The sequence below is a fragment of the Lissotriton vulgaris genome, unplaced genomic scaffold (genome assembly GCF_964263255.1).
Source record: "Lissotriton vulgaris unplaced genomic scaffold, aLisVul1.2 SCAFFOLD_1358, whole genome shotgun sequence".
Lineage (NCBI taxonomy): Eukaryota > Metazoa > Chordata > Amphibia > Caudata > Salamandridae > Lissotriton > Lissotriton vulgaris.
In genome coordinates this window covers 504,482-648,660 of record NW_028244896.1, presented here as the reverse complement: position 1 = coordinate 648,660, position 144,179 = coordinate 504,482, and positions in this window count along the sequence as shown.

The window sequence follows — 144,179 nt, the reverse complement described above, 5'->3', positions numbered from 1 at the left end:
TAATTAAACTCAGCACCTTTGAGTGTACTGGCTCAAGTTTACTAATTTTGTTTCAAATAGTACAGGAGACGACTCCGGTCGCCCCACAAATGCTGTGCTCCGCTCAATAGGTTGTGGAGATTCTACAGCCCTTTCACAATTGTATTGTAGACATGGGCACAGACGTAAATAAGCTGACGAAGACAGGTGCAGTCACTCACTATACCCGCCTGCAAGAGGATCAATTTCCCCTATTAAAAGTGCAAGCAGATTGCCGTCTGCACTGTGAAACACGGAGCAGCTACTTCAAAGCCAGTCAGTATTTCACTCACTTGAACGCATTGCTGTGGGGACAACGTAAGTTCACAGCTGCCCTGGGGGCAGTGCATTCAATGTAACTTTTCCTATTTGAACCCAGGGCACCTGTTTTAAGGTTTACCGTGGTGCAAATAGGGTAAGTGGCCTTATCCATAATATGGCTCCAGGTTGGCAGTTCTATTGGAAGGTGATTTTGCATACTTGTAGCAATTACAAGGAAGAACCATGGACTTTGTTCTCACTAGGAAAAGACACAAATGAACTCACTCATCACAGCACTCTTTCTTGACTGTGATCTGGCTTTCTGCCAAATTTGTTGTAATTCCGTTTAGCAGGTCCGTCTGTAGTCGTGTTTAATCTCCCTATGGACAATTTTGTAGGGAAAACGCATTTTTAAACCCTGCAATCCTGTAACTTGATTCCAGGGCCTTTAACAACTGGTATAGCCTTTGGCAGCGGGCTATAAGGCTAGTGTACATGCAGTTACTTTTGCCAGGAAATCAGTATGAATTCCTGGCAGTCAAAAAATGTGAATTTTTAGCACTTAATGTATATTTTAGACAGAAAATACCTTTGTGAAAACTCCCCACTGTATCTAAACCTGCTTGTTAAAATGTGTATGATTCTAATATTCAGTTGTTACCTGTGCCATTGCTCACCTCTCCGTGTGAACAAGGAACACAGTCAAAGCAGCACACAGGCTCCCCCTGTCTGGAAGCCTTTCTGTACCCGGGAGGAAAACTGTCACTGCGGATAGAGCACAGAACCTGAGGGAGGTGCAAAAAGAAAATATTAATGGAAGACAGAGTGCAGAACCTGAAGGAGGAGCAAAAATGCGGGTGGCTGAAATACCTTTTCACCGCTCGCGCTGCTCGCAGCTGACTTGTGTTTCACGTGTGGCGGTTGGCACGTGCAATGTTATTTCCAAGCTGTTCTCGGTTCTATCACGTGGACTTCTGAGGTTTGTCTGTGGCAGATGGCATGTGAATTACAATACCGTGCAGTTCTTAGAGCCTTCACGTGTAAGGTTACGCTTTTAGCAATGTCAGCGTGTTTTAATGTAAGAGTTACTTACCTTCGGTAATGAGGTATCTGGTAAAGATGTTGTCTAGCTGCAGATTCCTTAACTTAGAATATTCCCAGGTGTCAGACTGGATCGGGAATTTTTTTTTTGCAGCTCCTCTGCGAGCCGGGGGACGGCGCCACATGACCCCGCCCTGATTTTGTCCACGTACGTGACATCAGCATGGTCACATAAGTCCCTCCCGGCGCGCTGACGTCATTTTTCTTTGGAGAAACTTTTCTGCAGCACAACGCGGAGCCACCAACAAAAACTGGGAAAGTATGGGAACAGTGTTCGAAGGATCAAAAATCTGTGAAATAAAGAAGAAGTAGAATGTGAAAAACACCATCGTAAAAGACAGTATCAGAGACTGTCTACACATAAGTTAAAAGCGAGAGTGGAGCAAAGCTGTGAGAGAGAACCCCACAAAGCGAAATGTAGACCCTTCCATAAGTGTGAGCAACAAGGGAAGAGTATATCAACAGACACAAATAGACTGCTATTACCATGTAAAACTGTGCCGTTCAGCAAGGAAGGAGCACAGAAAGAACAATCCACTACAGGAGAGCATGAAAGGCTGGCACCTTCCTTATAGTAATGGAGGTCTGAAACAGAGCTCCACAGATCCCCAAAGATGACTACTATAGAGGAGACAAGGGCCCTGAATCAATAGAAAAGGCGGGAGGGAGGGAATGCAGCAGGAGAAGAAGACAAAAAATCTCCTGATGAAGGTGAATCAAAAGATATCATCTTACAGGAAAGAAGCCCCTTGAAGGGAGTCAGCCTTATATAGCAATTCTGAAAAGGGCGCACAAATGTGAGCACCTGTGGAAGAAGACCAATGGCAACTGAAAAGAGTCAAATGGAAAACACATTTGGCAAGGTCCTCGCAGAACGGGGAAGATGGGAGGGCATTAAGGAATCTGCGGCTATCTCTATCAGATACATCGTTACCAAAGGTAAGTAACTCGTACATCTGGTAGAGACATCTATCTGCAGATTCCTTAACTTAGAATAGATACCACAGCCATATCCCAAGAGGAGGTGGGTCTGCGACAGAACAACAGAAAATGCCTGAAGCACTGAGCCGGCAACAGAGTGACAGACTATGGGAAAAGCTGTGGGGAAACAGCCAGACAGCAACCCAAGCAGCTCGTAAAGAGCAAAAGATAACGGGAACAAGTCATCTCAAGAATGCCAGAATGGCACAACACCATATCTGTATAAGTATGGGATGTATAACGGCGCCAGCCATATCCCAGGACAAAAGAGGGAGAGAGAGTCCAGAATGAAGGAGGAAGAAGGACCACTCTCAGGTAAATGGTGCACTATATGGACACCAATCAAAGGTGGAGGAAAACATGAAGATATGTAGCCAGAACCTACCAGGCTAGCCCATGGAAGGGAGACCGGAGAGGCCACATCCAAGTACTGAAGGGCAAGAGGCAGGAACTGAGCAACATGTTAGAAGAACAGCCTGGAGCAAGAAACACACCAAGTGCACCCCAAGCCACCCAAGGGGGCGACAGGGCGCACAGATTCAACCTGAAGCACGGTGGTGTGGCCACAACTGAAACATGCACAAAGCAGACAGCCACCAAGACAATAGGGTGGCATAGCTAAAATGAACTCAGAACTGCCCACGTAGGCAGTTTGAATGCCAAGGTGAGAACTAACTCACAAATACAGAGATGCAGGACACCAAACCTGGGATGACCGGCATCAGAGGAGCTGCCCTGCAGGCACAGCAGAGATAGAATAGGGTTATATCCAAATGAAAAGGACACCACCAAAGGGAGTGGCTGCAGAGGCACTAAAGCGCCAATAGCAGCTGTGGAAAGGAACACGTATAAACGTTGAAAAGAACCTTAAAGTTCTAAGTTCTAAACCACATCCTTCGACTGTGTGGGAAAATTAACTCCCCCTCAGAGAGAAAGAGAGAGAAATATCGTCCAGCATCTGAACACCAAGAAAGTAGCATCGTGAAGCTGGAGTACCACCTCAGGGAGTGGGGCACAAAAGGAACCCTTATAGTTGAAGATGCAGGAAAAAGCAACAAAGTGCACTTAACCACACTAAACAGAGACACTGTCGCATAGAATAAGGGCAAGCCCGAGTACAGCACTGAGAGTCTCCTTGAAACATGGAGACACAGGACCAGATCTTGCAGTAGCAAAGAGAGTTGGAGATGTAGAAAAAAGGGTATCCACAGGTAACCCGCAGATATATATTCACTGAAAAAACCATAGGTTTCAGGCACGTTATAGTTAGGAATTAGCATTTAAAAAACCTTAGTAATTCACTATAAAACCATAGGTTTCAGGGACGTTAGAGTTAGTTGAACATTTGACTCATATAAAACCAGAGAAATTTGCCTGTTATAGTTAGTTGAGCTAACTATAACTCACGCGCCCCCAATGCACTGGTGATGACGTCACCTATCACATCACTCATGACATGGTCAGTGATGTGACGTGACGTGACATGGACACTGGACCAAACTGTAGGCCTGAGCCAGCGGGCAGCGCTGCCCTACAGACACCTGTTGAGCGCGGTGCTGGGGGAGGGGTAGGGTTCATCAGCCTGAGTGCGCAAGTGCGAATAAGCGATGTTGCCATGCGTAATGATGTGATCTCTGACCTCATTCAGTCACATCTCTGACTCATTTTAAGGACCTGCTGGACCATACTGTAGGCCTGAGCCAGCGGGCAGTGCTGCCCTACAGACACGTGGCGTTGGCTTTTAGAGCAGTGTAGTGAGCTCGATACTAAGTGTACATGCACACAGCCTTGAGCCACTGCATCACACGCGCACATTACGCTTCTACCATGCGCTCTGTTCCTTTCTATATAAACCTTTGGATAATGTATTATTATTTTACCTTGTGAATTCTCGTGCACTCTGACTCTTCTCTTTGAACCACGATTACCACTAACAGTTGGTAGATCATACTTCAAAAACAAAGGATGCACTCAACTTCTGTTTTCTATCAGCTTGAAATAAACCTTCATTTACCTCCAAACGTTTCCATCATTAAATATTTCTCCCTTTTCAGACACTGAATTGATTGGCTCAAGATGGGCGGAGCGGGAGCTGACCCCACGATGATGCCCTGGGCATTCTGAAACATTTCCATCGTGATATCAAGACACCGTCACAGACCGGAGACCTGCTCTCCTACCGTACAAACGTACCGCAGACTCGGAGTTTGCACCAACACGTCGTGGGACACACCAGTGGTGGCAAGTGAGCAGTGAAACCTCTGTGTGCAGGACTCATAATTGAGCACAGTGCGGGGGAAGGGGCTGGGGTGCAGCACCCTGGGTGCACAGGTGCATGCAAGCGACTTTCCCATAGCTAATAATGTTGGAAGGTCTATATTATCAAAGAACAGCGATAACATTATCGCCGCTTTAGCGGCAGGAAACTGCTGCTAAAGCTGAGGTAATGGGCTTGATAATATGCCCTTATGAATTCCCATAGAAGCCCAGGTTCACACCAGAACCTGGGCTTCCATGGGAATTTGCAACAGCATATTATCAAGCCCCTTATCGCCGCTTTAGCAGCAGTTTCCTGCACTAAAGCGGCGATAATGTTATCGCCTTTCGTTGATAATATGGCCCCTAATCTCGGGCCTCATATGTTTCATTTTAAGGACTTGCTGGACCACACTCTTTCTCGGGGACATCAGGGTCCTGACAAATGGGTGTCAGGAGGGTAAACACTAAGGGCTGGGTGCAGTAGGCCGATCCTCTGTCTCCTCCTCCCTCTCTCCTTTTGACTCTCCCTCCCATTCTCCCATCCACCCACTCCACCCTCCCTCCCATTCTCACTATCGTCTTTTCATTCGGACTACCTTTCTTTACCTCTTCTACATAGCACGAGGGCAAACCTTTCTAATATTACAGTGCACCTACCAAACATAATCTAACTGACTATTACACAAATGGAGCCTGGGTAATTCTAAAACTGCAAGAATTCTATGAGTGTATCACTTTATAACACCATGAGTACTGCCCGTGTGATTACAGAAACAATAAGGCACTGCCTAGGACCACAGAGGCTTCAGTGACAGCCGAGGCCCACCCTGCATATTTAAGTAAAGCCCCGGAGTGTGGCGATTCCCAGACTTCAGTTGGCCTTGAACCCCCGAACAATTAGTAAACACTTACTGACTCTAAATGCTCTAGGTCGCACCAAAACCTAATAAAATCATTGAAAGATATACCCAGGGATAAAAGCCTTATAGCTAGCCTCAGAAAAGAATATAAATTAAACATACAGATTCGTAAAAATGAAGTTAAATCAGCGGCTTGGGATAGTTTGATGTATAAAGAAGTCTTAAAGGATAGTTCAAAGTGTTGGTCTATCGTTAATAGTCCACTGCTCTCAGGTGAGGAGAAAGGTGTATTGGAAATTAATATCCCAGAAGATGAGTGGTTGACTCACTTTGAAGATATCTATGCAAGTCACGAGGTATTCGATTCTTTTGTTGCTCCCACCAGTAGCTCCCCATTGCTCACACTAGTGTTTGATGTGGAGGATGTGGAAAGAGCAATAAATGATTCTTCAGGTAATAACGCTCCAGGCCCAGACAGCGTGCCCGCTGACCTCTAAAAGGGAAATGTCAAACTAAGGGCTAAAATTTTAACTAATGTTTTTAATTCCACTGTTTCTCATGGGTTTCCCGCCTCATGGTCCCACTCTATTATTATTCCTGTATTTAAAAAAGGGCAGAGAGGGGACCCTAGGTGTTATAGGCCTATTTCTTTAATAGATTTCTCCGTTAAAATCCTGGGAAAATTTATCTTGACTAAGGTGTCAGAGTGGGTAACAGATAATGGGATACTGTCCGATCTCCAATATGGATTCAGATCCGGCAGAAGTACTGTTGACCAGTGCCTTAATCTGTATTTATTAACGAATAATACACTGTAGCTTCCAAGGGGTCTATTTATTTACGCTTTATGGACCTATCCACAGCCTTTGATCTGGTAAACAGATCGAAGCTGTGGACCCTGTTATTAGATTTAGGGATTGACCCCTGTTTGGTATTTTTTTTGGCAGATCTCCACCGGGATCTACTTGCGTCCGTCAGGATGACACAGGAGGGCATTTGCACAAGGCACTTTAAATCTGGTAGAGGGGTCAGACAAGGGTGCATTCTGGCCCCTCTACTTTTTACATTGTATATTAACGCCAAAGATAAATCCCTGGATACTGCTACTTTGGACATCCCGCGTATAGGGAACAGTACCATCCCGGTTCTCCTATACGCGGACGATGCCGTCCTAATAGCTCGCACCCCGATAGGTCTACAGAGACTACTGAACTCCTTTGGGGAGTTCATGAACTCTCTGGTTCTGGTAGTAAACATTGCCAAATCACATGTTATGTCTTTGGGGTTACGTAAGAACAAAGTCAGGACCTTTTATTGTGAGGGGGCCGAGGTTAAAAGGGTGAAGGTCTTTACTTACCTGGGGGTCATGTTTGATGACAGATGTTCCTGGGTCCCCCAACAGTTAGCAAAAAAGAATGACTTAGGAAGATCGTCATCAGCTCTACTAGGTTTTGCCCAACGATTGGGGGGTAAACCTTATGAGGAGATTCTCTTTATTTACAAGGCAAAATGTCTGGCAACAGCGTTATATGGGGCTGCAATATGGGTGATATAAGCAAATGGAAGAGGTTCAGAAGGTCGAACATATTTTTTTTCACTCTCTCTTGTCTATCCCCCAATCAACTTCAACATTTGCTACCCTTCAGGAGTTGGGGAGGGGGAATGTTTGGGACCTGATTAGCATGGCTCCTCTAATCTGTTGGCTAAAAACCAGGCTTAACCCAGAACTAACGTTCAGTTTCACTGTGTCACTTTAGAAAGAGGGAATGAAATACAGTGGCTTTCCTTTATTAAGTTAATGTTTGAGAAACTTGGCGCCCAGAAATTTTCTGAAACACCAGAGGGTATTGTTAAAGGTGATATTAGTTGGGTTAAAAAGCATTTTTTGATCTTAAGGACCCAGGAACAGGAGGGTGAGGAATTAAAAAAAACTCTGGATAGGGCCCATTTTTTACTAGTTACATCACCATCTATTGAGCCCTACCTAAAGCTAGTAACAAGGCCATATCATCGCTGGTTAATAACTAGATTCCGTTTCAATCAGATTCACCTTTTATTGGGATCTTTTCAAGGCTGGAGTAAACCAGAAGAGGCAGCACTTTGTGATTGTGACAGTAGCTCGATCCAAGATACCATGCACTTTATATTTTTTTGCTATCATTATTCTGATATCAGAAATAAGTTTATAATTCCACTCTTAAGAGGTAAGGGGTTTTTACAGGCTAAACCTGCCCTATTATATCTGCAATTACTGGATAACCCCTGGAATATTTTTAATATCGCAAACTATTTTGTAACAGCTGTACAGTCAAGAAAATTAAGATGCCCAGTTATGATCGAATCATGAATTTCTCTGTTTTTATTTTGTATTTTTAACGGATATGAAATTGTATAACACCAGAATTTTCTATGCATTTTTAATATTTTTCAATATTTTTCTATCACCCCAAATGTATTTTATGATGTGTGATTTGTATGTGTACTTTTATGATTTTAATTAATCGAAATAAAGTGGTTTTGACTTGACTTGAATTAGTAAACAGTACCTGGGAAGGTGGTGGTGCCCTAGGCTGCAAAACATCTCTGTACCCTTCTGCGCCTAATTTACATGTGACTTTAAGATCCCCAGTCCTACAGAGACCCCGCATTATAAAAATTGGATTGACCACGGAACATTATCCGCCAGGGGCCTCATGTAAATGAACGGGTGAGACCCTGCTTTTTTGTTTTTGTTGTTTTTTTCTCTCCATTTTTACCATCCGCATCCTCTCTATTAAAGCGATACAATGTTGTCCTCCTCTCGCTTCAAGTATTCAAACAAGGATTTGCTATAACAGGGTGGAAGCCATGCATCCGCCCTCTAATAGCAAACACAAATATCCTGCGAATGCACACCCTGGGACATTGTATGAGCTGCGCCTGAGAGGTCGCCCTCCCTAGGACCATGATGCATTTGTAAGTATAAACACATACTAACACTACTTACACACGTGTAGTACAGAGACCAGAATGTAGTGAAGAAGCGGAGGAAGCGCAAAATCTAAAAATATAAATCCTACCAGAATTCGGATGACATAGTTCAATGAGCCGATAACCCTGGCATGAGTAGAAACAGCTACACGAAGAAAATGGGTCTTCAGCACAACGCAAGCAATTTTGAAATATTGGTGAGCGCTGTCTTCTTTTTACCTTCTCCTGCTCGTCGCCAAATATATGTAGTGAAGAGGCAGACAGCAGTGGATCTGATAAGAAGATTTATTACAAGAAAACAAGACACCTGAAACAGCCACCAACAGGAGCAGACAGCAAGGCAACCGTCTTCTCCAGCACAGTGTACAAACTCTGCAAGGTTCCCCTCAGGACAGCCCTACATTCTAACATTACATACTTAGATTCTAGTAGAATTACATACTAACATTCTACTATGACTTACATTGGAATACTACACAGAGCACATGACTTTACAGATATGAGCTCCTGGTTTCATCCACGAGTCTTGACACCGGTAGGGGTGAGTAGTTTGCTTCCCTGTATTGTATAAAGGCAAACTAACACTACTTCCACAGGTATGCTACAACGCCCAGAGCACATCACTTTACAGCAATGACCTCACAATTTAGGCTCACAGTTTAATTCCGAGTCTTCACACCAGTAGGGGTGAGTAGTTCACTTCCCAATTCTTATATACAATAAACGCATACTAACACTACTTAAACACATCAATGTACAACAGTCAGCTTAGATTGATCCCCGACTCAGTAGTTCACTTCCCACTCCCTGTATGGTATAAACACCTACTAACACTACTTGCTCATGTATATTACAGCGCCCAGAGCCCATCCCTTTACAGCAATTGCCCCGGTTTCATCCCCAAGTCTTCACACCGGTAGGCATGAGTACTTCACTTCCCGCTTCTGGTATACTATAAACACACAGTAGCGGTCAGTAGTTCCCTTCCCACTCCCTTTATAATATAAACGACTTCTAACACTACTTGCACATGTATACGACAGCACCCGACCCCATACCTTTACAACAATCACCTCTGTTTCATCCCCAAATCTTCACACCGGTAGGCGTGAGTACTTTGCTTCCCGCTTCCGGTATAGAATAAACGCCCAATAGCGGTCAGTAGTTCGCTTCCCACTCCCTGTATGGTTTTAACGCCTAGTAACACTACTTGCACACGTATGCTGCAAAAACCAGACCACTTCACTTTACAACAATGACCTGTTGCACCATATCATATCATCACCATGTCACTCTGAGCAACACAGCACTTTCAGACCGGTAACAGTGACTACTTCACTTCGCACTCCCCCACAGAGGTTATAGTGCTCCTACCCCCCCTTCCAACTATTTTTTGAAGATCTCCAGGACCAGGTGACAGATAGTAGAGCTATAAAATAGCATACAAGTACCCCACTTGGAGTATGTCACACCCCATAAACAAGGGGGAACACCTTTTAGGGCAACCACAATCAGAGGCACAAACGACCTGTGGAACACCGCCACAGTAGGCTTACTGCCAGCCTAAAACATATAATGCATCTGAAGAATGCTAAATAAGATGATAACCACCCTAGAACATGTGAAAAGAAGACCTGCTAAATACAGACTTATGGGGGAGGCCGAAAGCCCGCAAGGAGGTGCTGAACAGCCGATTCGGCGTGGGCTTCAACAATAGGGCCCCATCAAAGGTCAAATCCAAAAGGCGCTCCAAGATATTCTCCGGGAAGATGCTATCCCGCAACCAAGCATGGCGCCGTAAGGCAACCGAATCAGCCATAGCTCGGCCTAAGGAATCGGCGATATGCAAGGGCCGAGCGGATCGTAAATTCAGGAAGGTCACGGCCATCCTGGAGAAGATGAAGGAGGTCAACACGAGCGACTTCAGAGGTGGTGGAGAGAAGAGACTCTGCAGAGTCCCACAGGGCATAGGTAGCCCGAGCCAGGACAGAGATTGTATTCACTGAACGAAGGGCGGCGCTGGTGGAGGTGAAGATGTTACGACCCCACGACTCAAGCCCTCTGGGCTCCCGGGAGGGAGAAAGCATTAACTGAGGCAGGGAAGAGAAGGAAGTTTGCAGAACAAACCCCTGCATGTCTGGCTGAACAAATGAGCAAACTGGACCATGTGGAGTAGGACGGTGGTGGTGCAAGCCACCAGATCACCGGAAGCCGGCCCGAGCCCAGGTGCCCAAAATGGCATCATAAAGAGATGCTTCTATGACCGATAGCACCCTTGCCGTGCCGCATAGTTCCATGGGGCTCCCTGTGTCGTCGCAGGTTGTTGCTGGTGCTCAGAGCCTTGCTTCCAGCACACGTCGGCCTCCCTGGCAGGCGGCCACCAGTCCGGAGCCGGGGTCGGTGCCGGTTTGGCACTGTAAACTCACCTCCTCGGCTCCAAACTCTTACTTTGGAGTTGGAGCCTGTTCTGGCTGAGGCTGAGTGAGGCACTGTAGATTTACCTCCCCGGGTCTGGCACCGCCCCCTTCTTCAGAAGCGGGGCTAGTCGTGGTGGACATGGACTCGGCGCCGGGCGAGGCCGACTCAATGCCGGATGGGGCAGAGTCGGCGCCGGACGAGGCAAGGTCGGCGCCGACCCAAGTCGCCTTGGTGCCGGCCCAACACTAAGTTGTTGACTCTCCTCCGAAAGCTTCTGGAGTGAGTTTGATGTCGCCTTCACATCCGGCGACGCTGGATCTGTCGTTCTCCTTTTCAATCATAGTCACTGTAGCGCTGTATGCTTTACTGAGTGGAGTTATGGGCCCTGCGATAGGTTAGTTCCGGTCCGCCTTTGTGAAGGTTGGATTGGTATGCAGACAATGTGAGAAATTCCCTGGTGGGGTGCCTCAAGAGGGTTCAGTTTTAATGCAACTTAGTAATAATGCCCCCAAGATGTGGAATGCTCCGGAGAAAGAATCAGCTTATGGCTTCTGTACTTTAAACCATTGTTTATGAGTCTGGCCATGCTCCGTGCTTCCAAACACCCTTTCAGAGAGCTGGACTTGTCATGGTGCAGCGGTGTGTTGTTCTTCACAACTTTCAAGGTTCTGGACCTCAAACCAGCCCTGGCTTCATACCTGCTGCTGTCTTGGCAGCTTTGATGACAGATCCTGTTGCAGTGTTTTCTAGTGTGTGGTATCAGCTCTGTGGAACAGGAATGTTGTTGTTATTCAGTGAGGTCTGCTTGACGATCTAGCTTGCAAATAGGTTTCCTAGGTGCTGTCTTTCAATCTTTCTCATTTAATTCTTAGGTCTGGCTTGAAATCACAGCTGTCACTGATTCTTTAAAATTTAAATTGAGGGACATATTTATGGGAAAGCCACGCAGTGCAGCATGTCATCTTGCAGTGCTGCGCAACTGGGAACGGGCAGGATGCGCTGTATTTAAAAGAATATGGTGCATTCCTGCCGTTATCCCTGCACTGGCGCCCTTTTGGCTGACTAGCACCAACCAAAGCACCCTTACAGTATTGTACAAGGGTGCCTGTGTTGCATGCAGAATTGTTTTTCTGCAGAAAGGGCCACCTTCCTGCACTAAAACAACCCCCTGAGGCATATTACACTTTCTATGTGTGCTGCAGAATGCAGCATGCATACAAACAGTAATAAAGAATTAGGGAAGACATATCTTTTTGACGCATTCCCAGTTTTACCATATCCGGTAATTATGCAAATGAATCAATAACCAGGGGAGTTGTGTGAGAACACCCATGCAACGCCCATGGATCGCCTTTTCCTAGGTGGAGTAACATAACAAAGGGATGCACACATATTGTGCTGTGTTGCCTTACTCCAAGTTTATGAAACCACTCAGGGCCACACAAGGTAGCATTGCGCTGCTTCATGAATTGAATTTTGGGCTTGCGTGGCGCATGACCAACCTTGCGTGTTGGAAGTGTGAAGCAAGTCCCCTCATAAATATGCCCTAGAGTGTGCTTCGGCTCCATCCGGATTAATCACTCAATTCACTCATATTCACTCATCCATGACAAAATGCTGGCCTTGACATACTAGAGGTGATTTTTGACATAAGGATGACCTATAGCATAGGGACAGCATTAACGGCATCATTCCTGTACTGCCTTATAGTGTGTGCTGATGGCAAAATGCTGGCCCTGGCAGAAAGGAGGGAATTATTGACATATAGTAGCACCCATAGTAGATTTGGAAATAAATGGGGCCTTTCAAAGCCCATGTCTTTTGAGTACATTTGTGCAATCATTTGCTTTAAATGAACAATTTGAACCCATTTTTCACTTTTTTATCACGGGAAGAACCTTAACAAACTCCCCCAGAAGAGGTTGGGATCAATTGCCATAATTTTTTGGAAGAAGTAGATCCCACAGCTTTGCTTCCACCAGAAACAGGACATTTTCCTTTAGTGTCTGTAAAATAAATAAAATCAGCAGTACAATCCAACACTTTTGATTTAAAAAAACATTTTAAATTGATTGTATTCATGTGTCTTTATTGCAAAAACATGAAAATGATATGATTTAATGAATCTGTCCCCTCTGTGCTTCGCACAAGTAATAGAGCATAGCAAATGAACACACATCAAAATATAATAAGAACACAGAGTAGTTTAAGCCTATAACATAGTTCAATTTCAATATATAGTCTATTTCAATTATTACATGTGAACTTAACTATGACTGTCTTTTTAAATCTCTTTCCTGTCCTATCCCTGTGATTTATTAATACATTTCTTATAACAGTTTGAGGTATACATTAGTCCAGTTTCTACCACAGTTCAGTGTCCTTTTCAGACAAACACATCCTTTTCATGTCATACAAAGAGAAATAACTAATGTTTCCCTGGCATAATATGCCATCACCGTAATATAGGTGCTATCTAAAACTGAGGGCCTGATTCACAAAGGGCCTCTGCACTTGTCGCAGAGCCCCCCACCCCCCTCTGTTGTAGGGGAGTCTCCTCACTCGTGACGGAGGCCCGCTGCGGTGGGGGAATCTCTGCACTTGTGGCAGAGCCCCCCTGCTGTTGCGGGGGAATCTCTGCACTTGTCGCAGAGCCCCCCCTGCTGCTGCGGGGGAATCTCTGCACTTGTCGCAGAGCCCCCCCTGCTGTTGTGGGGGAGTCTCTGCACTTGGGCAGAATCTTCACAATCAGAAATCCCATTGCAGAGATTCCGCCCCAAGCACATAGTCTGCCCTATGACTGCAGGGCCTCCACCACGAGTGTGGAGACCCTTTGTGAAGCAGGTCCAGAATTCTGTGAGTGTTGTATTGTAGCAATCATGCATTTATTATGGAATGTTAGTGATGACATTTATTGGCTGTTGTCAAGATATTTTTTTAATACAACTTTTCATTAAATTATCCAGTTATACACACCGCGTACACATGGCACACAGTCATCAGCAGTAAACAAGATACAGAATTTCAGTACAACGTTTAGATCACAACCTTTAGCGTGTTGCTTCTGGTAGGTCCACCCAGCTATTGCCTCGTGGATCTTAGGTTGTGCATCCTACCGTAAGGGCGCTGCACCACCTGGGCGGAGGGTCCATGGGCCTCATTTATGAGAAATGACGCATCGCTGCATGAAAGCAGCAATGCGTCACTTCTCAGTGCGCACTACTTGCGACATTCCTGATGCATCATATTTAATGTATGACGCATCATGTTGCAAGGAGTTACAGATACGTCAGTATTTCTGACGTATCTGTAAGCGCAAAAATGACGCAACTCCAGCAATGCGTCCTTTGACATGGGGCAAGCCCCATCTGAAAGGGCCTGCATCAGTCTTACATCTGCTGTGAGGCAGGCGCAAGATTTTGACGCAACGGCGTCCTAAAAGTGACGCAGTGAAATCTCATAGATTTCACTGCGTCACTTCTACGACCTTTCCTTGCGTCAATACGCCCCCCTTGCATACATTATACCTGGCGCAGGTATAATTTGGCACAGGGGTTTACAAAGTGACGCATCTACCTAGATGCGTCACTTTGTAAATATGGCGCAACAAGGCGCATTTTTTATGCCACTGGTGCGTTCCAAAAAGTGACGCACCGGCGGCGTAAAAGTGACGCACAGCCTCATAAATGAGGCACCATGAATTTACCAGTCAATGCACCCCACAACTCCAAGTCCTCTCCCGCCTTTTCATCTCTCCATGAGCTGGATATTCTGTTAATCAGATGTAACCCTCTCTAGGAGATCCCGTTTCCGGCCGTGTAGCTTCAGGCGGGGTGTTTGAGGTGTTACAGCCCCCTAATAATGTATTTTCTAGTGAGTAGTTGGGTACAGGTGCTTTCAGTTTGACTATCAGATTTCACATAGGAGTTTTACATGCACACAAACACACACACAAACTACATACACACACACACTCTACTCTCTGTTTTGAAGTTCCTAAAACTTGGTTACTTTAGAACATATGGGGCCCGATGTAGGTAAAATTGATTTGCCGATTTTTAATTACCGAATTTTACCGATTCGGTAATTGAAAATCGGTAAATCAATGTGGTGGACATGTAGGTATTTCCAGAAGTGGAAATACCGATTCCGTAACATTCGGTATTTACCGATTCTGTAAATACAGAATCGGTATTTCCCATTGATTCCTATGGGCTTCAAAGCCCATAGGAATCAATGGGAAATACCGATTCTGTATTTACAGAATCGGTAAATACCGAATTTTGCAAGGGTGCAGGGGGTGTCACTTTGACACCCTCTGGCACCCCACAAATAGGCATGTGCGCCATGTGGCACACAGACATGGCCTAAGGGCATGTCTGTCTGTCACATGGCTAGGTGTGCATGCACACATGGGCATGCACACCTGAAATTGGTATTTTACCACACAATAGGATTGTGTGGTAAAATACCGATTTTGTAGGGCCTTTGGGACTCAGAAGAGTCCCACCTACATCTGAGATTTACCGAATCGGTAAAAATACCGATTTGGTATTTTACAGAATCGGTAACTTTACCGAATCGGTAAAGTTACCGATTCTGTAAAATTGTGCCCCTACATGCCAAATCATGTATACCGGTCGGTAACGGCCGAAAATACCGATTTTCGGCCGTTACCGACCGACCTACATCTGGCCCATGGTCTCTTAAGTAGAACTGGGAAGTGACCTCCGCTCTGTTCGGGTAGTTTGTGGAGTTTTCGGTGCTCCAGAGTTGCAAAAACGCAAAGCAGAGTTTTTTTCTCGCTGGTGCTCACCCACATTAAGTTGGTGAGCCCGAGCTAAGAACATTCAATGCTAGCCACTTTCCAGTGAGATTTCTCAATGCGAGTGGTCGTGGATGGCTGTGACCACTCGCATTGAGAAACCATCCGTTCAAGTTGAGGAAGTTGCCGTTCGAATAGAAAATCTGCATGAGCAGCAGAAAGAAGTAGCCCTCTTGTGCTGTGCATGGTGCCTTTCGGGATGATTTTCCAGCATAGGACATACACCCAACACCAAAAATCAGCACACCACTTGCGGAACTCTGCGCATAGGGGTTTTTTGGTCACTTTGCGGAGTTCCACGTGGAACTCCCACATTTTTTCCAGGCCTTCTCTCAAGTAACCCTAACAAACCACACTGCTATCCCTTCCCACTGACACCTTAAGCCCCCTCATGATCTGCTTCTCAAATAATGTATTTTACCAGGATATAATAATAATAATATAATAATAAAGACATTGATACAGCCCGCAGCTACCTCAGCTGAGGTTCCCCCGGCGCTAAAGTGAAAAACAACAGAGCAGAACAAGCGGAGTGCTAAACCCTATGCCTGAACAAACAGGTCTTCAAAGCCTTTATTAACTCCAGTTCAGAGTTCAGCACCCGTAGATGAAGAGGTGAGTCATTCCAGCGTTTGGAGGCTCCCACCTCAAACGTTCGGCCATCAAACCGTGTTTTGGCAAAGCCAGGGATAGAGAGATAACATTTATGGTTCGACCTCCTAGATCTAACTTGCTGGTAAGTCTCTTCCTCGGATAGTTAGGGCCTCTGCCCTGGTAGGCCCGAAACGTGAACAAGAGGGCATTGAATTCAATTATCTTGGCAACTGGGAGCCAATGAAGTTGTCTGATGTGATGGAGTGTAACTTTACAGACCAGCACTATCTGTAGCCTTCGGGTCAAACCGATTGGAAGGACCAGTTATAGTCCATTGGCATAGTCGAGGTGTGACATGACAAAGGCATGCACAACTGTTTTATGGGATTCCTCAGGTAAGAAGTTGATGAATTTACTAATAGTTTTCATCTTCCCAAAGCAGGCCACAGATACTTGCTGGACATGGGCCAAAAGAGACAGGTTTTTGTCCCATCGGACCCCAAGGTTCTTAACGAGGAGACCCCGTTCAGCTGGCTACCACACGGATGCCTGCAGTGGCACAGCTTGGTTGAAAAATAGGGCCTCCGTTTTCTCGGCATTAAGGTTAAAAAAGTTATTGTTCATCCAGTAGGCAATGCTTTTGAGACAGTCTCTGAAAGAGTCAAAGACTGACGACGACATATCTCTAAAGGGAAACACCAGTTGGGTGTCGTCTGCGTAGGATATCACTTTGCCAGCACTATTGTAGGGAAATTTGAAGTTTAAACCCGCAGTCTTACTGACCGGGGTACACCCACGTCCGTCTCCAAGCCGCTTCCTCTGGGGCTCTGGGCTACATCCAGTGTATTGCAACCCACATTCTTACCAGTACCATACCTAGTGCTAGCATTCATATTTTTGACCTGACATCACTCGAGCAGGTTACTGTCATCAGGGTTACGTTCATGGGGCATCACTTCTGGAGAAGGACAAAGGTCATACAATGTAATTTCAGGTGATGTCATTGGGGTCAGAGCATTTGTGATGTCACTTCAGCTACCCCTGGAATCGAATCAATATCAATAAAGTTCCAACGTCACATGTCATTTACACAGAAACAGCAGCTCTCATGTATTATATAGAAGTCACGCTGCGGCTTACCATGTTACAAAGCCACCAGAATGTGTATGAACAAATGGATGTAGTTATCACAATATAGTAACATATTATCTTTTCTAACACTAGCAAAAGATGTGAACCTTCGGTTGTAGGTTCGACTTACTCCTTGGTGCAGTGTGTGCAGTTGACACCAGTCCACAGTGCACTCCATACCTGAGGCTGCCCATCACCCCAGATGATGGCACCAGCACTGATAAGGATTTTTCTGCCTTCCAGTGCATTTGGGTCAATCTTTCCCACTTTTACCACCCGGAATTCCTCGTCCTGGGATATCTTTACATTCAGGATGTCGTAGGTGGCGGGGGCATCTCCGTTTCCATCGAAGGATATTTCTTCCCCGTTGCGAGTCTTGAAGCGAAGGTTTTTCAGGTACTGAAGGATCTGAAAGACAGAACATTATTCATGTTCCCTTCACTTATTTATTTACTCATACCTGTGTTATTCGTTTTACTATGCATTTGAATAGTGCCTTGAAGCTTATTTTTCCAGTACATGTTGAGCTGTAGAAATATAATATACAAACAAGCAGAGGCTTATAAATGTGCTGATTGTGAAGAGTAAGAGCTGATGTCCTGTTGTCCCACAGGTGCATGTCCTGCTCCATGTTCCTCCCTCCTGCTACACAAGCACCAGGGAAACATGAGGTAATTTTATTACCCCCACATCTTGCACTCCTCATCTTAGTACCAACACCCGAGGCTGTCCCACCTCAGACAGGAACCGCTCACACAAAGTTGTGAAGACAAGTGAAAGCAAGAGCAGAAGCACATAATAATCCCTCCCAACCAACTCACTTTCTGTTTCCTGTTCCTGTCTTGAAGGGTCAGATACTCACTGTCATGAAGGAGATTGAGGTCACAGACAAGCAGAGGTCTCTGTAGGCAGTCAGCTTCTTCTCTCCCCACCCAGAACTCGGCTGGGGGCTTTATTTAAGGAGAGGATTGGAGCCGAGAACCCGGTCCTAAGTTAGTTCATTGCTGAGGCAGGCACTCACTTGATGGCTTAAGCTGGATGCTAATCTCATTTCAGAAGAGTTGCGTGATAGGCAGCACATAAACAGGAAGTTGCTACCTCTAGTGTGACTTGTGATCCACAATGGAGCCAGTGTCTAGTACCTGAAGGCAGGTGGAGGACCTGGACCTTGCGACTGTCATCGGTGTGCCTCACACTCCAATCAGACGTTACTTTAGATTCAGTTTGGTTATCAGCCACAGCATTAGGTGCTTTCATTGTGGCGCTGGACATCTGTGGTTGAAGAAGTGGAATCTTGACCAATCTCAAAAGTCACTGGTTCTTCGCCTTCCCTTTCCTGGTGACAAGCTGTTTTCATCATAGTTGGATGATTTAGTTAAAAGTCTGCTGAAGAGGTGTGGCTTGATGCGCAGCGAAAATGGCTGCCTTACTTTGAGCTCCGCTGCATTCCCGGTGCAGACGCTCAAGCTTTAATGGTTGTCGGGTGATTTTCGATTAACCTTGGGCAGCGGAACACGAATGAGGATTTTGAGAGCACTGGGAGGCGATTTCGTGCCCGGGACTCGCTTTAGAAGACAGCTACGCACGTTGTGCTCTTTCCTCAGCAGAGGCTCAAAAATGGCAGCCGACAGAGAAAACTCTGTCACGGCGAACAGCTACTGCTGACAGGTTTAAAGACTGTCAATGAGGCGTGGATTCGCGGTCAGTTTCTACTGGATACTACCTATAGGTCATTGGGATTTCTAATGTATGTCCTTTTAGCACTTTCTCCCTTCTCACAATGTCAAAAGCCGTATTCTGTCAGATACGGGTAGTGCTTTAAAATACCTGGATAGAAGACTCTCAAAACCCATCCATAAGTCCAGATGGACACCTTTATGGGTCAATCCTAAACTCACTACAGACAATGAAATTAGTACGGCTTCTCAGTGGGCCTCTAAAGGTATCAGATTAGTTAGAGTTGGCTACAGCGGCATATGTGTTATGTCTAGTATGTGCGCTGATCAGACCCAACAACAGCCACTGTGTTGAAATAACCTTGAAGGCCTCGGCGCTCACTGTTCAAACATAGCTTACCAAGCAAAGCTGAAAACATATTCTCGTGTGAACCAAAATATTCTGCGAGACTCTAAACATTTTTAATACTGTGTGCTGGTGTGCAAAAGCAGCAGAGAGGAAAATTGGTGTTTAAACTTCTAATAAGCTCATGCTAACTTAACACAGTGTAAAGGCAAAGCCTATCTATAAGACAGGACCTTTATGATACTAATCATGACCATCTCCCCTTTTCCTCCCTTGCTAAAAAACATAATCTCAGCAACATGGATTTCTATATTTTTTTCAAGTTCAAAGTTAAACTTTCTAAGGTACTCCTTACTACAGACTCCGTTGCTGTCTCACTTCTTGCCCTGTGGCTACGCTCGGGCCATATAGTCTCCAAAATGTACCAATTTCTCTTTGCTCCACAGTCTTCACAAAATAAAATTACGTATTTAAATGGTCTCACCACTTTGAGGAGGATGTCTTCAAACACATTTCCCATGATACCTGGCAGCTGATCTGGAAATTATCTCTTTGTAACAAAATTGCTCCATCACTGATTCAGTCCAAATTCTTAACAGTTATTCTCCTACATTGGACTCCTGCTCGCTCACACAAATTGAAGCTACACAATAATGATCTGTTCTGGAATTGCAATCTAGAAATGGGCACTTATCAACACATGTTTTTTTAAATGTACACTCCTAGATTCCTTTTGGGTCCCTATACAGAAACACTTGTATATAACCTTTAATGCACCTGTCATTCTCTCCTTTTCTATGATCATGCTGGGTCCATAGGCTGCAGTTGATCCTCTACCTCTTGATAATATAGATCTGGAGCTATTAGATTTGCTCTTTTCCATTGCAGTCAAAATCATACTCACAGAATGGAAATCCTTACATCTCCTGTCATGCCACACTTGGTGGGCATGGGTGTCATACCTTAGAGGAACCAATACACTTATTGAAGGTAAACAGTAGACACCTCCAATCGCTAACAATATATGGCGCTCCCTAGATAACTTCATGGATTTGTCTGCTTGGGGTTTAGTGGCTCAGTTTCCTTTTGGGTCCCTCTCTTGATTTTATCATTATAGCTGAAGCAGATGTCCAATTTTACCACCTTCCCTCCACTACACTTCCCTTCTTCCCTCCTTCTACTCTTCCCCTCCCCTTTGGTGACTTAGAAATACTTGCTCTCTATCAATATGTACCTGTCATATAATAATGTGGTTCCACTATCAGTCTAAAACGAGTATTCTCTGTCAAGTGACTCTTTTTAACTTTATACATCTATGCATCAATTTTGACATTTTTGTATCGATGTTTACCTTGATTGTATTTCTTTTCCCCCAAGTACAATAATAGATATTTGAACATAAAAAAACGAAAAAAGGCTGCTGAAGAGAAAAAATCCTACACGCTGTTAGCTCATTTACTCCAAAGAAATCCTTTATCCAGGTCTCAGGGGTTTCTGGACAAGCATCTCTTTTGAGGCCAAGCTGAGGTCGGGGAGCTGCAGCAGGAGACACAACCTGATCACAGCAGGAGTCTGAGTCTCAGTAAGGGAAGCAATGACTATCGATACACAACTGGTCCTCCAACAATTCTAAGGCACTCTGTCTTTGCTCGATCTCTGCTGCTCACTGCTCGTACTTCAACTCTCCTTCTGCCTCTTTGTAGCTTTTTTCCAATTTCCACTCTGTCTCTTTGTATCTGTCTTTCCACTTTCCACTCTGTTTCAGCCTCCTGGTGTCCTTATCTAGTCTCCACGCTCTCTTTATGCCCAGTTTTCCTCTTTACACTCTCTTTCTTTGGCTTCTTTGTGCCCATATTTCCACTCTTCACTCTCCCTCTGTGCCGGCTTTCATGTCTCCAGCGCCTGGATACCCCTTGGATGATAAGCACGCTATATACCGCTATATACCGGTTCAGAAAGACAACAAGCGATAAATAGGTTGTAGACATTGTCATCAATGGATATGGCAGAATTTCAGATGCCCCCAGAGGAACTACATTTTCTGCGACCCTGTCTGCCAAAACAGTAAATCAAGATACAAGCCATGATTGAAGGGATACAAGACCTTCTTCAGAAGGGAGCAGTAACTCTGGACTTAAAGGAAGCACATGTCCATTTGCCAATACATCAATATTGTCTGAGGTTCCTTTGTTTTGCACTCAGAGACAGTAATTATCAATTTACAGTCCTGTCCTTCAGCCTCTCATCATATCATAGGGTCTTTAGCAAGGTACGGGTGACAGTAATGGCCCATCTCTATATTACTGGTGTTCAGTCATACCCGTACTTCGATGGCGAAGCTGGTGAGTACCATTCTGGATTTCCTGGCTCTCATCCTCAACAGGGAGAAATCATGCACCTGTACCCACACCACAGGTATAGTGCATCCAGCTAGAGGGGTGTCTGATCTATGCCAGGGCAGTGAATGAATGAATATACAATGTATAAAGAACTAAAACTTAGCCCAAGGGTGTCAAGGGACTATTACCGAACTAGTGGGCAGACGAGCCGGCATGCTTATACTGAGATCTGTGAAAAAAGCCAGGTTTTCAAGGCTTTACGGGAGAGTGAATGTGACACCTGACCCAAAAGCTCTTCCGGAAGGGAGTTCCACAATTTGGCAGCAACAGTCGAAAAGGCTCCACCTTCCCATCAAGCCTTGTTAAATCTAGGTACTATTAACAGATTCTTATCTCCAGACCAAAGCTGTCTAGTTGGAACATAGCAATGATGGATTGCCTTGTTACCCTCAGGGTCTGCGCTATAAAAAGCATTATGAGTTAGGCAGAGCAATTTGAAGAGGATCATACGGTCCAAAGGAAGCCAGTGTAGCATCCTGAGAGAGTCCGAAACAGAGTGAAATTTTAGAAGACTCATCACCAGTCTGGCCGCAGCATTCTGCACCAGCTGCAAACGTCGCAACAGACCTTTATTAATGGCCAAATACTGGGCGTTACAATAGTCCAGTCTGGATGATATCAGGGCAATAACAGCCTGTTTGCGTGAGTCAAATGAAAGAAAATGGGAGATTTTTCTGAGGATTCTAATAATCCCAAAACAGGTGGACACTGTCCGATTGACCTGCTGGCTCAAGGAAAGTGAAGTGTCTACTAAGATCCCTAGGTTTTTCCCAGGGGATACCGGGCAGGGACAGGCGCCAAGTGAGTCCGGCCACCAGTGGCTGGACCAAATGTCCAGTTTTCTGCAGAAAATCAAGACCTCCGTCTTCTCCCCATTCAATTTCAAGAAATTGGCCGTCATCCAGGAGGAGACTGCATACAATTCCTGAAGTTATGGGCAGATTCTTTGATATTATGAGTTATGGACACCATGATTTGGGTGTCGTCCGCATAGGAAAACACCTCCATCCCATTGGGTTGTAGGCATGGCACACGGGTGTGTGCCATGTCGACTCTTCAGTTTGTTCTGCACCACAACACGCCGCCTGCAAAGGCAGTGTATGAGTGTATAGGTAGAGGACCTCCATGGGTGGCACAATAAGTGCAGCAGCCCTTAGAAGCCTTCCCTGGTCACAATGCCCTGGGTACCTGGGGTACCATTTACCAGGGGCTGACCAATTGGGTTTCGTACAGTTTTGGGGAAAGAACACAAGCCCTGGGAGCCTGAATGGCAGGGACGCAGGGCACATCAAGTCAAAGTGCATCAGTAGTTATGGCAAAAAGTGGGGGTTTACTGCAACAGAAACCTGGCTTCTCACACACCTCCTATGCTATGTGGTCTATTTTTCCCTAGAAGGGCAAAGTTGGTAGGAAGTGCTAAAATTATGTAGGTGAAGAGCACGTCAGGGTCAGCATCAAGGAGAAAAATGTAATTAATGTAGCGGACTCTTAAGGTCTCCTTTGCAGAGGAGGTTAAAACAGATTTAGGCAGGGAATTACCAATCCATTCAAACTGGCAGTGAGTACAGTGGGATTGATGACCCTCCAGATTAACAGTCTGACAAGGTGTATTTGGTGGGGGCCTGAGATTATGAAGGGCCAGTGAGGTGTAGACTCTAGGAGCTAGTTGAAAAAGGCGAGGGTTTCTGGCCCCTGGCCATGGCTGGACGCAGACAGGCTTGCCTTAGACTTGCCTTCGGTGCACCGGCGGTGCGCATGCTGGGTGTGTCCGCTGCGCGTCCAAATCCACGTTTGAGAAAATAGGAGAGCAAGGGAATACTGGAGTGCTCACCGCCCTAGGAAGTGATGGGGGGGGGGAGTGAAATTAGCAGCATGACCTCTGCTCTCGGCTACTGACCTACTGGCCTAAAACTTGGTGAGAAGACGGTGCAGGCATTGAGGAAGTTGCAGATTCACCACATATGCTGCTGAGCCTTTTGGAGTCCATAAGAGCCCAGGTTCAGCAGAACGGTCATCTGCATTGCGTTGCCTGTCGGTGCAGGGGAGTGACTCCTTCACTCTAAAGGAGATTCCTTCGGGTGTCTTAGATGGAGCACAGGCACAGAAGTTGCAGCAGACTTGCAGGACAATGAGACCAGGAGCAACAGGAGCCTTCCCAGTTGCAGTCTCGGTTCCCAACACAAAGTCTAGTGAGGTCAGAATGCCCAGACAGTTGAAGTTGAAATGGTATGTGATCTGAATCCTGTCCCACGATGAATATAGGGACCCATCCACAGGTAACCCCTTAAGTGCCCTAAGGAAAGGGTTGGGATGATTCATGGGTCCCTCCCACAGGATGGGTCAGGCAGTGGGGAGGATAGTCCCATATCCTTTGTCCATTTCCGCACCAGAGTGGGAGCCAACGGCTCTGTGAACTGGTTTCAACTGGAGAATGCAAGGAGGGACCTAATGTGCTCTTCAAAGCAGTCCAGTGGCCTTGGAAAGGGCCCCCACCCTGGCCCAATATACAATGTCCTGTCTAGGAGGTGTTCACACCTCCCTCTGACAGGAAACCTATTGTTTTGCCTTCCCCTGCTTTAGCATGGCTCAGCAGCAGGAGGGCAGAATAGTGTCTCTGGACGGCAGCAGCCATAGTTTGCTGTTCAGTTCAAGAAGACTGGTACCGGCAGCACTGCTGGCCTCCTGGAGGAGCTTTACAGTGATTGACTCATACCTTCGATACCATTTACGGTGTATGATTTCAACATGTTTGATACCAAACACAACAGGGTTCATTACAGCCAGTTTAGAGATGGTTTTCGTGTAATGATGCATCACCACTCTTTGTATCGTAATGGCTGATGCACTTACATCCCGGGAGAATGGACTCTGTAGATTGTAGGGGTGGCCTGCTCATGCAGGGGCATCCTCTCACCTTAAATACACCTTTGGGTACCACCGGACACTTTCACCTTCTTCGGCAGAGGCCTCCTCCTGAAATCCTCCATTGTGGTCTACGGTGGTTTCTGAAGTCACTTCGCACCTATGTACCCGACTTCCCTGGTGTAGGTATCCTGGTTGCTGGGGTATCCACGGTTGGGGTGACTCTCTAACCTTCCATCTTCTACAGGGTCCCTTTTCTTTAAAACTGCAACTGTGACTTACCTATTGATTTACATTCAGCATGCAGTCATGTTCCCTCACTGCACAAGACCTCTGTGGGGTTCCTATATACTCCCCTTGGGTGGTTCCTTGGGTCCCCAGCTATTCTACATCTTCTGAGTACAGTCTTGACTTGAGTTATGGTTCGCATTCAACTATTTTAGTATATGGTTTGGTCTCCCCATTGCAGCCACTATGCTATTAATGCTTTCTATTTACAAAGTATTGTTTGTATTGTAATTATATCTCTGGATAGGAGATGTTACACTTTGTTAGTGAGTGTTTATAATAAATACAAGCTGCTTTACACTCCTTCTGAACTAAGCCTGAATAGTGCTCTTCACAGCTACCACTTAGAGAGCTTTCTAAGGTTGTCTAGGATCACTAAAAGCACCATAAGGTTTATCTGGTTTAGAGCAGGGTGCTGCACTAACATAAGTAAGCACCATATGCTAGCTAAGCCGTCCTCTCATATTGGTGTGCAGCAGTTGGGATTCAACCCTGCATTGTTGTACCAGCTAATCTAGGTGTGGATTACTTGAAAAACCATCACTAGCATGAGGCACATGTAACACAGTATAGACTAAGTAAGTACTACTGAACTTGGGGTCTAGCACAACCCTTTATCCAACCTTGGGGAGTTTAGTTTCCACTAGAGTAGGTAGGTGCAATATTATTACATCACACTGAGAACCATGCCTTTAGTTAGGGATACCAGTGTATCCTAGTATACTAAGTACAGTGGTCTAAAGTTCAAGGAACTGTCGCCTTAGGAAGATAAAGACAGGTGGCAATGCCTATATTAAGATGCTCTTAGAGCTGCTTCATCAGGATGACAAGAATCCTTGGGGGTACAGAAGAATAGGACAACAGGGATGGGGATATTCCTGAAGAGGGGCATCAGGGTTTCCGACTAGTGACCTCAATTCAGAGTTTGGGCAGGAGAAATTGAATGAGTTCACCCTGCCAAACTCTGAACCCTCAGGGAATAGTCCAGAAAGCACAGATGAAGTTCCCTTTGTTCCCCCTGGGACAGTTCAGAGCACGCCGAGGAGATCTACGTCTTCCTCTGTCAAACCCAATTCTTCAGGCACTTCCATAGGGAAAGGGATTACCAAGTGATCAAACTTGAGAAAGTAAGACTTAGGCTAAGGCGAGATCAGTTGGGCTTTGACACGGAGGCCCTGGAAGTACAGAAGGCTAGGAAGAAATTGGGACTAAAGTCCCATGTTGGTGGCAATAATGTCCCTAGAATCAGGGAAACATCCTTTGACACTAGGAACCTGAGCAGGATAGTCCCTCCTTACCAGGAGGGGGTTGACATCCATAAATGGACCACTGCCTTAGAGGGGGCCTGTAAAGTTTGGAAGGTCCCTCAAAGGCAATGGATAGCTATTCAGTGGCTCACCTTCACTAACAATCAATCAATCAGGGAATTGTAAGCGTGCTACTCACCCAAGAGGGCCTCAAGGCGCTGTAAGGGTGGGGGGTGGGGGGGTCAGTAGATCTGTTAGCCAAAGAGCCAGCTCCTGAGGGTCTTCCTGAAGGTGTTCAGGGGGGTGGTGTGCCTGATGTTAGCCGGGAGCTCGTTTTAGGCTTTGGCCACAATGTGAGAGAAGGATATTCCCCAGGCCCTCGCTCTGTGGTTACGTGGGGTTTCAGCTAGTACGAGGTTGGAGGATTGGAGGTTTTCTTGGGTACGTGGAAATTGATTCTGCCATTGAGGTATATGGGTCTGGTGTTGTGTAGGCATTTGTAGGAGTGGGTGAGGATCTTGAAGCTGACTCTTTTCTCCACTGGAAGGCAGTTGAGGTTTCTTAGGTGATGGCTGATGTGTTCGTGCAGGGGGATGCCGAGGACGAGTCTGGTGGCAGTGTGCTGTACCGTCCGGAGTTTGTGGAGTAGGGACTTGCTTATGCCAGCGTAGAGTGCATTTTCATAGTCCAGTCTGCTTGTGATGAGTGCATGGGTGACCGTCTTGCTTTACTCGGGGGGTCCATTTGAAAGTCTTGCGGAGGATGCAGAGGGTTTTGAAGCAGCTGGAGGTGACCGCATTGACCTGTCGCTTCATGGTGAGGGATGAGTCGAGTACGATGCCGAGGTTTCTGGCGTGGTCCGAGGGGTTCTGTGTGATTAGGAGGGCGGTCAGCTGCCATGTGATGTCCTATGCTGAAGGGGTAGTTCCGAGGACGAGGACTTCTGTCTTCTCGGCGTTGAGCTTTAGGCAGCTATTAGTCGTCCAGACTGCGATGTCCTGCATTCCTTTCTGGAAGTTTAGTCTGGCGGTGGTGGGGTCTTTGGTGGGGAAGAAGATGAGCTGGGTGTCATCAGCGTAGGAAATAATGTTGAGGCCATGTTGTCGGATGATGGCGGCGAGGGGGGCTATGTAGATTTTGAAGAGGGTCAAAGGAAGAGGCAAGCTCCTCACTGTTAGAGAAGAGGATGCTGATAACTACACTGTCTTGAAAACATTTCTCATTGATGGGGTTGGCTTAACCACTGAACAATACAGGATTAAGTTCAGAGACACCCAGAAGGCACACACTCAGCACTGGATAGATTTCATTAACCGTGCTATTAAGGCTCTGGAAGACTGGCTTCATGAGAGCAAGGTAAGGGACTATGATTGATAATGAGGGAACAAATCCTTAATAACTGTCAAAACCAACTTTTACACAAGTACCAGGTGGACTCTGATTTAAACTCTACACAAGAATTGGGAAAGAAGGCAGACACTCGGGTTAGCACCAGGGGCAAGCAGAAAAACCATGGTGGTGAAGGTGACCAGAAGAAGCAAGAATCTTCTAAGCCCCATGAATGGAACACAATCATGGTAGATTGGATATACGTGCATGCCAGTTCAGTTTTTCCAGCATTCCAGGCCAGGGAGCCAGCATTTTTAAGCCATTGTGCATCACGTTGTGGTGGCGGTGAAGGAGGCAGCAAGGGAGCCGAGAAATGCCAAAAGAAAAGCCAGGGAATATCAGGCGGTTTCTTCTTTCACCCGATCAGCCAGCGCTTGACGGCTCCTGTCGGCCAGAGGGTAAAGAGGAGGAGTCTACACCCAGTCGCGGCCTGTGGGCTGGGCCAGCTGTAGGGGTCAAGCTGTGAGAGGTGGCCGCGGTTGCGACTGTGGTCACGGCTGTGAGCCCATTGGAAGTGAGGACTTTGCCATGGTCCTTGATTGCTGACTGCCACTGTGAAAGCTGTGAAAGCGAGCAGCATGACCGATTGGCTGTTTGTGAGTCCTTCTTCCCTTTCTGTATGCCATGTACATTTGCATTGTAGCTGCTAACACAACTGCAATCACAAACTCATATAACCATATAGATAAGTATCGAACTGCAAGCCCAGTTGCCCTCCCTCACTCTGAATCATCAGCTGGCCAGCACCCAAAGATCACCAAAATGTGTAGAGTGGTGGGGAGGTGAGCGGAGGCAATTAAGAAATGGGCACATCATCAAGCTAGGAGAGCCACCTTGTAATTTGCCTGCCTGCCTGGGGGTCTTGCCTGTGGCCCTGGTACTGAGCAGTCCGTTAGCTTTCCTTTTTAGCCACCAGCCCGGGAGAGAGGTGTGCAGGTGTGCAGGTGTACAGGCTTGAGTGTGCATACCCGCTCATCATGAAAACTTGACAACCTGGCTGGTCTGGTCTGACCTTCAGTTTCTACACCCTAACTACTCTATTACTAAGCCATCAGGTGCCAAAACTTGTAAAACTCGATAAGATACAGCCCAGCCGCTTTCAAGTAGTGAGGTGCGAGGTGGTTACAACAGCGAATAGGGAACCATGAGATCAGGCAGAGTGAGTAAGGCACCTACTAAAACAAGACCACAATCTAAGACAACAAAACGGAAAATTAGGGCTATAACGGGCCTAGTGATATCAGCCAACTTGACCCGGTACCACACAGTCACAAGTCAATCAGACAGTCAACATGTGTCCTCGTACTCATCCTTGCCCTACCTAGCCCCCAAAATAGTCTGTCTTAGGACGGAATAATTATTGGTACAATTAGCAACAACCTTGTGGTCGCTTGCCTTGCCAAAAACACCTAAGCCCCATCTCAACAAGGGGGAATAGACACGGGACCTGACTTAAAGCTCCAACAGGCTCCTTTACTAGCAACAGTTCAGCAGATATTGCAATAAAAAAACTCTTCAATCCAATCCCTGCCGGTTGCACAAGTTGAAGAAGAAGACTCAATGTTTCTGGTGGCTTCAACGGCTTCAGGCGTACCTTTGGTAAAATCACAAACAGGGCCTTCAACCAGTGTTGATGACACCTTCTAATAGTTAACATCTGACAGGTGGAAGTGGGTCCTTGTTTAACACCGACGTGGGAATATTTGATAATAATATCTTGCCAGCAAAAATTTGACTTAAACATAAAAGGGAAGAAAGGAATAAGAAACCAATTTTCCAGGCCCATCACTTGGTTTGCCAGCTCCAGCAAAGCTTAGCTACACCTGATCTCAACAGCAAGGAAACTTCAAATTCCTTTGTTCCAACGCTGGTAGACAGTACAAAGAAACGTTTTACCAGTTCTAACACTCCACAGACGCAAAAGATGTGTACTCATACTCCATTAAGTGCTACCAACAATTTGGAAGGCAGACATGCATCAGCTAGGAGATCGCCAGGTAGTGGACCAAATTCATGCCCCTCAGAACAGGGCAGTGATCCGGTAAGCGTCAACCTAAAGCCATTGTTACTTACAACATCTCAAGTAAACATGGCATCAATTAAAGGAATACAACCCATATGGTTGGCCTCGGGCACCGATCCACAGGACAGACACAAAGAGCCATCACAACCCTTGAGGATAATTCATGAACAAAGCGCCAATATGCTAGAAATTCCCATGACTCTAACAGATCAACCGTTAATTATTTATAAAACCTGTATTTCTAAAGCAAATAATGTCAACAACGTCCATCTTCGGCCTCCAACCCAAATAGTAATGTATAAGGATGGTTTTCCACCACTGATTCATTAATTACCGCAGTCAGAAGAGACCAATTCTATTATCTTCTCTCCTCAATGTAAATCACGAGGCTATGTTGATACATTAAACAGAGGGAATGTGTTACAGCTCCTACTTTCTACTCCAAGCTTAGCCAATATTCAAACCTCTGATTTACTGTCAATAGAATTCCTGGCAAAACCAACGCCCCATCTCAAGTACTGAAGCAACAAAAACAAAATGGAACAAGGTAGAGGTGCCACGTAGAAATATTCAGGAAAGAAATAGATTTCAAAACTGGGGAATAATCTTGAAACCAGTCCCAAAACCATTATATCCAACACCTTTTGTTAAGAAATTAAGTAAATAGCCAAAGAAGAAACACCACTTCAGTGTTAAAAGGAGCAAAGAGCAGAACCCCAGGTACCACAACTGAGTCATATTTGAAAATTGCACTGATACTAACCCATGGTCAATCTGATATAATATACTCCCCAACTAACAACTGGCTGGGAATACAGCGAACCAGAACACCAGTACACTCAAATTGATAACACATGCCTGCCTTTCAGTCACCTTCAGCAGAGCGAGATGAAATTAACATCTGTGTGTGGAATATCAGTGGATTAGCATCCAAAATAAGTGGAAGGGAAGACGAAACATGTGTTGGCGGTTTTGTTTTGGGATATATCATCAGAGAAAAATAAAAAGAATTACATCTTTGAAGAAAATTCAGTGATGTGGACTCTGCTTTTTTAATACAATTTAAGAAATTGGATAATTTACCGGTGTCAAAGAACCAGTATATGAATATTGCCGTGTCACATATGAAGCCATCTAATTTGTCCTATACATAGTTTTAGTTCCGGCAAGCTGTCTTTCAAACAAATAATGTGACACTTTCTTAACCCGTCCCGACGTGACGGGTTAAGAAACTGATGGCGCCGTATTAGGTCGGAACTTATCAGGGTTCGGCTGTTTCTACCAGCTTTCTGCTGGTCGAATTGAATAGACATATATATATAAGGGGAATCCTTGATATTTTGAGGTCTGAATAAACAGATGCGCCATATTACACCACAGAGACTGCGAGGTGGTGAAGTCAATAGAGAATATTACGAAGATTGTTTTGGCAGTGATATGGGAAATTACCCTAACTGCCTAAGGGACACATTATTTGTTTGAAAGACAGTTCACTGTTCGCCTTGACAAAGACTAATGGGAAGACGAAACACGTGTAGGCGTTTTTTTTGTTGTCTCTTTTTAAGGATCAATAAAAAGAATCACGTCATTAAAGAAAATCTAGTGATGTGGACTCTGCTTTCTGAAAACATCTATAGGATTTGGACAGTTCAGTAATACGAAGAAAACACAAGTTGTTCATTGTTATGTTATACCCAAAAGCCAATTAATTTGTCCTATACATAGTTATGGACCTTTGAGGCAAATATAAGGGTGTGCTACATATTTCTTTCATTTGTTACAATTGTGTTTACTCAACATTTGGTAGAGTTGTTGGCACCTCTGGGTAGTAGGTACAAGGAAGAACGGATGAGCACCCCGAACCAACTATTGATACATGTATAAGAAAACTCACACTTAAAACTGTTATTGTGAATAATCTGGTGATTGTGCGGTACCAATCCTTTGAAAGGATACACTACTACCTGACAACTTATAGTTCTGCATGTATGTCAACTACTGGAATCCATTCATCCTGACTGGTGCTCGGTTGTTCCTCATCAGCTACTTCAGGATTGAAATCTTGTGACTCCTCAGCTGCACAACCTTCAGCTTCTGTTTCATCAGGCTCAGTCACTCTTTTGTGTGACTTGCATGGATCCAGTTGGGAATTCCCTTGCACTTCACAGCTGTGGTGGGAACTAATATTACTTGATGTGATTTCCCCCACCTCAGAGCTAGGCAAGATTCTTGTGTATGTTCCTTTATCACAACCCATTCACCTGGATTCAGATCATGTGCTGGAGTTGGTTGTCTGGCGATGGCGTCTTCCCCAACCTGTTGAGAGATAGAACGCACTTGGTTAGCCAGTTCTTTGCAGTACTCTAGTACTAAGTCATCAGATATATTTATCAGTTTGTGTCCTGGCACCCATGCCTGCCTCATTTCTCTTCCCATGAGTATTTCATGGGGACTCAAGCCTGTGTTTCAATCGGGAATGTTTCTGAGTCCCATCAGAACAAGAGGTGAAGCATCAGTCAATTCCAATCGGGTAGATTCATATATCTTTCCCAATCTTGACTTGATTGTGCCATTCAGTTGTTGTACCACTCCAGAAGCCTCTGGACGGTATGCACAGTGCAGATTTTGCTCAATTTTGAATGCTTCACAGAAAAGACCAATTATTTCAATATTAAAATGAGACCCTCGGTCTGATTCAATCGTTACTGGAAAACCGAAACGTGGTATGAGTTCTCTGAGTAGGAGTTTGGCTACACTGATGCTATCATTTCGTCTAGTAGGAAAGGCTTCCACCCATTTTGAAAATAGGCAGACAATGACAATGACATACTGCAGTCCTCAACAAGGGGGTAACTGGATAAAATCAATTTATAGTTGTATTAAGGGACCCTCTGCCTTTCCAATCTTTCCTGGTAACACTACAGTTTTCTTTCCAGGATTCATTTGTTGACACACTAAGCATCTCTGGCAAAGATTCTCTGCCACATTCTTGAATCTCGCATTGAACCAAGTTTGTCTAAACAACCTGAACATGGCATCCCGCTCTAGCTGGGAATCTCCGTGATACATCTTAGCCATAGGAGCAAGCATACAGTCTGGTAACACAGGTCTACCATCAAGGAAAACGAGGACACCATCTCTGGGCCTTCTCTGACAACCTATCTTTTCCCACTCTTCCTTTTCTTTTTGCTCTGCTTCGTTTTGCAAGTCTCTCACTTCCTTCCACGTTTTTACACTTCCAAGCAACATAAGTTGGCAGCTGTTTCCACATGCATCAATTTTCTTATTTATTGCCATCTTATGTTTGGCACAATGTTGGGCTAATTGGTCAGCATATCGGTTACCTGCTGTCACTCTGTCGTTGCCAGATTGGTGAGCAGCACACTTGACCACAGCCAATGTTTCTGGTAATTGCATTGCTTCTAGCAAATCTCTTACATAATTTCCATTTTTAATAGGAGTACCTGAAGAAGTCAGAAACTCCCTTTGCATCCAAAGTTGGCCAAAGTCATGCACAACCCCATAACCATACTGACTGTCAGTGTAGATGGTTACTCTCCAATTTCTCCCAATTTTGCGAGCTCTTGTCAATGCAATTAATTCTGCTACTTGTGCAGACTTGACTCCAGGGAAATAGGATGATTCGACTGGACCCCATAAAGTACACACAGCATAAACAGCACTCAATCCTCCTTCCTCATGTCACATGCATGAACCATCTACGAATAGTTCATGTTCTGAATGTATTAATGGCTCTTCTCTTATGTCTGGGCGAGGTTTGGTACAGTACTCTGTAAGGTTGATACAATTATGTTCGATTTCATTTCTGACTTAGGCAAAATGTGAATCAAATGGTTGTTCCAAGACAACCCATTTTATCTCTTCTGCCTTATGTTTCATGCTCAGGAAGTGGTTAGTAAGGCGTGTCGCTAGTTTATTACACCTAATAGTGCTCTTATGCTCGTTTATTCTCAGTTTAACTTTCCTGGTCGTCATGCCCACATACTTCAAGGAACATGGGCATGTGATCATATAAATGACCCTTTCACTATTGCAATTAGTATGCTTCCTAAGGAGCCAGGGTCAACCCTTCCCTATGTCCACCGAGAGGGTTTTCTGTGTCTGAGGGCACGCCATGCAAGAGCCGCAGGGATAATGCCCTTGGACCGCAGGGAGGTTCCACAAAGTATTGGTTGGCTCCTGAGCTTGATGTCTCGGTCTAGTATGAACTGGACTGTCCCGTAAATTCGTCCACGTTTTAAAGGAAAAGAGTGGTGTCGGAATGGTTTTGCCAGCCACATTCAAAATTCTCCAATGTCTGCGGAGAGACTTCTGAACCTGATTGGACAGAGTGCTAAAGGTGTTTACAAAAGTGAGTCTGTCCAAAGGTGGGTTCTCTACTGGTGCTTCTAAAAGGGCGTCATGATGTATGAGGCCCTTTTCAAAGCTCTACGCACCAGGAGTTTAGGGTAATCTTGTTGTCTGTGTTTGATTTGACAAATCTCTGGCATATGTTACAAAAGTCCTGTTTATCAGTACAATTACCAATCAGGCAACAGTGTGGCTGGGTTCAAGACAGTACATCGGGAAATAGTCACATTTTCTGCACCTAGAATGATTGATTCGTACTTAGTGAGCCGACTAGGAGTCAAATACTGAGTTTTAGTTCTTGTCAACAAGATCACAACTGCATGTGGAACATACACAGTTACAGGATGTCCCATAATGATAGATTCACTTTGTTCAAGACTCATGCAAGTTGCAGCCACTGCTTTCAGGCATCCCGGCAATGCAGATGCCATTGGATCCAGTGTAGCAGAAAAATACGCCACAGGATGTCTCATAAAACCATGGGTCTGTGTCAGAACAGACACTGCACAATAGTCGAGTGCATCACAGAAAAGTGCAAATTCTTTTGAATAGTCAGGCATCCCTAATGCTGGAGACGAACACGAACACAAACTCGTAATTTAAAAAAAGCAGCCATGCTCTCGTCATCCCACTCTATTGGGTCTTTCGCTCTTTTCTTTGTCATTTCTATCAAGGGTTTAGCTAGGACTGCAAGTCCCACAATCCATTGCGTGCAGTACCCTACAACTCCGAGAAACATTCTCATTTCTCTCTGTGTCTAATTAGTTTGATTCTTCTGAAGTAACTCGTCTGACACCTCCCTCTATCTGGTGCCCCAGATATTTCACCGATGTGGTGCAAAATGTTAACTTTTCAGGTGATACTTTATGTTCTCCTTCAGCCAAATTATTCAGTAATTGAATGGTATCAACAACACAGTCATTTCGGGTCTTAGACGTCACCAATAGGTCATCTATATATAACACCGGCTCAGACTATCCATGCAACACCAAACACTCAAGGCACTTTTTCAAGATCTGATTAAAGATGGACTCTCTGTGTACTCCTGAGGCATGGGACGCATCGGCTCCCGGAAACGGGGGAGGCGCAGAGTTATCCCTGAATCAGGCACCGGAGAAGGAGCCTTAAAGCAACGATGCTCCGGATCCTGTGATGCCTCAGCTGACCGACGGGGAGAACGTGAAGAGCGCCAATGCTTCTTTGCCTTCTTCTTGTGCTTCGACTTACCCCAAGACTTCGAAGCCTTGGAATGGGAGGAGGTGTGGAGACTCCATGACTGGTTGTGAGACCTTGCCCTCGAACGAGACCAGGATTGAAGCAGAGCCAAATGCCAGGCCTCCAGGAGCTTTCAGGACCGCTCAAGCAAAGACTGGCACCTGGGGTAATTCTAATGTAAGTAATCTATAACTAACTGTCTCTTTCAGATGGCTGCTCTCCACAGCTACCACTTAGAGAGATTTATAAGGTTGGCTAAGACCACTAAAATCACCATAAGGGTTATCTGAATTAGTGCAGGGTGCTACACTTACATAAGTGAGCACCATACACTAAGCAGGCCTCTCACATTGGTCATTCCAAGACAGGAAGTTTGTTGCACTATTTTATTCAGGAAGATCATTTTATCTGGTATTAGGCATGTTGTAAAGATGGCCTCCGTTCTGCCTGGATAAAAGATAGTGCCTAAAGCTCTATTCGTACAACACTGAGGTACCTATCCTGGAAACCACCCCTTCAGCCTGGGACGACTCTTGGTGGCTAGCCACTCTGGGATCCTCTCCCACCCGACAGACCACACATGCAACCTCGGCATCATACTGGACTCATGATTTATTTATTTATTTTAATGTTTTATAGAGCGCGAAGTTGACTTGTGAGGGTATCAGATCGCTTTACACAATTACACATTAAACAAAGCAAAAAAGTCTCAAGTATAGAAATATGCAAAGTTTGGGGAGGGGTATGGTAGCTGTGGAGCATAGAGTTAAAGGGGGCACAAATGAATGGTTACGGTTATAATGGGATCAGTAAAAACAGAACAGAAGCCCCACAATTACTTATCAGGGTGAGTTGGTAATCTGCGGAGGAAGCAATAGTTAGGGATTCGATAGACACACTGTGGTAGATGCGAGCATGCCATTAGCCTAGGAATTTTCCCATGAGGAAAGTTTTGGTCTCCTTCTTGAAGCGTGATAGAGAAGGGATTTTTCGGATGTCAGGCAGGAGAGAGTTCCAAATTCTTGGTGCTGCCCTGGAGAATGCCCTATTATAGGTTATTTTTTTCTGAACGCGGGCAGGTTGGAGCAGGAGGATTCTAGCGGACGGGGAGTTCCTAGTCCCTCCAGATATCATCAGTTTCTGCGCCAGATAGGCAGGGGAGTTTGTGTAAAGGGCCTTGTGAGTAATGCATGCAATTTTCAACTGTATTCTAGCTTCCATAGGGAGCCAGTTTAGTGCTTTCATATGAGGAGAGATGTGGTCAAATTTCCTAGTGCCTGTGAGTAATCTTGCGGCCGCATTGAGGCAGGCTTTTAGAGAAGCCAGAGAAATTTTTGGTAAACCCGTGAGGGTGGAACACCCATATTCCAGTCTTGAGATGACTAGTGCTTGGACCTCCATTTTTAAGTCTGGAGCATCGATGAAGGGTTTCAGCTGCCACAGGTAGCTCAGGTGGAATCTGGCTGATTTACCCATTGAGTTGATGTGGTATCGCATCACTCTCATTAAACCGCCAAATCAACGTACTTTCCTCAGCCTGTTTCCACAGGCTCCACCTGTTTCGAAAGACTTTCAGATGGATCCTCACAGAATTCAAAAAGATGGTCACATTTGCACTCATCACCAGCAGAATCGACTACGACAATGCACTCTATGCTGGCATCACCATAAAACAGCACAAAAACCTTAGAACTTCCAAAACGCCACAGCCAGACTTGTCCTTAACATTCCCCACCTCAGCCACAACATGCAACACCTCTGACAACTCCACTGGCTCCCAGGCAGGAAGAGAATCACCTTCAAGCTTCTCACATCTCCTCACACATGCCTACACAGCTCTCCATGACGAAGGACCAGCATACCTGAACCATGGATTTGCATTCCACACACCCACCAGACAACCCCGATCTGCCCAACTTGCGCTAGCCTTCGTCCCCAGGATTCACAAGACCAGAATCTGAGAAAGATCCTTCTCCTGCCTTCCCACCAAGATCTGGAACACCCTGCCCCTCCACCTCAAGAAATTTGCATCGCTGACCAATTCAAGAAGGACCTCAAGACCCGGCTCTTCAAATGACCCTACACACAGAAGGACTAGCAGCCCCCCCCCCAGTGCCTTGAGACCCAGCTATGCTATACAAGCACCTGATTGATTGATTGTTCCAGAGACCAGCCAAACTTTTGTCTCCAGACAGATTTTGTGTCCGTGGTGTCTTTCCAAAACTTGAAACCCTGTACAGACAGCTGGGAAAGAAAGGAAGCAGATTCTATCAGCTTGATGTTTGTTAGCATATTTTTCTTTGCAGGTGTAGGTGCAAGCCTATAGTAGTAAGAGGCTGGGTCTGACATGTCAAAACCAGAAAAATAAGCAAAACGTTGTTCAGGGGGAAGGTGATAGTTTCCTCCTGAATCGTTGTTGGCCTCACAGGTTCTATCCTTGACTTCCTCCTACTACCCTGACTCTGATTTCTTGAGCTTTTTACTGGTTTTAATTTGAGTGAAGTGTTTTCTTTCACCACTCGGTTTTTAATAACACCACTCTCTCCCATTCCTATTCAGGGGTGGAGGGGCCTGGAGATTGCTACAAACATGCAGTATTGAATTGCGGGGCACTGTGTGCTCTTACCTGGAAACGAAGGCCTGAACTCAGTGGTCTGTCCTTCCAGCCCTGGTCTGACGTGGTAGCTAGTACCATTGCACGGAGGGCGGGGTAGGTAGAGTCAGGCACTTCCACATCCCGCGGTTAGAGGTCTAGTTGCAGGGGTAATCCTGCATAAAGCCTGCTTGGACCGGCGGCGACGCTGCGAGTAAGGGGGACGGTGGCAGTTTCCTCCTGAATTGTTGTTGGCCTCACAGGTGCTATCTTTGACTTCCTCCTACTACCCTGACTCTGATTTCTTGAGATTTTTGATGGTTTTAATTTGAGTGAAGTGTTTTCTTTCACCACTCGGTTTTTAATAACACCACTCTCTCCCATTCCTAATCGGGGTGGAGGGGCCTGGAGATTGCTACAAACATGCAGTATTGATTTGCGGGGCACTGCGTGCTCGACCCTGGAAACAAAGGCCTGAACTCTGTGATCCGTCCTTTCCGCCCTGGTCCGATGGGGTAGCTAGTATTGTTGCGCGGAGGGCAGGGTAGGTAGAGTCAGGCACTTCTGCATTCAGTGGTTAGCGGTCTAGTTGCAGGGGAGATACTGCATAAAGCCCACATGCCCCAGCGGCCGCGCTGGCAAGCCCGCCTGCACCCGTCCGCGGCTGGACGGGGCCCGGGGCCAGGAGCCCTGGAGGATTCCAGGTAAGAAAACATTATGCACGGTAGGAGCTAGTAGCGCTCTGTGCTAGGGTTAAGGACTGTTGCAGACACAGCATGAACCCAGATAAACTTGACCAAATGAAGAGTTACAGGCATTGTTTGATTACAACTAATCTCCTTTTGAGGACTAGGGATGTTGGGCATGTACTCAGATGTGCCCTGATCAATTGCAGATCGTTGAGAAAGCATAGCATGGAAATACATGACTATCTGGTCGACAGTCAGGTGGGAATACTTTTCCTTACCAAGACATGGCTTGATGAGGAGTCGGCTCTGGAAATTTTAGATGTACTGGCCCAGGGTTATGGAATCTGTAGGATAGACAGACCCTCGGGGAGGGTAGGAGGGATCGCTTTGATCCATAAACATAACATACAGTGCACTTTAGAGCCGGCTGACATCACAGACAGTGAAGCAGGCTTCTTCTCTATTAGGGTCTCCAATAACTATGTAATTAAGGGTTTCTTAGTTTGCAGACCTCCGGGAGGAGTCACGCAATTTGCAGCTAGCCTTATTAAAAATCTGATGCAGCCTGCCATGCGATATGAGAAGTTCCTCTTGTTGGGAGATCTGAATTTGCATTTTGATGACACCTCCAACACGGCAGCCCAGGAGCTCCGACAAGAGTTGATAACCTTGCAACTGTCATTAAAATCTGAGCTTCCCATGCAGCTGCTGGGACACTTACTGCATCCTATTTTTGGTAACTGGGAAGCACTCGAAATTGAACCCCCGGAACCTGTTATATGGACTGACCACTTCTTGAACCCCTTTCAAGTCACTGGTACTTGTTGAGAAAATACCGGTGAAGGTGGGAGTGAAGAGGAGCCAAAGGAAATGGGCAAATTTCTCTTCTGAGAATTTCCGCACGGCCCTGGGTCAGGGCGGACCTCTGGGGAGGCTAGGGCTAGAGATAGACTCAGCTTGTGAGGCCTTGGACAGGCGCATCTTGAAGGCCCTTGATAGTACAGCGCCATGGTCTGGTAAAGGGTCTGAGAGACGAACAAAATCCGCCCCTTGGTTCAATGTTGAGCTGAGAGAGGCAAAGACAGCGTGTAAGCACCTTGAGAGACTCTGGAGAAGCGGTTACCTGCCTATTTATGGGATGGAATACAAATCCAGTCTCAAAGATTATCAGTCCCTGATTAGGAAAGCATGTTCATCTTATTACGTAGACAGGATTGATAAGGCGGACAGCTCAGTTAAGGAGTTGTTCCTGGTGTACAAAGAGATATCCTCACTCTCGACCATAGAGGTATCTGAGGTGGGATCTGTTGCATCATGTAACCAGATAGCAGAGTTCTTTGCCACTAAGGTGGAGAGAATTTACTCTACCTTCCCTGTGGAGGCCAGGGATGGGTTAAGGAGAGATGGGGCGCCTAGTAGTGGGTTACTTGAGACAGAGTGACTGACTGCGTTCAGGGTCCCAGCTGGAGATATGCTGAGTAAGATAGCCAGTAGCATGAAGTCCGGCTCACCAAAGGACCCTGCACCTGTTAAAATCCTGAGAGAAAACAGCAAGACTCTAGAGCCTTTTATTAGACATCTGTTAGAACTCTCTTTTAGCTCAGGCACAGTGCTGAAAACCTGAAAGGAAGCAGTGGTGCTCCCTCTGAAAAAAAAGCCAAACATTAGTACAGAACAGTTAAACAACCTGAGTCCCATCTCACTCCTCCCCTACTTTGCAAAGATTGCTGAAAAGACGGTCAATTAACAACTGACTGCCCACTTTGAAAACCATAAGCTGCTCCATCCCTCGCAATCTGGCTTCCCTGCCTTCCACTCTACGGAGTCAGCTTTGCTTTTCTCCATGGAGACTCTTCGGAGACACGTGGATAAGGGTCACACAGCGGCACTGATTCTTCTTGACCTAAGTGCCGTTATTGACACTGTGGCTCATCACACTCTGCTGCAGTGTCTAAGGAAGGGTGGAGTGGCAGGGAAGGTGTGGGACTGGCTCGAATTGTTTCTTCAAGACCACAGCTTCCAAGTTGCACAAGGAGCCTTTGGTCGAAGGCCATAAACCTGAACCAAGGGGTTCCTCAAGGATCTAGCCTCAGCCTGACCCTTTTTAACCTATATGTGGCGCCTGTGGCTGCAATAACTGAGCAATATGGGGTGGAAGTGGTGATTTACGCTGATGATACTCAGCTGGTTGTGGCCTTAGCGCAGCCAGCTGAGAGTGCAGCCAGCAATTTTACGTCCTGTCTACAAGATCTTGCGGCCTGGATGGCTAGTAATTGCCTCAGATTAAATGGTGATAAAACTGAGGTGCTGATTGTGGGTAAAGCGCAGTCAGTCTGGACCTCAGCATGGTGGCCTCAGATGCTTGGGCCACTTCCCATACCAAATGAACAAGTCAAGAACCTGGGGATTTGGATTGACTCCAAAATCTCATTTGACTACCACACTAGACATGTTGCTGGCACGTGTTATGGCATTCTGTGTGGCCTTAGAAAGACTCTGGATCTACTCCCAATAACAGCTAGGAAATCTTTAGGCCATGCCTTGGGTACCTCAAGGCTGAATTACGGGAATGCCCTTTATTTGGGAGCTAATGTGAGATGCCTCCAGAGACTGCATCGTATTCAGAATGCTGCCGCCTGCCTGGTGTTGATGCTGCCTAAAAGAGCCTCTTCTAAAAAAAGCCCTGGAGACGCTACATTGGCTGACAGTTTGGGAGCGTGTACAGTTCAAAGCCCTCTCTGCCAGTCATCAGATTACACAGGGTAAAGGACCCCGCTTTCTTCTCAACTTCCTAACACCACATATCCCGACTCGTCAGTTGAGATCTTATGGGGCGGGTTTAGTGCAGGTTCCCAAAATCAGAAGAGAAAGAATGGGAGGGCGGTCCTTCAGATTCCTGGCAGCCCGGCTGTGGAACAGCCCACTCCTTAGGCTTTGTTTGGAAACCTCGGAGGTGGTTTTCCGCAAAGAGCTGAAAACACACTTATTTCCCTGGGGATAGGCCTAGTGAGGTTACGGTTGTTCGAGGACATGATGGTGTAGGAAGCTTGGGGGCCAATACTTTAGCGCGGGGACACACTGATCAGTGTAACCAGGCACTTTACAAGCTCAGTTTATTATTATTATTACATGTTTTTTAGCTACCTTTCGGTGGAGTTGGACAGTGTTTCTATTGGGAGCAATTCTAAACAGCATGTGGGATACTTGCTTTGTGTAAAAAACTGTGAGAATAATGTTGATAGCAAAACATATCACCGAAATTAGATTTACCATCATACAATTCATCAGAATAGAATGATTGCTCCATATCTGCAGGAAAGTGTGCATTGTTTCAATGTCCCAATCATGAGAGAAAGTACTAGAGGTGGTAATATTATTCAAGGACATTTTAAACAAATTTGGTATTTGTAAAAGTTCAGTAGGACCGTAGACATCATACAATATTCTGTCCCATACTATTCCCTCCAGAACAGGAACTGCTGTAATGTTCAATGTTCAATGTTTTCAGACACTCTGTTCATCACCACCCCCTTTTCTGAATCATTTTGTCCACCATAAGCGTGGAAGGGCATACTCAGATGTGAGTCCCTTGCTCATTGCACCATCAGGATTCAAGCAAGCCGGGCCGACGACGGCTGAAATGCCAGAAACTGGTCCCCGGTAGCTTGTTTCCTTCCCAGTATAAGAATTGGCTTGGTAGTTTGGTTTGCCCTGTTCCCATCATGCTCTGGGACAGGAACAGACTAATTTGCATGTAGCCAGGTTCTGAGCTGGGATGGTGCAGTGAGCTAAAAAAACGGTGATGGATCAAGCCCTGATCTTTGGACTGGGTAAGAGTGGTCTGCTTAATTCAGACACTCTGTTCATCACCATCCCCTTTTCTGAATCGTAATGTTCACCAGGGAGAGGTCCCTTAGTTCATAGAGGGATGATGAATGCGGGTTTCAGAGCCAAGTTCATCAGTTGTACTGCAGAGCATTCTGGGAGATAGTGTCCATTTAGAAGTAGGAAAAAAACAGCCACCAAACCAATCAAGAGGACCATGAAAAGTAATCCAATTGTAATACAGAGATGTAACAAAGGAGGAAGATAGACTATCTATTTCAGCTAAAGATAGAATGCATGCACTTGTAGCTTGAAAGGGAGAGGCAGTGGAATTTCAGGTTAACCTGAATCCGATGAGAAGTCGTCATAATGGATGAAGTAGCCAGACACCGTCTGGTCAATTTTTGGAGCTCAACAGGTTTTTAGAACTGGGAGATGACTCAATCTGTGGCATATTTACATATACGTTGTCAATTTTCCAAATGGAGATTTGTGTTTCTGTACTTATTGACTGTACAGTTGAAGTTGTTTCAGCAGGGAAAGGAAATACTTCATTGTTGTTTACAGTTTCTCTTTGGAGAGGGGAATCTTCTTTAGTTATTAAGGCTTCCATCTGAACTTCCGGAACTGTATCAAGAAGAGTTCAGCGGCTACCCAGGTATCCAGGTGGCCTACTGTTGAGAATCGGCCACATGGTGTGGTTTGATCAGATCAATTGAGACACACCTTTTGTCTCAGTGGCTGGCAAGAGGCAGAAGAAGTACAGTTTTGGTACCTTTGAGAGCCAAGACAGGTACAGTTGCTCTGTAAGATGGGTCGCTTTCTTTCTTCTCCGCAATTGTCTCCCTGACCAGATCCCCAATCTTTGAAACCCAGTAGCGTCTTGTGGGTACAACCTTTACTTCCCCAGTGGACTTGTGTTTTACTTGGAAGTTGCTTTGTGCGCCCCAAAATTCATTGAGTTCCTGTAAAAAGCCAAACTTTCATTGATGTCAAAAGGTGTTTCCATCACAACTGTGCTGACATTATCGAGGTCCGGTACCCACATTCTCACACCAAACAGGATTTCATTTGGAGTACAACTACCCAGGGATTTTTTTCGCATGTTATTGAGTGCCCTCTGGACCTCGTATTGGTAATTGACCCAACTGTGACCCAAGCCTAATACCCTTGCTGGTAAGGACTGCTTTAAGTCAAGGGTTTTCCTCTCAACTATCGAATTCCCCTGGGATGACAGGGGAGGAGTACCTCAAGGCCACACCCAAACTTTCCTTGGCTTCTTTGTAAGCCCGAGAGATAAACACCAGACACTAGTTGGAATGTAGTATTCCGGTGAAGACCCACATATCCTTTATGAAAGTTCAGGCGTCATCCGACCACTGTGGCCAAACCCACAGAGATCTGGAGCATGATTTCATTGCCACTACGATGTACTTGTAAGCCCCATCTGAGTGTAAAGGGTTGCAGTGATCCAAATAGACACAAGCCAAAGGCTTGTCAGAAATCATTAGAGGTGTGTGTGGTGAATGTGCTACGGTGGAGCCCTTCATCTACTGGCAGATGTCTCACTTGAGGCCAATGTCCTTGGTCTGTTTAGTAAGACCTGGCCACCAGTAGGATTGCCTCAGTAATGAAACATTAGCAGTAATCCCTGTGTGTGCTAAACCAAGGCTCTCATGTTTAGCTAGTATGAAACCCAATATGCGATCATTGTTTGGTATAACTTCTTCCCCACTCCTAGAACTGAGCATAATGAATGTTTTTTGCATCTAACTTGCAGCAGTACTTGAGTGGAAAGCCTTTCGGCAGGTGTGTGTCATTGTACGTAAAATTGACATCCACCATGATGTCTCTGTCTTATCTCATGCTAGAACGAGTGATTGCAGCGGGACGGCAGTCCGAATTGTTGCCTTAGTGGCTTCACTAGCCGTGGATATCCCGGCAATGTGTACGCCAACACGTTGTTGACTCAATATTGATCACATCGGCCCGTGGCAAGCATTCTTTCAGCTTTGCCACCTGTTCCCATAGCAGCTTGTGCTTTATTGTGTAATCCTTGGAATCACAAAATCCATTCTGGCCCCAATAGTGAAGGTTATTCATTATTTGACTGGACACAGTAATACAAATCACACACTATAAGTGTGGGGAATCCATTATCCATATTTTGTAGTACCAGTATAGGGCTCTGCGTTCTGACTGCTTTGTTGCACAGTCTCCTAGGGACTGTGTATGCGTTTTTTCAGAAAAAAACTTTCCATCATGCAAGCCTCCCTTTATAATTGTCCACACCGTGAAATATTGGTGTCTTGTCCATATGGCAGGCTGACCAAACCCATCAGAATAGATGATATAGTTATATCAATCTAGAGGCATTATTTAATTCTGCAGATGATGTTCTTGTTTGAACTGCAGGAACACTTGTATTTATAGTGCAGAATTGATTATGTAATCTACATCTGTGTCAGTGAGCAAGTTAGCCCATTGTATCCATTGAGGATGCAAAAGGTTTGGCATTTGGACTACTCGCTTTTGTAACAGACTCTAAGGAAACTGGGGGAGCGGCAATTACGGTATTTCCCTGAACTTGTACTCTCTGTCTCACTTCAGCAGTCTGTACTGCTGTGAGAATTGTCTCCATGGGTGCAAAATGCATTTCAGCATTTCTGTACAATGAGATTTGTATGCACTAGATACTGCATCATCTTTGTTGAAAGTGAGTTAGGTGTACCCAGTTGGTCCAGTGACTACGCGGATCATGACGTTAGTTGTGTTTACAGGTGCATGGAAATGTTTGGAAGCTTTCATATCAGCTTGTATGGAACGTAAAATGTTTGCATGTTCCTGTGTCCAATGATTGGTTGAAAAACCAGGTCTGAATAAATCGTAGAACGGTTTTACTCATTCTGCATAATCCAAAATGTATATTCTGCCAACATTTAAAAATCCTAAAATGGATTGGAATCTTTCCAGAGTCGTTGGAGGTGGGAGCAATGCAAATATTTTGTCTAAAAAATGTGCATTTGGCATTTGCCTTCACTTGACAACTTGAATTCGAGAAACTGGATATTGAGATGTGCAATTTTTGCTTTTTTTTAATTAAATTTGTATCCCAACTGAGCAAACCACAGGGTTATATTATCTACTATGTCCAAGTGTTCCATTAATTCATCGTCCATCAGATAGATATAATATACATAGGACAATGCCTCCTCATCAACATTTTGAAGTAACCCCTAAGAACCTAACGCCGCAAATGTTGTCAAATAGTTACCTGCTTTCAGGCACCATATTCTGGCAGAAAAATCTATTTGAGATATATAGTGTTGATTTGTCATTTTTACGCACAATGTTATTCATTAGTGCGCCCATGTGGCCATTTTTTAATGCTAATGTGCAAGTAGATGTGTTTAAATGCTGGTAGCCTAAAACTAGATGGTATCAATTGCCTGGTTTCCTTACAGGAAACAAGGTATTATTCATTGATGCAGTGCAATTTTCTATTACACCTTGATATTCAAGGCATTAGTTTTCCCTAACTTGTTTTTAGCTTCATGTTTTATTGGGTATTGTCTCTGCGGTTGAGCAACTGATTTTAATGGGAACTTATGATGAGGTGACTGTTCATCCCCACAAAAGATTGATGGGTCTAGAAATACAGGGGCAATCTCCCAGCAAAGTTGGCAAAAGGAAACTAATAATGTGAAGAAATGAAAATCCTTTAAAAGGACGGGATCCCATTACTCACCAAGGTGACATGCTTCATCATCTGAGATCTCCTCTTGGTTGCAACCTAGTGCAACCAAGGGCTAAAACCCCCTCTCTAAGAGGGAGGAGCTCAGGGATATTTTCAAATCAGGCAAATATCACTAGGATTTGCTAAAATCCAACAGATGTGAAAAAGTTTGAGTGACTGTGGGGCACAGTGCAGATTGTGTAAAAAGTTAAGTGATGATTTGCAATTGGTTGCCAATATAGAAAAAACGTTATTTGTTGTCTATTGGTCACCAAATCTAAAAACAGTGCAAATGCAGTTTGAATTTCTAACTACATAGATTGAACATTTTTAATAATCACTTCACTTTTTACACCCACTGCTAACTGATCCATAAAGTCAGTAAAATACGTGAATTGTTTCAAAAGGGAAACAGGGCTGCCTTCTATGGGAGTAGGACAATGTTCCCATAGGGTGTAATTAACCACATTTCTAAATGTGCTAGCCTTATGCAGAAAATGATGGCCATAGTGTTGGTAGCAAAACAAGTCGGCGTAGTTTGCAGAGTCTAAATATAAATCCTCAACATCAAAAGCAGCATAATATTTCAAATTAGAAAAGAGAGCTTCAATCGCTTGGACATCCCAATCATCAGAATGTATGTTTTGTTTCACAACATCCCCCATTAAAACAAGAAGTACATTTGAAACATTAACCACCTCTGTGGGTCCATGAATTTGAAATTGTACAGCATCCCATACAATCCCATTTAGCACGGGCCATGCTGTGATGTTGACAAAAGTCTGGTCTCTTTTCATGATGTGTGATGAGGAGTGTGGGGCCAAAGTTCCATCAATTAATCCAATTTTAGATCGTTCAGTTATATAGTGTCCATTTACTTGACGAAAAAATACCATCACAATTCCAATCGACATGAACAAAAAAATGGAGATGAGAACCGACCAGATGTAAGTCCAAGGTGGAACCAAAAAATGTCTATTAAACCAAGTAACAAAAATAGAAAACCTCGATGGCACACTCGATGTTAGATAGTCAGAGTCAAATAAAAAATGTGACTGGTCAGCTGGACTTGTCTGCACACCAGGCAATGACACATCCATGGGATAGGTATACTCAGTATCTTCATGTGGATCGCCAGCTGGCAGAATCAGTAATGGATTAGTGACTGTGGACATCTCTATGGCAAAGTCAGGCCTGTTGCTGTCAGCCGAGGCCAGAACAGAATTTCTCAGCATTGCTGAACAAGAGAAAGCAGGAGTCATTATAAGAAGAATTGGCCACTCGTTGTAGTTTGACATTGTCATTGGAGATGTACCTGTTTTCTTTGTGGCCAGGAAGTGGTGGTAAAATGACTGTTCTCGTGTCCTGCACTCCAAGCACTGGAACTGTTGCACGATAAGAGGGGCCGAACTTGTTATCCTCCTCCTTACGGACCAGGTTACCGTCTCGGGGTAGCCAGCCAACTATCGGAATCTGTAGAGCAGCTACAGTTCCAGATGTGGAGGGCAAGTGTTCCTTTGCAAGATTGTCTCTAGTCTCTTGTAGGTTCTGTAACACAGCAGAATGATTATCTACGTCAAAGGGTACGGCCAACGCTGCCATATCTACTCCATCAATGTCCGTGACAAACATTTTTATGCCAAAGAGCATTTCGGCTGGGGTACGCCCACCCAGAGATCTTCTAGGGAGATTATTTAGTGCACGTTGTACCCTATACAAATGGGCGAACCAGTTCCTGCCAGTACCTAAAACCCTAGCTGTCAAAGATTGCTTTAAGTCACGGTTCATTCGTTCCACAACAGAATTGCCCACCAGCCGGTATGGAGACAAAAATGTTGCCTGCACCCCCAAAGACCCCATGGCTTCCTTGTACGCCTAAGAGGCGAACGCTGAACCCTGGTCTGAATGGAAGGTTCCACATGCAAACATTCCCACAAAGACACGCAAATCCCTGATGACAGTTCTAGCATCAGTACTCCTTTGTGGCGAAACCCATAGAAAACATGTGCACAAATCCACTGCAACTGAGATATACTTATATGCAGTATCAGAAAAAAAGGACCGCAGTGATCTAAATAAACACAACCAAGTGGTTTATTAGATATGTACCGCTGAGTCTGTGGCAGCCGTGCAGTAGTCGAAGGCTTAATCTGCTAACATTTATCACAAGAAAGGACATATTCACGAGTTTGTTTATACAATCCACGCCACCAATAACGCTGCTGTAAGATAGAGACAGTCGCTCAAACGCCGGCATGAGCCAAGGCCATGCCTTCGTGAGCAGCTGTTTTCAAGGGTAGCCTGCGGTCCGCGTTGGGATTCAGCCTGTCACCAACGTTGTTAATTCTCACATAGGGAACTTTATCAGGACTTAAATGATAAGAGTATTTAGAAGGGAACCCCTTAGGGTAATTATCAACCTTCTCTGTAGCAGAAATAGCTGCCAAGATGTCAACATCAATCTTACTGTTGGACCTTGTAACTGCTGCTACTACATATGCTGCTACTCCGGTCTTTGCTGCTTTGCTGCCAACAGCATGTACTCCTACAAGCTGGTTACCAAGAGTATGAATTATATGTACGAGAGGCAGATGTTCTGTATGTTCTGCGACTCAAACCCATAGCATTTTGTGCTTAATTGTTCCACTTTTGGAATAACAATAGTCATTCTGAGTCCAAAGGAATACATTTTCATTGAAGGACTGACCACAGTAGTAAGAGTCCCTCACAATTAAGGTAGTCACACGAGGGTCAGCAAACTCCAATGCAAGCACTAGAGCACTTAGCTCTGCCAACTGGGTGGCACAGTCACCTAATGTCTGTGTGTGCATGACATCAGACTTAAATTCTCCATTCACCATGGTACCAGCCATGATTGCGCAGTCCGCTGAATAAGAATGCTTAGATCCTTTCGCCGGTTGTGCCGAACAGTCAGTGTAAATGATGCAATGGTAATCCTTAAGCGGGCGCATGGACAGAGGAGCAGGATGAACAAACTCATACTGTAAAAACTCCTGAGTTTTCAGTGAGGGGTCAAAGATAAATGTGACATCCGGAGATGTCAGCGAAGTCGCCCATTGCATCCAATGAGGATGTAAAGCTTTAGAATTTGGCACACTGGCTCTCGTCACTGCTTCAAGTGCTCTCTTTTAGAATCACCATCTATACTGCTGTCAAGACTTTTTCAACAGAAGAAAATCACATTTCAGCCGAAGTGTAGAAGTGTGACTTGTAAGCGAAAGGCACTGTGTCTCCTTCATTAAAAGTCAAGTGTGTAAAACCCACGACACCAGGCACAATTCTTACTACCAGGTTAGTGTGGTTATCACGAGTCGATAAGTACTTAGATTCAAGAAGCTCAGACTGCAAAGATTGCAGAATAGCTGAATGTTTAGGCAGCCAGCATGACTTGGTAAAAGTTGGTTGTATCAAAGCTTATAGCGGTTTGATACGCTGGGCATAATTGGGAATATATGGACGCCTGAAATTCAAAAAGGATGGTAGCTTTTTCAAAGTTGTAGGAGATCGCAAACGTGCGCATTTCTCTAGGAAGTGAGGTGTAAGACCTCTACCTTCATTGTTGAGCTCATAACCAAGGAACAACACAGTGTACTCCGCAATGTGTGACTTTGCAAAGTTAAATTTATAACCGAAGTCCACAAACATAACTATGATGCGGTCAACACGACACAGATGCTTGCATAATTTGTTGTCCATGAGATTAATATAATCAAAGTACGAGTACGCATTAGGGTCAATGCCGCCTAACAAAGAGACAACACATGCGGCAAAGATGCCTGGGCTGTTTTTATAGCCCATGGCCAATCTTTTAAATTGTTTTTGTGTGCCGCCACAAGTGAACGCTGTCCATTGACTACTAACAGAGGACAGGTTATGAGAAAAAAAGCCTTTGGAAATGTCTAGTGTGGTCTTAAATATGTTTTGCATCAGACTGTCAACGAGAGCTGAACTGTGAGTGTTCTGTGCCGCACATGTACGACAATGTGAATTTAAATGTCGATAATCCAAAACCAGGCGGTACGACCCATCAGGTTTGGTAACAATGAAAAGAGGATTATTCATGGGTGACACACGTCTCAATCACACCTTGATATTCTGTTCAAGGATTTCCGTAACAGGAGCTTCAGCCTCTCGCCGCATGGGATATTGGGGTTGTGGTTGTGGCATAGACCACAATGGTATCTCGTGTCTGGGAGAAAGTTTATCCCACCCGACTTGAGTACGGTACAATGCAGATACAAGCGCCAGAGTCCACTCTTCGGAAATGTTCTGCGCCTGCTCCTTGGGCACTGTGTGCGAAAAACTAGGGAGGATCACCTCCTCCCCTCTCGGAGCGGCCAAAACGAAAGGCGGGGCCAGTCTGCCTCAGCTAACAGAATGTCATATCTAGAGGTCAGATTTTCCCCCAAAATTCCTTTTATTACACATTGGATGTCACCTTCTATTAAAAGAACTATATCATATAGTCTGTCAGGGGGAGCAACTCTAGTGTCAGCACTGTGATAAAAGTGTCAGTTGCAGATATGGACACGGTGCTCGCCGCACTAATGTAATCTCTGCTGCGCTGTCTAGTAGCGTTAATGCCCATGTCAGGTTCCAAAGCTGTGTTCTAACTATCCCTGGCATACCTTGCGGTTAAGGCAACAACTTTCTTTTTCTGAAACTGAGGGCGTTGACGTGGAAAGTCGTCCTGCTTGCCTTTACCATCAGACGGGCGGGGCTGCTCACATCCTTGTGTGGGCCGCCACCTGCTTGCATGTCCGATGTTTCCTGTGAAGAACGGGGAGAACGTTGATCAAGAACCTGAAATCTGTTAGCTGACCTCATTCCCGCACGGTCGCACAAATCATTAGTGCGCTCAGTAGACACTGGTATCAGCAATGCATGACGCAACCGTTGTTTCTGTTGCTGCTTCCCCTGCCTTTTTTTCTTCCAATTCTGTTTTGGTAAATGTGGACTGTTGTCTGTAGTAGACTTTGCAATCTGAGTTGGTGGTGGAGTTGCCGTTTTAGCAAACGGTTTAACACCCAAACTATTGCAGCTCATGGTTTGCCGATGTCTGGGACAAGGCGCAAAGCATTTGACACCTGAAAGTTAACCGCATCTCCCTTTACATTACAAAGGAAGCAACCCTTGATCTTGCCACTAGGCTGGTTGCTCCTACCCCATGCAGCTCCACCTGACTTCACCCATGCCTCCAGCCCAGTTGCTGCCACTGTGACGGGGGTCTAGACCCGCCGCAGGCCCTGCTCGTTTTTCCTTCATAATTTTAATTTTACTGTGTTTTGCTTTACTGTATCTGGACTGTGCCAGTTTTGTTTTTTGTGTTTTTTAGTACTTCCGCACTCTTTCACCACCACTGTACCCCTCTTGCCTTATGTTTCCCTCAGCTGTTTTTCTCCTTCCGCCTTCCCGCCGCTGCGTGACCTGCGGCCCGCACCCCTCAACGCCCATTTGCCCCCTGCTCCTGCCTCCCAGCTGCTCCTCCCTCCCACATCCTCTTATATGGCAGGCGCTGAGAAGCGACCCTTGACCCTGCTTGCAGGCAAGTCGCTCCCCACACCACTCAGCTCCACCTGACTGCGCCCTTGCCCCCAGCCCAGTTGCTGCCGCTGTGACGGTGTTCTAGGCCCACCCAGGCCCTGCTCGTTTTTCCTTCATTACTGTAATTTTACTGTGTTTTGCTTTATTGTATCTGGATTGCCAATTTTGTTTTTTGTGTTTTGTGTTTTTTAGTACTTCTGTGCTCTTTCTCCCCCACTGTACCCCTCTTGCCGTCTGTTTCCCTCTGCCCTTTTTCTCCCTCCCGCCTTCCCGCCACTGCGGCCCCATCCCCTCATCGCCCATTCGCCCCTCGCTCCTGCCTCCCAGCTGCTACTCCGTCTCACATCCCCTTATATGGTGGCCGCTGCGCGGCAGTGAGAAGAGACCCTTGACCCTGCCTCCAGGCAGGTCGCTCCCCATGCCACGCAGCTCCACCTGACTGCGCCTGTGCCTCCAGCCCAGTTGTTGCTGCTGTGATAGTGTTCTAGTCCCGCCACAGGCCCTGCTAGTTTTTCCATCATTACTGTAATTTTACTGTGTTTTGCTTTACTGTATCTGGACTGTGCCCGTTTTGTTTTTTGTGTTTTTTAGTACTTCTGCGCTCTTTCTCCCCCACTGTACCCCTCTTGCCTTCTGTTTCCCTCTGCCATTTTTTCTCCCTCCCACCTTCCTGCCGCTGCATCCCCTGCGTCCTCTCCTCCCTCACCACTCATTCGCCCCCGCTCCCGCCTCCCAGCTGCTCCTCCCTCCCACATCCCCTTATATGGCGGCCGCTGCGCAGCTGCGCACCAATGGCGCACCGCTGGTGCGCCAAAGGCGTGCCTAAGGCAAGCCCGTCTGCGCCCGTCCAAACCTGGACTGCGCCCAGCGCCAGAACACCTGGCCCCTGAGAACACCACAACGCCCAAGTGCGCTACAATGCCAGCACCCTCCACACACTCAACCCCAGACGAGAACACACCTGCTACCAGGCCACCCCGAAGTGCATCCAAGGACCCTTCACCTGCCGGAACTGCATCTTCACCAGCACCCGGCCTGCCAAACCACCAACCAAAGAACCCAACTACCTCAGATGCATCCTCCTCAACACCCGCTCCACCCGCAAACATGGCTTTGAACTCTGGCACCTTCTCGACTCTACCTCCCTTGACGTCGCCTTCCTGACAGAGACCTGGCTGAACCCCACCTCAGCTCCCGACATCGCCATAGCCATCCCGGAAGGCTACTAGATCACCCGCAGGGACCTTACCAATGGCGTTGGAGGATGAATTGCCATTGTCCACAGGAACACCATCAGAATCTCGACTAACACCGATGACACCCTCAGCACCACCAAACACCTGCACTTCCAGATCTACACCAACCCCAACACCACCCTCAGAGGAACCCTCGTCTACAGACCCCCTGGACCCCGACCACAGTTCAGCGACTCCATCGCCGACTTCATCAGCACTCACGCCCTCACCTCCACGGATTACTTCCTCCTCGGGAACCTGAACTTCCACCTCAAGAACAACAACGACACCAACTCCACCACCCTGATCGCCAACCTCGCCAACCTTGGGCTCAGACAGCTCGTGACAACAGCCACTCACGCCGCCGGCCGCACGCTCAACCCCATCTTCACCGCAAGTCCCCACGTCACCTTCAACCACACCACCGAACCCCACTGGACCAACCACCACTGCATTCACTACACCTTCAGGAAGCCCACCACGCACCACCCCACCCAACAGATGCCTCGATGCTGCTGGAACAAAGTTACCGAAGACCAGCTAACCACCACCCTCGTCCAGAGCCCATCCGCTGACTCCACCGACCAGGACACCGCCGCACGCAACCTCAGACAATGGATCGACAACTGCGCCAACACCCTCGCCATGCTCAAGACACCCTCCAACAGCCACACCAGCAAGAAAGCCACCTGGTTCACCAAAGACCTCCAGGCCTCCAAACAAACATGCCGAAAACTGGAAAAGAACTGGCTCCACGAACGAACACCAGAGAGCTACGCAGCCCACAAGAACGCCACCCGCAGACACCATCAACTCATCAGAGCCGCCAAGAGGGCCTATTCAAAGACCGCCTAGATAACAATGCACACAACAGCAAAGAGCTATTCAACATTGTGACGGCACTCTCCAACCCCAGCTCTAACACCAACGACATCCTGCCTTCGCAAGACCTGTGTGACTCGCTGGCCACCTTCTTCCACCGCAAGATCGCCGACATCCACAACAGCTTCAACGCCAGGACCACCCAGATAACCACTGTCCCCACGACCACCACCTGCACCAACCGCCTGCTCTCCTGGACCAGCATCAACGACGAGGACACCAGCGAGATCATGAAAACCTTCCACTCTGGATCACCGTTAGACCCATGCCCTCACCATATCTTCAACAAAGCCTGCACAGCCATCGCACCCCATCTCCGAAAAGTAATCAACATCTCCTTCGAGACAGCAACCTTCCTGGAAAGCTGGAAGCACGTCAAGATCAACGCTTTCCTCAAGAAACCCAAGGCAGACCCCAAGAACCTCAAAATCTTCTGACCCATCTCCCTGCTCCCGTTCCAGGCGAAGGTCACCGAGAAAATCCTCAACAAACACCTGACCCGCTACCTCGAGGAGAACAGCATCCTGGACCCGTCCCAGTCCGGTTTCCCCAGCAACCACAGCACAAAACTGCCCTCATTGTCACCACTGATGACATCAGGACCCTGCTTGACAATGGAGAAACAGCGGACCTCATCCTCCTGGACCTCTCAGCCGCCTTCAACACCGTCTGCCACTGCGCACTATGAACACGCCTACATGACGCCGGGATCCAAGAGAAGGCCCTGGACTGGACCACATCCTTCCTCTCTGACAGAACTCAGAGCGTACGCCTCCCCCCTTCGGCTCCAATGCCGCAGAGATCATTTGCGGCGTACTCCAGGGCTCCTCCCTCAGCCCGATGCTGTTCAACATCTACATGGCACCCACTCACCCACGTCGCCCGACAGCACAACCTCAACATCATCTCCTACGCCGACGACACCCAGCTGATCCTCTCTCTTACCAAAGACCCTCTCACCACCAAAACCAACCCCCACGAAGGAATGAAGGCCGTCGCCGAATGGATGAGCAACAACCGACTGGAGCTGAACTCGGACAAGATAGAGGTCCTCATCTTCTGCTCCACCCCTTCTGCTTTGGACGACTCCTGGTGGCCAACAACACTAGGAACAGCCCCGACACACACCGACCACGCATGCAAACTAGGGGTCATCCTCGACTCCACCCTCCCCATGACTAAGCAGGTCAACTCCGACTCCTCATCCTGCTTCAACACCCTCCAAATGCTCCACAGGATCTTCAAGTGGATCCCCACCAAAACTAGAAGAACAGTCACCCAGGCCCTCATCACCAGCAGGCTGGCATACGGAAACGCCCTCTATGCAGGAACGTCGGCAAAGCTCCTGAGATGACTGCAATGCATCCAGAACACCTCAGCAGGTCTGATCCTCGACTTCCCCCCCGCAGCCACATCACACCCCACCTGAGAGACCTGCACTGGCTCCCCGTCAACAAGAGGATAACCTTCAAGCTCCTCATCCACGCACACAAAGCTCTTCACAAAACCGGCCCAGCATACCTCAATAGACGACTCAGCTTCTACATCCCCACCCGCCGGCCTGGCCTTCGCCACAGTCCCCGCATCTGAAGAACGACTGCCGGCGGCAGTTCCTTCTCCCACCTCGCCGCCAAGACCTGGAACACTCGCCCCACCTACCTGCGGTTGACCCAAGACCTACTGGCCTTCAGAAGACTCCTCAAGACCTGGCTCTTCGATAAGTAGCAGCACCCCCTCAGCGCCTTGAGACCCTCACGGGTAAGTAGTGCGCTTTACAAGTGTCTTGATTGGTTGATTGATTGATTGATTGATTGAAGGATGAGATCAGCAACTACGTCAAACACTCCAATGAGCCTCATTCCCAACTTGGCAGCCGCCTCCGGACCGTGCTCATCCTGAACACGCTTGATCATGGGGGGCAGGGGAGTCACAGACGGCGTACCAAAGCACTTCACATATACTGCTGCAAATACTTTACCCCAATTCCCACAATTTGTTACCTCTGGCAATAAGTCTTTTTGCAAACTAATTGTGAGGATCTTGTGTTTTTCCACAGGAGTGGTATTTGGAAACACTGTCAGTCAGTCATAGTTTATTGTATATGATTAATTAAAATCTATATAAATTCCCCCCCCCCTAAATGTTTTTACATACACGATTAAAACCAGGCAACATTGATGGGATCCTATTGGTTATTAGCTACAGTGCAGGTGCTAAACCATCGGCATGTAATATTATGAATGCGTTATAGAGATATTTACTAAGTGCTTCTTTCTCATTGCTAATACCGTGATACTGCTTTTTACCTGACGTTGGGTGTTTTAAAAACAACAAGCTGGATAATTAGAAAGCCCTGATTGAAATAGCAGGGTCCTGGAAAACAGTGCAATTATACAGTAAAGTGTAAAATGTGTTTTAAAAGCAAACTTCTGATGTCCTGCTAATTGAATTGTCTCTTAATGAGTTTTACATTCAGTCCGTTTGTTACATAAATGAATCAGCAAGTCCCATGCTGGTATTGATCATACTTCTTTGTTTTCCTCCAGATTAGCTTGCCGTAAAAGTTTCCTTACTTCTGCCAGGTATTTTACTCCCCGGCAGGCCAAGATTATAGAGGAACCTTCCAACCAATGTATCACAGCTTGCCTGAACGAGCTAATATTCAATTTGTTAAAAATGAGTTTTAAATACTGTCTCCTCAGATCAATAACTACTGGGCATGCACATAGCAGATGAGTTAAATATTCCTCGTAAAATCCACGTAATCGACAATGCGCTGCTTGTTGGGTGTTTTTCCAAGATGGCTGTAGGTCTTTCAAAAAGTGCAAGCCCATCCGATAGTCTGTGAAGCTCTTTTTTATTTGCAGGCTAAAGTGAGCTGTTAAATAAGCTTGCGGCTTTAGAGATTTGTAGGAATTGATCACAGTCCACCCATGCCGACGTTTGGAAATTACTTTTTTATCTTCCAGAAAAGATTTCTCTTTTGCTGCGTTATTGACAGTTTTACTAATGTTTGCTCTGTCTGCTATGTTATCCTATGCGGTTTATATTTCCAGCTCAGACAATAATGTTCTCAAGTAAATTCCCCATGAGTTTGGTGTTTCTTGATCCATCTGGTATTTAATTTCTTCCCAGCATAAACATTTCATTGTGTCTCGATCGGAGGAGCGGAATTTATGACATAGCTTAACGAAGCCGCTCATACTCCGGAATTTCTGATTCTGGAGGCTGAATTCAAGCCGGACCTAAGCTGGAGAGGCAGACTTTGGCAGATTGAAAACAGTCTTATAAACCTTCGTCTGAAGTTCGTTTAACAAATCGACCTCCTTGCCGCACCAGGTGACTAGACCGTATGACAGTGTGGGCAGGGTTCGCGCAGCCATCACTTTTAAGAGGTGGTTATGGTTCGGGCAGTCTCGTTTTTTATGCAGTAATCTGTATGCGAAGATTAACAATTGCGCTTTGGCTTTTTCGGACAATTTGGGTTCCTAGTGTGTTGTGCCCCGCTCTATTATTATGCCAAGATATTTGTAGGACACTTGCTCTTCCAACAATGCCCCTTTTACAAGCAATTTAAACTTAATTTCTTTTAGTGTCCACTAGGCGAACAACTTTGGTTTTCTCTTTGTTTAGTTCCAAGTTTTCCTGGTCTAAATAGGTTACTAGGGGCTAGATGTAGGTAATTCTGTTTTACCAAATCATAAATACCGAATTTTACCGATTCGGTATGTATGAATCGGTAAAATAGAACATGGGGGGATTTAGGTAGAATCGGTAATTGAATGGTATTTACCGAATCGGTAAATACCGATTCGGTAAGGCCCATTGATTCCTATGGGCATTGAAGCCCATAGGAATCAATGGGCATTACCGAATCGGTATTTACCGATTCGATAAATACCGAATGTTGCAAGGGTGCAGGGAGTGTCACTTTGACACCCTATAGCACCCCGAATTCAGGCACGTGTGCCATGTGGCACACAGACATGCCCTAAGGTCATGTCTGTCTGTCACATGGCATAGGTGTGCATGCACACATGTGCATGCACACCTGGATTCGGTATTTTACCACCCAATTGGATTGGGTGGTAAAATACGGATTCTGTAAAGCCTGTGGGACTCAGAAGAGTCCCACCTACATCTGCAAGTTACCGAATCGGTAAAAATACCGATTCGGTATTTTACCGATTCGGTAAATTTACCGAATCGGTAAAATAGGGCCCCTACATCACAAATGACCATTTACCGGTCAGTAACGGCCGAAATCGGCCGATACTGGTCGGTAAATGGCCACCTACATCTGGCCCTAGGTTATTTATCGCTCTTTGTAATCCAATGGGACTTTGGCTCAACACCACGATGTCATCAGCATACTGTAAAAAAGAAATTGGCTCATTGGCTAGATTCGGCAGATGACAATCGGCTGCTTGCATGTGTTTACTGATATCTGCGAGAAACAAGGTAAATAGGTTTGACGCTAAGACGCAGCCTTGTTTTAGACCTTGCTGCATATGGATGCTCGAGGTTGCACTACACCCTTCGCCCAATTTCACTCTTGCCCAGGTATTACTGTATAAGGCAATTATTGCGTTCAGTAATTTACTCTCCAATCCCCATGTGTTTAGTTTTTCCCAGAGACGGTTTCTACTCACTCAGTCGAAAGCGGATTTTAAATCGACAAAACATGCGTACAGTCGTGTTTTCTTTTTTACCTCTTTTTCCGTTAAAAGCACTAAGATGGCCAAATTTGTTATTGTGCTCATCCCTTGCCTAAAACATGTTTGAGGCTTGGGAATTATGCTCTTTTCATCCGTCCAGTCTTGAAGTTGGACTAGGAGATAAGAAGCGTAAAGCTTGGCTTCTACATCAATCAGAGATATCAATCTGTAGTTTCCAGGCTTACTGTGATCTCCATGTTTGAATATTGGATGGATTATGATCCCTTTCCAGGAATTGGGGACATTGTTCTGAGAATAAATCTGGTTGAAGAGGGGCATAAGAAATCTGGGGCATTTTTAAAAAGCGTATTTGGAAGCCCGTTTGGACCTGCCGCCCCATCAGTCTTTAGTTGTTGTATTATGCCTCTTAATTGTTTAATGTCGGTCAAGTTGTTTATTTCATTACTACATATCTCTAGTCCTGGTTCTTTACGTTCTGCCCGAGCCTGAATGGGTATTGTTTGGGTTTTTTCAATTCGAGGTAGGGCCCTCTGGACCCTTCTACGGCCCCCGATACTGTGCTGCTGTACATGTTTTGCACATGTTGAGTCCATATCTCCTCTCTGATTCCTGCTTCTTGTTGCAGTCTTGAGCCTTTAGTAAAATTATTTATAATGCCCCAAAAGTCCCTACTATTTGGAAGTTTGCTTACACACACTCATTTTGTCCAGACAGTTTCTTTATACGCTGTTTTCGCATCCCTCAACATCTTCCTATAGTTGTTCCGTATATCCATCAGTTTACTTTTATCAATTTTACTGCCCATTCTTGCTGCCCATTTTTGTAATCACACCTCTCTTGCGATCCTTCTCTTTTTGTCTCGTAATTCAATATTAAACCATGGTTCCCTCCTGGTAGCTGGTCGTTTTTTGCTTCCATGGATGGCTGAAAATTTTCGGATGAGGACAAGGGCCAACTGTTCCCAGTTTTTTATGCGCTCCTCCTCTGTCGGTGGCCCCAGTTTGCTCAAGTGTTCCCTGATTGTGTCCTGTATGATTTTCAAGTATGCTCTACACCATATTAATTTTCGCACATTAAACTTTTCTGCATGTCAGATAAGGAAATTTGTTTTTAGGCCTGCTCGAGAGTAATGTTAATTCTCGTAATATGAGTAAGGTGTCTCATTCTATGCGCAGGTCGATTTGGAATGTGTCGATACATGGGAGTAAATTACTGCTGGTAATGGTGAAGTCTATTATTGAACAAACTTTTCCACTCAAGTGTGTTATTGCATCTGGTATATCTCCTTAGGAAACAGTGATTCGAGTTGGTTAAATTTCTCAGCAAGCCAATAAGGCATATAATCCCTAGTTTGGGGGCGCTTGCCCATTACCGAATTAACCATGACAGGACTAATTGACATCCCAGCTGGTCCAACTGGTTGCGTTCCGACCACAGGTGCCCCCACCTGGATGTTGCGAGAAACGTATTGAACTAAAGCCCTATGCACCCCAACCAAAGAGGTATAAAGTTGCCGCAAGTCGTCAAGATAACGTGGATGTGGTGTGAACCCGGCCAAGACTGGCCAAGAGGCCCCAGGAATTGACAAGGGACCCAACCGAACTGGAGTTACGGTCTGGGGGAGGCACCATTAAACCAAACAAGATGCTGTCATGCCGAAATCGGAATCTCTTGTGTCCTATATGGAGTGTAGTTCACAGGTATCGCAGTGTGAGTGTATGTATGGAACGTATCATCATCCGCGTTTACTGCAGGAAATGTAACCCAAAAGTAGAAAAGCTCAAAGGGGAACGCTGAATCGGCATTCATCACAAAGATGACAGACATACCATCATCTGGCAGTCCAAAGTGCGCCAGATGACGCCGGAGCACAGCACGACTATGCTGAGCTATATCAATATCACCCATATGGACACAGAGAAGAAAAACAATTTATATAAATTGTAGCACAAAAAGGGTAGTAATTCAAATTGGGAACATTTTTATAAATCTCAGACTTGAAATAACCTATAACACATTCATATAGGTAGGTTAATCCATCACGCCTGTTAACCGGAAACAGAGGTCAGGGTATTGTCTCAAATATAAGAACAAATGTTAGGTGTGCCATGTTGTGGGGATTCAGCTCATGCAGAGAACTATGCACTGGAAAGCAGGACCTCAGTGTATTGTGGTGTACCAAAAACGCACCTCAGTGCCCAGAACACCTATCCGACTAGCACCAGCATCTCATTCGTTCTCCGTACTACAGCAAAGCTACCAATGGTTAGACAACCCAGAACAAGCCACTTTGGGACCTCTCAGGAATAGTGGGAATCAAGAACACTCTTTCGTTTTTATTCTCATAAATGTCCACAACACAGTATAGTTTAAAATGTTTATCTTAGCTATGTGCTCTATGTGCTAACATAAGTAAAAAGATGAATACATCAATACAATCAGCATTGTTACTATTCTATAAAATACAAAAGGAGAAATTATATTATAATGATAGTGGAACCAGGTCTATAGTGCCTTGTGTACCTCCCTCCCTTTGCTAGGAGCTAGGCATTATAATAATAAAAGAACTCTATGTTAAAACGGGGAACCCCATACCCCCAAAGTCAGGTGAAGTGAATCACATCCCAGATCAGCACAGCTCTTTGTCGATGGAAAGGTTTCTTCCAAGTGTCAGTCTCATGCATGCAATGCAATATTAAAAGCACCTGCATCAACAGCATACATTGTTATTTTAACCTTGAACAGTTTGTGCAGACTTGAGGTCGCATTGTGAGTCTAGAGATGTGAAAAACAGACCATTCTCATTTGAAGGGAAGCAAGCAGTTTGGCTGTATGAAAACAGAGACATTTAGTGCTGTGTGCAAAGTAGCAAAATGGCATTTGAGCAACTAACTCACTTATGCTAAAATAGCAATATGTGCAGGCATTAGTTCATGCAAAATAATATGGTACATGTTACTAGACGGGCATAGATACATTTGGATGTCCACTATGTTAATAAGGATACTTTCCCCGCCTTTATTTAATGATGTAACTGCACTCATAATAATAAGGTTTTTAATTCATTACTGACACATGGTATAAGCTATTACTATCTTGATATCAGTATAATGATACGTTTTATGTATTTCCCATCATCAAATAAATATGCTTTAATGGCTGCTATATATACACATTTGGGCCGATTCCTGGTATTACAGATGGGGATCACGTGGTTTGTTCTGACTTGCGGGAATTATTCTGGGATTGGCTGACAACTCTTAAACATGATAGAGGCAACATGGCATTGCATATGAATGCTGCTGGCAATATGTGGGCGCATTTAGTGAATGAGTTACAGTGTGCGGTGCCCGTCTCGGGTAAATAATATTTGTACTGGATCCACGTAGGAGTCAGACAGAAGAGGCAGGGTTAATGGTTTTTTACAGAGTACTGGTGAAATATATATTATAATTATAATATTATATTTAGCGCCTTGATGCCCATGGGCTTAGTTTGCGCTTTATAAATCCCTAATTCATTCATTCGTTCATATAATAATGGAGGAATTGGTTCAATAGGATTAATGATGTGTGGCCAGTAACTGATGTTTCCATACACAATAATTGATTTGCTTATCAGTAAAAGAGATGCTCACTTGGGGTTTCTTGTTTCTCCAGGTCTACAACTTTTAAATCACTTTTTGATTCCCAAACGAAGGAGTGTGCTAACAGGTGAGCTTTATTCCAGACAGGGACTGCACAGAAGCCAGCACAGGAGAGGCACAAGAAACAACTCAACTCTATCGAAGCACCAAAGTTCATAGTTCTGTTCTGGAATGCACACACGCAAGTACCCATGAAAGGTGAGCATTCCACAACAGAAGGAAACACAATGAGAGACCACTACATTATCCCCCTGCTCTAAATGCATTTAAAAAACAAGTGAAAGCCGGGATAGCACAAAGAGGAGAACAGATAGAAACAGAAGAAGAAAAGAAAAGGGAAAAGCAAGAATGAACAGAGTGAGAACAAGAAAAGAAAAGAAAAACAAATTATCGAAATCTAATTGGAACTGAACGTTGTCTTTCGCTCCTACGCAAACCCAATGGTGTAGGAGCATTCAAGTGATTTCCATTGGACACATCAGGAAAACTGGAACAAGAGCTACTGTTGGAAAAATGTCCAGAGAACTTAACAACTCTAGACATTTTCCACTAATGTTTGTTGTTTACCCTTATAGCATTCCCACAAATCCTATCCACAACCATGGGATCAGAGAACTTTGCGTTTCCTTTGCTTCTGTGAACAGGAATCTTCACACGCACAGTGTCTAAAGCAACAAATATATGTGGAACAGATTTTTCCTAGCATCAAAGTAACATTTTTGATGTAACTGAGCTTGGGAAACATTCTTCCTCATGAGATCATTCACATTAGTATCCATTTTTATCCATCTAGACATCCACCCTGGACACACCTTGGAACAAGGCTTCCTTCCCTGCAACAATTTAATAGGAAAAACCTTTTTAGTCGAGTGAGGTGTGGTATGGTAAAACCATAGCATGGAACGCACAGCATTCTGTACATTGCACTTGCTAGCAACGGCCCACTGTACGCAGTTGTCCTGTACCCTGTTCATTCGTTCTACAAGGCCATTGGTATGTGGGTGATAAAGAGAGCTCTTGGAGTAATTCCACCCTGAACTAAAAAGTCTTGAAATTCCTGACTGACAAACTGTACACCATTGTAAGAAACAATGGTAGAGGGGATCCCCCGCCGGAAAATATCCTTGACGAAATCAATATTATTTTTGGAATTAGGCTAGCCCAGGAAATGAAGCTCCGGCTACTTTGAATAGTAATCAATAGCAACAACAGCAAACCAAATAAGAAGGAGGACGAAGGTTGAAAGGACCAACCAAATCAATACCAATTTTCTCCCAGGGCCTTGCTGGAAGATGGATTGAAGAGGAGGAGTTCTCACTTTCAGTCCTTTTTTGGCATTTGAACACACAACACACTCACTAACAAAAATCAATCAATCAATCAATCAATCTAATTGTAAAGTGTGCTACTTACCCGTGAGGGTCCCAAGGCACCGAGGGGAGTGGAGGGGGTGCTGTTACTGCTCAAAGAGACAGGTCTTGAGGAGCCTTCTGAAAGTGAGTAGGTCTTGGGTCTATTGTATGTGGGTAGGGAGGGTGTTCCAGGTCTTGGTGGAGAGGTAGCAGAAGGACCTGCCACCGGAGGTCGTCCGTTGGATGTGGGGGAGAGCAGTGGCGAGGGCGAGGCGAGGCTGGCGGAGAGGAGATGGCGGGTGGGGGTGTGGAAGCTGAGACTGTTGTTCAGGTAGGCCGGTCCGGTGTTGCAGAGTGCTTTGTGTGCATGGGTGAGGAGCTTGAAGGTGATCCTCTTGTCGACGGGGAGCCAGTGTAGGTCTCTCAGGTGGGGTGTGATGTGGTTGCGACGGGGGACGTTGACGATCAGTCGGGCGAAGGCGTTTTGGATGGGTTGTAGTCGTCATAGGTGTTTGGCTGGGATTCCTGCGTAGAGTGCGTTCCCGTAGTCCAGTTTGCTGCTGACGAGGGCCTGTGTCACCTTTCTTCTTGTTTCGGTCGGGATCCACTTGAAGGTCCTGCGGAGCATGCAGAGGGTGTTGTAGCACGAGGAGGAGACGGCGTTGACCTGTTTAGACATGGAGAGGGAGGAGTCGAGGATGAAACCTAAGTTGCGTGCGTGGTCGGTGGGTGTTGGTGCTGTTCCTAGTGTGGCCGGCCACCAGGAGTCATCCCAGGCTGAGGGGGTGGGTCCGAGGATGAGGACCTTCTTCTTGTCCGAGTTCAATTTCAGACGGCTGCTCTTCAACCAGTCGGTGACAGCCTTCATTCCCTCGTGGAGGTTGGTTTTGGCGGTATGTGGGTCCTTGGTGAAGGAGAGGATGAGTTGGGTGTCGTCGGTGTAGGAGATGATGTTACGGTCGTGATGGCGGGCCACTTGTGCGAGGGGGGTCATGTAGACGTTGAACAGCGTCAGGCTGAGGGATGAGCCTGGGGGACGCCACAGATGATGACGGTGGCTTCGGATCGGAAGGGTGGGAGGCGGACGCTCTGCGTTCTGCCAGTGAGGAAGGACGTGGTCCAGTCGAGAGCCTTCTCTTGGATTCTGGCTTCTAGGAGGCGTGTCTTTAGAGTGCGATGGCAGACCGTGTTGAAGGCAGCTGACAGGTCCAGGAGGATGAGGGCTGACAGTACGCCATTGTCTAGTTGGTGCCTGATGTCGTCTGTGGCGGCGATGAGGGCTGTTTCGGTGCTGTGGTTTCGTCTGAATCCGGACTGGGACGGGTCCGAGATGTTGTTGTCTTCCAGGTGGCGGGACAGTTGCATGTTGACGATTTTCTCGATGACCTTTACCGGGAAGGGGAGCAGGGAGATGGGCCGGAAGTTCTTGAGGTCCTTGGGGTCTGCTTTGCGCTTCTTGAGAATGGCATTGATTTTGGCGTGCTTCCAGCATTCCGGGAATGTCGCTGTTTTGAAGGAGATGTTGATGACCTTCCGTAGTTGTGGTGCGATGACTACGTCTGCTTTGTTGAATATGTGGTGAGGGCACGGGTCAGACGGAGATCCTGAGTGGATGGAGTTCATGACCTTGCGTGTCTCATCGTCGTTGACGTTGGACCAGGAGCTCAGGCGGTTGGCATTGGTGGTGTTCACAGGGGAGGTGGAGTCGGGCGTTGTTGGGGTGGTCGTGGTGTTGAGGCTGTCGTGGATGTCTGTGATCTTGCGGTGGAAGAAGATGGCTAGTGAGCCACACAGATCTTGTGAGGGCGGGATGTCGTTGGCGTTGGCGCTTGTATTGGAGAGTTCCTTTACGATGCTGAAGAGCTCTTTGCTGTTGTGCGTGTTGTTGTCCAAGCGTCTTTGAAGGAGGTTCTCTTGGCTAGTCTGATGAGTGGCGGTGCCTGCGGGTGGCGTCCTTGTGGGCTGCGTGGTTGTCCGGTGTGCGTTCATGTAGCCATGTCTTCAGCATGCACGTTTGGAGGCCTGGAGTTCGTTGGTGAACCAGGTTGCTCTCTTGTTGGTGTGGCTGTTGGAGGGTTTCTTGAGCGGGGCGAGGGTGTTCGCGCAGTCGTCGATCCACTGCTTGAGGTTGTGGGCTGGGGCATCTAAGTTGGTGGGGTCGGTGGGTGGGTTCCAGGCGATGGAGGTGATCAGGTGGTCTTCTGTGACTTTGCTCCAGCAGCGGCGAGGCAGCTTTTGGGTGCGGTGGTGCGTGGTTGGTTTCTTGAAGGTGACGTTGATGCAGCGTGGTCAGTCCAGTGGAGTTCGGTGGTGTGGTTGAAGGCGACGTGGGAGCCTGTGGAGAAGACGGGGTCAAGCGTGTGGCCGGTGGCGTGGGTGGGTGTGGTGACGAGTTGTCTGAGGCCAAGGTTGGTGAGGTTGTCGATCAGGGTGACGGATTTGGCGTCGTTGTTGTTCTTGAGGTTGAAGTTCAGATCCCCAAGGAGGATGTAATCCGTGGAGGCGAGTGCGTGGGTGCTGGCGAGGTCAGCGATGGAGTCGCTGAACTGAGCCCAGGGTCCGGAGGGTCTGTAGATGAGTGTTCTTCTGAGGGTGGTGTTGGGGCCCGTGTGTATCCGGAAGTGCAGGTGTTTGTCGGTGTTGAGGGTGTCGTCTGAGTGGGTGGCGACTTTGAGGGTTCACTTGTGAATGATGGCTATTCCTCCTCCGATTCTGTTGGCACGATCCCTGCGGGTGATCTTGTAGCCGTCAGGGATGGCTATGGCGATGTCGGGCGCCGAGGAATCGTTTCACCAGGTCTCGGTCAGGAAGGCCACGTCTGGGGCGGCGATGTCGAGCAGATCCCAGAGTTCGACAGCATGTTTGCGTGCGGAGAGGATGTTGAGGAGTATGCTGCAGAGGTGGTTGGGTCCAGTCCTTGGAGGTGTGGTGTTTATGTTGCAGGTGAAGCTGCAGGTGCGGCAGGCGAAGGGTTTGTGGGTCCGTTCTGGATTGGCCTGGAAGCAGGTGTGATTTCGGCCGGTGTTGAGTGCGTGGATGGTGCTGGCGTCGTAGTAGATTCTGGTGTCGAGGCATTCACGGGGTCCAAGGGTTCTGGTGCTGGGTGCGGTCCAGGCACAGACGTGCACGGACGTGCTTGCCTTTTGCACGCCCGCTGCATGCCAGCGGCGCGCCTGCTGTGCCCGGCCGCTCCTCGGCCTGCATATGAGGAGGCTTGAGAGGGAGGAGCAGCTGGGAGGCAAGAGCGGGGAGGCCAATGGGTGTGCTGGGGGCGGGCCGCAGGGAGGTAGCGGGGGGAAGGCCGGGTCGGGAGCGGTAGGGGATAGGGGCAAAACTGGCATGCAGGGTGAGGGAAAACAGCCCAGGAACCACGAGGCAGCCAGCAAGGGGCAGGAACCAGGCATCCGGCTGACAGGTGACGAGTGGCGGTTTGGGGGCGACCTGCCAGCAACTTCGTTGTCCATAAGAGGCCTCCAAAAACACTTGTGTAACCTACACTTGGTGAAAGTTTTCCCCAAATGCCCCTCATGGGCACTGCTGATCAACCAGCTTATTAGTTTTTTTGAGGAATTAACCTGTCACCACGCATAAAGATACCATCTTCCACGGAAAGCTCCATGAAGACTTTTACAAAAGTTTGTAAAGTGTAAGGTGCGTTCTTTTCCTTGGGCCAACCATTCTTGATGCACCTAATGACCTGGCACAGTAAAGCATCCTTGAACAACTCATCCCTCCATTGTTCCACACTCACAACACACACATCACCCATAACCAAGGAAGCAATAAAACAATTGCCTAAATCATCATCATTGTCACAATGAAAAAAATCATCACCAGAGACAGGAAACCTAGAGAAAAAGTCTGCCTTGCCATTCGTGTAACCTGGGAGGTAGGAAACTTCAAAATGATACTGAATGAACTTGGTGGACAGTCTGGCAATCCTTGGTGTGTGTTCTTTGATTTTGGCCCCTGAAAGAATGGACACGAGGGCTGTAATCAGTGTATAGCACACAATGGTACCCCCAAAAGTAGGGATTAAATATTATGATGACCTACCAACAAGCTAACAGTACTCTTTCAAAAACAGAGAAATTCAGCTCTGGGACACGCAACACTCTAGATTCATACCCAAAAGTATTCTCCTTTCTGTCTTTAGTCTGAGTGAGAATGGCACCAAGCCCAACACCACTAGCATCAACAGTAATGGTGCACATAACATAATGATCACAGGGTTTCAGAATATTTGGGCCAACCAATTGGGTCTTGATCCATTCGAAAACTTACTGACAGAGATCATCCAAGACAGAAACCACACTCTTCTTCAACATGTTTGTGAGAGGTTGCACCTTAGAAGCATAATCAGGCCAAAACTGTGAGTAAAACTCACAGAGACCAATAAAAGATTTGAGACCAACCTTATCAATAGGTGCAGAACTGTTAACAATAGCCCTGACAAGGCCATGCCTCCATTCCACACCATGTTCTGACAAAAAATGGCCGAAGTACTCAACCTTATGTACCATGAAAATAAATGTTTCTCTTTTCAGAACAACTCCCTTCTCTTGCATGATATCCAGAACATGATACAAAGTTTCATCATGTAACTCCTTAGACGCACCATAAATCAAAACATAAAGATAGCAACACCCTTGACCCCTTTAAGCATGTGGCACATGAACCTTCGAAAAACAGCCGCCGCTAAGGCAAGACCAAAAGGCATCCGATAGAACTGAAACGTTCCAATCAGCGACACAAATGCCGTGAATTGCCTTGAGGAAGGATCGAAGACCACCTGGTGGTAAGCTGACGCTAAGTCCAATTTGCTGAATCATTTGGTCTCATTAATTATAGACAACATATCTGAAACCTTTGGAAGAGGGTGAGAATCAACCCAGATGTTTTTGTTGAGACTGCGTAAGTCAATACAAACGCGAAGGTCACCATTTTTTTTCATGGCCGCGCCCAAAGGAGAAAGCCAGAGAGAGCTTTCAACAGGCTCGATAACACCTTTCTGAAAAAAGTCATTAAGTTCATGTTCAAACTGATCCCTGACAATAAAAGAAACACATCTGAGTCTGTACTTTACCGGAATGGCATCGTCCATAACTCAAAACTGATGGGTAAAACCCCTGATCTGACCCAATCCTCCACCAAAGACAGAGGGAAAATGTCTGAAAACTTTATCAGACAAATCATTAGAGGAGACAATAGAGAGTTGTTCCTTTGTTCCAGGCCTTAGGACCATCTGAAAAAGACTGTGGTGAAACTAACCTAGAATGGACAACCCCTTGATTGCTACATACACCTTGCCAAAGATCTTCCTACCTTTGAAATCGAGAATGTTCTCAAAATAACCTGCCAGCTCTATCCTCTGTCCCTCATATGAAACAGGAGACCTGTCAGCAGCTTCCAAGGGATGAGAACCCCACACCTCACTAAACATTTCCTGAGCAATCATGGTTATTCTAGCACCAGAATCCACCAGCAGACGCACCTTTTTATCTCCAATGCCAATTAAAACATATGGATCGACACATTCAGAGATATTACCGACAAGAACATCCTTCTCGCCAACTACCATAACCATGTCTCTCAGTTCATTCCGAATTTTGTGGTAACTGTCAGAATCACCACACTCCGCAACAGACACATTAGCAACAGAAGGGGTATTGACCCGTTTGCCGACTTGAGAAGACAACCCAATGCCTTTACCACATTGACAAACTTTAGCAAGATGCCCAAGTTTGCCACGTGCCCTGCAAATTACATTACAGGCTGGACATCCTATACCCTCTGGTATGTGAAAGATTACCACAACAAAAAACCAAATTAGTTTGTTAGAAAACACATTTTTAGAATATGAGGTAACATTGTTTTTAACATCCCTGGATCTAACTGCACCCACCAGTTCATTGGATTTGCCCTTTAACTCTTTGACTGATCTTTGGAAAGCTCAATGCTCTTTGCTGTGTGAATAGTATCCTTGAAATAAGGATTACTCATGGATAACAACTTCTGTTGGATTGTCTTGTCGGAACACTTACAAATGTACTGGTCCCTGACTAATTGCTCCTTGAGTGCTTCATATTGAAAATCTGCACTCAACTTGCGGAGAGCAGAGACAAAAGCATCAACATCTTCCCCAGATCTCTGCTCCCTTTTGAAGCACTTGTGTTGAATGACTACCAGACTGGGCTGAACATCAAAATGATACAGCAACTTCTTTACAGCCTCAACGTATTCATCAATTTCCACCTTGTTTGAGCCTGTACCAAAGGTGGCAAGTGTTTGAACACTGACCTACCTTCGAACCCTAAGGAAGGAAGCAGGAGACATTTCTTTCTTTCAGCTCTGTAAACAGAAGCTCATATGGCACCTAAGTAAGTTACAAATGCGTCATACTAACTTTTCCACTTTATTATCGGTTTACCAGGCACTTCGAGAAAGGGAGAAGGAGATGAAACAGACTGCATAGTAAAAGTTAAAGAATTAAAGCAAAAAGATTAACAAATGACAAAGTTCTAAATGTCTTTTGAACCCGAAGAGAACAGTTAACAGCATAAAACAGCAGGTGTGTGTGTCACCAAGGATACATGTTTAAAAAAAAATTTGTGACACACAGGGTGTGTGTATCACCGTTGTAGCTGCTTACTAAGAAACAAATAACTTTTGAAAAAGAACACGAAGGATGACTAGGCAGGTGTGTGTGTCACCTTAAACAACTGAATTTTAATAAAGAATGACTGCCACACGAGGTCTGCATGTCACCAACATGAACTGGAGACCTGTTGAACTTGAAAAACACGACACGATGAAGCTGATATTGTAAAGCTAAGAGCAAACGATACACAAAGTGTGCGTGTCACTGGCACTTACTGTAGACAGTAAACATTGAAGAACCAAGATCGCAAGTTGGCATGCAAGGTGTGTGTGTCACTGAACTTGTCAAAAACAGCTTTTCATGTGTGATCAATTAGTGACCAACAGAAACAGAGTGCATGCCTGTTGAGAAAGAGATTCTTTCAGCCATTGTGACAATAGACAAGTGAACGGAAACAACCAACAGCAAAGTAGCTGTTCCGTTGTAATATACCAGAAGGCTAGAACGTAAAGAAACGTGTTGCTGAGTACAGCCAACCCAAAATGGCAGCTATGTTGCTTTGAATGCATGAAGAAGATGCGCTGCAGTTTTAATGAACTATACACAAGCAAAAAAACTGACAAATGTGATGCAACATTGCGTGACGTGGCATGCACTGTTACAATTCCGCCTGACAAGGGAAGGTGGCTAGTGTGACGTAATCCTAATGTCGCAGGTACCTCGACGACGAGTGAGCTGCTGCTGCGGGGCAAGCGCGTTGCGCAAACAGTACCTTGAGATGCTGGATCTTTAAGAAAGTCAATAGATGTGCGGCAACATGCTATAGGTTAAAGTGGTAACGGATGCCTTCAAAAGTGCGGAGAGGATATCTTTAATGAAAGCGATGAATGCTCTTGAAAATCCTTGTGGGTTCTGCAGTCATCTGTCAGTTGTCGCCATTCAAATATAGTGAAGAACTCGCAGCAAACGAAGGAGTGTGCCAACAGATAAGCTTTATTGAAGACAGGGACTGCGCAGCAGCAAGCACAGGAGAGGCACAAGAAACGACTCAACTCTATTCAAACACCAAAGTTCTAAATTCTGTTATGCAATGCACACATGCAAGAACCAACGAAGAGTGAGCATTCCACAACAGCAGGAAACACAAGGAGAGACCACTGACTACTTGGGAGATATGATGCATGTAGCTTGAGTGACACATGCGTGTTCTTGTGGATCTGGAGTCATTGGGCCCGATTCACAGAACTAACTTAAAACAAAATCCTAAACTACCATTTTGGTATTCACAGAAGGCACTCACTCATTTTGGTATTCACTGAAGGCACTTACTCATTTTGGTATTCACTGAAGGCACTTACCCATTTCGGTATTCACAGAAGTCATTTAGGAGTCCTAAAGTTAGGTGTCCTACCTTTAAGTTAAACCCCGGGGTTTCTCTTTTGATCGGAAACTTTTGATGGATAAAAAGTTTGTTTCTTATATTAAGGAATGTATTGCTACTTTTTTTGCATTAATCGGGGTAGCACGGACATTGGGATGCTTTTAAAGCAGCTTTTAGGGGCGAAGCTCTCAGCTTTGGGCTATACAGGCAAAACAACAGGGGACAAAATTATAGGAATTGTACCAGGACCTGATATTGGCTGAAGAGAAGCTCATGCTGGGCATACATGCTGGTATAGATGTTGGAGATTTGTCAACTGAAGTAGCCAGGTGTAAGGCAAAAATAAACCTTCATTGGAGCCAAGAGGCGGCCAAGAAATATTTAACTAAGCAACAACTGAATTATGAGTATGGGGAGGCAAGTGGCAGGTGCCTGGCTCAAAAACTTAGATCAAAGGAAGCGGCTCAGAGAATCACTGCTATTCTGGATTTCAGTGGGATGCGTGTTGAAAATTAAACTGGTATATTGGACGTATTTAAAGATTTTTATGAAACACTGTATGCAGGAGAAGAGTATGATTGTCAAAAAGCTGATGTTAGTTCTGTGAATCGGTCCCTCTATGTTTGTCAGATGTGTTTGGTTGATGTGCACATTTATACCTTATGGTAATTTTCTTATGAGCAGCATGATACACCTGTTTATGATATAAGGATAAGAATATGCCGGTGCACCTTAACTGTGTATTGTTCTTATCTTGTAATCCAGATCATGTGTTTTGCGCTTATTTCGAGTTTATGATGTATTTCTGAGAAGGAGTCAACATGGCTTGTTATGGGATAGTGATATATGATGTTTGTCTTTGTTTGTAGCCCTGAGGAAGTCAGTGGCAAACGTGTCACTGCGAATATACATGTGTGTGAAGGCTACATCTAAGAGCATACTTATACGTAAAGAATTGCTTGGAAAAGAATAAAAAACAAAAAAACAATCACAGTGAATGACAGATAAGTCATATTCCTGGGCATGTTTGAATTCTGGGTGCTGAGGAAAACAGTATATGTTATTCACAGGAGTTTCCTGATAAAACTAGGGTTTTGTGGCCTCCCTATTTCTTTTGTAGCACCAACTGTATAATTACTGAACCTTATAGTGAGTATGCACATGTATAAAACCAAAGCCACAGTTCTATGTTTTATGTTTCTTCACATTTGAATACTGTTGAATCTTTTTCACTCACAGCTGAACTTGTGCCATGATAATCATCATCAACTTGTCTCACACAAATCAATGTCCCTTAAGAGATCTCTTGGCTTGCATTTTCAGCTTGACTTTTTCACAAACAGGATAAGAGACTGTTTCTCCATGTTGCTTGAGACTTTACAAAAGTTCTTGATTTTCAATAAACGGATTGTGAAGCTACATTTTAAACTGGCTACTAATACTTTTACCAGGATCTTCACCTCAATCTTCACCAGTGTCAGGATTCACTTTTCTCCCATCTAGATACACACAGCAAACCTGAGTTTAACTCTTGCAAATCTGTGGTTGTTGTCACTACTTATTCATTTGTCTTCTTTACTCTTCTTGTGTGGGCTGCACTGTGGAATTCCAGCACACTTACAGCACTATTAGTCACAAGAACAATTTTGTGTGGCCATTTCCATCTTTTTTCCAGACAGCTCCTGCAGGAATGTTTTACTTCTTGAATAGAATCCAGTCACCTGGTTGCAGTATGTGGCACTGATTTGTTTTGCCATGTTGTCGCCAAAGTCACTAGATGAGAGACACATTTCACCACATCAGCCATACCTTTGCAGTAATCCAATATGACATCTTCAGTTATTGATACAAGTGCCGCTGAGGGGACATGAGATTCGAATAACTCTGCCCATCAGGACCTCATTGGGTGAAAGACCGGTCTTTTTATTTGGAGTACTTCTCATGAGGAGTATAAGAACATTTCACATTTGTCAAGGCACACATTTTGACAAGTTTAGGTTTAATGGCGATATTCAGTTTCTCAACAACTCCCGATGTTTGTGAGCCATAACTATAGTGAAACTTTTGTTTAATTTGCAGAGCGGTACTCAAAACTTTTAGGACGTCATTTTTAAAATGAGTTCCTCAGTCTGTCGCAATAGAGGTAGGCAGGCCAAGCCATGGTATTAACTCTCTTAGCAAGAGATGAGTGTATATGTGACAGTGGTGGTCACAACTCTGTGGTTATTTTTACACCAAATTTGGCAGAAAGGTAGATCCTTACCTGGAAAGCATGTTTTCTGTGATTTGGTGTTAATCCATTCAGTAGTTTTGGAGTAATGAAGCTTAAAAATGTATTGATATCTTGACCATTCGACTGAAATGTAAATATTCTAGTCTTTTTAATTGGCTGAGAGGGCTTTTGATTGGCTGTCCGAGACATGAAAATAAAAGTTGGGGAGAGCATTACAGGACTTGGGGACTTGGCCCCCTGTCCTGAAAATATTTTCAAAAAAGACATAACGGACTAGGGTGGAGATACCCTGATCACTCTAGCTCTTATGGATGGGGTCTATATTTTTCGAAAAACTATTTGGGGGCCAGCTGCGATCCTGCAGGATGCCAGAGGGTCCCAGGAAATGAAATACAAATAACATGTACTGTGGGTGTATATGGAAGGGGGCTGGGGGCACTCACAGGTTTGTAGGGCCTGGCCAAGGCCAAACCCTGCACCCATTTCCATGCTGTTATCTATCACACATTTTTTCCATTTTTAGTGAGACCAGAAGCACTAAAAATACCCATAAATTGTTTGAGAGCAGAATAAATAAAAATAGTGCTACATTTAACTAGTTTCTCTGTGCCCCATCAGAACTGTCAAGATATTGGGTTATTTGGCCTGTTCTGTGTGATAGGAAAGAGGAAGGGTGGTGTGTACACAAGTTCTGCAAGCTTTCATGGAGGTGTGTGTTTGTGCTATGCAGGCTGCTAGTCCTAGTGGAACCACGCCCACAGACAAAGCTTCCTGGACCAGAAACAAGCACTCTGGGACCGGTTTCTGGCTAATCATTGGTCATCAGCCAGGCTAGCTTGAATCCAGTGGCAGGGGCCAGACATGGGTCCCATGCTCACTTTGCCACTGGATTCAAGCTAGCTTGGCTGATTAGCCAGAAACCGGTCCCAGGATGCTTGTTTCTGGTGCAGGGAAGACATAGGGCACAGGGTCAGCCAGATTTGCATTTGACCATGTCTGAACTGAGGTGGCAGATTGAGCTAAAGAATGATGATGGATTAACTTCAAATCAGTTGACTGGGAGTGAGTGCTTGCAATGTTCAACACTCTCTCCACCACCCCCTGTGGTTTTGCTTTATTATATGACCATCCATCACCTTTATGATGCCTTCTGCCGAAGATGACCACTTGAGTTTTCTTCAAGTTTACCTCCAAGTTGCTCATGGCAGTATAACTATATCATTTGTTTAGCAGTCATTGCAGCCTAACTCGCGTGAGGCTAAAGAGGACAAGGTCATCTTATCGGAATACAGGTTGCTTAATTGAACACCACCAATCTTGGGGGATCTCTATTTATTGCATCTATCTCTGCTAAGAGATCGCAATGAACAGGTTGAGGAGCAGCAGAGCAAGCACGCATCCATTTGACTTCCTTGTCATCGTGGTTTTTCGAGACAGGTGTGAGCCAGTACCAAGTTTGACTTGTATCCAAGTGTTGGTGTGAAATTGGGCTATTACCTCCAAGAGTTTGACCTGGATTCCCCATTACGTTAGCTTGGCCAAGAAGGCTTCCCTTGGAACCCGGCCAAAGGCAGCTTTGAAATCTATAAAACAGCAATAAACCACCTTGGATGAAACTATTGCAATATAGATAATTATTGATAGTGCCAGTAAATAGAGATGGTGCCAGAGTTTGCAATGAAGCCAGTTTGATTTTTTTTAATTGGTCCCGTCAGGTCAGCCAAAGAGCTCTGATGACAGTGGTATACAGATCATGTGCATATACAATCATCCATGCAATGAACATAAATAAAATAATTGTTTAAAATGTAAAGGTACAATAAGTCCTTCAGACCTACCCTCAGATCATTCTCTAGAGCAGGATATCTGCCAGTGTGACATGCTTTTACACTGACAAGTTTAGGGGTTGGGGAACACCCACAAACGTGTAATGTTGTGGCTGTTCGCATAGCTATTGAGACCCTGACGAAGAAAGAAGCAGTGGCCTTACCGGGGCCAGAAAGTAGAGAAGACATATCCATATTTATTAGAGGATTTGCACTAAAGGAACATATTTCTCTCCTAGATACACTTGCGGACACATAAAAACACATGAAGAATATCACTTGGCGAAAATAAGTTTTGCACAAGCTCTAGGAAATCTGTGACTGCTCTAGTTTACCTACATCAGTCCTGGGTTACTTAGAAAATACCTCAGAACTATGAAATGTATCAAGATGCAGCTGCAGGCTACTGACTTTTGAACTGCAGTCAAAGAGGGGGGGGCACATTCACTGTGCCAATTATGTGCCTGATTTAGCATTTGATGAATGGAGTAGTGCCCGTCAGGATGGCTGAGGACATTATCTACACTATCCCGATGGCGGTCGATCTGCCAAATTTAGAGATGGCAACTGGCCGAGGGCTCAACTACATTGAAAGGAATTGCTGTCACAGTGGTCCCTTTCAGTTTTCCAAGAAAGTTTCTGGGTGGCCACCACTGGTTTGGGCAGCCATCAACCAAACTTTTAGAAAGTTTTGTTTTTCAGAATCAAACTCGCAAAGCGGGAGTTTGTTTCTGAAAAAGACAAAACTAATGACCACAACAACCTGGAGTCCATTATTTTTTTTTTCCTGTTTCTCATGCCAGATTTTACCTGGTGGTGATGGACAACAAACAAATACATTATTCCATAAACTCTAAATAGAGAGGGCAGGGTAATGTCCCCCTCCAATAGGCCGTACTCTGGATGTCGGAGGATGTATTCTCTAGACTGAGCCAATGGGGTCTCTACCGATAACTACTAAGCTCTGCCCATCTCAAAATAGGGCAGGTGGACAGAAGGTTTTTGGGCAGGTGACTTTTGTTTTTGCAACAGAGTACCCTGTCTGCTAAACTCTAATTAAAACTGTTAGACCTGTCAACCCTAGGGTGGTCTTACCCTGTTTTTTGTCCTTTTTGCCTTGTTTTTGCTGCTGTCTTTTGTTGGATCTAGGTCTCTGGGCGCCTTACCACTGCCAAACAGTGCTGAGGTGCAGGTGCTCTCTCCCAATAACATGGCTGCCACAGGCACCTGCTACTTCAGAGTGGCCATTGAATACATGCACCAGTAGTTAGGAGCAAGCTGGGACATCCTTATACTGTATCTCTGCTGTCCCGCCTTTTTGTCCCATATACCAACATGTGGAAGCTCTTGGAACCTTCCAGCCCTAGGGGGGGTTATGCTTTGCCGCCTTTACAGGAGGGTCACCTGACCTAGGGGTATAAGAGGGAAGGAGGGAAACCTGACTGTCAATAGGGGCACCACTGGACCTGAGGGAACCTCTGCGGGAGTATAGGCGGTTGGGATTAGGGGAGGAACCTACACTACTGGGACTGACTGAGCTTAGGCCCTGCTGTACCCAAGATAGGTGAGAGACTCTGTCAGCCTGCTGATCTTGCTCAGTGAGGGGGAACCCAGGGTACCAACTCCAGTGTGCTGCAGGGAACCATCCTGCCTCTGATGCCTGCCAACTCAACCCCCTTAATCCCCCAAGAACCTGCACTTAAAGCTGCTGTATAATCTTTAACCCCCGAGACACACGCTGCGGAGAAGGAGTGGACTGCCTGCTGTGAGCACTGCTGGGGGATCAACCAGGTAATCAGCGCTTTACCAACTAAGCGCTATTTTGAGGGAACTGTGCCCCCCCCCCTGAGCTGTGCTCCTAAAGCGCTGTATCACCCCTATGCGCTATTTTGCCCAGGACTGTAAAGAGCTGCTGCTAGGCGCCCCTGCTCGGACAACTCCTAAGCACTGTGTGCCTAACTGCGCTGCAGGCCCTAATCACTGCCACAGCCTGTTACCTGTGTACTAGCGCTGTGTCCAAAGCGCTCTTATGCCTGAGATCACTGCTGCAGCCCGGGTGCCGTGAGAATTGAAGCGCTTCCTGCGCCTCCCTGTAGATTTCTAAGATGATGGTAAGAAATTCCATTTCATACGTTGATTGTGTTAATGCTCACGTGTCTTGTGTTATGCTTCACGCGCGTCTCTTGAAGAGTGTTTACATTCAAGAGACGCGTTTCTCGTGACTTTCCCCGCATGCAACTGCACTCCGAAGCAAGGTTCCTCAAAGCAGAAATAAACTATTGAAGAGTTTATTTCTGCTTTGAAGAACCTTGCTTCGGAGTGCAGTTTTGGTTCTTATTTGGACACAGCTCTGAGAGATCAATTTGTATATAACTGCTGTCACAAAAAGATCCAAGAGCGTATACTAAGCTGCAGAGACCCATCCTTATCTGAAGTCCTTGAAATGGCCAAAGGAATTGAAAGATCAATTGTATCTTCTAAGTGCATCTCTGAAAGTACCTCATCTCTTCTTCCAACTGACTTGAATGTAAACGCAGTTTATTCTAGGGGCAAGCCATTTCAAAGACCGTTTCAAAGGAGAACAAATACTTTTTGTTTTCGTTGTGGTTCTAAAACACACTTGAGTAACAGCCCTACTTGCCCAGCTCAAGGAAAGAAGTGCACTTTTTGTCAGAAAAATTGACATTTCCAATCTGTTTGTCGCAACAGAAAGAGTTCGCAAATTAATAACATTTCTTATTTTACAGGCGAAGATGCAGATGTTCAATCTATTGATTCTGATTTGAAAAATGTTACTATTAGTTCAGTTAATATTGATGCTAATAAGGGAAATCTAGCTGTTAAGGAAATTCTCTCTATTCATTCTGTTTCTATTTTTATGGTTGATTGCATTGATTCAGAACGTGTGAAGGATCCCACTTGCCAGGTAATTGTTGATCAGATAGAAATTGACATGATGGCGGATTCTGGCGCCCCTGTGACCATTATATCTGATCATTTGTTCAACACTCACTGGTCTTCAAGAATCACTCTTGAACCTTTAGACATCATACCTAAGGGTTATACTGGCAAACATATTGACATGTGGGGTTTCTTCATCACCAGTGTAACTTGTTTGGGGAGGTGTATTTACACAAAAGTATATGTAGCCACTGATGGCAAATGTATTGTAGGGTGGCAAGACCTTGCTAAAATGGGCCTCAGAATTGTTCCTGGTACCGAATTTCCTGTTCAGATTAATGAACAAAGTACTTTTTCCTTCATCAATTTTATTGATGTAGGAATTGTAAACAAAATTATTGCTCATTTCCCAGAGGTTTTTAACAATTCTGTTGGCATGATAAAAAACTACGAACATCGCATACGTCTCAAGCCCAACGCCATTCCTGTTATTCACAAATTGAGGAATGTTCCCCTTAGCGTTAGAGACGATTTAAAAAAGGTACTCTTGAAAATGGTAGATGAGAAAATAATTGAAGCTGTGGATTCTTCACTATGGGTTAGTCCGATTGTCGTAGTGAAGAAAAAGGATTCCAGCATTCGTCTGTGTGCAGACCTTAGATCACTAAATCAAAATATTCTAATTGACTGTTATCCTTTGCCCAAGATTCAAGAACTCCTCACCGGCATTGCAGAATCTAAGGTATTCACTCTCTTAGATTTAAGGAGCGTTTATCATCAAATTCCCCTGACTCAATGTTCATCAGAACTCACCACCTTTATCACTCCTTTTGGGGCCTTTAAATATCTGAGGCTACCTTTTGGTTTGGCGAGTGCCGCAAGTGTTTTTCAAAAATTTGTGGACAGCGTCTTGTGTAATATAAAGGGGGTACAAGCATATCAGGACGATGTGTTGATTCATTCTAAGAGTATTGATGCACATATTAAGGATTTGCGTTTGGTGCTGTCTCGCTTCAGAGATGTAGGAATCACTTTAGGTGAAAAGAAATGCAAGTTCTTTGTAGAAGAATTAGACTATTTGGGTCATTCTATCTCTACCTCGGGTATTAAACTGAGGTTCCGTGACGATTTGAACCCGTGTTTTCAACATCGTCGTAAATACATAATTTTGGTATCAGTGAACCGCAAATGATCCATTTAGCATATCCTGGTGTTTTCGCTATGCTACGAGCAAGAGCACTCCTGTTACAAACACATTTCTGATCTACCCATGGCATCCATCTTAGATTACGGCAGCCATTTTGTTTTTCTTGCCCACACATAGTCAATAGACACGCAATGACCTCTGATCACTTCATTTCGATTAAGGACACGTAGGCTTTGGCCGACGATTCACCTCTCTAGTGACACGTGCACCTTAAGACAGAAAACGCCATGGTTGCATGACTCGACAGAAACTGCCTCCTCTGCCTGAGGCCAGTCCTGCTATACTGGTTCTCGTGTTCGTTGGCCTGATCATGATTAGGCGGCCGAAGTTGGTAGCCTTGCCCATTTACGACCCACAAACATCTCTTATCCTGCTTTTCTATCTTCTGCACCTGGCTCTGCTCCTTTCCTTCTGGGCCTTTATTAGGGGGAGGTAACGAAATTTACGATGAGGCGGTCCGGCTCTTGAATGAAAAGTTGACATGGGATTATGATGGAATAGTGGGAACCTCTTGTTCGTAATGTTTTGACATCAGATATTGTTGACGATTCCTGTGCAACGCCAAATATTTATTGTTTAGGACAAAAAGGTTTGGGAATGTACTAACATGTAAAGAATTTGCCCGAAGCCTAATATTTAGTATATAAGGAGCAACCCTCTTTGTACAAATCGAACAGGCTCCTAGATTCTACCCGTGTGTAGTTTCTGTGACTTCTGTGTCCCTGCAGTAATAAACCTTTGGTCTTTGACGCCACCATCAAGAAGCCCGTGTTTCTGTTTATTTGTGCACCGAGACAGGTAGAACTCCGGGGTCTTCGGGTGTTATCCCTGACACCTCTGGACGGAACCAAAAAGTCCAGAACTCCAATTGGCGCCCATGTGGGGCGACGTCATTCGGTACCAGTCCAAAAGCCTGAAGAGTTCGAGAAGCTTCGTGTGAAGATTCCTGAGGGAGGCGCCCCACTTCATCGATCCCAGCATTTCGCAAAAGTGGCCTGACGTTCTCTTCCACGAGGGTTCCCGTTCAGGACGGCTGCAGTGGTCCGTTGCCTTGACCGTCGCCCTGTCTTGGACCCGAGGTGCAGTCCTTAGTACGGCGAGACGTGACGGGTTTCTCCTTGGTGACGTCTTCAGTACCTCAGTTAAGTATTAAGTGGTTGCTAGTTGGTTACTTCGTAAGGGTTGCTCATGTTTGGATAATCCTTTTTGGTTCTTGGTTTGGTTTGGTTTCGTAAGATTATCACTGGTTGTTCTGGTTACGATAATCTTTTGGTTTAGTTTGGGTATCGATACATTAGTTCGCTTTGGTAGGCCTAAGTTCTTGGTTTGAGTGCACATTTCTGTTTGTGTTTTTGTTCATTCTGTGTTCCGGATTATAAAATGGTAAGTCGGAAAAATTGTATGTTGTCGTGTTTTGGTTGCAACAGTGATTCCCGGTTGGAGGACTCATGTCTGGTTCCTCCGATCGGAACTCCTCTATATGATCTTTATTGTAAGCATGGTGTGGGTCCTATATCTTATAATGAGGTATGGGTCCGATATACGGAGAAAGACGGTGTCCTTAGTTGGCCACTGCATGGTAGTTTTGAACCCGAGGTCCTTGATAATTTGGAAGTGAAATTGTTTAAGAAGAAAGCCCGGCCGGCAATGTTTGATTCTTTCCGTTACTGGCGAAAAGAATCTAAACAGAGAGAAATTAAAAGGTTGAAGAAAGAACAGAAAGAGCAAGAGTTGACTTTAGAACAGGCTGCTAAGCAGCTGCAAATCAATGAGTCTGAGAAAGCAATGGAGGTGGCTACTAGAGAGCGTAATTTAGCGATAGACAAGTGCTATCCTGTCTTGCCATCGAGTACAGCTAAGATAGTAGAGGACCCCGAAAATGATCCTCTGTTGTCTTACCTGTTGAGGTCACCCCCACCGTATGCACAGGGTGCTACGGCTCCACCTTTACCGAATGTTCAATTACCGGTGGCTGGACAACCTGGTATTCCTGCTCCTGCTCCCCTGAATCAAGCTCCTGTACCTCCTGTGGTCAATGTTAATGTTCCTTCGGCACCCCCTCTTCCAGGGTTGCCGGCTTCCTTGCCTATACCTGTATCACTTATACCTGCTGTTTCACAGGCTACTTTGCCTGATACTCCTACTGTTCCTGTTCTATCTGTTCCGACTGCTACTGTGTTTTCTACTTCTGCTAGTATTATGACTCCACTTTCTGTTCGTCGGAGAATCACTGATTCTGTCTCTAATATTTTGTCTCCCTTCTATAAAACTTTAATTAAGACTCCTGCCTCTGACTCTGTACAGAGACGTAGTCAGCTTCCAAGTACTGAGGAACGGGGAATATTAGTTTCCACAGCTCTTAGATGGGTTTCGAAGAGTAGGAGATATAGTACTAGAGATGTATTAGATACATTTATGCAGTGGAAAGAACCGACACAACGATATGTGTTCGATGAGATGTGCTCCCTTTTACGTGAGGAATTGGAAGAAGATGACTCTGAATCAAATTTAGAAGAATTAATTATTGTTCAGAAAGAGTTTGCTGCAGGTATGATAGTTGGTCAGGATATAAAGGAAGCGATGGAGCTAATTTTAAGCTATAGGAATGATCCATCCCTTCGTTCACCGAGAGAGTCAGAGAAACATAGTGCGAAGCAGAATCGCCAATATCCAATGAGGGAGGTTCCTCCAATTTGGCGCGAAGCTGTGCCAGCTGATGCGAATCGTGGTATTGCAGCCGCTCCGGCGCAATTCCAGAGAGTGTGGATACACATTCCGTGGAAGCGAGCTGAAGTGTTAGCAGTGAAACAGGCCTTGCCAGATCCGCGTAAAAATCCAGCCGGATACTATAAGGAGTTAGCGCAGACAGTTGAAGCTTGTGTGATGAATTTAGCGGACATTGACATGTTATTTGGGAATGTAGTTCCGCAGCCAATTTGGGCTAAAATTCGTAAAGAGAATCATCCCGTTGCCCTAGGTAATGATTGGGCAGCTATAATTGCGGCAGATGGTCAGCAAATAGGTGGTTCCAAACCCGAACCCCTAATTGCTAATTTACCAGGTAGGATAATTGACTTAATGAAGACTCTGATGCCAGCATTGCGCGTCAATTGGGACAAGTTGTCCGCATGCAGGCAGGAGAAAGACGAAAGTGTCTCCGACTTTTTCACAAGGTTCGAAGAGACTTTTGTAGATCACAGTGGTCAGGATATGAGCACAGAAGGAGGACAGAGACTGTGTGTCGATAAATTTGTACACAATCTGCTACCAGAGCTCAGTAATAAATTAAAAGATTCCGAGAGTGCGTGGGCTGTCTCTACAACTGCGCAAATACTTGCAACTGCCCAGTATTATGAAAATAGGGATAAAGAGGAGAAAGAAAAGTCGGATAAGAAGACGAAAGACTTAAAAACTAAAGTTCTTTTGCAGCAAGCATATCCACCTCGTACGAATCAGATTAATACACAGCAAGGGTCATATCAAAGGACAGATTATAGTTCACCGAGGCCGCAATATCAGTGGAACCAGTGTGCGTACTGTAAGAAAGAGGGCCATTATAAGAATGACTGTCCGGTCTTAGCGCAGAATAATGCTGCAGCAGCTCAGAGAGGTCGTGGTGGTTCCATGCAAAATTCTAGAGGTCGAGGACGAGGTGCTATGCCTCCGCAAACGAATGATCGCCCTTCTAATCACTTTGATCAACGAAATGGACAGTCTGCCCAACAAAATAGATCTCAACAGTATCATGTTGAGGACTATTGTGAAGTTGATGAGGGATTTCAACAAACTGAATACTAGGACAGCCATGGACAAAGAGAGGGAGTAGTATCAGTTCCAGTGGATCAGAGTGGGCCTTATGTCGCAGTAGCAACATCAGGTGTAGTCGAACCATTTCTGTTGGATACTGGTGCCGCAAAAAGTTCTATCATTCATGTGAAACTCCCTGGCGCACCTTTGTCTGGCTTAACAAATGTTTCAGTAGGTTTTTCAGGCGCCCCTGTTTACAACCCTGTATCTGGTCCTTTGTCTATTTCTGTTGGACCGTGTCAATTGAAAGCACCCTTGATTTTGACAACCGGTTGTAATTAAAATCTGCTTGGTTTAGACTTGTTAAAACGCCTATATGCGACATTGTACTGTTCTCCGTCAGGAGTACAGCTTACATTGGGTAAAAGAATCACCTCTCCGATGTACTTGTCAATGGATGCACTCCCGCCAGAGCTGCGTTCACTCCCTGATACTCTTTGGGCGACTGGTCCTAACGATGTAGGCCTTTTGGAAATTCCACCATATGTAGTCACTTGAAAGCAAATGTCAAATTTCCACGAATTCCTCAATACAAGATTTCTAGTGAAGGTGAACGTGCACTTTTATTGATTGTGCAAGATTTGATTAAGAAAGGCGTGGTTGAGGAAACTAGAGGAAATGTCTGTAACAGTCCTGTACTACCAATTTTGAAACGTACTGATCCTTCAAAGCCTCCAGTGTATAGGTTTGTTATCGATCTTAGAGAGGTTAATAAAATTGTGGTTCCACAGTTTCCTGTGGTTCCAGACATTACTGCACTGTTAACGTTGATTCCTGCTACAGCCACATGGTTTTCAGTTATCGACTTGAAGAATGCCTTTTTCAGCATTCCGATAGCCGAAGAAAGCAGAGATATTTTCGGCTTCTCTCTAGAAGGTCGAAGCTTCAGGTTTAAACGTGCTCCACAAGGCTATTGTGAGAGTCCGTCCATTTACAGTCAGGCATTAAAAAGTCAGTTAGATTCCTTTGTACTTCCTCCTGGTTCTGCCCTAGTGCAATATGTAGATGATCTTCTAGTGGCTGCCGATGACAAGGAAACTTGCAAAGCAGCTACAATTTCCTTATTGCATCATTTGTCTAATTTGAATCATAAGGTGTCACCTTCGAAAATGCAATACTGTTGCCAAGAAGTGACCTACCTAGGTCATCTCTCGTCAAAGGAGGGAAGGAAGTTGACCCCAGAGAGAATAAAAGCAATTACGCAGATGAATGTTCCCCGCACACAGAGAGAAGTACGTGCTTTTTTAGGTATTACCTCGTACTGTAGGCAGTGGATCCCAAATTTTTCCCTTTTGGCAAAACCATTGGTAGCTTTGACTGGGAAAGGTGTTCCGAGTCCGGTGCCATGGTCTGCTGAATGTCAGGAGAGTTTTTCTGAGTTACGAAATGCTTTGTGTTCAGCTCCTGTATTGGGTACACCCGATTACAGTAAGCCATTCACGCTCTATGTTCACGAGAGAGAAGGTTGCGCGTTGAGTGTTCTGACACAGAGATTTGGTGATAAACAACGCCCTTGTGCGTATTTTTCATCAACATTAGATCCGGTAGCTAGAGCGTTGCCTAGTTGTTTGAGAGCTACAGCGGCAGCTGCAGCTTCCATTCGACTATCTGCTGGTTTGGTGATGAACAACATGCTAGTGGTTATGGTTCCTCATGCTGTGGATACACTCATGAACCGAACCAAGACACAGCACCTTACCAGTGCTAGATTATCAGGCTATGAGCTGACACTGTTAGCGAGTCATATTCAGATCAAAAGATGCAATGTATTGAATCCAGCAACATTGTTGCCGACTAATCAGGAGTCGAGTGATTCTGAACCCCATGATTGCTGTTTCAGAACCGAGGAGGAGACAAAAGGACGAATTGATTTAAAAGACACTCCGTTGTCAGATCCAGATGGCACGTTGTATGTTGATGGGTCGTGCTTTAAATTGGAGAATGGCGATGTGACTGCTGCTTACGCAGTAACAACTTTGATTATGATTGTGGAGACTGCAAGAGTGAGTCAGAATTCTGCCCAAGCTGCAGAATTGATAGCACTAACGAGAGCGTGTGTCTTAGCTAAGGGAAAGAGAGTGAATGTGTTCACAGATAGTCAGTACGCGTTCGGCGTGGCCCATAGTTTCGGCCGTTTGTGGAAAGAGAGAGGTTTCATTACGTCCCATGGGACTAAGATTCAACATGGTCAGCTAGTTAACGACTTGTTGGAATCTCTAACCTTGCCGACTGAAGTTGCGATTGTGAAATGCAGTGCTCATAAAGCAATCACGGATGATGTTGGTCGTGGAAATGCTTTTGCTGATGAGACCGCTAAGCAGACAGCTAGAAATATGATGAGTAGAATGTATGTTGCTATGTCTGCAAGATGGATTTCAGAGTCTGGGATGTGTGAGGACACAATGGAAAGTGTGAAAGAAATTCAGAAAGAGGCGACTGAGGAAGAAAAGCTTGCATGGAAAGAGAGTACGGGTAAATTGGACTCGAGTGGATGTTGGATTGATTTGTCAGAACAACAGCGTTGGATGTTGCCTGATGCGTACGTGCTTGCAGTGGTAACAATGGCGCATGGAGCAGCGCACATCAGTTCTAAAGGGATTTGTAAGATGTTGGCTCCAGTCTGGAAGAATGATGGGATTAGTAAGTGTGCAGAGAGAGTGGTGAAAAATTGTATGGTATGCCTGATGCATAATCCTGGCAAGGGAATCCCTACACCCGCTGGTCACTTTGCCCCGCCTTCTTGCCCCTTTGAAGTGATTCAGTTAGACTTCATTCACATGGATCGTTGCAACAACCTAAAGTACGTCCTAGTGGTAGTTTGTGCTTTTTCCAGATGGATCAAAGCATATCCACTGAAGGACAACACTGCCCTGTCCACTGCCAAAATTCTTCTCAAGGAATACTTCCCTAGGTATGGCATGCCACGGATTGTATGGTCAGATAATGGAAGTGAGTTCGTAGGGAAAGTTATGCAGAGTGTGTGTGCCGGTTTAGGGATTAAACAAAAGTTCCACAGTGCGAACCATCCCCAGTCTGCTGGTTTAGTTGAGGGTTACAATGGCACCCTCAAACTGAAACTTGCTAAGATACAAGCATCCACGGGTTTGTCTTGGCCAGATGCACTACCTTTGGCTTTGTTATCCACAAGAGCGACAGTGCATTCTAGGGTGGGGCTTAGCCCATACGAAATAGTATTTGGTCGTCCCGCCAATGTTTGGGGGGTACCTAGGCCAAAGGAATTTAGACAGCTGGAATATCCAATGTTAATTGATTACCTTTTCGACTTGACTGCTAAATTGAGTCTTATTCACCAACAGGTTTTCGATGCATTGCCAAAGCCACCGGAGAGTCCAGGTCATCAGCTGAAACCAGGAGACCACGTGGTTATTCGTAATTTTGCAAGAACGAAAAATCTTCAGCCCAGATTCGTTGGCCCCTTCCAGGTGTTATTGGCGACGAGAACTGCTATTCGTGTGGCCGGACGGAAGAACTGGATTCACACGACGCACGTCAAACGTGTGCCCCTGCCACTTCCTTACGACAACTGGGTGAAGACGGGAATCGGTGCCTCTGAAACTGAACAAATACCCAGTTTATCCCTTTCAGCGATGCAGAACTAATCACTGACACATCGAACTCTGGCTCTCCTCCTGAAACTGTTCTTTTGAACTCTGAACATTTGACACCTGCGACAAAAGAACATCTGCCATCTGCGAACTTGAACATTGCAACACCTGCTGAAAATACACTGTTTCCAGATCAAACAGCTCCTGCAAAACTGAGATACAAATTACGGTCTCGTAATATGGACAAATAAAGCAGGAAACTGCCTATTTTATACATTTGAATTTTGATAATTTGCCTCCAGCCAGGAAGTTTGCTAGTACTTTGCATTGTTTTGTTGTTTTAAAATTGCCTTGCCGTCTGGGTAGCCGTAGGGTCGTGGCTGTGTGCCTAGTTGAATCTGCGGGGGTCAGACACTAGGTCGATCTTTCTGTTAGTTCTGGGAACTCCCAGGGCTGATAGAGGCATTTTCATCTACGTACACATCATCAGTGGTCGCGAGCGGATTGTAGAAGATGGAGCTTCCTGAGCTGCAACGAGAGAATGTAATTTATGTTCGCAGAAAGAGACTTTACAGAATTCTTCACAGCAAGTGCTTTCTAATGCAATGTGCTATTACGTTTTTGATTGTTTTGATAACGTTGGTGGGTGGAATCGTCTTAGGTGTGCATTTAATTTTTACACCGGTAACAACTACAGTACCTCCCCTTGATCCTGTTTCTTCTACTGTTGCTTCTATGCATTCTTTTCACTCGTTTCCTGAACACGAACAAGCTCGACGCTCAGAATTCATCAATAACACTTTTGTACAGCTCTTGCACCAACACCAACTAGTAGTTAACACTACAGACTGCTGGGTGTGTGGCTTGATACCCCACACTATGGATAAAGGCATTCCCTATCTAGTTTTGCCTTTTAGCTATAATGGATCATTTCAGGCCTTTCAGACCATTTTTGCCTATGCCCTTGAGACCTATCCTCCGCGTCCACCACGTTCCACTAAATACAATTCTGTCAACAAAGCTTTAGTCCAGGGAATTATTGACATGATTAAAGACGTCAATAATACTCCATCTTACCCTAGAGATGAATTACGGGTATATTTGAGTTGGAATTCTACAGAGTATCGCCTTAGTTTGGGAGAAAGCAAGCGTAAAACCTCCACTCCAATCTGGGTCGTACCTCACCGAGGTCAAGTCTGTTTGCAGGGAAATGGGAGGAATCCGAGAGCTCAGCTAGGGAAGAGTGAGTGCGTTGAGACTTACTGCTAGGGGTACCTACTTCATCTGTCAAGACAGAGCGTATACATGGTTGCCTGCTGACTTTTCAGGTTCATGTTATATTGCTCGACTGTTGCCTCCAACGTACACTGCCTCGTCAGACTATCACAAGACCAGAGTAGCAAGAGGTGTCTTCAGCAAGGAAGATACCGCTGGTCAGGAAGCTGGAGACTTCTTCAAAGGTTTCCTTCCGTTCTGGGGGCCTATGGCCAATAGTAGAAATATACGTCAGCTAACACGGGTAGTTGAATCTACTATTACGGAAACTGCTGGTGCCCTTAGTAACCTAACAGCTGAGCTTCAGGCGGATCGTCTCATGACGTTGCAGAACCGTATGGTTCTAGACGTAATACTTGCAGATCGAGGTGGGGTATGCAGAATGATCCAATCGAGCTGCTGTGTTTTTATTCCCAATAATGCTCCGACTGTCTATGAGGCGATCTCTAAGCTACACAAGATTTCCGACTCTATACACGTAGACAAGGGAAACTGGTCCTTAATGGAGTGGTTTTGGACTCTGCTATCAGCGTGGGGATGGAAGGTTCTGATGGTCATTGGTGTCATCTTAGTATTCCTGTTCTCGTGTTGCCTGATTATCCAGTGTGGTCCCGCTTTGTGTAGTCTCTGTGCTGCAACCTGTTTCAGAAAACCACCTGCGTTTGGAGAAAAGGCGCGAGAAAGGATGATGATACAGCAACATGTCACTGACCTGATGAGCATAGAGTTAGATTCTGACATAGACTGAGTAATTGCCTATGTAAGGGCAAAAGGAGGGTCTGAGGTTCCGTGACGATTTGAACCCGTGTTTTCAACATCGTCGTAAATACATAATTTTGGTATCAGTGAACCGCAAATGATCCATTTAGCATATCCTGGTGTTTTCGCTATGCTACGAGCAAGAGCACTCCTGTTACAAACACATTTCTGATCTACCCATGGCATCCATCTTAGATTACGGCAGCCATTTTGTTTTTCTTGCCCACACATAGTCAATAGACACGCAATGACCTCTGATCACTTCATTTCGATTAAGGACACGTAGGCTTTGGCCGACGATTCACCTCTCTAGTGACACGTGCACCTTAAGACAGAAAACGCCATGGTTGCATGACTCGACAGAAACTGCCTCCTCTGCCTGAGGCCAGTCCTGCTATACTGGTTCTCGTGTTCGTTGGCCTGATCATGATTAGGCGGCCGAAGTTGGTAGCCTTGCCCATTTACGACCCACAAACATCTCTTATCCTGCTTTTCTATCTTCTGCACCTGGCTCTGCTCCTTTCCTTCTGGGCCTTTATTAGGGGGAGGTAATGAAATTTACGATGAGGCGGTCCGGCTCTTGAATGAAAAGTTGACATGGGATTATGATGGAATAGTGGGAACCTCTCGTTCGTAATGTTTTGACATCAGATATTGTTGACGATTCCTGTGCAACGCCAAATATTTATTGTTTAGGACACAAAGGTTTGGGAATGTACTAACATGTAAAGAATTTGCCCGAAGCCTAATATTTAGTATATAAGGAGCAACCCTCTTTGTACAAATCGAACAGGCTCCTAGATTCTGCCCGTGTGTAGTTTCTGTGACTTCTGTGTCCCTGCAGTAATAAACCTTTGGTCTTTGACGCCACCATCGAGAAGCCCGTGTTTCTGTTTATTTGTGCACCGAGACAGGTAGAACTCCGGGGTCTTCGGGTGTTATCCCTGACACCTCTGGACGGAACCAAAAAGTCCAGAACTCCAAAACCCAAACTCTCTCTCACTCAAGCTATTTATAATGTACCTTCCCCCAACAATAAGGACACATTGAGATCATTTCTCGGTCTCACCGAATATTACTCAAGATTTGTTATGAACTATTCCCAGTTGATCCAACCCCTTAGGATGCTTATAAAAAAAGATGTTGCATTTTTGTGGAATGAAGAAGCAAATTTAGCTTTTAATAACATTAAGAAGGTTATTGTTAATGCTCCAGCCTTATCATCCTTCACACCAGGTCTCAAGTGTGGCATTTACGTTGATGCTAGCCAGAAAGGTCTTGGTGCAATCCTTTGCCAGTGGAATGGTTCTGTAGAACATACCATTGGTTTTGCCTCAAAGTCACTGAACCATGCTGAGTGCAATTATAGCACCATTGAAAAAGAGGCTCTTGGTTGAGCGTGGGCTGTAGAAAAATTCAAAGTCTACATTTGGGGCTCTCATTTTTTACTATATACCGATCATAAGCCTTTACTTCATCTACTAAACGGGAATGGTACAGGGAAAGCCTCTTCGAGGTTGGTAAGGATTCTCTCGAAATTACATGACTTCAATTTTAGCATTCACCACATTGCTGGTGGTGAAAATATGAGAGCAGATGCTCTTTCCAGGTTGCCCTTGGAAGGTGATGATGATGTTCTCAGAGATGATGTTGAGTGTGTTGTAGCCTCGTTGGAGGACTTGGTTTTTTCTCCACTCTCTATTTCTAAAGAAGATTGGCACAAATGCTATTCAGAGGATGAAATCCTTGTGGCTGTGAAGAATTTAGTAGTTTCAGGATGGCCCAAAATACGTTCTCTCCCTGCCTCTTTGAAGTCTTTTGCACAAGTGTCTGAAGATTTGACAATCGTTAATGGAATTGTTTTTAGGGGTGATCGTTGTGTTCCTCCTTTGGTTCTACGCAAAAAATTATTTTTTGCAGCTCATCAGGGTCAATTAGGTGTAGGTGGAACCTCTCGCAAATTAAAGGAACATTTCTGGTGGCCCGCCATGGAAAGAGATGTCAATGAATGGGTTGATTCTTGTGGTACTTGTTTGGCTTCCGACAAACACTGGAAATTGCAAAATTTACCGTTACACAACGTTCCCATTCCCGAGAAAGCCTGGGTTAAGTTAGCAATTGATTTTTCTGGTCCTTTCGAGATACTTCCTTTGTCTTAACGATATTTAGTCTCCCTGGTTGACTATCATTCCAAATGGCTTGATTTTGATTTTTGTTCCAACCCAGATTCCATGTCAGCCATAAGTTTTTTGGATAGAGTTTTTAGAATGGAAGGTCCTCCTAAGGAAATTGTCAGCGACAATGGTTCGCATTTTTGCTCCCGTGTTATGGAAGGATTTTTGAAGAAGTTTGATGTTAAACACTTGAAGGTTGCCCTTTATTCTCCCGCGTCCAATGGCCTGGTTGAACGGATGAATAGGTTTTTGAAAGAGGGCATTCAAACTGCTTACTCTTGTAAAATGGACGTTGAAGTTTTTCTAAGGGAAAAGGTTTGGGCATACTTAATCACACCTCATTCCACTACAGGCATTTCACCGATCAGACTCCTTAAAAAAAGGAACCCACATGGTACTGTCTGCCCCTCTTGGATCAAAGATCTGACCTTGCAAAATTCTAAATGCATTTCCTGTTCTGACAAGTTGCTTGTAAAGAGTAATGTTTATAAACAACAATCTGTGCAAAAGCGAAATTTTGTTTCAAAGATTGTTTCCATTCCTGAAATGTTTACAGTAGGTGATTGGGTCGTGTTTAAAACCATGGATAGAGTCAAGAAAGGTCTCTCCAAGTACTCAATCCCCACTCAGGTTCTCAAGAGAGGGTGGCGTAACAAACGTTCTCTTGTTAAGCTAACCCCTGAGCAAGCTATGATCATTCTCAGAACTAAACATGGGGATGAGAACTCTCCCTATGTTACTTCTGACTTTTCTACCCAGTTTGATTCCCCTGCGGTTAGCGATTCTGTTTTACCTACCCAGGAAGAATGTTCATCTTCCAATGATACCACCCTTACTCCTCAAGAACCCTCAGATGAAGGGCTTTCACCCTCTATTGAGGTTTCATTGCCCCTTCAAAACACTCTAGAAAATGTTGAAGTTTCTGGGCCATCTTACTCTGCTTCCACCTCAGATGTGACATCCAGGGCTCATAGGAACTGCTCTTTCCCCACACGTTTTAAATATTTTTATTTAAGCTAAGTTTCCTTTCCTTTAACCAAACTTCTTTTCTTTTTATTTTGTGGGAAGGGAGGAGATGTAGAGTTCTAAGATGATGGTAAGAAATTCCATTTCATACGTTGATTGTGTTAATGCTCACGTGTCTTGTGTTATGCTTCACGCGCGTCTCTTGAAGAGTGTTTACATTCAAGAGACGCGTTTCTCGTGACTTTCCCCGCATGCAACCTTCAACTGTGGGTCTGCGACTTTTCAGTTGGAGTTTGCCGTGTGTGGACGTGCTCCTGTAATACTCTGTTCTTTGGGTATTAGACTTACCTTTTGAAACGACAACGCTTCCTGTTTGTTCCTGTGCTACTAGAGGAGCGTCACTTTAAACTCCCACGTGTGTATGCTGGGGTTGGGCGCTGCTGTGATTGCGCCTTGGGGCCTGAAAGTCACCGCCGTGGCCCCGGCGCCTACTAAAGGAATGACCAGCTGCTGCCGAGGTCACCGCCGAGGCTCCCGTAGCCTGGAGAGGGTCTGCCGCTGTGTTGGAGAGGCCCGCACTGGGCCGGAGGAGCAAGCGCGACCGTTGTCAAGTGATGGGGGCGCTGGCCGCTTCAACAGCCGCGCCCCATTAGCGCCGCGCAGCCATTGGCTGAAGCTGCCGTGCCTCCCTGGAGCTGTGTGCTGATTGGCTCTGAGGCCGAGGAAGGAGCTGCTGGGAGCCCGCATAGCCTGCGTGGGCTCCCGCTTCAAGTCGAAGGCTTGACTGACATCGGAAGCCTACAACACAGGTAAATCCCCCTGGAGGAGGGCGGAAAGATGGCTGAGGGAAGCGGGGCTGCCTAGGAGCCACAGAAGATCAGAGTGGCAGCCCCGTGACCACCCCTCCCCTCAGGAGACTGCAACTGGGCCCAGAAGGCCCCATTTAACACTCCAATGGCCCTGTCGGCCCTGAGGGGCTAAAGTAAGAGTGAAACTGTTTGGAAGTCTGCTGAACTGGGCACAAGACTGCTCTGGCTGGTGATGAACTGTGCTCGAGTTAACCCTTGCCGGGACTGTTCTTTTTAGAGTGCCACTGCCTAGGGAATGTCAATGTTGGATGACAAACCCCTGAATAGTAGAAGTGTTGCAGTTTCATGATCAATCCCTTTGGATGTCTATGTGTATAGGAAATGTTGTTGCCTAGACTGCCCTAAACAGAGTGTTATTTTCAGTAAATTAATGTCGGAGAGATGCTAACCTCATTATGCTGAAGTAAGAGAAATGTTAAGTACCTGAATTGATGCCTAGTATATAAGAAGAGTTACCTACCTGCACTAAAGAGATTAGATAAAGAGTCTTGAGTTAAACAGCGGTGTCAAGTTATTGTGTGTGCATTCCTGAGTCAGTGTGACCGTGTGCTGCACTACTGCTTTACACATTGCTTTCGGGTGCCTTCCTGCCTCGCGCCAAGCTCCCGTGTTGGAATTGGTGACCCCAGTTCTAAAAAACACAGATTTGGAAGTGCCTTACCAACAGTTCATAATGAGATCTGGAAAAGCATAAACCAAAAGAAATATTAGTGCACTTAAATCAAAATGAAGTGCAGACCCCAGGGACCAAGAGTCACCCATGCAAGTGCATCAGGACTGAAATTCTGCAGATTAAAAAGAACAGGAGAAGCAGCTTTACTCTTGGGTAAAACATGAACACTCTTCTACCACCTTCTCTGCGTGCAACAAAAGAGCAAATAGCAGTCTGGTGTGATACACAAGTGCACACAAACAGCATCCATCATTTGCTCATGGAAAAATAAAATAAAATCACTCATTTGTTTTTACACCCACTGTAAAATGACCTCATATTACTGCTAAAATGCAAACAAACATCTGCATGCTTCCGCTGAAATGAATACTGATTTGTCCACCAATCCTAATTTCAGTATTCATTTAAAACTTCACTTGGAACAAGCGAACTCAAGAGAAGGTATAATCATCTATTTCTGTCTACACTGCATAGGTAAATGTCCAAGCTACCTACATATCTCACAGACTGCCCGGCCCAGTGACTTTACGGAGTAAAACAACTGCTAATGTAAGGTCTGTCAGAGTGATTGTGTGCCATTGCACTGATGTAAACATTTGCACCCTGGTTTCCATTACATGGCTGTTTAAAACTACATGACATGAATTACCATTGTTTAGGGACATATAGTGGGGGTGTTGATAGTCTGCATCATGACCACACACTCCCAGAAGTCTGAGTTTTAACTTCCCAACTTTTATTTTGAACTTTTGAGTTTTAGCGTGGCTGGGTCAGGCGTCATCCACTGGGTAAGAAAGGAGGGGGGAAGCAGCAAAGTGCTAGCAAGCAGCTGTTTGCAATGATATGGTGTTAAAACCTAAAAGCACTTTAGTTTACTTAATGTAACACAATAAAGTTTGAACACCCTATTCACAAAGCCTGAGCAAACAAATTCTGTTTCAGTGAAAACGTGTGCACTGATTAACATGGAGACTTCAGAGCAGCAGATATGTCCTTAGCTGATTAGCATGGAGACTCCGGAGCAGTTTCTGTGGCCTTAGCTTAATTAGCATGGACACTCCAGAGCAGCCTGATTAGCATGGACACTCCAGAGCAGCCTGATTTGCATGGAGAAGAACAGCTTCTATGTCCTTAGCTTGGTCAGTATGGAGACTCCAGGGCAGTTTCTGTGGCTTTAGCTTGATTAGCATGTACATGCAAGAGCAGCCTGATTAGCATCGAGACTCTAGGGCAATTTCTGTGGACTTTGCTTGATTAGCATGGAGACTCTATGGGCCTCATTTATGAGAAATGACGCGTCACTGTGTGAAAGCAGCGATGCATCACTTCTCAGTGCGCACTCCTTGCAACATACAGGATGCGTCATATTTAATGTATGACACATCATGTCGCAAGGAGTTACAGATACGTCCAAATTTCTGACGTATCTCAGCGCAAAAGTGACGCATTGCAGGAGTGTATCACAAAAGTGACGCAACTCCAGCAATGCATCCTTTCACATGGGGCAAGCCCCATGTGAAAGGGCCTGCGTCAGTCTTACGCCTGCTGTGAGGCAGGCCCAAGATATTGACGCAATGGCGACCTAGAAGTGACGCAGTGAAATCTCATTGATTTCACAACGTCACTTCTACGAGGCTTTTTGCGGGGGAACCCCCCCTGCTGCATACATTATACCTGACGCAGGTATAATGTAGGGCAGGGGTTTACAAAGTGACGCATCTGCTAAGATCTCTCACTTTGTAAATAGTGTGCAACAGGAGGCATGTTTTACGTGCCGATGCGTTACAAAAAGTGACGCATCGGAAGTGCAAAACTGACGCAAGGCCTCATAAATGAGGCCCTATGTCTTTTGCTTCATTAGCATGGGTATCCAGAGCAGCTTGATTTGCATGGAGACCCCTGAGCAGCTGTTATGTCCTTTATTTTATTAGCATTGAGACTCCAGGGCAGCAGCTATGTTTTTTCCTTCATTAGCATGGAGACTCCAGGGTGGTTGTTATGTCCTTTGCTTGATTAGCATGGAGACTCCAGGGCAGTTGTTATGTCCTTTGCTTGATTTGCATTGAGACTCCAGGGCAGCTGCTATGTCCTTTGCTTCATTAGCATAGAAACTCCACAGTAGCCTGCCCGCCCTCATCCTTTGCAGGAAGATGCAGTAGTAGCCCTATATGCAGGATGCCTGATCAGAAGCGATTTGTTAGGTATCAATGGGAATGTGAGCTTTGTAGGAGCCTCACATCCCCTGCTGGGTGTGACGTGAACAGGGCCTACCGTGGCTCTTCCACCATGCCGAGATGAGATCTTCTTATATCCCCTCCCCTGACCTCATTCTCATTTCAATGGGTGAGGGCAGAGATGGTTGGGTGGTGACCTAACTCAGCAGTCCAGAGGTGCAAGTCTTATTAATGTTTGCTTGGCACGCGATGAGAACCCTGGTGAAGTCCACCAAGTAAGAGTCATGAAGATCACAATCATGAAAATAGATAAGGTAAGCAACGAGTGCGCACGGCTGTTTGGGGACTTCGTCTAAGCTTACTGTATTGGAATGAAGGAATAACAACCCCCACCAGCGGTGCTTGGAACTGTAGAGATCACAGCGCCAGGGCCTTTGGAAAGATACCAGTACTCATTTCACAGTAAGTGCTTGTGAATAAAAATAGAAAGATACGGTTTAGGGAATGAATAATGGGTGGTTGTCATACTAGAGGGCTCGATCTTTAGGAGCATGGTCCATGGATGATGAATGACCTTGAAGAGAAGCAAGACAAATATTAAGCTAAAGTCCATCCTTGAGCAGCTGCCTGAAGCATGCTGAGTGTAGATCAGTAGTGAGCATCAAAGCTCTCTGCCACTTTCTGCAGAATATCCTTCATGTTTGCGTAGAGGGGGATTTTGCGGTCCACGATCTGCCAGCGGATGGAAACAGTGGGCCCAACGTCAAGAAGATTCTGCAAGTGAGAAAGGGAGAAATTGACAATTGAATACAGGACCAGTTTGCTTGACCAGAATAAACTACATTTTTTCAATACAGTACCACATTTGCACTATTTTAAATAGCTCCTGCCAACAGCTGGACAGTAAAGTCAACTGAATCAAACTCAGTCATCTCTCATTGGGACACCCCATCATCACAGAGAACGCACACCCATAGGACATGGAAATAACTACACCTGGCACTTCTCCTTTGCATATTGCCACTGATGACAGAAACATGATAAAATATAAAATTGATCATTGTGGACTATCACTGCCAAGAACTGGTCAACCAATGCCCATGTCTTGGACCTGTAAAGAAGGACATACTGTGTTGCAGAGTGCACCGTTGAGTTTGATTGTCTGTTGTTGTGCCGTTGTTCCTTAACAATGACGGTGTTCTGATAGTGTGTCTCTTCAGCATGTTCTATAGAGAATTCATTGTTTATTCCAATATGGATGCCTTTGATCCAGCAGCCGCACTTACTTTCACACAATTTACCACACCTTCTCTGACCCCTAATGAAGATCTGATTTGTAATGCATGGGTAAATGGCTAAGGGCCTAACTGTGAGTCTTGAAAGTGTCAGATATACCAGCCACTGTATTGCAAGTGCAGTGACAGCTAGATTTGTCGTCAGCCTTATTAAAAGTGCATTATATCCTATGGAGCATGTAATAAGGAAGACGAGATATCTGCCAAGTTTGGGATGGAGTAACCCATCGACCAAACTCTAAATCAATTCTCAAATTACCATTTATTCTCGCTTATAAAACCAATCTATTAGCATTACTTATTGACCTTTTCACCCTGTATTGTTTACTTATGAAGATTTTCACAACGCAGACTAACTTACAGATGGTATGATAGTGATTTTCAGAAGACTATGCCTAGAATAGACATGAAATCACATGCAAAGTTTCTACTAGAACTCTTAAACAAAACAAAGAGCTGAACTAGCTACACATCAAGCAGAGCACAACTATACAGCAATAGAAATGTGTGTTTTAGATGTCACTGGTATTGCAGTAGATGGATTTGGCCCAAATATTCCTTCACATTGGTTCAGAATCAGACACCAACATAATTACCAACAGTTCAAAAAGGAGAGTAATTCCACAGTACATCAGTGGAATGACTGACATCATCACTCGTTGCTGGAAGAGAAGCTTCCCCCCTTAAATTTCAGTTTATTTTGGCTGTGGCAGTGGATCAGCTAGGGAGTGGCCGCCCCTGCAAGACTTGTTTCATAGCTACTATGGAGAGTGAGCATCAGTGGCACAAGGGCATTGGAAAGCTTTATTACAGAATGCCCCCTATTGACACAAAAAGACAAGGCAATGGAGATGGATGATGGTGAGGAGGGGTATTCTTCCTGAGAGTGGGGGACTTCCAGGAATCCTCACAAGAACTTAAGTTCAGGTATTACTAGGATTGCAGACCAGTTTAAACCCTGTGTGGTAATATGAAATAGCTTTTTAACAGTAATGGTCTTTGTACGACCTGGCATCTGTGGCAAGATTTTCCGTCTTTCTTTGCTTCTGACCCCTTGTTTTTGACTGTGTGCTGCATTTAGTTTTTGATGGTTTTAGAACTCTGGGCCTCTTACCACTGCTGATCAGTGCTAAAGTGCACATGCTCCCTGTGTAAATAGTGATTGTGATTGGTTATCCATGATTGGCATATTTGAGCTACTGGTAAGACCCTAGTAAAGCATGTGCCCAGGGCTTGTAATTCAAATGCTACTAGTGGGAATGCAGCACTGATGGTTCTACCCACATGAGTAGCCCTGCAAACATGCCTCAGACCTGCCACTGCCATGTTGATCTGGCAAGTGCAACCACTTGCTAGGCCCTAGCCTTCCCTTTTACTACATGTAAGGCACCCCTAATGTAGGACCAAGGATGGTAGCCCAATGGGCAGGGTGCAGTATATGTGAAAGGTAGGACATTAACTGGTGTGTTATACATGTCCTGATAGTGAAATACTTCTAATTTAATTTTTCACAATTGCAAGGACTGTCTCTCCCATAGGTTATCATTGGAGCTGCCTTGCAGTTTAACTTGCAAATGGGAAGAGATGGAGGTTTGGAGTTTGGGGTCTCTGCTCTCACAATGTAGAAATGCATCTTTTAGTGAAGTTGGTTTTTAAATTGCGTGTTTGAAAATGCCACTATTAGAAAGTGGGCATTTTCTTACTTTACCATTCTGTGCCTCTACCTGTGGAATCCTTGTCTGTGGAAGTTGAGCTGTTTGTGCATTGACTCTAGACAATCACACAGGAAACTGAGGTGTGCCCTGAATATTCTGCTGGCCCATCACCAGGCTGATGGGTCTTCATGAGCTAGAGTGGTGGCAGGAGTTGTCACAGACATCTCAATAGGTCTGTGCCTGTCCTCACCCAAAGCTGTCTCCACCCCCTGTAGTGTATCTGGAGCCAGGTCAGGTCCTTGTGCACTACAGAGAGTAATCTTTGAAGTTTGCCTGCTTCATAGACAGAAAGTGGTATAAGCACTAGAACCAACTTCTGGACCAAGAGGACATTCTGCCAAGAAGAACAGCTGTAGAAGCTGTCAGGAGGGACTATCACTTTTTTGTGTGCTTTGCTATATTGGCCTGTTACTTACTGCTTTTGTCTTGGGAAGTGAAAGGACTAGACTTTGCTTTCTACATTCTTCTTGCCAAGGTTCTCCAAGGGCTTGGTTGTGCTTGCCTCCTGTTAAGACGTCTCAGGGCCAATAAACACTTCAGCTGCAGCTATTGAACTCATCTGCTGGGAGTTCTGACCTGCCAAGTGGCGTCAATTTCTGTTCTGACACCGAAGCCCCCCTTCGCAGCAGGGACTCCCTCGCGCTGCCACTGAGTGCACTTCCATCTTCCCATGTAGTCCTCTAACCACTTACACACTACTGATTCACGCCTACAATTACCCAATCACACTGTCACTCTCCGTGCACTCCTCCAATCATCCAGCCAGTACCATGTCCTTATCTAATCACAGCGACAAAACCCAAGCACTTATAAATTCACAACGCTGTCTACTTGCAGCACTCTAAGTATCCAGTCACTATCCATGTATTTGTACAATGACTCAGGCATTAACATATGCAGTGCTACAATCAAATGTGCACTATCCATACAGTCCCCTAACCACCTCCACACTACTGATTCAGTCCTCAAATTACCCAGATAGTACACATGCAGTCCAGCAATCACACTGTGAGTCCCTGTGCACTCCTCCAATCACCCAGCCAGTAACATGTACTAATCCAATACTCCGCCAATACTCAAGCACTTATACATTCACCATGCACTCTCCTTGCAACACTCTAAGTATCCAGTCACTACCCATGTACTCATGCAATGACCCAGGCACTAACACATGTAGGTCAACAATCAGATGTGCACTATCTATGCAGTCCTGTAACCACCTCCACACTACGAATTCACTCCTCCAATTACCAAGGTAGTACCCATGCAGTCCAGGGATCACACTGTCACTTTCTGTGAACTTCTCCAATCATCCATCTAGTACCATGTCCTTATCTAATCACTGCACCAGTACTGAAGCATTTATAAATTCACCATGCACTCACATTGCAGTACTCTAATCATCCAGTCAGTATGTATGTACTCATGCAATGACCCAGACACTAACACATGAAGTGCTACAATAATGTGCACTAACCATGCAGTCCCCTAACCACTTACACACTGCTTAATCTCAGCTTCATTTTCCCAGGTAGTACCCGTACAGTCCAGCACACTGTTACTCCCCATACACACCTCTAGTCACCCAGCCAATACCATGTACTACTAATCCAATCACTCCATCAATACCCACGCACTTATAAATTCACCATACACTCTCCTTGCAGTACTTTAATCATCCAGACACTACCCATGTTCTCATTTAATGATCCAGGCAGTAACTCATGCACTGCTACAAAACTCCATGCACTTTCCACGCAGACCTCTAACCACCTACACAGTACTCATTCACTCCTCCAATTATCCAGGTATTACCCATGCACACCAGAAAGCCCCCTCTCACTTCCCATGCACTCCTCCAATCACCCATGCAGAACCATAGACTTATACAAACACTCTGCCCATACCCAAGCACTTATGAATTCACCATACATTCTCTTTGCAGTACTCTAATCATCCAGTCACTACCCATGTACTCATACAGTGACCCAGGCACTAATGCATGCTCTGCTACAATCCTCTATACACTACTCATGCAGACCTCTAACCACCTACACACTACTGATTCACTCCTCCAATTAATCAGCTAATACCTATGCACTCCAGTAATCCCCATGTCACCTCCCATGCAATCCTCCATTAACCCATCCAGCACCATGTACTTATCCAATCACTCCACCAATACCCATGCACTTATAAATTCACCATGCCTTCTCATTACAGTACTCTAATCATCCAGTCAGTAGCCATATACTCATTGAATGACCCAGGCAGTAACCATCCACTACTACAATCCCTTGTGCACTACACATAAACTCATCTAATCACATACACACTACTCATGCACTCCTCCAATTAAAATGCTATTATCCATGAACTCATCCAATCACGTTGCCACTTTCGAAACATTTATAAAATAACCATGCACTATACTTGCATTTCTCCGATCACCCACATAGTGTCCATGCTCTGATGCAATCACTCAAGGAATTTTTCTTTTTTTAACCAGTAGATGTGGATCCGTAAGAACGGTTTTTGGTTTTTTTCGGAAAAATGTAGAATTTCATTTAACCTTTGTTTACTTTTTTTGTTTGTTTTTTATTTTAAAAACAACAGAGAAAAATGTAGGTTAGGAAATGATCTCTAGAACAAAAACAAAAGGGCATTATAATTTTTTTTTTACATTTATGCGCTTTAAGAGCAGCAGAGATGACATCAATGCACTGTTCGCCAACACAGAGCTCGGTGGTGCACCTAATGCAACTAACTGCTGCATTTAAAAATCCAGGCATGATGTGAGGCCTTGGTGCAGAAGGAATCTGTGCAGAAGTTGATGGGGTTTCCTCTCTTGCAAAGTGTACAGGGTGGATGGTCTCCATATGCTTTTTCATACTACTCTCACAGCAAGAGTACTTTTTATCGGAGCGTCTGGACAGCACTCTCTCACAGATAATGCAAGTTACTTTTCTTGCATTCACCTTTTTTTCTCCCTCTGGTACAATAAAAATGTTATACTTACTTGGCCATTTCACTCGTTCAAAACCATAGAAATTCAGCTAACTATAACTTGCGCCCCCGCAATGCACTGCTGATGACGTCACATATTACATCCTTCATGACATGGTCAGTGACTTCACTGATGACATCACTGATGACATCTCAAATTACATCACTGATGACATCACTGATTAAATCATCCACATGAAAATCTGATGCACCTCCACACACCTGAAAATAACCTTTGATACACCCACTCGAAAATATAGACTACCATTTTCGAAAAAATAGACACATCAATACAAGTTACTAAATAAACACTGACTGATTCCTAGGTCTATACACACATCCACTCATTCAACCATACAGTCACTCATACATGCGGTCACTCGTCAATACAACACTATCATATGTACTCATACACCTATACAGGGATGTATGACGTTACAACGCATACTTTTACCATGCATGCCTTTACAACACAGTTTTTACATCGCAAACCTTTACCATGCATAGAGCTTTGGGGTGCTGGATAGTGAAAAGTTTAATTTACTATTCCAACTCCAGTCCCCGTGGACACTAGGGAAGGTGTTGGATAGTAAATTAAACGTATTCCCTATCCTAGAGCGCCCCCCAGCGCAATGCATTGTAATGGTTTGCGTTGTAATGGTTGTGTTGTAATGGTAGTGCGTTGTAAAAGTTTCGTTGTAAACGTTGTTCACCCCTATACAGACACTCACACACTGCCACATATCCAGAGTTACTCACTCACCTAGTCAGTCATGCAAAGAATCAATCATACTTCCATTTACTAACCTATACAGTTATACAGACACCACCTCACTTATTCATACCGATACTAACACATAATTACTCTCTTATAGAATCACTAATACAAATACACACTCATCCATGCAGCCACTCTCACAATTACTGACTCTCACATATAGTTATTTATATATACCATCACTCACATATACTGCCTTTTACATATGTAGTTACTTGCACATGTACCACTGAGACATCAATTCACTCACCAACACACCCCTACAGACACTCACCCACCCATACAGCTGTTTCCACATGCACTCTTGAACCCATACACCCAGTGAATCAACCACTAACACATCTATGCAGTCACACACCTCCCACCCACCCACACACATACTCAGGCAGCTATACAAATATTCAGGCAAGCAATCAATAACCCATATAGACACTCATGCAGCTACTCACCAACCCATGCAGCAGCTTATACAACAGAGAGACTGAAACAAACTTTCACACAGTTTAGTCACTAACCCATACATTCAGTAAGACACATTCAATCACTCACTTATTTAGTCAGTCACATACCTACTAAATCCTCCATACAGAAACTTATACACCCACTCATTCTTCAATACAGCTTGGCATATATATATAAAACAAATTTAAACTTTAGAGAAACACACAGTCACTGGATGATGTCATGAGTGATGTCATTTGAGATGTCATGAGTGATGTCAAGAGTGATGTCCCTGACTATGTCATGAATGTGACGTCATCAGCAGTGCATTCCGGGGGCGCGAGTTACTATAACGCCGGAATTTCTATGGTTTTGTACAAATGAAATGTCCAACTAACTATAACGTTCCTGAAACCTATGGTGTTTTCAGTGAATATATATATAAGCCCCGCATCGCTATCTTTGGCGACTTTAACTACTGGTTCCAGCATAAGGACGCCGGACCCCATGCCACTGAACTGTTCGAAGCCCTCTCGAGCTTGAACTTCACTCAACTAGTCAAATCTCCCACTCACAGTGGTGGTCATATCCCTGACCACATCTGGATCAATGGAGTCAAATCCTCTTGCCCACTTATCACACCTTGTGTGTGGTCTGACCATTCTCTGATCGAGACCACAATCTCTGTCGTCGGTCAGATCAGGATCCCCCTCGGGAGGGCGGCACCGCCCGCAAGTGGAGGGCCGCTGACTCCTCTAAATTGTTGTCTCACCTGTCACAAACCCGCCCCCTCTTCCCCAACGATATCTGCACCAATAAGCTAGATGGTAACATCTCCGACTGGCTCACATCAGCTAGCGATATCTTTGCCCCCTTAACTAAGTTCCCCCGATCTCGACACAGTAACTCTCATAAATGGTTTGACTTCCAACTTAAAACCTTACATCTGGAACTTCGCCAATTGGAGCGCAAGTGGAGGAGAGATTACTGCCCGTCAAGTAGAGATATTTATGTGGCCGCTCGTAACAAATACAAAAAAGCTATTTCTGCGGCCAAAAAAGCCTATGCCTCCGATAGAATTTTATCAGCTCCTTGCAAGTCGAAGGAGATCTTTAAAGTCCTCGACGAATTCACCTCCGACTCTAGGAAGCTCCCGACTCAGGCCCCCACGCAGGAATCCTGTAATGCGCTTAGCAAGTTATTTTTTACAGAAAATCGTTTTGATTAAGGACACTATTCCGGTCACCCTTCCTGGTGCTGTTTCTGTCTCCCCCCCTCACAATGCTCTTTCCTTCACACAGTTACCCCTCCTAGATTCTGCATCTCTGGCCACACCGGCCGTCCGCATCAAGTCTGGATCACCGGACGACTGCTGCCCACCATCCATACTATGGGACATCTGCCTCACTTTACCTGACTGTATCCTCCCCCTGCTGAACTCCTCTCTCTCTTCTGGCACGGTGCCCAGCTCTTTCAAGGAGGCTGTCCTGGTGCCTCTATTGAAGAAGCCTGGAGCCAACCCCGCAGTCCTGGCGAACTATCGACCTATCTCCCTCCTGCCCTTTTTCTCAAAAATCCTGGAAGCTCACGTCACCGCCTGTCTCTCACAGTTCATCGAGAGCTCCAACTTTCTCGAGGCCAACCAGGCCGGCTTTAGACCCGGCCACTCCATGGAGGCAGTGATCTTGGCCGTGTTGGATGCTCTGAGAGACGGCACTGAGAAGGGTACCCCCCCCAGGCCTTGGTACTCTTAGATCTGTCGGCCGCCTTCGACACGGTGGACCACAACATCCTTCTCCACCGTGTCGAGCAGGGCGGCATCCAGGGCCTGGCGCTGGCATGGGTCGAATCCTTCTTGACCGGGAGGTCTCAGACTCTCAGCTTGGGCACTTTTAGGGCACCTAGGGAGCGCTCGTTCTGTGGGGTCCCCCAGGGCTCCTCCTTATCTCCTCTCCTTTTCAACCTCTATCTTCGCCCCCTTCTTTTCTCTCTGAGGCAGTGGGACGTCACCGTCTTCAACTACGCTGACGACCTGCAACTCATCTTTCCTCTTAACTCCTCTTCTGCTATCCCTAATTTCCAGGCGGCCATGTCCCATATCCTCCAGTGGATGTGCCAGAACCAACTTAAACTGAACGCCGGGAAGACGGAGCTCCTTCTCCCGGGCAAATGCTCCATCCACTGGGGTCCGCACTTCTGGCCGGCAGAGCTCGCCCCCCCCCATCCCTGTGGCTTCGGTGAAAAGTCTCAGGGTCACTATTGACTCCGAGCTATCCCTCAAGCCCCAGATAGGGACGGTAGTCTCTTCCTGTATGCATCAGCTGCGCAGGATCAGGAAGGTGGCCTATCTTTTGACTCCCGAAGCCCTGCTTCAAGTCATCATGGCTCTTGTCCTCTCCCGCTTGGATTTCTCGAACTCTATTTACCATGGTCTGCCTAAATCTTTTCTCCTCAGACTTCAAATTGTTCAGAACCAAGCGGCGAGACTGGCCTTCGGGATCCGGAAATGGCAATCTGCCAAACCCCTCCTCCCCAAATTGCATTGGCTCCCTGTCACCTCAAGGGCAGCCTTCAAGATCGGCTGCCTCACCTTCAAACCTCTAACCGGTCCCTGCCCCGCCTTTCTGAAATCCCTCATCAGGCGCTACTGTCCCTCACGCAATCTTAGATCATCTCATCTCCATCTCCTGGCTATCCCCTCCATCAAACTCTGCAGATCTGGACGTCGGAGATTCGCACATTTGGCCCCTAAACTCTGGAACTCTTTCCCTCCCTCGGTCAAAACCTCCAACTCTCTCATCCTATTCCGTAAATCCCTAAAAACCTGGCTTTTCCCACAACCCAGCTAAACTCCTCTGTCCCCTCAGCATCAGATCAGCGCCAGGAAACCCACGGTGACAGTGCGCTCTACAAGCACTCCTTAACATAACATAACATAACATAACATAACATAACATAACATAACATAACATAACATAACATATATATATATTCAATGAAAAAACCATAGGTTATAGACCATATATAGTTAGGGATTAGCATTTAAAAAACCTTATTTTATTTGCACAAAACCATTGAAATTCCATATATAGTTAGTTGCACTAACTATATATCGCGGACCCGCAATCCACTGCTAATGATGTCACATATTACATCATTCATGACATGGTCAGTGACATCACTGATGACATCACTGATGACATCTCAAATGACATCACTGATGACATCACTGATGACATCTCAAATGACATCACTGATGACATCACTGATGACAACACCCAGTGACTGTATGTTTCTGTAAAGTTAAAATATGTCTTACATATTGAAGAATGAGTGGATGTATAAGTGTCTGGATGAAGGATTTAGTAGGTGCATGACTGACTGTATGAGAGAATGATTAAATGTGTCTCACTGAGTGCATGGGTTAGTGATTAAAGTGTCTTAATTTGGCAATCATTATTTATGTTGTTCTGTAAACTGCTGCATGTTTAAATCAGTAGCTATATCAGAAACTATATGGGTTATTGAATGGTTGCCCAAGTATTTGTATGGGAGACTGAGTATGTGTGTAGGTGGCTGGGAGGTGTATAACTCTGTGCATAGATGTGTGAGCAGTTGATTCCCTAGGTGTATGGGTTCAAAAGTGCATGTAGAAACAGCTGTATGGACAGTTGACTGTGTGCATGAGTATATTGGTGAGTGAATGGATATCTCAGTGCTACATGTCAAAGTAAGTACATATGTAAAACACACTCCATGTGAGAGTTGACATATATAAATAACTGAACATAAGAGCCAGTGAATGTGAGAGTGGCTGTATGAATCATTGTGAACTTGTATCAAGGATTGTATAAGAGAGTAAATATGTGTTAGTATATGTTTGAATAAGTAAGGTGTGTATAACTGTATAGTTGAGGAAATGGAGATGTGATTGATTCTTTGCATGACTGACTAGGTGTGTGATTAACTCCATGGATGTGTGACAGTCTGTGAGTGCCTGTTTACACTGAGTGTATCTATGGTTATATTAGAGTCTGAAGATGTATTATCACATAAATGATATCATCAGTGATGTAATCAGTAATGTCAAATGAGATGTCAGTGATGTCATCAGTGATGTCATTTGAGATGTCATCAGTGATGTCATCAGTGATGTCATTTGAGATGTCATCAGTGATGTCACTGACCATGTCAGGAATGATGTAATATGTGACATCATTAGCAGTGGATTGCGGGTCCGCGATATATAGTTAGTGCAACTAACTATATATGGAATTTCAATGGTTTTGTGCAAATAAAATAAGGTTTTTTAAATGCTAATCCCTAACTATATATGGTCTATAACCTATGGTTTTTTCATTGAATTTTCAAGGTTTTGTAAATGCAAATTTCTAACTATATATGGTCTATAACCTATGGTTTTTTCTGTGAATTTCATTGGTTTTTTAAAAGCTAATATCTATAGCTGTAAAATATATTCTTTATTAAGTGACGTATCACGTAGCCCGTGAGACGCCTCATGATGCATCGCATAACCGTGACGTATCGTCTCTACAGCGCAAACCAAACCCAAAACGTAAGCGCGCCAGAACACGCTTAAAGATATATATATATTTTTTTAACCTTAATTAGACAAAATCCACACGTGCACAAACGTTCAAAAAACACAATATGTCGGACTCCCGTTACGCTGCCGGTTAACTGCCCGGTTAACATACCAGGAAGCACCTTTACCGCGAAAAATCGCAATTTTTTTTTCTTTTGCCCCGCAGGGAACTTTAATAGCCCCCTCATCAATCCTAGGGGTTCTGGAGGGGTCTGCCTTACCCCTTTCATTCATTTACACCTTTTTTTTTTCCACCTCTTGTCTCTCGATCCTACCGAGAGACAAGATGGCGGCCGCTCCGGACTATTTACAATGTTGACAGCCAATCAGCTACTCCTCAGACTCCCGTTACACTGCCGGTTAGCTTCCCGGTTAGCTGCCCGGTTCGCGTACCAAGACGCGTCTCTACGGCGAAAAAATCCAATTATTTTATTTTTTTTTTTGGGCCCCGCGTGGCTCTATAATATCCCCCTCATCAATCCTAGGGGGTCAGAAGGGGTCTACCTTGCCCCCTTTCCTTCATTTCCCCGTTTGTTTTGGCCTCCTCTTGTCTCTCGATCCTACCGAGAGACAAGATGGCGGCCGCTCCGGACTGTTTAGAATGTTGACAGACACCGGAGAGCCAATCAGCTTCGCTTCGCAAAGTTCCGATACGCGAAAAGTTCGCGAACCGGAGCGCTACCCGGAGCGCTGTTACAGATATATATCTTGTTTTAAACGTTAATTTCTCAAAATCCACTGAAGCACATATATTGAGACCTAGCAAAGGCACATCGGGCTAACAGTCCCTACAATTTTGCCAAGTTTCGTGGAAATCCATTCAGCCGTTCGGGCTAAAAGTGAGGCCAACCGCCCTATGGAAATTAACATGGGAAAAACGTGTTTTGGGACCCCCCTTTTTTCTCGGCCCCCCCTTGACGAACCCCCCCCAAATTTTCAGGGGCTGCTCAGAAACAAAATGTGCCATTTTCCTGAAGATTTCAGCCAATTCCGTCCACAAACGCCAAAGTTATTAGACATAGAATTTTCAAAAGTTCCATAGAGAAAAAATCCTAACTATATATACCTACTGGCTATCGCCAGTAGGTAATATATATATATTCACAGAAAAAACCATAGATTATAGTGGATATATAGTTAGGAATTTGCATTTACAAAACCTTGAAAATTCAATGAAAAAACCATTGGTTTTAGGCCATATATAGTTAGGGATTTGCATTACAAAACCTTTTTTTACTCGCATAAAACCATTGAAATTCCATATATAGTTATAAGCGCTAACTATATATCGCGCACCCGCAATCCACTGCTGATGATGTCACATATTACATCATTCATGACATGGTTAGTGACATCACTGATGACATCTCAAATGACATCACTGATGACATCACTGATGACATCACTGAAAACATCTCATTTGACATGACTGATAACATCACTGATGATATCATTCATGTGATAATACCATGAACCTCTTCAGACTCTAATATAACCTTAGATACAATCAGTGTAAACAGACAGTCACAGACTGTCACTCATCCATGGAGTTATGTTGCAGGAGTGGAAAACACAACTGCCCTTGACCATTTATCTTTACTACGTTCCTACATATTATACCTTTTATCCGTCATGTAATTGGACTGCTTTATTTCACTTGCCTTTTACTGATTCGAAAACAGTGACTAAAAGTAAAAACTTTACCAATGTAAATACTACTACCGTGTTTGATTTAAAAACCTTTATTGTGAAAATGTCAGTATACAAATACGGGCCTATAACCACCTGGGCCAGCCACGGAGCAAACTGAAATTGAATATGATGAGGAGACATTTACACTGTAGAGGAACGTAACGAGCGAGCCATTAGGTTGCAAGAACTAAGGTGTCTAACAGTTGCGGAATCGGTGGACGTACATTTTGTAATTAAAATAAGACAGGGCCACTTACAATAAAATTTTCTAGATATACATTTGCGGGCAAGGAGTTACGAGTCCCATTTATACTGGCCCCATTTTGGGAGAGGCCGGGCAGGTCCAAGATATAGTCAAAATGTCTCCACCAACAATCGGCCAGACCAGAACCCCTTTCAGCCCTTTATGCTACAAGATGGTGTCTTCCATTCAGAAAATATTGTTGGTAGCATTTTGAAAGGAAAGATAAACAGCCGTTCTCCTAGTGAGTCTCACATTGTTACATTTAGGAAGAATGTTGAAGAGTAATATGTGGAAAATCTGAAGCCATTTTTCTACAAACTCTCAATCAGCCTAAGTCATGGGCGATCTTTGTCCACACCAGGGCAATAGTGAAGCTGCAGCAGGTGCAAAAGAGCTTCAGACAGTCTTACAAGCACTGCTTTTCTAAACATTTTTTTGTATTTTTGCACAGTTTTATATTTTTTTTTTGTTTTTGATGGAGGGGAAACAACAAAAAAAAGGCATTGAAAAAAGCTCAACAGTGCAGGGCGCCTTGTGCTGCTTCCGACCTATTCACACATCGGTCCACTACTGACATCACCTCATAAGCCAACGGGGCACCCCACACTGACTTTCGGCGCAGCATTGTAGGATGGCCACACCAGTGCGGCAACTTGCTGGACACCACCTCGGTGTCATCCGGATCTCGGAGCGTTCGAGTCACTGTACCGCAAGAGTGACCGGAACTCAGCTGGTCACGCCGTCTTTCGGCGCAGCATTGTAGGATGGCCACACCAGTGCGGCAACTTGCTGGACACAACCTCGGTGCCATCCGGATCTCGGCGCGTTCGACTCACTGTACCGCAAGAGTGACCGGAACTCAGCTGGACACGCCGTCTTTCGGCGCAGCATTGTAGGATGGCCACACCACTGCAGCAATTTGCTGGACACCACCTTGGGCAACAGTGAAGCTGCAGCAGGTGCAAATAAGCTTCAGATAGTCTTACAAGCACTGCTCAGAACTCTCAACTATGGCACTCAATATCCAGGACTTGCCATTCGGATCTTGACGCCTTGTGCTGGTTCCGACCTATTCACACATCGGTCCACTACTGACATCACCTCATAAGCCAACGGGGCACCCCACGCCGACTTTCGGCACAGCATTGTAGGATGGCCACACCAGTGCGGCAACTTGCTGGACACAACCTCGGTGCCATCCGGATCTCGGCACGTTCGACTCACTGTACCGCAAGAGTGACCGGAACTCAGCTGGACACGCCGTCTTTCGGCGCAGCATTGTAGGATGGCCACACCAGTGCGGCAATTTGCTTGACACCACCTCGGTGCCATCCGGATCTCGGCGCGTTGTGCTGCCTTCGGCCTATTCGCACATCGGTCCGCTACTGACGCCGCCTCACGTGCCAACGGATTTTCTACGCTTTTTGTAGCCCTATGCCGCATAACAGGTCATGTGACTTGTTTATAAAACTTTTCATTGGATCATTTTACTTTTGGTTTCCTAAAGATGGAAGGCTTGGTCATATGACCTAAAAATAACACTTTTCATTGGTTTAGAACATTTTTTTTTCCCAAACGATGAAAGCCCCACCTTGTTTCTGGATCATTCAGACTGAAGCTGGCGTCAGCATGAGAGCACCACCATCTCGTGGCTCCGTCGTGGTCATTCCGCGAGCAATCATGGCAGCCGCTCCCCACCGGAAGCCTGCGGGAGTCGGCGGCCCCCAAGACTTTTGTAGAATCTTCACGGCTGAGGGGACGCTTTTCGAGAATGGAGCCCAAGCCCTAGCAGGCAAGCGTCCGAGTTCCAAGGTGTCCCAGGGCCAATTCAGTGGACCAGGCCCAAAACCGAAGAGCCGTCCGCCATTTTAAGAGTCATGTGGCAGGCGCCTATCGCTGCACTGCAAGAGTGGGAGCAACTCAACAACATGGTGAGCGAGACGCTGTAGCCGCAAGAGCTGGCGCAACTCAGCTGGATGGCCGCCACCTGGGGAGGCCCGTTCACGCCGCCTCCCCCACGCGCCCCCCCCCCCCGGGCCGCCGCACGCAAATTTTCGGAGCAGCATTGTAGGATACCAAAACCAGTGCGGCAGTTTACTGGACATCACCTGGGTGCCATCCACATCTCAGCGCGTTCTGCTGCCTTGGGACTATTCGCACAACAGACCGCTACTGACGAGGCCTCCCCCCGCACCACCCGGGACGCCCCACGCTGTTTTTCTAAGCTGCATTGTAGGATCCCAAAAACCAGTGCGGCACCCAGGTGACATCACCTGGGTGCCGTCCAGAACTCTGCACGTTGTGCTGCCTTGGGACTATTCGCACAAAAGACAGCTTCTGACCATTGTTGCTTTTTTGGGTGAAAAATGTTTAAATGTTTTTACAGTTTTTGTTCCGTTCATTATAGTTAAATGTTAATAAAGTTTTAAAATCTAACTTTGTTGGAGTGCTATATATGTTTAAAAAATCGGGTGAATGGGGCCTTGAATCGGTTTATTGTCATGTGTGGGCTTTGCAAGTGTACTGCTACAAGATCGGACATTTCAAACTCAAATGCACGTTCTTTTTCTTACCTTTCCGAAGCATGGAGCGCAATAGCAGGCAGAGAAAGGGTGATGCACGTGTTGAACACTGCCTGGCCTGGCAAGTTGCTGGCAGTGCCCCCCCCGCCCGCTCCTGAAAGAGGGCACACACACACCGCCGCCCCGAGTACTTCATAAATCTTTAAAAGACCATGCGCTTGTTCATGAGGCTTAAATGGTTTATCACCCCTTCTAGAACCCCTGCATCGACCCTCTGACGTTTCCTGGAAGAATTAGCACGTAACACAATACCAAGCCCTGTCAGCTTAAACCCCCGAGAAATCATGGGGCATATTATCAAGGGGGGTTATTTCCGCTTTTTTGGCTTTAAAAGCCAAAAAAGAAAGAGATAAAATTATCTCCCTATTACCAAGCTGTCTCTAACACCAGTTAGTGGCAGCTAAAAGGAGATAGCGACCATCTTGGGCCCCGCTTTGCATATCAGTGATATTTATCACTAATGACATGCAAAGTGGGCGTGCCAAGATTTTAGCGACTGGAAACAGTCCCTAACCATCGCTATCTCCTATTACCAACTTTTGGAGATATTCGCGCTAAGCGCGAATATCTCCAAAACCTAACACCTGCCCTGAGCAGTTTTAGCCATGTTATCCAATGGGAAGTGGATAACATGGCTAAGAGCATTTGCTGGATAATGCATGAATATCGCTGACTTTTCAACGATATTCATGCATTGCGGCTGTTTTTTATCGCATTTGCGATAAACCTTGCTAATAGCAAGGTTTATGTGCGATAAAATTCGCCGATGTGCGGCGATAATTTTTGTCTCTAAACAAGTTAGAGACAAAAATTAACGCTAGTTGTTGGTAATATGCCCCCGGGTTTTTGCTTGCAGGAATCGGGAGGCGGGAGACTAGCACTGAAATCAGTAGTCTCACGCCTGAATCGGGAAGGTTGGCATGTCTGGATACTCTACATCTGGGGCCATAAACTACATCCGCACGGCTAGGTGATAGCCTAGGTCCGGCCTGGACAATCGGACACAGAGGAAGAGGAGTGTCAGAGGGTGCGGTAGTGAATAGGGTGAAAGGGAGGTGTCGGGCGGGCACAGGGTGTGATTCTCAGAGAAGAGCAGCGCAGATGGGGGGAAGTATATGGCCCATGCATGAGAGAAAGAGCGGGGGTGACCAGTGCGTGGGGGAGATGCTTGCGAGGGTGGGGAGCCATGCTGAGGATCGGCGGCGTGCAGAGAGTGGCCCTGGTCAAGGCATCTAAAATGGCTGCCGTGCACGACAAAATTGTGGCATTGGACAAAAACGCAAGATGGCGCAGACAATGTTTATCAATAAGGATTCATTTATAACAAAATATTTACTCGCAGTAACAAAATGGTGGTCAACACTTCCTGATTTCCATCGAATCGAACGTTAACAAACGTCACGCAGCAAAAAAAAAAAAAAAAAGCTCACGCACAGAGCAGTTTTTAGCCATGTTATCCAATGGAAGGTGGATAACATGGCTAAGAGCATTTGCTGGATAATGAATGAATATCGCTGACTTTTCAGCGATATTCATGCATTGTGGCCAATGTGCGGCGATAATTTTTGTCTCTAAACAATTAAAACGAAGCACAAAATGTCGAATTCCCGTTTCGCTACCAGTTTGCGGCCCAGTTCGCGGCCCGTGAAGCGCTTCTACCGTGAAAAATAATTTTTTTTTTATTTTCCCCACGGGACCCTTTAATAACCCCAACAACAATCCTAGGGGGTCAAGAGGGGTATACCTTGCCCCCTTTCATTAAATTCCCCCTTCGTTTTTCACCTCTTCTTCTCTCTCGATCCTACCGAGAGATAAGATGGCGGCCGCTCCAGACTGTTTAGAATGTTGACAGACACCGGAGGGCCAATCAGCTTCGCATCGCAAAGTTCCGATACGCGAAAAGTTCGCTAACCGGATCGCTGCCCGGAGCGCTGTTACAGATATATATCTTGATTTAAACGTTAATTTCTCAAAATCCACTGAAGCACATATATTGAGACCTAGCAAAGGCACATCGGGCTAACAGTCCCTACAATTTTGCCAAGTTTCGTGAAAATCCATTCAGCCGTTCGGGCTAAAAGTGAGTCCAACCGCCCTATGGAAATTAACATGGGAAAAACGCGTTTTGGGACCCCCCTTTTTTCTCGGCCCCCCCTTGACGACCCCCCCCCAAATTTCCAGGAGCTGCTCAGAAACAAAATGTGCCATTTTCCTGAAAATTTCAGCCGATTCCGTCCACAAACGCCAAAGTTATTAGACATAGAATTTTCAGAAATGCCAAAGGGAAAAAATCCTAAATATATATATATATATATATATATATATATATATATATATATATATATATATATATATATATATATATATATATATATTCACTGAAAAAAACATAGGTTTTAGGCCTTATATAGTTAGGAATTAACATATAAAAAACCATTGAAATTCCTCCTATATAGTTAGTTGGTCTGACTATATATAGCGCACCCGCAATCCACTGCTGATGATGTCACATATTACATCATTCATGACATGGTCAGTGACATCACTGATGACATCACTGATGACATCTCAAATGACATCACTGATGACATCACTGATGACATCTCATTTGACATCACTGATGACATCACTGATTACATCATTCATGTGATAATACGATGCACCTCCTCACACTCTAATATAACCTTTGATACACCCAGTGTTAAATACAGACTACTATTCTTGAAACTATTGACACACCAATACCACTTACTACATAGGCACTCACTGATTCCTAGGACTACTCACACATCCACTCATTCACCCATACAATCACTCATACATACAGTCACTCATCAATGCAACACTATCATATGTACTCATACACCTATATAGACACTCACACACTGCCACTCATCCATGGAGTTACTCACACACCTAGTCAGTCATGAAAGAATCAATCACACTTCCATTTCCTCATCTATATAGTTATACACACAACACCTTACTTATTCAAACATATACTAACACATACTTACTCTCTTATACAATAACTGATACAAGTACACATTGATCTGCACAGAGTCACACACCTCCCAGCCAGCCACACACACACTCAGTCTCCCATACAAATAAACCAATTAATAACCCATATAGTCACTCATATACATACAGCTTAATATACAGACAGTCACTGGATGATGTCATCATTGATGTCATCAGTGATGTCATTTGAGATGTCATCAGTGATGTCATTTGAGATGTCATCAGTGATGTCACTGACCATGTCATGAATGATGTAATATGTGACATCATCAGCAGTGGATTGCGGGTGCGCTATATATAGTTAGACCAACCAACTATATAGGAGGAATTTCAATGTTTTTTTATATGTTAATTCTATGGTTTTTTCAGTGAATTTCCAAGGTTTTTTAAAGGCTAATTCCTAACTATATAAGGCCTAAAACCTATGGTTTTTTCAGTGAATATATATATATATAAAATTCGAAACTCATAGCATGTCAGCCCTGTAGGTCTCCATCCATTCTGCACCCCAGTTAGTAGCATTCAGCTCTGAGGCGCTCTTCATGTCCTTAGAGAGTGGGTAGGATAGGAGGTTGGCACGGGTGGGCATACGGGGCTTTGCGACCCTGGCGTGGGTCTTGATGCTAGTCCTAGTCTGTAACCTAGCCCCCTACATTTCAGCACGCCCCCGCTAGTTAATCATTCGAGCAACTTCTACAACTCGTGAGTGTGTGAAGCTGTACGTGGCGCCTAGGGGTGGAATTCTTAGTGCTGTGGTAATGGAGCGCTCGCTGCTAGCATCGGCCTGGGCACGGGGCTCACACCTCTCTGTTCAACGTCAATATTTGCCCTGCGGCTCCTTCCAGAGCAACATGGCCCTTGCTTCGTGCCAGGCACGGTATTTTGACTGCACTTGTTGGAGGTGCACGAGCCGGCACTGGCGTGCCCCCGCACTTCACAGGCCTGTGACAGGCCACCTCTGCGAGCCCCACCACATACCACCCAATGGTGGGGACGTTACTGCGAGTAACGCAAACACACCAAGCGCAACACGTAGGCTGTTTGGACCACGTAAATATTCTGGTCAGATTTCGTATTATTTACACAGTTGACCCCGGGGTGGACAGGGGTTCTTGTGGCGGACCCGCAGTCGTGCACCTGTGCGCGTGCGTGAGCCGCTTGCAAACCCTAATACTGCCTTCAGGAAGTTACCACACTCTACTGTCAGTTTCCTCGGCTTGACATAATGCGCATAAATTAACTTTTTTTTAGTTTGTTAGGTGAAAATACAAATGTTTGTTCTAGACCTGACTCAAGAACACGCCCGCACCTATCCCACTTAAAATGCTTATTTAAGTTACCAAACCATTTGCAATAAATTAATTAACGGTAATTTTACTCACATTAGCTTTTCATTTGCGGTTAGTTACTACCGGCGAAGCAGTCTGCGCAGGCGCACCACAGCGGCTCCGCATTTCACCCGGAGAATGGCGCACACAAGAGAATTATTCATTATTAAAAGTAGCGAAAAGTATTTTTTACATTTGAATGTTCGTATATCACATGCTGATTGAATCTAAACGTAGCACAAAAATGTAACATTGTAGCCAGTGACAGGCAATGTATTTAACGGTAGCAAGCATTTCTAACACGAGCATCTTTTAAAAATAGGTGTGGCTATTTTTAATGAAAGGACGCGTTCACATATTTCAAGCTGTACCCTCAGTTCGTGTGCCCATGTTTGTTTGTAAGAAATAGGCAAACGCACAGCTTAGCGACTGGAGAAACAAAGTAAAACAACCATTGGCAAAGCAAATAGGTCAGGCGTTGGCTAGCACTATTTTGGCTTGGTTAATACTTGTTTTATTTATTCTAAAATGTAATAGTCGAGTGAACCCCTGAGAAGGCTCCCTCCTCACTCACCGGATCCCGGGGTCGGCTCCCGGCAGCCTACGGCTTCCTCTGTCCTGTCCCGGGCCGGCAGCCAATCAGAGCGCGGCCCGGGGAATAAGGTCACGTGATGTCCCGCAGTTCCGCCCCCGGCCTGCCTGACTTCCTGGTCGCGGCCGGGCGGCAACAGCGGGGACAATTTCAGCGGGCAATGCCGGGTGGGCACCGGCCTGAAAGATACATAAAGCGCTCCCAAAGCGCTAGTGGCAGAGTACAGCGCAAAATCGCGGGGTGCCAACACTTCTTGGATGAACTGCTGACTGCCAATCAGATCTAACGATGAGATGCTGACAGCCAATCAGATCTCACGATGAGATATGTGGGTTAGGCTCCGCCCAGATATATAATTTGATTCTCTTCTAATTTTCTCAGGAACTACTGGAGGGATTTACACTATTTAACCAAAAGCGTGATCTGCGTACCAGACACTACCATTTTTACAAGTTTGGTGTAATTCCCTCCAGCAGTTCAAGCTGTAGCCGTGTCTAAAGGTCCTATGGAAATTAACATGGGGAAAACACGTTTTGGGACCCCCCTTTTATCTCGGCCCCCGCTTGACGAATCCCCCCCAAACTTTCAGAGAAGGAGAGGAGCGGAATGAGCCATCTTCTTTGGGAAATTTGCGAAGATTCATCAACCAGCGCCAAAGTTATTCCCAATAGAATGTTGGGGATTTCCTATGGAAACTAGGTCCTAACTATATATACCTACTGGATACCACCAGTAGGTAATATATATATATATATATATATATATATATATATATATATATATATATATATATATATATATATATATATATATATATATTACCTACTGGCGATAGCCAGTAGGTATATATAGTTAGGATTTTTTCTCTATGGGACTTTTGAAAATTCTATGCCTAATAACTTTGGCGTTTGTGGACGGAATCGGCTGAAATTTTCAGGAAAATGGCACATTTTGTTTCTGAGCAGCTCCTGGAAATTTGGGGGGGGGTTCGTCAAGGGGGGGCTGAGAAAAAAGGGGGGTCCCAAAACGCGATTTTCCCATGTTAATTTCCATAGGGCGGTTGGACTCACTTTTAGCCCGAACGGCTGAATGGATTTACACGAAACTTGGCAAAATTGTAGGGACTGTTAGCCCGATGTGCCTTTGCTAGGTCTCAATATATGTGCTTCAGTGGATTTTGAGAAATTAACGTTTAAATCAAGATATATATCTGTAACAGCGCTCCGGGCAGCGATCCGGTTCGCGAACTTTTCGCGTATCGGAACTTTGCGATGCGAAGCTGATTGGCTCTCCGGTGTCTGTCAACATTCTAAACAGTCCGGAGCGGCCGCCATCTTGTCTCTCGGTAGGATCGAGAGACAAGAGGAGGCCAAAACAAAGGGGGAAATGTAGGAAAGGGGGCAATGTAGACCCCTTCTGACCCCCTAGGATTGATGAGGGGGATATTATAGAGCCACGCGGGGCAAAAAAAAAAATCCGATTTTTTCGCCGTAAAGACGCGTCTTGGTTCGCGAACCGGGCAGCTAACCGGGCAGCTAACCGGGCAGCTAACCGGCAGCGTAACGTGAGTCGGAGGAGTAGCTGATTGGCTGTCAACATTGTAAACAGTCCGGAGCGGCTGCCATCTTGTCTCTCGAGAGACAAGAGGTGGTGAAAAACGAAGGGGGAAATGAAGGAAAGGGGGCAAGGTAGACCCCTCCTGACCCCCTAGGATTGATGAGGGGGATATTATAGAGCCACGCGGGGCAAAAAATAAAAAAATAAAAAAAAATCGTTTTTTTTTCGCCGTAGAGACGCGTCTTGGTACGCGAACCGGGCAGCTAACCGGGCAGCTAACCGGGCAGCTAACCGGGCAGCTAACCAGGCAGCTAACCGGCAGCTAAGCTAAAAAAAAAAAAAAAAAAATTCGATTTTTTCCCCGTAGAGACGCGTCTTGGTACGCGAACCGGGCAGCTAACCGGGCAGCTAACCAGGCAGCTAACCGGCAGCTAACCGGGCAGCTATATCTGTAACAGCGCTCCGGGTAGCGCTCCGGTTCGTGAACTTTTCGCGTATCGGAACTTTGCGAAGCGGAGCTGATTGGCTCTCCGGTGTCTGTCAACATTCTAAACAGTCCAGAGCGGTAGGGATTGTTTGTTTGATGTGCCTTTGCAAGGCCTCAAGATATGTGCATGTGTGGATTTTGTCTAATTAAGGTTAAAAAAATATATATATATCTGTAAGCGTGCTCCGGCGCGCTTACGTTACGGGTTTGGTTTGCGCTGCAGAGGCGACGCGTCATGAGGCGTCTCACGTGGCTACGTGATACGTCACGTAATAAAGAGTATATTTTACAGCTACAGATATTAGCTTTTAAAAAACCAATGAAATTCAATGAAAAAACCACAGGTTATAGACTATATATAGTTAGGAATTAGCATTTACAAAACCTTGAAAATTCACTGAAAAAACCATAGGTTATAGACCATATATAGTTAGGAATTAGCATTTACAAAACCTTATTTTACTCGCATAAAACCATTGAAATTCCATATATAGTTAGTTGCACTAACTATATATCGCGCACCCGCAATCCACTGCTGATGATGTCACACATTACATCATTCATGACATGGTCAGTGACATCACTGATGACATCACTGATGACATCTCAAATGACATCACTGATGACATCACTGATGACAACATCCAGTGACTGTATGTTTCTGTAAAGTTAAAATATGTCTTACATATTGAAGAATGAGTGGATGTAGAAGTGTCTGGATGAAGGATTTAGTAGGTGCGTGACTGACTGTATGAGTGAGTGATTAAATGTGTCTCACTGAGTGCATGGGTTAGTGACTAAACTGTCTTAATTTCTGCATCATTATGTCTGTTCTGTAAACTGCTGCATGTGTTGATCAGTAGCTATATGAGTAACTATATGGGTTATTGATTGATTGTCGAAGTATTTGTATGGGAGACTGAGTGTGTGTGTGGGTGGCTGGGAGGTGTATGACTCTGTGCATAGATGTGTGAGCAGTTGATTCACTTGGTGTATTGGTTCAAGAGTGCATGTGGAAACAGCTGTATGGGCGGTTGACTGTGTGCATGAGTGTATTGGTGAGTGAATGGATATCTCAGTGCTACATGTCAAAGTAAGTACATATGTAAAACACAGTCCATGTGAGAGTTCACATATATAAATAACTGAACATAAGAGCCAGTGAATGTGTGAGTGGCTGTATGGATCATTGTGAACTTAGATCAGAAATGGTATAAGAGAGTAAATATGTGTTAGTACATGTTTGAATAAGTAAAGTTTGTATAACTGTATAGTTGAGGAAATGGAGGTGTGATTGATTCTTTGCATGACTGACTAGGTGTGTGAGTAACTCCATGGATGTGTGACAGTCTGTGAGTGTCTGTTTACACTGATTGTATCTAAGGTTATATTAGAGTCTAAAGAGGTTCATCGTATTATCACATGAATGATATCATCAGTGATGTGTTCAGTAATGTCAAATGAGATGTCATCAGTGATGTCATCAGTGATGTCATTTGAGATGTCATCAGTGATGTCATCAGTGATGTCACTGACCATGTCATGAATGATGTAATGTGTGACATCATCAGCAGTGGATTGCGGGTGCGCGATATATAGTTAGTGCAACTAACTATATATGGAATTTCAATGGTTTTATGCGAGTAAAATAAGGTTTTGTAAATGCTAATTCCTAACTATATATGGTCTATAACCTATGGTTTTTTCAGTGAATATATATATATATATATATATATATATATATATATATATATATATATATATATATATATATATATATATCCTACTGGCGGTCGCCAGTAGGTAGTTATAGTTAGGACCTAGTTTCCATAGGAAATCCTCAACATTCTATTTGGAATAACTTTAGCCCTGGTTGAAGAATCTTAGCGAATTTCTCAAAGAACATGGCTCGGTCCGCTGCGCTCCTTCCCTAAAAGTTTGGGGGGGATTGGTCAAGTGGGGGCTGAGATAAAAGGGGGGTCCCAAAACGTGTTTTCTCCATGTTATTTTCCATAGGACCTTTAGACTCGGCTACAGGTCGAACGGCTGAATGGATTTATAAGAAATTTGGCAAAACTGTACAGTCTGGCTCGCAGATTACGCTTTTTTTGGAATGGTGTAAATCCGTTCAGTAGTTGCTGAGGAAATTAAAGTTAAAGTCAATTATATATCTATACGCGTGGACGGGTGCGCTCAAGCGGCTGCGCGCGCGAGCGGAATTTTGCTGCGTGACGTCTGTTAACGTTCGATTCGAAGGAAATCAGGAAGTGTTGACCGCCATTTTGTCATTGCGAGTAAATATATTGTTGATTTCAAAGCGTTGGAACATGGAAAGGGGAGAAGGTAGAGATTGTTTTGCTGCGTAGGTTTTCTCAGGGTGTGCAGTAAGGCCTTTAAAGGTGAAAATATATATATATTTTTTTTTTTTAAAGTTGCGTGGTGCGCGCACTCGGTCGCGCACACCTATTTACAAGAGTGTGAAAATGGAGATAAATCAGAAGTTTGAGTGCTTTGATATAAGGTGGCTCTGAAAAGAGCCCTTGTGTTAATTGAGTTTTTTCTGCATTTATAAGTAAGTACCGATGCAGAGCCTGATGTTGCAGAGGAAGATTCTGTTTCCCTCATCCGTGAAATGAACACCATCTCTCCTATAGATGTCTTGCATGTGGTAACGCAAGTCGTTGTGGTAAATAGAACCCATGCTATAATCTCTGAGGAATGCAGAAACAGATTTATTTACATGTCTCCTTGCTTTCTCAATTTGTGCACAATGTTGATTGGGCCAATTCCATTTCTGTCTTTAGCATATATTGGAATATACCAAGGCAGTTCGAGGAAAAAGTGTCATCAATTGTTGAAAGGTGTCTTTTAGAAGCATTTCCAGACCTACCTCAGTCAATGTGCCTAGATCGTTCCCACCACAGTGCACAATTATAAGGTGTGGTTCTGGGAGATGCATAAAAGTTTTCACCAATGGGATTAATTGGTGACATCTCAATCCTCTTTGGCCAATCCACGTTATTTGCACATTTGGTAAATGAAGGTTGGAAATTCGTCTGCTTGCTCCATATTTTCCAGTCCAGTGAATATAGCTGTGTCCTAAAAGCCAAACCTTCATTTTCAAGGCAGATGCACTCGTACTCCGATGGGTTCTGGAAGTGGAATGGTAGTTAGAAGCTGAAAGTCAGGATAAAAAAATGGATGAGGCTTGGTGTGGTTGAAAAACAAAAAATTATTGGTTGATTCTAATACGTGAAGATTGAAGACTACGTTGCATGTTAATGTTATGTAAAACTAAAAGTACTATTGGGTGTGAAAAAAATGACATGTAACAGAGCTGTGGATAGGCAGGTGTTTCTGGAGGGAAAACAGTGTTGTTACTTTGCTGTAGAACGTTGAGATATGAACTTTTGACCTGTGCCTTCAGCCAGGTGCAGAATGAGGTGTTGCCATGGAAACAGCCAGAGATGGCAGTGGGTGATGGGTGACTTTTATGTGACATTGAAAATATTGTGAGGGAGAACCAACTGAAATGTAAATGCTTACGTTACGCGCTCCGCGCCGCGCCCCGGATTGCTTCCGGGAAGCTGCGCTTCGCGCCTCGCGCACCGGAGCACTTCCGGGAGCGCTAACGCGGTGCGTCATATGACGGATTACGCAACAATGCGATACGTCATTGGGGCTCCACCGGAACTGATCGAATTGGTAGTCTACAGTGTTTCTGGATGTTTCAGACTGAAGCTGGCGTCAGCATGAGAGCACCTCGTGGCTACGTCGTGGCCATTCCGCGAGCAATCATGGCAGTCGCTCCCCACCGGAAGTCTGCAGGAGTCGGGGGCCTCGGTGACTCTTGTAGAATCTTCAAGGCTGAGGGGACGCTTTTGGGAATGGGGCTCATGCCCTAGCAGTAAAGCGTCCGAGTTCCAGGGTTGCCCAGAGCCATCCTTGCAGGCCAGGCCCAAGTCTCTGGAGCCGACCGCCATTTCCTGAGCTCCGTGGCAGCCGCCTGTCGCTGTATCGGAAGAGTGGGTGCAATTCAGCCGGATGGCGGGTGAGACGCTGTAATAGCAAGAGCAGGGGTAATTCAGCTGGCCGAGCGAGGCACTGTGCCGCAGGAGCAGGCGCAACTCAGCTGGCCGAGTGAAGCGCTGGGGTGTAGCTAAGAAACCTCCACCTGGTGAGGTGGGAGAGGCTCGTTCGCGCCGCCTCTCCCTTCCAGTGCACCCCACGCCGTCTCCTGGCGCAGGTATATGTGGTGGTCGGACCAGGGCACCGCAGGACGTGTCTTCAGGTCAAACGGATTGTGGGACAAGGTCCAGAATGGAAGAGGCATCAAAAGGCAACAAGTTCCGCCTGACCCTGGGAGCCGGCCGCCTATGTCGTGGGCGATCTCAGGCCATACCAGGGGAACAAGACTTGGGGAGGGGGCAGGAGCCAAGCACCCCCTCCGAGTCCGCGTTTCTTGGACCCTGAAGTATGGCACTCAACATCCAGAACTTATGACATTTGTGCAAGGCAGGGACATCGAAGCCTCTCAGGGAACAAGCATATCCAGAGTCCTTCTTACAGAAGGTGGTGGGGGTGGCGGCATTAGCAAGGCATCCCCCCACACAACTTGTCGGACCCTGAAGTATGGCACTCAACATCCAGAACTTATGACATTTGTGCAAGGCAGGGAGATCGAAGCCTCTCAGGGACCAAGCATATCCAGAGTCCTTCCTACAGAAGGTGGTGGGGGTGGCGGCATTAGCAAGGCATCCCCCCACACAACTTGTCGGACATCACCTCTGGATGTACTGGGTGTTCAATTTCAGAATTGAAACTACTAAGAAGCAATTAGAAGTGTTGTTTTCATGTTGCAGCAGGCTGCCATGTAAATAGTTATTTAATAAAACGTTTTACCCTGTTACTTTACTGGTGTGTTGTATATATTTATAATATTTGCATAGTGTTTGTCGTTATTTTGGGCGGGGTGGGCGGCGGAGCCGAGCTGTCTTGCAGCCATCATGGCGTCGAGCTCGGTTCCTCTCACTAGTTTCATGTTTTTTCTAACGATTTATATGTTATAGTTTGCTAGCCTGATACAGCGGATAGTCCGCATTTTATATATATGTCCTTTTTATTAGGGGGGTCCTCCGGTGGAGTCGGACGATCTACCTCTAATAAACGGTCCGGGTTGAACCAACTACCAACAAACGGGGCAGAGATAGGCATGACGGGTTACAAAGGGGACAAAAGTGTGCACTACCTATCCTTCACTATCTGCAAAAACTAAACAGAGTATTGCGACTCTGTGCTTATTTGTGAACAGAGAATGACCCAAAGAGAACCAATTTCGAACAATCATAGGCTATTGGCAGTGGGCAGAGAGGCCATGACACAGAAAATGGCTGTTACTTACGTGCATGATGGGGCCTAAAAGGGACTAGATGGCGTGGCCACTGTTCGCGACTTTCACTTTACTTTTAACAGTGGCTGTGGTGAACATAAATGAACGCCGCTTATGTATACCTGATTTTAGTCATTTTCCAGAAAAAAGCTTTTGATATTTGCTATTAAAAAACCAAAGAAAATCACTGAAAAAAACGTAGGTTATAGACCATATATAGTTAAATATCTGACGTCCATCTCTGCACTCGATGGAGATACAGGTCGTCGATCAGAAGATGTGCTGGCCACCTCTAATGGTAATAGCGTGGCCAGGGCTCTTGTCGTTGCCTCTGCAAATTGCACAGGGTGCACTTGTTTGACATGCCGCACCATGGTATGTATGGAAAAGGAATATTTTTTTGCTGGATTTCTTCTTGAGAGAACCAAGTCACATATCGTGCAGGTTACTTTTGGTGCATTCACTTTCTTTTGATCTTCAGGATAAGTGAAAAATTGCCAGATGAAAGATTTATTTTTTCTTATTAAAGGTAGTCGATCATTTTGGTCAGATTCGGAAGATGAATGAGATACGGTAGCCATTTTACCAAAGTCTTCCGAAAGATGTAGGACGTTGTTCTCTCTTGAGAGTAGAAAAGACAGTGAGGGAAGTGGGTGGAGTGCTGCGTGTAAATTCCAGAATTGAAACTATTAAGAACCAATTGAAAGTGTGGTTTTCATGTTACAGCAGGCTGCCATGTAAATAGTTATTTAATAAAACGTTTTACCCTGTTACTTTGCTGGTGTGTTGTATATCTTTATAATATTTGTCGTTATTTTGGGTGGGGTGGGCGGCGGAGCCGAGCTGTCTTGCAGCCATCATGGCGTCGAGCTCGGTTCCTCTCACTAGTTTCATATTTCTCATGAGGGGTTGTTCCTAATTTTTCTATTTTAGCGAGGTCAAAAAGAGATCCCATCAGTGGCCTACTGATTTTGCTCGATTCCTTTTGTTTTTTCTAACGATTTATATGTTATAGTTTGGTAGCACGATACAGCGGCTAGTCCGCATTTTATATATATGTCCTTTTTATTAGGGGTGTCCTCCGGTGGAGTCGGACGATCTACCTCTAATAAACGGTCCGGGTTGAACCAACTACCATCCTGATTTTGTACATCTTCTGAGCTGGATTTAAGCACACAATTGTTAAAGTATGAAACGTTTTATATTTCGAAAAAAAATACCAAGGTGTGTACATCCGGTAACGCACGAAAGTTTAAAAAGACATTCGGCTCCATTTACTGAAAAGTTTCATAAGAATAAAAAAGAAGTCTAGGTACAGTCTCTTTGACGTACTATAAGTTCTTTGAGGGGTGTATGAAGAAATTCAATAAGTTCAAATTGCAAAGTTTTCACGAAATATATAGGCAGGTGCGCGCATTCGGTCGCGCACGAAAGCCTGGAAATGCGATATCCATTTTATTGACAACTGTTGCCGAGAGTGCGCACACCGGGTCGCGCACAAAAGTTTAGTAAGGCTATTTTTATTTACAGACAAATTTTAATGTGTTTAAAAAAAGGCAAGGTACAGACTTTCGAATTCTGTATCGCTTTACAAGGAGTCTCTATGCAACTTGAACAGTGAAGAAAACGGCTTGTTTTCGAAAAAAATATTGCCAGAACTTTATTGACAAAAGTATAGGTTGCATACACGACATATTTCTGAATTAGCATTTTAAAAACCAATGAAATTCACAGAAAAAACCATAGGTTTTACACACGTTATAGTTAGGAAGTAGCATTTAAAAAACCTATGAAATTCACTGAAAAAACCATAGGTTTGACACATGTTATAGTTAGCTGGAAATTTTACTGATATAAAACCAATGAAATTCCACGTTATAGTTAGTTGGACTCACTATAACTTGCGCGTGCAATGCACTGCTGATGACGTCACATATTACATCACTCATGACATGGTCAGTGACATCACTCATGACATCACTAATGACACCATCCTTGTGACATAGTGACAGACCTCCTTTCACTGTAATGTAACCCTTGAAACACATATTCAAAAATAGAAACTGAAATTTAAAAAAAAATGGAGATACCCATATCAGTTACAACAAGCAATTCAGTAATTCCACCATCTATATACACATCCACTCATTCACCAACAGTTCTATATAGTCACTCATACATATACTCAGTCATCATATGAAGTGATACACCTATACATCCTGTTACACACCGACAGTCATCCAAAGGTTACTCACACACATACTCACACGTGCAAATAAACTATTGAACATCCATTTATTTGAATATAGAGTTATACACACACTTCCACCTTACTTCTATTGAAAATTACACATATTTATTCTCTTAAACAATCACTTATAGAAACACATGCTTATTTAAACAGGAACTCTTACAATCTCTTACTCTCACATATACTCACTTATATGAGTAATACTCACTTACCGAGTGTTAGCAGCCAACCAATGGAACACTCTTCCTACCGCAATTAGACTGGCCAAGACTGAAACTATATTTAGGAAGCTTCTAAAAACACATTTGTTCACCCAGTAGACCGGTCATTGCCTTTCTGCCTCTCTCTCCATAGCGCGGGGACACGCCGGGATGGCGTCACCAAGCGCTTTATAAGCCCCTTTATTATTATTATTATTATTATATACATCAATATTCACATATACTAGATTAAAACATATGTAGTTACTGATAAAGACACTAGTGAGACAGTCATTCACTCACTAACAAACAGATATACACACTCATCCACCCATACAGTCCTGCACATATGCTGTCTTCAAAACACATACAAACAGAGAGTCAGTCACTCATGCATCTATGTGCTAAGTAATACCCCCACCAAACCATATAGACACTCATACTGATACTAAGAGAAACATCTAATAACCCATATACATACGCATGTAGCTACTTATCAACACATGTAGCCACTTATACACAAAGTGAAACACTAATATATATATTTAAATATTTAAACATTACTCACTAATATTTATTTTTCAGAAAGACACATATTCACTGGATGGTGTCATCAGTGATGTCATGAGTGATGTCACTGACCATGTCATGAGTGATGTAATATGTGACGTCATCAGCAGTGCATTGCACGCGCAAGTTATAGTGAGTCCAACTAACTATAACGTGGAATTTCATTGGTTTTATATCAGTAAAATTTCCAGCTAACTATAACATGTGTCAAACCTATGGTTTTTTCAGTGAATTTCATAGGTTTTTTAAATGCTACTTCCTAACTATAACGTGTGTAAAACCTATGTTTTTTCTGTGAATATATATATATATTACCTACTGGCGGTCGTCAGTAGGTATATATAATTAGGATTTTTTTCCTATGGGATTTCTGAAAATTCTATGTCGAATAACTTTGGCGTTTGTGGACGGAATTGGATGAAATTTTCAGGAAAATGGCACATTTTGTTTCTGAGCAGCTCCTGAAAATTTGGGGGATTTTCGACAAGGGGGGGCCAAGAAAAAAGGGGGGTCCCAAAACGCGTTTTTCCCATTCATTTTTCCATAGGGCGGTTGGAATCACTTTTAGCTCGAACGGCTGAATGGATTTATACAAAACTTGGCAAAATTGTAGATATGGTTTGCCTGACGTGCCTTTGCTATGTCTCAATATATGTGCTCCAGTGGATTTTGAGAAATTAACGTTTTAAAACACAGATATATCTGTGACAGCGCTCCGATTAGAGCTCCCGTTCGCGTACCTGACGCGTAACGGAACTTCGCGAAGTGAAGCTGATTGGCTCTCCGGTGTCTGTCAACATTCTAAACAGTCCGGAGCGGCCGCCATCTTGTCTCTCGGTAGGATCGAGAGACAAGAGGTGGTGAAAAACGAAGGGGGAATTTAATGAAAGGGGGCAAGGTAGACCCCTCCTGACCCCCTAGGAATGATGTGGTAGTTATTAAAGGGTCCCGTGGGGCAAATAAAAAAAATTGATTTTTCGCGGTAGAAGCGCTTCCCGGTATGCGAACCGGGTAGCTCACCGGTAGCGTAATGGGAGTTCGCCATTTTGTGTTTCGGATTAATGTAATACCAAGATGGAGGGAAAACAATGCGGGAAATGGGTATAAGGGGGCACGGGAGACGTATCCTGACCCCCTAGGTTTTCTGAGGGTGGCTGAGAAGGCTCATATATGTCTGAATTTGTTTTTGTTTTTTTTCGCACGGTTAGCTGCCGGTACGCGAACCTGCTAGCGAACATAAGTGAAAATGAGTGAAAAAAGGTACATTCGAAATTTAAAAAGAGTAATTATAGTTAAGATAGCTCTGAAAAGAGCTTTTGGGTTCTGTGTAAGTTCTAGGTACTTATAAGTAGGTACCAATACACAGTCTTAAATTTTGTATGAAAACTCTCTTTCCCTCATCTGAGAAGTGCACACCATCTCCTCTGTAGACATCTTGCATGTAGTAACGCAAGTTATTGTTGTAGATGGCGCCCATTCCATGGTCTCTCATATAAGCTGAAACAGACATATTTACATGTTTCCTCGCTTTCTCAATTTGTGGACAAATTTGATTGGACCACCTCCATTTCTGTCTTTGGTATATATTGGAATATACCAAGGCAGTTTGAGGAAAAAGTGCCATCAATTGCTCAAAGGTGTCCTTTAAAAGCATTTCCAGACCTACCCCAGTCAAAGTGCCCAAATAATTTCCTCCACAGTGCACTATTATGAGGTCAGGATTTGGCATAAAGGTTTTCACCAATGGTATCAATTGGTGACATCTCATCCTCTTTGGCCAATCCATTTGATTTCCACATTTTGTAAATTGAGGTTGTGTAAATTTCTGTTATCAGCATACCTGTGAGCCCAGTGGATGTAGCTATGTCCAAGAATCCAGACAGAAAACATGGTGAGAGGAGGTTCTGCTGCAGTCAGATGAAGTGTGGGAATGAAATGGCAGTTGAAACAGTAAGAGTTTGTAAAGAATAAAAACTGTGGAGTTTCAGTGCTAATGATTCACTAGCAGTGATTGGTGGATTTCCATTTCTGAAAACAGAAAGTTAGGGTGCATGGATGTGTTCTTTGAAAGATGTAATTTGAATGGTTAAGAAAAAATGATTTTAAGAAACATTGCAGTGGATTAGCAGGTGTACTGAGAGTTCAGAGTTCATTTGAAACATTGTTGTGTGAGCTTGTAAACATGAGAGGTCTTTCAGGAGGTAGTTGCTATGGAAAAAGGGCAGAAAGGGCAGAGGGGGGGAAGGCTGTTGATTTGAAAAAAGTGAGGGAAGAGTTTTGATTGGGTGACATGAGAGATATATGTGATGAAATACAGCATTTCTGTGCCTTTGTTGGTTGCAGCCTCTGGAGTGCATACCCTTTGCTCTGCTAAAGAAAAATTGGTGTGTGTCTGTTTTGAAATTCAAAAAGCATTTGCTAAGGTGAGAAAAAAAATCATTTAATTTAGATAGAGACTAGTATAGTTTATGGAGAAAATAAGGAAGCCAGCTGTGCATTTAAAATGTTGTTTTGTGTCAAGTGTTTTCATTATTTTTTCCAAAAAGATTTTGCCTCTTTGACAAATTATAATTATAGATAATGTAAAGTATTAGTACTGACAGGGTGTGCTTGTACATAGGAGGTGTGCTGTGTTTTCAAATTATGACCAGAAAATCGTTTTTTAACAAAAAGACATGCTTTTTATATTTATGAGAAGGACAACATGGGGTGTGCTCTTTTAAATAAATATTTCACTTCCCAAAATGAATATGGGAGAATAATTTGCTTGTTTGTTGGTTTAAAAACTCGTTTCTTGAAGTCATTTAGGTTTCACAATATGTACTGCAAGAGTTACATAGTCAACATGGGGGCATATTTACAAGGCTTATGAGACACATTCACGTCATTTTCCCCATTTTAAAAGTGACTTTAAAGGTGGTGCAAGGTCCTTGTAAATACACCCTCATGAGTGCATTGCAAATTTAAGTCATTTTCCCCTGGTGTATGTGCCTTGTAAATACGCCCCTGTGTGTGCTAGACAATTTTAAGGTACTTCTCCCATGAATCTGGGAGACTAATTTGCTTACATGATGTGTTTAAAAATCGTGCTAAGGTGAGAGAAGATTTATTTAATTTAGAAAGAGATTAGTATGCTTTTTGGAGAAAATAAGGAAGCCAGCTAGGTGTGCTTGTACATAGGAGCTGTGCTGTGTTTTCAAATTACCCTGGTGCAAGGGTCTTGTAAATACACCCTCATGTGTGCTTGGCCATTTCAAGTCACTTCCTCCTGGTGCAAGGGCCTTGTAAATACGCCCTCATGTGTGCTTGGCAATTTTAACTCACTTACCCCTGGTGCATGGGTGTGGTAAATACGCCCTCATGTCTGCTTGGCAATTTTAAGTCACTTCCCCCTGGTGCATGGGTGTGGTAAATATGCCCTCATGTCTGCCTGGCAATTTTAAGTCACTTCCTCCTGGTGCAAGGGTCTTGTAAATACGCCCTCATGTGTGCTTGGCAATTTTAACTCACTTCCCCCTGGTGCATGGGTGTGGTAAATACACCCTCATGTCTGCTTGGCAATTTTAAGTCACTTTCCCCTGGTGCAAGGGCCTTGTAAATACGCCCTCATGTGTGCTTGGCAATTTTTACTCACTTCCCCTTGGTGCATGGGTGTGGTAAATACGCCCTCATGTCTGCTTGGTAATTTTAAGTCACTTCCCCCTGGTGCAAGGGTCTTGTAAATACACCCTCATGTGTGCTTGGCCATTTCAAGTCACTTCCTCCTGGTGCAAGGGCCTTGTAAATACGCCCTCATGTGTGCTTGACAATTTTAAGTTACTTTCCCCTGGTGCAAGGGCCTTGTAAATACGACCCCATGTGTGCTTGGAATTTTAACTCACTTCCCCCATGGTGCAAGGGCCTTGTAAATACGCCCCCTTTGTCTATGTTGTTAAATTACTGTAGGTAGAATTGACAACTAGTGTGTTAATTGTTTGCCTACTGTTATTGGTTTACTGTTTGGTAATAGTGGTTAATATCATTTTTTTAAAACATTTTCCACAGATTTAACTGAAGATCTTTAGAAAACTTTAAAAATGCCCTCAAAGCAGAGAAAACAAAAAGAAGCAAAGCGACTTACACTCCACCTTGGTAAAGATTTGCAGCAGTCCTCTACTATTAAATCGTATCAAGTCGCCAAAAAAGCTCCGGGTAAGAATATGAAATCATTTTTAAAAAGAATTTGCAGACAAAAAAATAACAGTATTGAACATGTTTTAGTGCATAAGAAGAGAGACAATTTAAAGGAAAAGGAGAGGCCCGTCAAAAAAGTTTCTGCTAGAGCAGGATATAAGTCTGTGCATGGCAGTAGAAGGGAAAATCAATTCAGGGACATTCGTAGGCGAATGTTCCGCAACAGGATAATTGTCAATTTGTTAAAAAATTTTAAGAAAGGCCAACAGAAAGTGGCATTTTATAAGAAAAAGAAAAATGTAGAGAAAATTATTGATCAGGCTTTCGAAATTAAGCGAAAGTTATTTATTTTGGTAATCAATAGAATTAGGAAACTAAACAAGGTAATTTCTGATTTCAAATCAAATAGTAGATGGAAGAGAGTAGTTAATCGTAGTAATTTTTGTGAAGTTTTCTCAGGAGAATGGATGCATAGTTCAAGTTGTGAGGCATTTTTCAATGAGGAGAGTTACTTCCAGGACAATGATTTGGTGCATGCAGTTGACACCAGTGGTCGAGCATATGAGGTAAAAGATGGTTGTCCGGTTGAAAAAGAAAAACTTGTGTCTGCAGATGCAGAAGAGGTGTTAGGTGATGAGGTTTTAGGAAGATGTCCTAAGGGACCAGTGTACACCTGGAAATGTAGTAGTATTTGTAGTGTGCGACATGATTCCATCAATTTGCTTTGTGATTTTGTTCGTACATTTAATAAGAAAAGTTTAAAACAGAAAATGAAGTTGTTGCAAGAATTAGATCCTTGCAGAGTGAGAGAAGTAACAGGTTTGCATGGGCATTCACTGGCTTGTCTTTCCAGAAGAGTATGCCAGAGTGTTTTTCATCATTTCAGGATGCTTGCAGTGCATCATAATAAAGTGAGGAAATTAGTGAGAATTTTGTATTATGCCAAGAGTCCAGCAATTATGCTTAAACAATTGAGCAGTGCTCTTTTGCATGGTTCAGAACTACATGTGAAGAATATTTGTGAAGAAATTGAGTTATGTTACTTTGCTAGTAAAGAGAACAATGTTGAAATTGACCCAGTAGAAGAAGGTAATGTGGAAGAGAGTGTACAGATTTCTAATATAGACACTGAAAGCCCGAGAATCCCCAACCGCAATCAGGGAGAAACGTCTTTCCTACAAATCTGCCCTCCACACTGCGAAAATAGAATGGGACGAGGAGAACTGGTTAAAGATAACAGCCGCCCTCGCGTGCCAAGACTCGCGGACGTTCTGGCAAATCGTTAGGCATGGCTCGCCTGAACCACTTGCAGCTGTCGAGGCTTGTATTGCACCTTCTGTCTGGGAGGAACATTTCAAAAACCTAAATCTCCCACATAACAGCGACAATGGAAGCAGCAAACATGGTGTAGAGTCCTCCTACTTTACAAACCGGACAACTGGGATTGAGGGCTTCACTTTAGAAGAAATCACCCTGGCAATCTCCTCCCTGTCTGCTGGTAAGGCGCCGGGCCTAGACAGGCTACCAGGAGATCTTTACAAACATGAACCCAGTGTTTGGGCCCCCTATCTAGGGGTACTATTTAATGCTATCCTGAAGGGCCTGCCAATTCCTTCCACCTGGCCAGGGGCTGAAATTGTGCCAATTTTTAAAAAGGGTTCGCCCCTTCTTCCTGCAAACTACAGGCCCATAAGCCTAATTGATGTTTCCCAGAAAACTCTTTTCCAAACTTTTGCTAAACCGTCTACATGAGTGGATCAGGGACTATAACATCTTGAGTCCCTTTCAGGCAGGCTTTAGGGAAAAGGTCTCCACAGTGGACCAGGTCTTTCGTCTGTCCATGATACACTGGAAAACAGTACTACTGGAGGGTGGCAGCCTCTACACGGTATTTGTGGACCTAAGGGCAGCGTTCGACCTGGTACCAAGGAACAAGTTGTGGGAGGTCCTTGATAATTTGGGGGTCCCTGATGGTCTCTTGAAAATGATAATACGCCTCCACACTAGAAACTACGCCCAGGTTAGATGCGGTAGGATGGGAGAATTGTCTGCGAAGTTCCCCGTTGGCAGGGGGGTGAGGCAGGGTTGTGTCCTCGCACCAACCCTGTTTTGCCTCTACGTCAATGGGGTAATTGCCCATTTAGCAGGTGTAACCAACTCTGATGCACCGAAATTGGCCTCCGAGAGGGTATCAGCCATCATGTTCGCCGACGACACACTGCTTTTATCCAAGTCGGCAAAAGGTATCCAGTGTACCCTTGATGGCTTTGTGGACTTCTGTGGAACCCATGGGTTAGAAATTAACGCTACAAAGACTAAATTCATGGTCTTCAACCCTCCACAGAAATTCCACTTCCGTCCCAGCATTTTACATACTAAACTAGAAAGGGTAAACACCTTTGAATACCTAGGAATCATTGTGAATGATAAATTTACCTGGAGCTCCCACCTGGAAAAAGCGGCACTGAAACTGACCCAGCACTCGGGAGGTGTAATGAAGCTCGTGGCAAATAATAAATCCTCGGTTAGGCCGATTGGCCCCCCATTACAGATCTACAAATCCCAGGTCAAGGGGGCCGCCCTCTATGGATCTGAACTCTGGGGCCACGTAAACACATCTAAATTGCTGATGGTGGAAAACAGATTCATTCGTAACCTTGTAGGGTTACCACCGAGCACCCCCCTCGTCCCGCTGAGGATGGACCTTGGCTTACGACCGCTTAATGAGGAGCTAGCTCTACGCCCACTGGCCTTCTGGCGTAGACTATGGTCAACCCCTGAACTGGACAGCTATAGAGAAGGTCTACGAGAGATCCTAGCCACACCAGGTGCCGGAAAAATCAAATGGCTCTCCCACATTAAGCTTGAACTGGTGGCTGCAGGTTTCTCAGGTATGTGGTCCGACCCCCAGAACGAGTGCCAAACCCTCTCTAAAAAAGATCTAGCTAGGTCTTATCGAGAATTTAAACTCTCACAGACTCTTAACCATCTAGATCCTGGGTCCTTGACAGAGTCCTTTTTCTCCCACAAGGCGAACTATAATATGGAACCGACTCTAGATAAAATTTATCCCAATGTACTGAGAAAATTATATCTTCAGTGGAGGCATGGCTCTCTTCCAATTAAATCTTTTACAGCCAAATGGAACCATGATCCCAGCAGTACATGTCCTGCTTGTAGAACCACCGATGAAAGCGAGCTCCACATTCTCTTCTTCTGTCCTGCTTACCAGGGGATTCGCAGGCACTGGATCCTCCCCCTATGCAGGAACTTGGGATACTACAAGTGCATGCAGGCTTATAGAGTCCTAAAAACTGATTTGTCAGACCAAATTGTATTTGCAATGGCCAAATACCTGGGCGCCCTTTGGTTCACCAGAAGGAAATATCTTTAAATTGTAGGCTGAATATGGATCTGTCTTATTACATGCAGGTTTCTTTCCAGTAATGTTTTTATGCGTTTTTTATGCGTTTTATATTTCATTGTACAAATAATTTTAATATATGTGTAACGTGATTGTCTTTTATGGTAAAATTCTTACCGAAATAAAGGTTTTTCAATCAATCAATATAGATAAGTTTCACAAGGAAATTTCCATCTTTCAGGTGAAATCAAGTGAGAGGCCTAATTTCACTTGTGTGTGTTGTCGACGGACTTATTATAAGAATCAGACTAAGTTAGTGGATTTATATGCAAAAAGTGAAATGGAAAACAATAGTGAATGGAAGGATTTTGCCACATACTTGTTGGCAGAAAATTGTTTTGATTTGGGATCGGACCAACACATGTGTACTTATTGTTTTTAACAAATTAAACCAAAACCGGATGCCTGCTAGAGCGGTTCATATTAATCTGGAATTGGTTGACATTCCTTCTGAATTGAAGGATTTAAATACTTATGAATCTATTTTGATTCAAAGTGTGCATCCCTTTCAGGCTATTGTACGAATGGAGCCAAAGACAGGGAAATTGCCTCCATCAGATTTACAGAGAGGATTAAAGGGAAGAGTTGTTTATTTGCCTTTAGATTTGAAGAAAAACATTAATACAATTGGAGTAGAGAAAGTGGAAGAGGAACCTCTGGTTATCCTACTTAATGGGGTTCCGACAAAGAGTAAGAAAATCTGGCAAGATTTAGTGGATGTTAGGAAAGTCAAAAAGGCAACATTGTATTTGATAAAAAACAATGAGTACTACAAGAATGTATGTGTTGCAGAAGAGGAAGTAAGTGAAGAAGACGACAGCGAATTGTGTGCTGGACAAATTGAGAAGGAGGGCAAGTCCCGGAATCCTTCCATGAGGGTACAGTCATTAGTTTTTTAAAAAAAGGGAAAGAATCCAAAGATCCGAATTCTTACAGGCCAATAACTTTATTAAATTCCGATTATAAAATAACTACTAAGATGCTTTCACTCCGCCTTAATGATCATGCGACGGATTTGATCCATCCAGATCAGAACGGTTTTATAAAAGATAGACAATTATTTACTAACACACACTTTTTAGTTGAAGCATTAGATTATTTTGAAGCACGTGGGATACAGGCCTTGGTATTACTTTTAGATGCAGAAAAAGCTTTTGATTTGGTGGTATGGGACACCCTTTTCCTTATTTTATCTAAGTTTGCCATTTCTCAACGCATCATCAATTTGATAAAGAATTTGTATGTAGGCGCTAGAGAAAGCATAATTATTAATAAATCATTAGCAGGTTCAATTTTAGTACAACGTGGCACTAGGCAAGGCTGCCCTTTATCACCCATTCTTTTTGCTTTCTTTATCGAACCGTTAACTATTGCTATTAGGAATTGTTTTCAGATCAAATCTCCAGTTACCTCCATGGCCAAAATTAAACTCTACGCAGATGATATTATGTTACTTATTAAACCTGATTTGGAATCGCAGACTTCTATTTTTCAAATTTTTGAAAAGTTTGAATCTCTAGGAGGTTACCGAATTAATAAAAAAAAGACAGAAATATTGGTTTGTGGGGGTGCAAACCCAGTTTTACACAAAGATTTACAAGGCTGTATTAATTCAAAACCTAAAAGATATCTGGGAATTTTGTTTTCTTCTAATACTTTGGATTTATATACACTCAATTTCGTCCCATTAATAAAAAAAGTTCAATCAATGTTTGCTCGCTGGGACCCTCTGCCTTTAACTATTCTCGGTCGTATTAATTTAATCAAAATGTCAATCCTTCCTCTTTTTAATTTTTTGTTCGCATCAATTCCAGTCTATTTGCCGGGTACTTTTTTCTCCAAAATAGAATCTATGTTTTCCAAATTCATTTGGGCAAAGAAAACACCCAGATTAGATATTCGGACATTAACTGCAGAAACTGATTATGGCGGTCTTTCCTTTCCAAATTTGAAAGATTATTACTATGCTTATTTTGCACAGTATTTAGAGAGATTTAAGAACGGGAATGCAGCAACTAGTTGTTTTATAAATTTTTTCTTTGATTTGATATGTTCAGAAATTCAAATTCCATCCCCTTTGTTTGTACCGAAATCTCCCAAATTTGTGCGGTATAAAATCCTAAATTGGTTTTTTAAACGACGTAATGCAATGCTTAAGAGATATTCACTTCCACCCTTTCATTTACTAACTCCTTTGATTGGAGTGTTTTCCTTTTTAAAGATTAAAATCGATCCTATTGTTATAGAAAATTGGGGTCGGGCCGGGTTTAGAACATTAGCTGATTTTTTGGTCAGCGGAACTTGGCTCTCTGTTAACGAGATGTCAGGTAGAATTATTGGCAATTTTCTGCTAATAGGTTCCTATTCTAATTTAATTTATCCTACGTTGGTGCAATTAGATCCCGGTACCATTTCGAATTATACTTCTACTCTTGTTTTAGATCTTTTTGTTAATAACTTGGAGAAGAAACCCGGAGCATGGAAACAGTGTCTGAGACAAAGTCAGGAGGTAGAGCTGACTGCTAAAGCTATCCGTAAATGGTACACTCAGGAAAATTTAATATTGTCACCGGCAATATGGAAAACCATTAATCAGTTTAATTTCTGTGTACTGCGTGGCGCCAATTGGCGCAGAATGTTGTATTTTAGCAAGTGGCTATTATATCGTACACCAGTAATAATTGCTAAAATGTATAACGATGCATCTGCTTTCTGTTTTAGACATTGCAATTGTGAACAAGCCAATTGGTCACACATTATAGAGTTTTGTCCTAAAATTAAGCATTTCTGGGAAGAAATTATTGTTTTTTTAAAAACTTATTGTAAGTTATCAGTCCCATGTAATGCAATAATGTTATTATTTGGTTATGATCCTGATTGTACATTTTCAAGTTACTTGGCAAAACTGATCTATATGACCTAGCTCTAGGACACCCCCGCGCCGCACGGCCACCAGCTGCTGTGTGCGTGTCCCCTGCCTGCTGCCTCGCTAGCCGAGCTCCGACGCGTGGCCACGCCCCCTGCCTCCTTGCAGCGTGGTCCGCGACCTGCCCCCGTAGTCTTGGTGTTTTCTACTGTCCTTAAGTGTTTCCCTGTAATTTGTAAAGTGGTATTGCTGTCTGTATTGCCGGTTGTTTGGCCTGTTTGCCCCCTGCGTCCTCCCTCCCCGCTTCCCGCCACCGCCGCTAAGCCCCGCCCCTTTTGCCTTCTGGACCCTCCCCGCTCCCGCCTCCCAGCTGCTCCGCCCCCCCCCGAGCACTTGGCCATATATGGCGACCGTGCGGCGCAGGTGAGTGTGACCTAGCTCTAGGACACCCCCGCGCCGCACGGCCACCAGCTGCTGTGTGCGTGTCCCCTGCCTGCTGCCTCGCTAGCCGAGCTCCGACGCGTGGCCACGCCCCCTGCCTCCTTGCAGCGTGGTCCACGACCTGCCCCCGTAGTCTTGGTGTTTTCTACTGTCCTTAAGTGTTTCCCTGTAATTTGTAAAGTGGTATTGCTGTCTGTATTGCCGGTTGTTTGGCCTGTTTGCCCCCTGCGTCCTCCCTCCCCGCTTCCCGCCACCGCCGCTAAGCCCCGCCCCTTTTGCCTTCTGGACCCTCCCCGCTCCCGCCTCCCAGCTGCTCCGCCCCCCCCGAGCACTTCGCCTTAAATGGCGACCGTGCGAACGCGCAGCGGTCACGCGCAGCGGGCGCGCCGATTGTGCGCCGAAGGCGCGCCAAAGGTAAGCCCGTCTGCGCCCGTCCGCGACCGGACCGCGCCCAGCGCCAGGACCCCTGGCCCACGAAGACCCCGATCGACCCGCCTGACGTACTCTGCCGCCACCCTCATCGCTCTCAACTCCGGCCGACTCCCTGAATGCCATCAAGCCACACCACGACACACCCACGGACCCTTCAGCTGCCACACCTGCAAGTTCTCCTGCACCCGGACCTGCCTCGCACCAGCACCCGCCAAGTCGAACTCCAGCAGCACCCACCTCAAGTGCATCCTGCTCAACACCCGCTCCGTCCACAGACACGCCATCGAACTCTGGAACCTCCTAGAAGCCACAGCCCCTGACGTTGCCATCCTCACGGAGACCTGGATGAACGCCTCTTCAGCTCCCGACATCGCCATCGCTATCCCAGAGGGCTACAAGATCGTCCGGAGGGACCGAAAAGCCAACCAGATGGGAGGAGGCATCGCCATCATCCACAGGAACACCATCCGTCTCACGACCAGCACCGACAACACCCTGACCAGCGCCGAACATCTGCATTTCCAGATTCACACCAACCCGAACACCACCCTCAGAGGCACCCTGATCTACCGACCCCCTGGACCACGCACGCAATTCAGCGAGGACATCGCCGACTTCGTCAGCCCGCATGCCCTCCCCTCCGCTGACTACATCCTCCTGGGGGACCTGAACTTCCACCTGGAGAACAACAACGACCACAACACCAGCACCCTGCTCGACAACCTCGCCAACCTGGGACTCAAGCAACTGGTGTCCACCCCCACCCACCTCGCCGGACACACACTCGACGCAGTCTTCTCATCCAGCACAGACATCAACTTCAGCCACGCCACAGAGCTTCAATGGACGGACCACAGCTGCGTCCACTTCACCTTCAAGAGAACGACGACCCACCACCACCAGCAACAGGCCGCCCGCAGATGCTGGAACAAGATCACAGCAGACCAGCTCGTCACCTCCCTGAGCCAACACCCTCCGGCCAGCTCAGCGAACCCAAGCCAGGCCGCCGATAACATCACGAAGTGGATCAGCAACTGCGTAGACGAACTCGCCCCGCTGAGGACCCCGCCCAGCAGACCCGGCAGCAAGAAGGCCCCTTGGTTCACCGACGAACTCAAAGAGCTCCAAGAAGAACTGCCGAGCCCTCGAGAAAGTCTGGAAAAGGGACCCGACACCGGACAACAGGACCTCCTACAAACTGGCCACCCGGAAACACCACCAGCTGATCCGAGCCGCCAAGAAAACAGCATTCAAGGACCGGTTGGACAACAACGCACACAACAGCAAGGAACTCTTCAACATCGTGAAAGAGCTCTCCAACCCCAGCGCAGGAAACAACGACATCACCCCATCGCAAGACCTCTGCAACTCCCTCGCCTCATACTTCCACAACAAGATCACGGACATACACAGCAGTTTCAACAACCAACCAACGCACACCACGACCGACCAGCCACCCCCCCCCCACCACCACCCTCCACGCCTGGACCCCGATCAGCACAGAAGACACCATCCGCACGATGAACTCCATCCACTCCGGATCACCAACCGACCCCTGCACTCACCACGTCTTCAACAAGGCCGACGCTGTCATCGCACCCCACCTGCGAGACATCATCAACACATCCTTCGACACCGCCATCTTCCCCGAGAGCTGGAAACACGCCGAACTCAGCGCTCTACTCAAGAAACCAACAGCAGACCCCGCCGACCTCAAAAACTACCGCCCCATCTCGCTTCTCCCGTTTCCAGCCAAAGTCATCGAGAAGACCGTCAACAAGCAGATGGCCGCCTTCCTCGAGACGAACGGATCCCTCGACCCCTCACAGTCCGGCTTCAGAGCCAAACACAGCACCGAGACCGCCCTCATCGCCGCCACCGATGACATCCGAGCCCTGATGGACAATGGAGAAACAGCGGCCCTCATCCTCTTAGACCTCTCCGCGGCATTCGACACGGTCTGCCACCGCACCCTAATACGGCGCCTCAGCAACATCGGAATTCAGGACAAGGCGCTGGAATGGATCATCTCCTTCCTCGACGGAAGAACACAGCGAGTCCGCCTACCACCGTACAAATCAGAGGCCTCCGAAGTCATCTGCGGCGTCCCCCAAGGATCATCACTGAGCCCCACCCTCTTCAACGTCTACATGAGCCCCCTCGTGGCCATCGTACGCAAACACCACCTCAGCATCATCTCCTACGCCGACGACACCCAGCTGATCCTCTCCCTGACCAACAACCCCGCCGCTGCCAGAGCCAACCTGCACGAAGGGATGAAAGAGGTAGCCGAGTGGATGACGACCAGCCGCCTGAAACTGAACTCGGACAAGACGGAGGTCCTCATCCTGGGCTCTTCACCCTCCGCCTGGGACGACTCCTGGTGGCCTCCCGCCCTGGGCACCGCACCCAAACCGACAGACCATGCACGAAACCTGGGCTTCATCCTGGACTCCTCCCTCTCCATGACCAGGCAAGTCAACAGCGTCTCCTCGGCGTGCTTCAACATCCTACGCATGCTACGGAAGATCTTCTGGTGGATCCCCACAGAGACCAGGAAGACCGTCACCCAGGCCCTCGTCACCAGCCGACTGGACTACGGCAACGCCCTCTACGCCGGGACCACCGCCAAGCTCCAGAAGAGACTCCAGCGGATCCAAAACGCCTCAGCCAGACTCGTCCTCGACATCCCACGATCCAGCCACATCTCCGGACATCTGAGAGACCTTCACTGGCTCCCCATCAACAAGAGAATCACCTTCCGCCTCCTCACCCACGCACACAAAGCCCTACACGACCAAGGCCCGAGCTACCTCAACAGCCGAGTCAACTTCTACGCTCCCAAACGCCACCTCCGATCAGCCAACCACGGCCTCGCCGCCGTCCCCCGCATCCGAAGAGCGACCACAGGAGGAAGGTCCTTCTCCTACCTGGCCGCCAAGACCTGGAACTCCCTCCCGTCCGACCTGCGCCTGACCCAAGACCACCTCTCCTTCAGGAAGAAGCTGAAGACCTGGCTGTTCGAGCAGTAGCGGCACCCCCCCTCCCCAGCGCCTTGAGACCCTACGGGTATGTAGCGCGCTTTATAAGTGTCACTGATTGATTGATTGATTGATAATGGCCGTGGCTAGATCTTTACTATTGCAGAATTGGCTTTCAACTTGTATTCCGACGCTGCAGGAATGGCTGGAAAAAATGAAAAGGGTTAGGAAAAGCGAATTGTTATATGCTCAAAGAGTGGGGGGTATTAGAAAATTCGATCAAATATGGGGATGCTATTTTGAGTAAATTGGTTTGACATTATGTTAAGTTGAAACCAAATGTAAATTTTTACCTTGCTGTGATTTTACGTGGTTTTTTTTTTTTTTTTTTTTTTTTTGATCTATGCTGCATAAAACCTGAATACAACTTCAATAAAAAGAATTATTAAAAAAAAAGAGTTGTTTATTTGCCTTTAGATTTGAAGAAAAACATTAATACAATTGGAGTAGAGAAAGTGGAAGAGGAACCTCTGGTTATCCTAGTTAATGGGGTTCCGACAAAGAGTAAGAAAATCTGGCAAGATTTAGTGGATGTTAGGAAAGTCAAAAAGGCAACATTGTATTTGATAAAAAACAATGAGTACTACAAGAATGTATGTGTTGCAGAAGAGGAAGTAAGTGAAGAAGACGACAGCAAATTGTGTGCTGGACAAATTGAGAAAGTAGAAGCCTCTAAAAATTAAGAAATATATGAACATTATAATGTTCATCCTTTGCATTCCAAGGAAGTCATGGGGAATGCTATTGAGTTGTTTCAAATGAAACAAGCCAAAGGGAGTCCCATTAGTGTTTGGGAGGAAAGTTTGGAAGCTCAGTGTTTTCCACAGTTATTTCCCACAGGTCGAGGAGGACGATATGATGAGCGACCTGATCAAATTCCTGCTTCTGAATACCGGACTTTACGATTGTATGGAGAAGATCCTAGGTTTCGTCAATGCATTCCCTATTTGTTTCATCTACTGTTTGAAAGTGATCTGTCTGGACTGTCTTATGAAGTGAACCACATCCTGAAAAGTGGTGTACAACTGCGAAATATCTCAGCAAGGAACTTTATGGATAAAGTCAATGTGCAAGACAGTATTTTGGAAAGGGGCGACCACTCGGTCCCCCCGAACGTATGGTAGGGGGCCCTGATCCCCCCGGGAAACCATTTTGGGCGGGGGGCGTGTCTCGGCTGGTATGCCCGAAGCGGTGTAGCCGGGGCGCGCCTTTTTCCCGCCCAAGAAGGGTTGTCCTAGACACCTACACCATTGGCCACGCCCCGTAGGCGTACCAGAGGAGGGTACACACCCTCCCAAAGAGGAATAAAAGGAGCATCGATCCAAAGAAACATCCTCTTGTTCCTCTGCTTGGAAGCTGCACCCTCTCGTTGCACGTGAGCCCTCGACGGAACAAGGAGCAATTTTTGAGAACTTGTAATTTTTGTGTTTCTCTTCCAGCGACTTTGAACCTTCGGATCTAGGACCTCGTTGAGCAGCTGAGCAGCAAGGGTCGATATCCGACAACGATGCCTGGCAAGAAGGCCGGAAAGAAGACAGGGACTGAGCAGATGCTCCGCATGCTGATGAAGGATATGGCGAGCATGAAAAAGCAAATGGCGGCAATGAACAATATGGGCAGACCGAAGAAGGTCATCGGACCAGCATTGCCGGGAGTAGTCCTGCTGGGAGAGGTAAAAGGGCCAGGAATAGGGCGGCAGGGGGGGAGGCCCCAGTTCCCGAATCACCCCCGGCAAGCCCAGTTAGTCCAATTGAGGCCCCGGTACCGATCCCGGACGCAGGCCAACCGATCCCGGTTGTAGTTACACCCACCAGCGAGGTGGAAATGCCTCCGGAGTTGGCCGCCCAGTTGGCCGCATGGCTCGGAAAGAATACAGAGGGTGCAGCGTCACCCGGAGACACGGCCGAAGAGGCCAGGTTACTAATGAAGCAGTTGCGGCAATCGCGAGATGCTGCAAAGGCGAATCTCCCTCTTGTCCCCCCACAGGTTCCCTCTGAAGGACCGGCGGCTGGCGGTGGAAAATCAGCGGGACCAGCTATGGAGTCCGGTAAGCAGCCATTGCCAATGGCAAAGGGGGGGTCTTTACCCTCAAGAAGGGAAAAAGTAGTCCAACATATTCCACTGGCCACGAAAGAAATGATTTGGGCTGATAAGTATGTGAATATGTTTTCGCTCCTGACTGACCATCACGAGATTG